This window comes from Ambystoma mexicanum, chromosome 4p (genome assembly GCF_040938575.1).
Source record: "Ambystoma mexicanum isolate Mex_15411 chromosome 4p, UKY_AmexF1_1, whole genome shotgun sequence".
Taxonomy (NCBI): domain Eukaryota; kingdom Metazoa; phylum Chordata; class Amphibia; order Caudata; family Ambystomatidae; genus Ambystoma; species Ambystoma mexicanum.
The window spans coordinates 12,438,133-12,582,311 of NC_090927.1; the positions used below are offsets into that span (position 1 = coordinate 12,438,133).

Sequence of the window (144,179 nt, forward strand, 5' to 3'; positions counted from 1 at the left end):
GATTTGCGCTGGCATGTGAGCATTGCGCTGGCATGTGAGCATTGCACGGGCATGTGAGCATTGCACTGGCATGTGAGCCTTGCACGGGCATGTGAGCATTGCACTGGCATGTGAGCATTGCACGGGCATGTGAGCATTGCACGGGCATGCAGGATGGCCTGCCCCTGCACAATGGTGAGCAATGCCCTTTGCAATGGTCAAGGTTCAATCACGTGCCTTTACATAATAAAGGAATTAGAGGGATGGCATTGGTGGGTGCATAATTCGAGGTGGGGGCTCCCCATTTCAGCCACATACACTGCACCCCACTCCTATAACATAGTGACAACACATTGAATTCTAGCCACAAGATGTATTACAAGCATTTTATGATGTGTTTTGCCAGTGGAGTCATACATGGCTGCAGGTAAGAGAACTTCAACACTTCAGAGTCGTGGATAGAAGGCCATGAATGAATCATAACCACCGGCAATGCTCTGAGCATCCATCAGAACCATTGATTTTCACCTTGCAATACCATATGCAAATCAGTTCTGGGTCCAGCACAAAAGGGTAATACGGGCTTCACTGCTACATCACATTCTTTCTGCAGGAGAGTACAAGTGCAAGGCGTGTTTCAGCCTCTTTGGGTGTCATCAGCGAGTTGCAGATGAGATTTCAAGCAGTGTCAGTTTAGGACCCACGTGTGGCATGCATACCCCACATAGTGTGACTTCTCTGCCCCTGCTGAGTCACGGATGTGAGGTCTTGAGTGAATGATGGTGTCTGGCAATGATCTGGGCCACCCATAGTGTGAAGTCTGCAGCACTACTGAGTCCAGGGTGGGAGGTCTTGAGTGAATTATGGTGTCTGGCAATGCTCTGGGCCACCCATAGTGTGACTTCTGCGGCACTGCCGAGTCCACGGTGGGAGGTCTTGAGTGAATTATGGTGTCTGGCAATGCTCTGGGCCACCCATAGTGTGACTTCTGCAGCACTGCCGAGTCCACGGTGGGAGGTCTTGAGTGAATTATGGTGTCTGACAATGCTCTGGGCCACCCATAGTGTGACTTCTGAGGCACTGCCGAGTCCAGGGTGGGAGGACCTGAGTGAATGATTGTGCCTGGTGTTAGGCAGATTTATATGCAGTACCCTTTGAGAACACTACACACAATTAGGACTACAAGTGGCAGTACAAATTCACCTTGGGTACAAGCCTGTACTACACAGTAAAAGTGGTAGCAATGGCTGAGCGGCCAGACTTATCTCAAGAGCAAGTGAGCAGTATCAATAGTTACACAAAGGACAGCAATTACCATGGTTCAGGCAAACACTGACTCAAGGTTTTTGAATAAAAGAATATATATTTATTTACTCATCAGTTATAAAACATTTCACTAAAGTAAAGCAGTTCAAAAATCACACTCTTAATACACCACTCCCAATAGGTTTTGGACAAGTTAAGCTCAACAAATGAAGTAAGAGCAAAATGGCACTCCAATAATTAAAAAGGGAGGGAAAGACAAAGTTAGCCAGAAATTGAGTAAAACCAACAAGTAAGTATGCAGGGCAATCTAGAAAAGGGAACTACAGTGAGGAAATCAGATAAAAAAGGCTTAGGGTCAAAGTAAATAGGACAAAAGTCTTTTGCTCAAGATCACACAGTTCAAGGTAGTTCGCGGTTAAGTCTTTGCCAAGAGTTCAGAACAAAGTTGGTCGGCAGAAAATTTAGTTTAAAGAATAGAGAAGGACAAGCCCTCGGATTGGCAAAAGGTTTCACACACCTTCACCGCGGCTGGACAAAACGAACAACCGGATGTTGAACAGTACCTTAAATGGAGAAGAAGCTGTAGCTCAGGCAGACGTTCCTGGTAGTTTCTGCAGGCTCATGGTTCCTGAAGCGACTGTCGGACTGACACAAAGTAGGAAGACTGGAGGGATATGCACTACCCAGAGAAGAAACCAGCAGCAAACAACAGCAACAAATAAAAGGTGCGCTCCTTAAAACCCAAGCAGGGTCCGACCTTCCTGGCTATCCGGTTCACTATAGCTCTGTACAGCAAATTCGACCAGAGGAGGGAGGCCTGGCTTGGAGTTTGGGTGAATTGGTTGGTCCCACAAGCTCAAGGGAAGAAGATTCCTGGAGGATCCTCTCTGTAATCGGAGTCTGAAGATCCGGACCTGCAGTAGGGCTTCATCGGGCAGTTCAGTCATTGTAGGGGTCCTCTTCTGTCAGCTCCTCTTCGGTTATCTTGTTCCAGTGGCGACTCTGCCTTTCCAGACCCAGAGACCTGCTTTTTATGCAGATTTCCTACGTTCACACAGCCTGGCTGTCAATCACACAGGAGGGTGGCTGTCCCGCCAGGACAGTCACCTAGCCAGGCAAACAGGAGTGCGACTTGGGTTACCAAGGGAACCCATGGCAGGGGTCTTAAAACCCCACCCTCACATCCTGCCTACCCAGACTTTCAGGTGCCTAAGGAGGGCTTCTGCGTAGACGCCCGTGAAAAGATGGTGAACAAAGGGACCAAACCTGGTTTGGTGCGTAGAGACGAACACGAGAAGACTTTTCTAAAAAGAAATGGCGACTAAACCCAGCCAGAACAATATTAAAAACAATATGGTCAAGCGGGTTTAAGTTCGAGGCTACCAAGATAGCCTAAAACAATACCAGGGTTATTTAAGATAACCGCGGTAGGAAAAATAGGGTAGTTATCACTGCCACCAGCCAAGTCTTAATAGAAAGGGAGCAAAACAAGGCTCCAAGCAAAAACAGGCAAAAAGGGATACAAATTAACCCTTTCCAGTACTCCATGGAAGATGGTTTGAACTGGGTCTGCGGATTTAAATGAGACTAATAAAGTCAATGGCAACTTTACATGTTCTGGAGGACAGTAGTCAGCCCCAGAAAATGGAGTCTGAGTTGGGAAGTCTAAAAGACAACCCTGTGTCACTGCACTGAAGGTGCTGTGTAACACACAGTAAAAAGATGATGCCTGTGGAGTAGATGAGGATCCACAGTCTATGAACACAAAAAATGTTAAAACACACACAGCAAAACACATGTAAGAGTGGGATAAAAGGTGCACACTCTTACCAGGTGAAAAACATAAATCCTAGAAATCCAGCAAAGCTGCTGAGGGACTCAGTAGGTAAGGGAAATTAGCCATTCTTGAGAATTCTCCCTAACACCTGGCAATGCTCTGGGCCACCTATAGTGTGACTTCTGCGGCACTGCTGAGTCCAGGGTGGGAGGTCTTGAGTGAATGGTGGTCCTGGCAATGCTCTGGGCCACCCATAGTGTCATTTCTGCGGCACTGCTGAGTCCAGGGTGGGAGGTCTTAGGTGAATGATGATCCTGGCAATGCTCTGGGCCACCCATAGTGTGACTTCTGAGGCACTGCTGAGTCCAGGGTGGGAGGTCTTGAGTGAATGATGGTGTCTGGCAATGCTCTGGGCCACCCATAGTCTGACTTCTGAGGCACTGGCAAGTCCAGGGTGGGAGGTCTTTAGTGAATGATGACGCCTGGCAATGCTCTGGGCCACCCATAGTGTGACATCTGCGGCACTGCTAAGTCCAGGGTGGGAGGTCTTGAGGGAATCATGGCACCTGGCAATGCTCTGGGCCACCCATAGTGTGACTTCTGAGGAACTGCAGAGTCAAGGCTGCGAGGTCTTGAGTGAATGATGGCACCTGGCATTGCTCTGGACCACCATAGTGTGACTTCTGAGGCACTGCTGTGTCAAGGCTGCGAGGTCTTGAGTGATCATGGCACGTGGCAATGCGCGGGGCCACCCATATTGTGACTTCTGAGGCACTATTGAGTCCATGGTGGGAGGTCTTGAGTGAATTATTGTGCCTGGCATAGTGTGACTTCTGCGGAACTGCCGAGTCCAGGGTGGGAGGACTTGAGTGAATGATGTTGTCTGGCAATGCTCTGGGCCACCCATAGTGTGACTTCTGAGGCACTGCCGAGTCAAGGCTGAGTGGTATTGAGTGAATCATGGCACCTGGCAATGCTCTTGGCCACCCATTGTGTGACTTCTGGGGCACTGCAGAGTCCAGGGTGCGAGGTCTTGAGTGAATAATGGTGCCTGGAATAGTGTGACTTCTGTGGCACTGCCGAGTCCAGGGTGGGAGGTCTTGAGTGAATCATGGTGCCTGGAATAGTGTGACTTCTGTGGCACTGCCGAGTCCAGGGTGGGAGGTCTTGAGTGAATCATGGTGTCTGCAATGCTCTGGCCCACCCATAGTTTGACATCTGTGGCACTGCTAAATCCAGGGTGGGAGGTCTTGAAGGAATCATGGCACCTGGCAATGCTCTGGGCCACCCATTGTGTGACTTCTGGGGCACTGCAGAGTCCAGGGTGGGAGGTCTTGAGTGAATCATGGTGCCTGGAATAGTGTGACTTCTGCGGCACTGTCGAGTCCAGGGTGGGAGGTCTTGAGTGAATCATGGTGTCTGCAATGCTCTGGCCCACCCATAGTGTGACTTCTGCAGCACTGCCGAGTCCATGGTGGGAGGAATTGAGTGAATGATGGTGTCTGGCAATGCTTTGGGCCACCCATACTGTGACTTCTGAGGCACTACCGAGTCCAGGGTTGGAGGTCTTGAGTGAATAAGGGTGCCTGATAAAGCTCTGGGCTACCCATAGTGTGACTTCTGCAGCACTGCTGAGTCACAGCTTGGAGGTCTTGAGTGAATGATGGTGTCTGGCAATGCTCTGGGCCACCCATAGTGTGACTTCTGAGGCACTGCCAAGTCAAGTCTGGGTGGTATTGAGTGAATCATGGCACCTGGCAATGCTCTGGGCCACCCATAGTGTGACGTCTGCGGCACTTCTGAGTCAAGGCTGCGAGGTCTTGAGTGAATCATGGCGCCTGGCAATGCTCTAGGCCACCCATAGTGTGACTTCTGAGGCACTGCTGAATCACGGCTGGGAGGTCTTGAGTGAATGATGGTGCCTGGCAATTCTCTGGGCCACCCATAGTGTGACTTCTGCGGCACTGCCGTGTCCAGCCAGGGTGGGAGGTCTTAAGTGAATGATGGTGCCTGGAATAGTGTGACTTCTGCAGCACTGCCGAGTCCAGGGTGGGAGGTCTTGGGTGAATGATGGTGCCTGGCAATTCTCTGGGCCACCCATAGTGTGACTTCTGCGGCACTGCCGAGTCCAGGGTGGGAGGTCTTGAGTGAATTATGGTGTCTGGCAATGCTCTGGGCCACCCATAGTGTGAATTCTGAGGCACTGCCGAGTCCAGGGTGGGAGGACCTGAGTGAATGATTGTGCCTGGTGTTAGGCAGAATTATATGCAGTACCCTTTGAGAACACTACACACAATTAGGACTACAAGTGGCAGTACAAATTCACCTTGGGTACAAGCCTGTACTACACAGTAAAAGTGGGAGCAATGGCTGAGCAGCCAGACTTATCTCAAGAGCAAGTGAGCAGTATCAATAGTTACACAAAGGACAGCAATTACCATGGTTCAGGCAAACACTGACTCAAGGATTTTGAATAAAAGAATATATATTTATTTACAAATCAGTTGTATAACATTTCACTAAAGTAAAGCAGTTTAAAAATCACACTCTTAATACACCACTCAACAAATGAAGTGTGAGCAAAATGGCACTCCAATAATTAAAAAGGGAGGGAAAGACAAAGTTAGGCAGAAATTGAGTAAAACCAACAAGTAAGTATGCAGGGCAATCTAGAAAAGGGAACTACAGTGAGGAAATCAGATAAAAAAGGCTTAGGGTCAAAGTAAATAGGACAAAAGTCTTTTGCTCAAGATCACACAGTTCAAGGTAGTTCGCGGTTAAGTCTTTGCCAAGAGTTCAGAACGAAGTTGTTCGGCAGAAAAGTTAGTTTAAAGAATAGAGAAGGACAAGCCCTCGGTTTTGGCAAAAGGTTTCACACACCTTCACCGCGGCTGGACAAAACGAACAACCGGATGTTGAACAGTACCTTAAATGGAGAAGAAGCTGTAGCTGAGGCGGACGTTCCAGGTAGTTCCTGCAGGCTCACGGTTCCTGAAGCGACTGTCGGACTGACACAAAGTAAGAAGACTGGAGGGTCCTGCACTACCCAGAGAAGAAACCAGCAGCAAAGCACAGAAACAAATAAAAGGTGTGCTCCTTAAAACCCAAGCAGGGTCCGACCTTCCTGGCTATCCGGTTCACTATAGCTCTGTACAGCAAATTCGACCAGAGGATGGAGGCCTGGCTTGGAGTTTGGGTGAATTGGTTAGTCCCACCAGCTCAAGGGAAGAAGAGTCCTGGAGGATCCTCTCTGTCATTGGAGTCTGAAGATCCGGACCTGCAGTAGGGCTTCACCGGGCGGTTCAGTCATTGTAGGGGTCCTCTTCTGTCAGCTCCTCTTCAGTTCTCTTGTTCCAGTGGCGACTCTGCCTTTCCAGACCCAGAGACCTGCTTTTTATGCAGATTTCCTACGTTCACACAGCCTGGCTGTCAATCACACAGGAGGGTGGCTGTCCCGCCAGGACAATCACCTAGCCAAGCAAACAGGAGTGTGACTTGGGTTACCAAGGGAACCCATGGCAGGGGTCTTAAAACCCCTCCCTCACATCCTGCCTACCCAGACTTTCAGGTGCCTAAGGAGGGCTTCTGCGTAGAAGCCCGTGAAAAGATGGTGAACAAAGGAATCAAACCTGGTTTGGTGCGTAGAGACGAACACGAGAAGACTTTTCTAAAAAGAAATGGTGACTAAACCCAGCCAGAACAATATTAAAAACAATATGGTCAAGCGGGTTTAAGTTCGAGGCTACCAAGATAGCCTAAACAATACCAGGGTTATTTAAGATAACCGCGGTAGGAAAAATAGGGTAGTTATCACTGCCACCAGCCAAGTCTTAATGGAAAGGGAGCAAAACAAGGCTCCAAGCAAAAACAGGCAAAAAGGGATACAAATGAACCCTTTCCAGTACTCCATGGAAGATGGTTTGAACTGGGTCTGTGGATTTAAATGAGACTAATAAAGTCAATGGCAACTTCACATTTTCTGGAGGACAGAAGTCAGCCCCTAGAAAATGGAGTCTGAGTTGGGAAGTCTAAAAGACAAGCCTGTGTCACTGCACTGAAGGTGCTGTGTAACACACAGTAAAAAGATGATGCCTGTGGAGTAGATGAGGATCCACAGTCTATGAACACAAAAAATGTTAAAACACACACAGCAAAACACATGTAAGAGTGGGAAAAAAGGCGCATACTCTTACCAGGTGAAAAAAATAAATCCTAGAAATCCAGCAAAGCTGCTGAGGGACTCAGTAGGTAAGGGAAATTAGCCCTTCTTGAGAATTCTCCCTAACACCAGGCAATGCACTGGGCCACTTATAGTGTGACTTCTGCGGCACTGCCGAGTCCGGGGTGGGAGGTCCTGAGTGAATGATGGTGCCTGCCAATGCTCTGAGCCACCCATAGTGTGACTTCTGCGGCACTGCCGAGTCCAGGGTGGGAGGTTTTAGGTGAATGATGATCCTGGTAATGCTCTGGGCCACCCATAGTGTGACTTATGCGGCACCGCCGAGTCCGGGGTGGGAGGTCTTGAGTGAATGATGGTGCCTGCCAATGCTCTGAGCCACCCATAGTGTGACTTCTGCGGCACTGCCGAGTCCAGGGTGGGAGGTTTTAGGTGAATGATGATCCTGGTAATGCTCTGGGCCACCCATAGTGTGACTTCTGCGGCACTGCCCAGTCCAGGATAGGAGGTCTTGAGTGAATGATGGTGTCTGGCAATGCTCTGGGCCACCCATAGTGTGACTTCTGAGTAAGTGGGCACCACTGGTTGAAAAATATTCTTAAATTCAAAGTTCAGATGGAAAAATAATACTCACTGGAGTTCAGCAGGAGCTGGCTGCAAAAAGTCCGGAGACACCCCGACTTAAAACTACAACAAAGGCAGGAGACCATCTAAAACTACAGGGTCAAACAGCCGCTCTCAAAAAAAGGCCCCGACTGGGGCGTCACGTTATTAGGTTTAGAACCTTCTAGTGTCCTAGATATTTATAAAGTCAAAAGTAAAAATGGCCAAAAAAATAATTAATGCATGGAGTAATTCTGTTGGTTTTCAAAATATAAGTTTATCCAAAAAATGAAACTGCCACTAATCGAAAGCTTAGTGAGAGGAAAGTAGCCACAAAACATGTACAAACAAAGACTATAGCCAATGCATTTCGGAAAGGTTTCCTTGTTCAGGGCAAGTCTATGCAATTACAGACAACAAAAGGCATAATACACAAATAATGTCATTGCATGTGCATGATGTAGAGTAACAAAATATTCACATACCAGTTGGTGGATAATCCAATAGAAGATGCAGAATGTAAAAAAGAAAGGAACAACAGGATGATAAACATGAGAAAATTGAAAATAAAATGCAGAATAAATGAATAAAGGAAAAAAAGGTATGATTACCTTAATTGTGTTGCTAAGGTTCAAAAAAACGTTGGGTGCCCACACGCAAGGTGGGTTGCCACGTTTAAGCGTGCATGCAGCAGCAGATTGAAGTGTCAATCTCGTAATCTAATAGGGAAACGTGGATAAGGGTAAGTATGGTAGAGGGAGGTAAAAGACCTCAGTACGATGGAAATTGACGCGAGCGCGTCTCTTACCAGGATCCGCTCGGAGTGAGTGGGTACTGCTGCAGGGAGTATCCGACAGCGAAACGCCGTGTTAGGCGGTCGCCTTGGAAACCCAGGGTTTTATGCGCACGTGACCATCGCCTCGCGCTCGATTGTCCGATGGTCGCGTAACAAGGTGACATGCAGAAGTGTGGCTGTGAGTTAAGGGCTAATAGGTAATTATGGGGCATGTACTCACTAAATCCTATCCAAAAAAGGAATTTAGACACCACCAATAACCTAAATGAGGCATAAAAATAGAAGAAATACTCCATGAGGGAGCCCAGTAAAATAAAAAAATAAAAAAATGAGACAAAGCACAATTGTTATAAGAACCGCAAAAGTGCTAATATACATAGAATATGCTGATAACATAACTCAAATTGGTGAAAGAATGTAACATATTGCTCAGATGAAACTGTAATGTAAAATCAAACGGTTAACACATGAGAAAATAAATTGCATACAATATAGAAACCACAATGTAATACAAGCAAGAGATTTGCTTCAGAATGACCTCGTCGAGGAAGGTGCCGCCCCAATGAGCGTACCTTGGGTCCCAGACCTCAGTCCGGGATATGCAACAAGGTTACAGTTAAGATAGATTAGGGTCAGAATAGAAAAAGCCAGAATATTGGTAGGTTAGTCACAGGAAACCCCAATGTTAACCGCAATAGAACTAAGTATGCTAATACAGGGCATGCATCTAAAGATAACAATGGTAACGTATTTCTTCATTTAAACCATTGGGTACCAAACTGCAAAGTTTGTCGATCCAGAATGTTTCCCTACGATTCAATCGTAAGCTAAGATCTTTGTGAGGATTGTTTTTTGTTAAGACCTCTAACACCAGGAATTTAATCTGTGACAGATTGTGATTGTTCTTGCCCAATGTCGGGCCACAGCTGAGTTAGGGTTTGAGTTTCGAATACGGGACCGATGTTCATTCCATCTAGTTTTCGCAGCTCTAGTGGATTGGTCCACGTAGTATTTTCCACAGGGGCATTTTATGCCATAGATGATGTTAGTGCTGTCACAGGTACCAAATGTTCTAAGAAAAATCTTCTTGCCCGTCCTAGGGTGGAAGACGATGTTCCCTTTGATCACAGCATTACAGTTAATACAATGTAGGCATGGGAATGTACCAGTACGTTGTGTGGATGGTTGCGTGGGAGGTAATCTAGTCTGTACCAATTCATCCCTGAGATTTCTGCTCCTTTGGAATGCAAACACTGGTGGTTCATCAAATAGATTTTGTACCCTTGTGTCGTTCTTAAAGATGTTCCAATGTTTTTTGATGGTTTTTTTGATCTTGTTACTTTGGATGGAAAACTTTGAAACGTACACCGGTGACTTCAATTCCCTGACTGGTTTCTTGGGAGCAGAGAGTAGAGTATCATGATCTGGCTATTGATTCTACTGGCAGCAAGGTCTAGTTCCTCCTGATGGTAACCACGTTGGAGACATTTTTCTTTCATCAATAGTTGCTGTGCTATGTAGTCTTCTGGGTCACTCACAATCCTTTTAACCCGTAAAAGTTGACTAAATGGAAGGTTCCTAAGCAAGCTGGGCTGGTGGAAGCTTAGCCGATGCAACAGGTTGTTGCAATCGGTGGCTTTACGAAATATGGTGGTATTATATCGCGTATCTTTCATTGTAATTTGTACATCAAGGAAAGTGATCTTATCCCGTGATAATTCTCTGGTGAACTGTACTCTTGGGTCAATGTTGTTAATGTATCCGAAGAAGTCTTCGAACCGTTGTTCAGTGCCTGTCCATACGCCGAAAATATCGTCAATGTATCTGGTCCACATGCAGATGTCTCTCTTCCATTCTTGTTTGGACAGTATGTGGTCCATCTCAAATTTGAACATAAAACAATTGGCGTATGAGGGTGCCATAGTGGCACCCATTGAAGTCCCAGAGGTTTGCAAGCAGAATTGATTACAATATTGGAAGTAAGAATTCTCGGAAATAAATTGTAGAAGAGTCAGAATGAATTCCTCTTGTGCACGCACCTCTGGGATTGGAGTAAGAGCCATTCGACTGCTTCCATACCGAGGTCATGCGGAATGGAGGTGTAAAGGCTTTTGACATCTATGGTGAACATTAGTTGGTTAGGTTGAAGACTGATAGAGTTGAGTTTCTGCAAGAAGTGAGTAGTATCCCTGGTGTAGGTCGAGGTTTTCTGTATGAGTGGTTGCAGAAAGAAATCGATATAAATACCAAGAGGTTGGTTGAGACTATCCATCCCTGCGACTATGGGTCTACCAGGGGGTTTAGCGAGATCTTTGTGAATTTTCGGAGTGTATAGAAATTGGGAATCCTTGGATGATCTTTAAGCAGGAATTTGCGTGTATGTTCATTAATCCAGTTAAGTTCGAACGCTTTATCAAGCAGGATAGCTAGATTGCTTCTGATAGAAGTTGTAGGATCGTGGTCAAGCCGAGCATATGTGGTATTGTCTTGAAGTTGTCTGAGACATTCGGCATCGTAGTCTGTGGTGTTGAGGATCACTAGGGTACCACCCTTATCTGCAGGTCGGATAGTTATTGCAGTGTCACTGTATAGGTCTTTGATTAGTTTCATCTCATGAGGTTTGAGGTTTTTATATGGCAGAGTTTTGTAATTAATCCGCTCCAGATCTCGAGTAACCAATTTTTGAAAGATTTCAATGGAAGGTACGTTGATCGGTGGTACAAATCCACTTTTCATTCTAAATTCTTGAAAATCAGGCATCTGGGTAGGTTTGTCTACTGTTTCGAGTTCTTCAAACAACACCTTAAGTTTCAACTTCCTAACAAATTTATACAGTTCGATCTTGCTGTTAAACAGTGTGGTACCATAAGTAGGAACAAAGCTCAGTCCCTTCTGAAGTGTGTCCTCTTCAAGCTTATTGAGAGTTCTGTCAGAAATATTAATGACTAAATTCTCTTTTACTGCAGACGTGTCTGTGGTTTTGATTTGGAGCTTCCGCCTCCCCCTGTGGGTTCTCTTGGGCGGGCGCCCAAAAAAGCCGAGGCAGAGGATGGATGTACTGCAGGACTGGTGATACGGTCAGGATTACTAGGTTTTTGTTCTGTGGTGGTGTCCGATTCCCTTTGTGCTTCTGAATCCGAGCTGGAAGTATTGTCAGATGGATGTTTATAAAATTTTTGGGTGCTACCGGGCCGTACCTTTCCATCCACGTATATACCTCATCATTAATGTAATCATATGTATCACGCTTGAATTTCTTGACTTTCTTTTGTTCCAATTCAGTTTTGTACTCCTCAAGTTTGGTATTGATATCAGTGGGAATCTGATCAAACTCCTCTTTACCAGTGATTCCGTGAGTTCTTTTTCGATCTCCCCAATTTCTGTGCTGAGTGAAGTCAGATGTTTAGCCAGTTCTTGGATAGTGAGTAAGATTAAGTCAAGGGAGCTTTTATTTAAAATAGCCTCCCATTTTCTGACAAACTCCTTTCTCTCCTTGCAGAGGGTAGGGCGTAGTTGTATCCGGAGTCCCCTCGGTATACGTTGGTTCTTAAAGTACCGGCCAAGAGTGATTACATGCAGTTTCCTGTTGATTTCTTTCCGTACCAAGTATTCTAGCTGTTTGATACGTTTTGCTGGATCCTTTGGTGTGGTTCTATGTGTACCTATAGATGTTTCGCTGATGAGTTCTAAGATTGCGGTTGCTTCCTCTACAGAAAACCCTAGGGTTTCAGCGCATTTTGATGAAAGACCTTCTATGTCTTCAAAGGACATGTTAATCCGTTAAGTCTTTAAAGTGAAAAATTCTTCAAGGAAAATATATAGTTGTGTGCCTCCACTGTATTGTGTCTCGCAATGGGGAGAGAAAAAAGCAAACAGAGAAGTAATGCTCTGGGCCACCCATAGTCTGACTTCTGAGGCACTGCCAAGTCCAGGGTGGGAGGTCTTTAGTGAATGATGGCGCCTGGCAATGCTCTGGGCCACCCATAGTCTGACATCTGCGGCACTGCTAAGTCCAGGGTGGGAGGTCTTGAGGGACTCATGGCACCTGGCAATGCTCTGGACCACCCATAGTGTGACTTCTGAGGCACTGGCGAGTCAAGGCTGCGAGGTCTTGAGTGAATGATGGCACCTGGCATTGCTCTGGACCACCATAGTGTGACTTCTGAGGCACTGCTGTGTCAAGGCTGCGAGGTCTTGAGTGATCATGGCACCTGGCAATGCGCTGGGCCACCCATAGTGTGACTTCTGAGGCACTGCTGAGTCAAGGCTGCGAGGACTTGAGTGAATGATGGTGCCTGGCAATGCTCTGGGTCACCCATAGTGTGACTTCTGCGGCACTGCCGAGCCCAGGGTGGGAGGACTTGAGTGAATCATGGTGCCTGGCAATGCTCTAGGCCACATATAATGTGACATCTGCGGCACTATTGAGTCCATGGTGGGAGATCTTGAGTGAATTATGGTGCCTGGCATAGTGTGACTTCTGCGGAACTGCCGAGTCCAGGGTGGGAGGACTTGAGTGAATGATGGTGTCTGGCAATGCTCTGGGCCACCCATAGTGTGACTTCTGAGGCACTGCGAGTCAAGGCTGGGTGGTATTGAGTGAATCATGGCACCTGGCAATGCTCTTGGCCACTCATTGTGTGACTTCTGGGGCACTGCAGAGTCCAGGGTGGGAGGTCTTGAGTGAATAATGGTGCCTGGAATAGTGTGACTTCTGCGGTACTGCCGAGTCCAGGGTGGGAGGTCTTGAGTGAATCATGGTGCCTGGAATAGTGTGACTTCTGCGGCACTGCCGAGACCAGGGTGGGAGGTCTTGAGTGAATCATGGTGCCTGGAATAGTGTGACTTCTGCAGCACTGCCGAGTCAAGGCTGCAAGGTCTTGAGTGAATCATGGCGCCTGGAAATGCTCTGGGCCACCCATAGTGTGACTTCTGAGGCACTGCCGAGTCAAGGCTGCGAGGTCTTGAGTGAATCATGGTGCCTGACAATGCTCTGGGCCACCCATAGTGTGACTTATGAGGCACTACTGAGTCCAGGGTGGGAGGTCTTGAGTGAATCATGGCACCTGGTAATGCTCTGGGCCACCCATAGTGTGACTTTTGAGGCACTGCTGAGTCACGGCTGTGAGGTCTTGAGTGAATGATGGTGTCTCACCGGCACCCTTGTTTTCGGATTGGCAAACTACAGAGCTGATGTGCCCGACATATCTGACCCTGCTGTGCAGAGAAGTCACGGTAGCACCAGCACCATTAACAATGGTGCCGGTACCCACCAGTATCCCCGGCAGGGTTCCCACTGGACCCATAATGAGGCCCATAGACTTGTATTTCTTGAATGAAAAGAAATAGTACACCTAACTTCCCCTTACTCCAAGAGGGGTGTCCCTGTGTCTACTAAAATACTAATGGGTTTGTCAGAAAGTCTGTAACTTAAAGAGTCCACTCTCATGTGTCAAATCCTATCTGTCACTTACACTTCAAATGAAAGTCCAAACAACTCAAATTTCCGTTCCCAAGAGAATGATTCCGTTCTCCTGGTATTAGATTCAAAATGCCACAAATCAAAAAATTATTTTCTTCCAGCAAAAACCCAGGGGGAATGACACCCTTCATCTGGTTGAAAGTCCAAAATTATAGTTCACAAAACTAGCCACGGGGAATGTCTAACTTCCTCTGGCTTAAATGCCATTGTATATTTCACCACCGTAACCAGAGGGAATGACTCCCTTTCCCGGCTTCTTAACAATGTTTCCTGGTTGTTGAATACAACCACCAAGTCCAAGAGAATGACTCCCTTCTGCTGGGATGCCTTTAAACGACCACCAAATCCAAGAGGAATGACTCCTTTCACCCGGATATTTTCTTCTCCTTCTCTTTGATTACTGTGTATTGGGTCTGCTACCCTTGGTTCTCTTCTTTCACCTGGCTCCCTTGGTTCACTCTCCTGCCATGGACTGCCATGAGGAAGATGACTCGTGATGTGACTTCTCGTTGGGGTCCTCTGCCCCTGTTCTCTTCTTTTATCCTGCCCGATTGATTCAATCTCCTGCCAAGCTCTGCCACAAGGAACATGTCTCATAAAGCAACTTCTAGTTGGAGGTCCCCGATCCTTGTTCTCTTATTTTACCTAGCCCCCTTGGTTTGCTCTCCAGCCAAGGACTGCCACGAGGAAGATGACTCGTGATACAGCTTCCCTGGGTCTTTCTGGCCCTTCCCTGGCAGTCAGTAGGATTTATTTGACCACCTCAATGTGGACAATTCCCTCTCAACTTTAGTATTAGTTTATCAGGGTCCAGCAACCTTTGTGGAGTGCTCTGGAGACCCTCGTGCACTCCCTGTGTCCTTGCCGGCCTACATGTACCTCCTGTTACCTTCAGGGACCATTGCATACAGTGGTGGTACTTTCCGGGACTAGAGCTGGTCTTCTGCTTGCTTCCTCCATTCGTCTGCTTCGGCAGTTGTCTGCTTGCGTGGTTTGGCTCCCTGCATTATCGGTACTATGGTGGAACTGCGTGTTTCCCCTTCACAGTGTTAGTACCACTGCCTTGCCTGTCTGTTGCTGGATTTTATGACTTTTGTGTCTGGAGAGCCGCCCGATGCTTCCCACCGACATTCTCTGCTCTGCAGTTTTTGCCGCGCAATAGCTCCCGCGCTGCACAGCTTCCACACCAGGTGCTACTCTGGAGCTGGATTGACAACAATTAAGTCCATTGTTGATTTTTATACAATGTTGATAACCTGATCTGGTCATATGGTATAAGTCCTTCATCTCTTTCACTGGTTTTATGTTCCTATCTCCGCGGTGCCAACTCATCCCAGTATCTGGATTACCTGGGTTCCCGTAGCACTTCTTCGACTCAGTGTTTCAAGAACACTCATGTCCTCTGCCTTACAACAAAGCAGTGGTCTGCTATCTAGATGGAGGTTATTAGAAGAAAGAGGGGCCAGAGTGTGTTGGGATCTGATGTTCTCATAAGGGCTGTACTCTAGATCTTTGTTCCTATCCCCAGATGGGGAGCACCTCCCCATGAGATACTCTTGCTGTGTACCCTTCAGGTAGTGGACTCATGGGAAAGAGCTCCCCCTCGGGGAAAGTGACAACATCTAAGAAATCGTCACACTGTTTACAATTAAATCTAGTCTGACATGTTCCAAAGCACTGCTGTGACTCCCTGAGGAATGTCCTTATCTGTGTAGTGCTGTGCTTCATGACGCGCTCTGTAATGTGTCAAAATGCTTATATCTGTCTATTTTTCAGATCAGCTACGGTGCCATGGATCCACTATTCAGCAATAGGCTTCAGTTCCCATCCTTCTACCGGACAGTCCCAAATGAGATGTATGAGCCCCGCGGCATCGCCCGGCTGCTCAAGCACTTTGGATGGACATGGGTTGGGATCCTCACATCAGATGATGTTGGCGGCAGAAGAGCCGAAGAAGATCTGACGCAAGAGATTAGAAGGATCGGGGGCTGTGTGGCCTTCAGTGAAAGACTCAGAAAGAAACCTCACTCCACAATCCAGGAGATGAGCCGCATCATCAGAGTGATCGATAAATCCACTGCCACAGCGGTGATTATTCACAGCCCAACAGCTCACATGGTAGAATTCATGGCCAGCTATGTGCAGGAACGGCCAATCAAGGTTTGGGTTGCATCAGTGACCACCTCATATTTAAAGGAAGCCATGACTTTCCAAGAGTCGCGTCTGCTCAACGGCACTCTGGTATTTTCCATCCCCAAGGGGGAGATTCCAGGACTGAAGGATTTCCTGTGCAGTATGCGGCCGTTCAATGTTGTTGATGATGGAGAATTTAGGCGTATCTGGATTTTAAGGTTAAAGTGTATTCCAGCTTTTCCGAACGGGTCATTTCCAAGTAACTCCTTCTACCCTCAATGTAGAGAAGATCAAACAATAGAACAGAGTCCTCTTCCACAATTTGATGTTTACAATTTCTATATCACGTACAGTGTTTATAAAGCTGTCTACGCTGCAGCTCATGCGTTACATACCATGATCTCGTCCAGTGCCCATCCAGGGCGGTCTTCATACAGAGAGAGTCTGAGGAAGGACTTCCAGCCTTGGCAGGTTGGAAAATCAATTTCTTATTTCTAAATACATATCGAAAATTTACTAATATGGTTATTGCAATAGAGCTTAGTAGGAGATTGTTGATATCTAGTTCACCAAGTGAGAACTGCATGTTCAGTGCGCCTTATACATTGCACTGCTACTTCATCACACAGGGAATGGATCATTGAATTGTCTTTGAACATTTATAAAGCACAATGTCCTCCACCAGAAGTGACCGATGAAAGGCTTGATGGAAACTCTCTGAAGGAGACGCAGTGGCCCCTCCAGCTCAGATACATGGTTGCCCCAGGTAGAGATCACTGCCATAGTCCAATGGAAGATGTTACAAGTGGAACATAAAAAGAACAATAGTACAGTATTGGGGCACAGGACCTGGGGGGAAAGATGAATGTGGTGTGTGTATAGAAGGCTTGCATACCCTGTAGCCAGTGCACACCACCATTGGTCTCATTGGTGACGCCTGCCACTGCCAGGTTCTAGGTTGTCTTAGAATGTGCCAGGCTTTGAATGTCATTCATTTCTCAATAGCTCAGAAGTAAAGGTCATCTTCATAGGCAGGTAGCACTGAAGGTTGGTTGGGGCAAGCCATTGGTGGAACAAGTTCTTATGATTTGTATTACAGTATGACTTGAGGTGTCACTGTGATTGGTCACCCTGAGATCTCAGCGCATATTCCATTTTCATTGTCAAATATACCTGTTAAAATAGAGGTGTCTAAAGCAGTGTTGGCATTGCTCATTTCAGTGTCTGAATTCTGCTGTAAATATGTCCCTTGCACTTTGCCCCCTATACCAAAGTAGACATATGTGCATTTATCAGTAAAACAAATACATGGATACAAAATGACAACAGCAAACAGTAGACTAAATATCCTTATACAAAAATGTAATACATAAGTATTATGTTACTAATATTTAAAATCTGAAATTCATTAAGGCAATGCACAGAGAATAAAAGAAGAAGGGACACATTAAAGATAGACACATATAATGTTCTAAAAGTTTAATAGTAAGGTGGTAATACTTGGGGAATTGCCGGAGCGGCCTTGATGCTTGTACCCAGGGCCATTTTGCCTTATACCACTTCCCAACAGAAGAAGATAAGCTGCCAGGCGGCTTCAGAGTTACTGAACCAGAAGGGATAGAGATGGGCGTAAGCTATATCACTGCCAGGATAATAATAATGACCCTTGTTACTAGTTTTAGATTGCATGTGTGTTGGGCCGTTGGGAATCAAACAGTTCAATCTTAGCTGGGCTATCAGGCATCTGTCTGGGAAACAGGCGGAGGTGGCAGGTTGCATCCAATCAAGGATACCCTAATGGCTCGATTGGGAGACTTCATCGACTCACTGCGCCCTCGCCTCTTCTGTTGGACTGATCAAAGGATGAAGAATATCTGCTCAAGTTTTCCATTGAAAGTTTTGGATTGAGGACATGTTGCCTGATCTTCTCCTTCCTCTGTCTTTGATTTGTGTGCACCATGGCAATGGACACAAGAAGATGTTGCCTGGCCTTCTCCTTCATCTGTCTTTGATTTGTGTACACCATGGCAATGGACATGAGAAGATGTTGCATGACCTTCTCCTTCATCATTCTTTGATTTGTGTACACCATGGGAATGGACACAAGAAGATGTTGCCTGACCTTCTCCTTCCTCCGTCTTTGATTTGTGTACACCATGGCAATGGACACGATAATATGTTGCCTGACCGTCTCCTTCATTTGACTTTGATTTGTATACACCATGGCAATGGACACGAGAAGATGTTGCCTGACCTTCTCCTTTGTCTGTCTTTGATTTGTGTACACAATGGCAATGGACACGAGAAGATGGCGGCTGACCTTCTCCTTTGTCTGTCTTTCATTTGTATATACCATGGCAATGGACACGAGAAGATGTTGCCTGACCTTCTCCTTCATCTGTCTTTGATTTGTGTCCACCATGGCAATGGACACGAGAAGATGTTGCCTGACCTTCTCCTTCGTCTGTCTTTGGTTTGTGTAGACCATGGCAATGGACACGAAAAGATGTTGCCTGACCTTCTCCTTCCCCTGTCTTTGATTTGTGTACAGCATGGCAATGGACACGAGGAGATGTTGCCCGACCTGCTCCTTCACCTGTCTTTGAAATGTGTAGACAATGCAATGGACACGAGAAGATGTTGCCCGACCTTCTCCTTTGCCTGTCTTTGATTTGTGTAGACCATGGCAATGGACACGAGGAGTTGTTGCTCATCCTTCTCCATTGTCTGTTTTTGATTTGTGTACACAATGAAAATGGACACAAAAAGATGTTGCCTGACCTTCTCCTTTGCCTGTCTTTGGTTTCAGTACACCATGGCAATGGACACAAGAAGATGTTGCCTGACCTTCTCCTTCATCTGTCTTTGATTTGTATACACCATGGCAATGGACATGAGAAGATGTTGCCTGACCTTCTCCTTCGTCTGTCTTTGATTTGTGTACACAATGGCAATGGACACGAGAAGATGGCGGCTGACCTTCTCCTTTGTCTGTCTTTCATTTCTATATACCATGGCAATGGACATGAGAAGATGTTGCCTGACCTTCTCCTTCGTCTGTCTTTGATTTGTGTCCACCATGGCAATGGACACGAGAAGATGTTGCCTGACCTTCTCCTTCGTCTGTCTTTGATTTGTGTAGACCATGGCAATGGACACGAAAAGATGTTGCCTGACCTTCTCCTTCCCCTGTCTTTGATTTGTGTACTCCATGGCAATGGACATGAGGAGATGTTGCCCGACCTTCTCCTTCACCTGTCTTTGAAATGTGTTGACCATGCAATGGACACGAGAAGATGTTGCCTGACCTTCTCCTTCGTCTGTCTTTGATTTGTGTACACAATGGCAATGGATACGAGAAGATGTTAGCTGACCTTCTCCTTTGTCTGTCTTTCATTTCCATATACCAGGGCAATGGACATGAGAAGATGTTGCCTGACCTTCTCCTTCGTCTGTCTTTGATTTGTGTCCACCATGGCAATGGACACGAGAAGATGTTGCCTGACCTTCTCCTTCGTCTGTCTTTGATTTGTGTAGACCATGGCAATGGACACGAAAAGATGTTGCCTGACCTTCTCCTTCCCCTGTCTTTGATTTGTGTACTCCATGGCAATGGACATGAGGAGATGTTGCCCGACCTTCTCCTTCACCTGTCTTTGAAATGTGTAGACCATGCAATGGACACGAGAAGATGTTGCCTGACCTTCTCCTTTGCCTGTCTTTGATTTGTGTAGACCATGGCAATAGACACAAGGAGATGTTGCCCGACATTCTCCTTCGCCTGTCTTTGATTTGTGTAGACCATGGCAATGGGCACAAGGAGATGTTGCCCAACCTTCTCCTTCACCTGTCGTTGATTTGTGTACACAATGAAAATGGACACAAAAGGATGTTGCCTGACCTTCTCCTTTGCCTGTCTTTGATTTGTGTACACCATGGCAATGGACATGAGGAGATGTTGCCCAACCTTCTCCTTCGCCTATCTTTGATTTGTGTAGACCATGGCAATGGACACGAGAAGATGTTGCCTGACATTCTCCTTTGACTGTCTTTGATTTGTGTACACCATGGCAATGGACACACGAAGATGTTGCCTGACCTTCTTCGTCTGTCTATGATTTGTGTACACCAGGGCAATGGGCACAAAAGATGTTGCCTGACCTTCTCCTTCGGCTGTCTTTGATTTGTGTAGACCATGGCAATGGGCATGAGGAGATGTTGCCCAATCTTCTTCTTCACCTGTCTTTGATTTGTGTACACTATGGCAATGGACACCAAAAGATGTTGCCTGACCTTCTCCATTGTCTGTTTTTGATTTGTGTACACAATGAAAATGGACACAAAAAGATGTTGCCTGACCTTCTCCTTTGCCTGTCTTTGATTTGTGTACACCATGGCAATGGACACGAGGAGATGTTGCCTGACCTTCTCCTTCGCCTGTCTTTGATTTGTGTAGACCATGGCAATGGACACGAGAAGATGTTGCCTGACATTCTCCTTTGACTGTCTTTGATTTGTGTACACCATGGCAATGGACATACAAAGATGTTGCCTGACCTTTTTCGTCTGTCTATGATTTGTATACACCATGGCATTGGGCACAAAAGATGTTGCCTGGCCTTCTCCTTCACCTGTCTTTGATTTGTGTACAACATGGCAATGGACATGAGGAGATGTTGCCCGACCTTCTCCTTCGCCTGTCTTTGCTTTGTGTAGACCATGGCAATGGACACAAGAAGATGGTGCCTGACCTTCTCCTTCATCTGTCTATGATTTGTGTAGACCATGGCAATGGGCACAAGGAGAAGTTGCCTGGCCTTCTCCTATGCCTGTCTTTGATTTTTGTACAACATGGCAATGGACATGAGAAGATGTTGCCTGACATTATCCTTGGCTGCGTTTGATTTGTGTACAGAATGGCAATGGACACGAGGAGATGTTGCCCAACCTTCTCCTTCACCTGTCTTTGCTTTGTGTAGAGCATGGCAATGGACACGAGGAGATGTTGCCTGGCCTTCAATGGACACAATAATCTGACATTCTCCTTCAACTGTCATTGATTTGTGTACAACATGGCAATGGACATGAGAAGATGTTGCCCGACATTCTCATTCGCCTGTCTTTGATTTGTGTACACCATGGAAATGGACACGAGGAGATGTTGCCTGGCCTTCAATGGACACGAGAATCTGATATTCTCCTTCACCTGTCATTGATTTGTGTACACCATGGCAATGGACACAAGGAGATGTTGCATGGCTTTCTCCTTTGCTTGTCTTTGATTTGTGTACACCATGGCAATTGACACAAGAAGATGTTGCTTGACCTTCTCCTTCGTCTGTCTTTGATTTCTGTACACCATGGCAATGGACACAACAAGATGTTGCCTGACCTTCTCCTTCGTCTGTCTTTGATTGTGTACACCATGGCAATGGACACGTAAAGATGTTGTCTGACCTGCTCCTTCACCTGTCTTTGATTTGTGTGCACCATGGCAATGGACACGAGGAGATGTTGCCGACCTTCTCCTTCGCCTGTCTTTGCTTTGTGTAGACCATGGCAATGGAAATGAGGAGATGTTGCCTGACCTTCTCCTTCATCTGTCTTTGATTTGTGTACACCATGGCAATGGACACGAGAAGATGTTGCCTGACCTTCTCCTTTGCCTGTCTTTGATTCGTGTACACCATGGCAATGGACACAAGAAGATGTTGTATGACCTTCTCCTTCATCTTTCTTTGATTTGTGTAGACCATGCCGATGGGCACAAGGAGATGTTGCCCAGCCTTCTCATTGGCCTGTCTTTGATTTGTGTACAACATGGCAATGGACACGAGAAGATGTTGCCTGGCATTCTCCTTTGCCTGCCTATGATTTGTGTACAGCATGGCAATGGACACGAGGAGATGTTGCCTGGCCTTCTCGTTCGCCACACTTTGATTTGTGTACACATGGAAATGGACATGAGGAGATGTTGCCTGGCCTTCTCCTTCGCCTGTCTTTGATTTGTCTACACCATGGCAATGGACACAAGAAGATGTTTCCTGACGTTCTCCTTCATCTGTCTTTGATTTATGTACACCATGGCAATGGACACGAAAAGATGTTGTTTGACCTTCTCCTTCACCCGTCTTTGATTTGTGTACACCATGGCAATGAACACAAGGAAATGTTGCCTGACCTTCTCCTTCGCCTGTCTTTGATTTGTGTACACCATGGTAATGGACACAAGAAGATGTTGCCTGACCTTCTCCTTCATCTGTCTTTGATTTGTGTAGACCATGGCAATGAACACAAGAAGATGTTGCCTGACCTTCTCCTTCATCTGTCTTTGATTTGTTTAGACCATGGCAATGGACACAAAGAGAAGTTGCCCAACCTTCTCCTTCGCCTGTCTTTGCTTTGTGTAGACCATGGCAATGGACACAAGAAGATGTTTCCTGACCTTCTCCTTCGTCTGTCTTTGATTTGTGTACACCATGGCAATGGACACAAAAAGATATTGTCTTCGCCCATCTTTGATTTGTGTACACCATGGCAATGAACACAAGGAGATGTTGCCTGACCTTCTTCTTCGCCTGTCTTTGATTTGTGTAGACCATGGCAACGGACATGAGGAGATGTTGCCCGACCTTCTCCTTCACCTGTCTTTGCTTTGTGTACACCATGGCAATGGACACAGGGAGATGTTGTCTGACCTTCTCCTTCGCCCGTCTTTGATTTGTGTACACCATGGCAATGGACACAGGAAGATGTTGCCTGGCCTTCTCCTTGGCCTGTCTTTGATTTGTGTACAACATGGCAATGGACACGAGAAGATGTTGCCTGACATTCTTCTTGGCCTCTCTTTGATTTGTGTACACCATGGAAATGGAAACTAGCAGATGTTGCCTGGCCTTCTCCTTCGCCTGTCTTTGATTTGTGTACACCATGGCAATGGACACAAGAAGATGTTGCCTAACCTTCTCCTTCGTCTGTCTTTGATTTGTATACACCATAGCAATGGACACAAAAAGATGTTGTGTGACCTTCTCCTTCGCCTGTTTTTGATTTGTGTACACCATGGCAATGAACACGAGGAGATGTTGCCCGACCTTCTCCTTCGCCTGTCTTTGCTTTGTGTACACGATGGCCATGGACACAAGAAGATGTTGTCTGACATTCTCCTTCACCTGTCTGTGATTTGTGTACACCATGGCAATTGACACAAGGAGATGTTGCCTGGCCTTCTCCTTCATCTGTCTTTGATTTGTGTACACCATGGCAATGGACACAAGAAGATGTTGCCTGACCTTCTCCTTCGTCTGTCTTTGATTTGTGTACACCATGGCAATGGACACGAAAAGATGTTGCCTGACCTTCTCCTTCGCCTGTCATTAATTTGTGTTCACCATGGCAAAGAACACAACGAGATGTTGCCTGACCTTCTCCTTCGCCTGTCTTTGATTTGTGTAGACCATAGCAACGGACATGAGGAGATGTTGCCCGACCTTCTCCTTCACCTGTCTTTGCTTTGTGTACACCATGGCAATGGACACAGGGAGATGTTGTCTGACCTTCTCCGCCCGTCTTTGATTTGTGTACACCATGGCAATGGACACAGGAAGATGTTGCCTGGCCTTCTCCTTGGCCTGTCTTTGATTTGTGTACAACATGGCAATGGACTCGAGAAGATGTTGCCTGACATTCTTCTTGGCCTCTCTTTGATTTGTGTACACCATGGAAATGGAAACTAGCAGATGTTGCCTGACCTTCTCCTTCGCCTGTCATTAATTTGTGTTCACCATGGCAATGACACGAGGAGATGTTGCCCGACCTTCTCCTTCGCCTGTCTTTGCTTTGTGTAGACCATGGCAACGGACATGAGGAGATGTTGCCTGACCTTCTCCTTCACCTGTCTTTGATTGTGTAGACCATGGCAATGTGTATTTTTGTCAAAGTGCAGAATGTGGGGATGGCTGGTTTGGTATTAACCAGGAAGTACGCCTCTTGTTTGGAAATGCAATCGCGATCCTTAGCTTTGGAGACTTTGGTGGCAATCTGATGTTGTAGTTCTTGAATGGGGTCTTCTTGTAGGTGTGTGTAATAATGCATATTCTGGAGTTGAGTTTCGCATTCGTTGATGTAGTCTTCGCGATTAAGGATGACTATACCTCCACCTTTGTCAGCCTTCTTAATGAGGATGGTTGGATTCGCTGCTAGAGATTTAAGGGCCTCTTTTTTCTGTGTAGTACGTTTTTGGAAAGGTTCCCTTTGGTTATTTTCTAGTTTGGTCACATCAGCCAGCAATTTCCTTTCGAATATCTGTGATTTAGGGAAGTAGCTGCAGCACCGAGGACAAAAGGTGGAGGGATTCCTAAGCCCAGTACAATTAGTGCATCTTTCATAGGGTAATTCTGTCTCTTTCATGAAGAATTCTTTAAGATGCATCTTCCTCATAAATTTGTTAAAGTCAATCCGAAACTCGAAGGGATCGTGCTCTTTAGTTATAACAAATCCTAATCCTTTGTTAAGGACTTGTTCGATCTCTGTGATGTTGTAATTTGAGGGGTTAACTAGAAGTGATTGCCGCTTCGGGTCTGTCTTAACCCGTCGTCCCAATTGCTTCGATGTTGCCCCTGATATAAAAAAGGCTGTGAATTACATCTGCACCCACCATTACCCTGACGTCTGTTTTGTTGGCTCTTCCTCTTGTTGTGGATTTATTGGTTGTGGTGGATGTACCTTCACCTGCATCGTTTTAGTCACTGCTGTTGCTCCTGGTACTGTACGACGTGTTTCTGAACCTAACCCGTCTGTTAGTTTTGTTGGGCCCAGCTTGGTGGGAGTTTTATTTTGATAGTCTCCTTTTACATAAGGAAAGGCTCTTTTGTGTTTAAATCGGGCTAGATCTTTTTTCATTCTGTGGATACGTTCTTGGGTGTTGGTAGTCTTGAATTACTTCATTTCTTTTTCTATTTCCTCGATCCGCTTCTTAAAGTTGTCTAGTGAGAGAAGGTTTTTCATATTTTCTTCTATTTTTTTCAAGTTTCAAGTCAATTTCAATCTTTTCTGATGTTTCTTTCACTGTATCTATAATTAGAATGAGCCAGTCTCTTCCACAGCGGTTGGCAATGTAACTCCATTGTATATGAAATGTTTTGTTATCCAAAAAGAGCCAGGGTTTGTTCAGTACAGTAAGTCCTTAAGGCAGTGATTTACTTTTTAAGTATTTGAGCATTATGGCTCCATGAATTTAGGCACGGATGAGGTGTTTTTTCAATTGTACTAGTTCCTTCCATTCATCAGGTTGTGGTGTAGTTTCTCCCACGTCACTGTTATTCAGTATTGAGATGCTTTCATCAATGCTTCTGCATAGTCGTCGCTGTACGCCAATGTTCTTTCATCTGACATGATGACATGTTCCCTCTAATTCATATGGAGCTAGAAGCACTAACTACCCCACTGGGTAAGAATCCTGTGACGATCAGCCACTGTCTATACTAGTGATATAGAAGGAATCCCGGTTAACACTAAGCAAACATAAGTTTGGAGTGTAAACTCTATCTAATTCCGGGAGGAGTAGACAGTGATTATAAATGAGAAAGAGCAAGGGGTAACAGGTTATACCTCATAAGGTGGCAATAATCAACAAACCTTATTAAAATACAACAATTTCTAATCAATGTAAACGGTATAAAAAGTATGAAATCACTTTGCATTCAATTGTACTTATGTACTAATAACAAGTTAAAAGAAGGTCTATAGGACTATATCAACACCAGTGAATGAATCTTGTTTCAAACAAAATAGATATTGCAGAACATATTATTTGTGCATACATTTGTCAATTGATAGACATATATTATTTGTTTTTTCTCTCTGTTGAAATCCAGAGGATTTAAAGTCTCAACACGTTTCTGTTCTAGGGGTGTAAATCATGAACATTCATCAGGAGCGTGAGTGAGTGTCAAATTCCTATTTTGGCGAGTTCAACTGGAGTGGGTGCTAAAACAAGTATAAACTGTGGTGTAAAAAGAGAGATAGGGTGAGCTGTAAATTGCTAAATTTCTCAATAGCAGTTCAATAATAGAACTTAGAACCTGGACTCTGGGTGAAATTACCTTAGTAGGTTCTTGTGGGGGCATACAATTTCCTTAATTCATTGTAAAAGGTCTTTGTAGTAGTCCCACATTGCCAACTGCAAGAAAAGCATAAGGTAGGCCTTTCAATCGCATGTGTAGTGCTACCGCAATTTATCAGATTGCAGTGGGAAAAACATCAGTCAAAATTTAGATTTAGAACTAGTAGACAGAAGGGCCCACGTGTATGGCTTGGTACATGGGGCTTCTAAATTCACAGTGGGATTTACAGTCACAGAGCGGTTCACGCGCTGCAGGTGAGGCTCAATCAGGTATGGGGTGCCTTGATTTGAGGAGTCTGGTCATTCAGTATATATAGAGGTAGAGGTAGCAGAAGTACCAGACATGCCTATAACAAGAGCCGAAGCAGCAATCGCTTCTAGTTAACCACTCAAATTACAACCTCACAGAGATCAAACAAGTCCTTAACAAAGGATTAGGATTTGTTATTACTAAAGAGCACGATCCCTTCGAGTTTCACATTGACTTTAACAAATTTATGAGGAAGATACATCTTAAAGAATTCTTTTGGTTCCCAGTCCACCCCTAAAGGCCACCCCAAAAGACAGGAGCCCCGCTATTGAAGGTAGCTCAGAGGTCGACTAAAACCAATAGTTAGAGCAAGCCCTCCCCTGCCAGATCTAGACCAGCATCCAGAAGAGACAGCCCTCCTGCTCTAGACCTGCCTCCCCAAAAGACAGCCCTACTGTGCCCACTTAAGACTGGCCTCCCCAAAAGACAGCCCTCCTGTGCCTGTTCTGGATAGGCATCCCAAGAGACAGCCCTCCTGTGCCAGCTCAAGACCAGCCTCCCCAAAAGACAGCCCTCCTGTGCCCACTCTAGACCGGCCTCCCAAAGAGACAGCCCTCCTGTGCCCGCTCTAGACCAGCCTCCCCAAAAGACATCCCTCCTGTGCCTGCTCTAGGCCGGCATCCCTAAGAGGCAGCCCTTCTGTGCCTGCTCTAGACCAGCATCCCCAAGAGACAGCCCTCCCGTGCCAGCTTTAGACTGGCATTCCCAAGAGACAGCCCTCCCGTGACAGCTCTAGACCAGCATCCCCAAGAGACAGCCCTCCTGTGCCCATTCTAGACCGACCTCACCTAGAGACAGCCCTCCTGTGCCTGCTCTAGACTGGCATCCCCAAGAGACAGCTCTCCCATGCCTGCTCTAGACCGGCATCCCCAAGAGACAGCCCTCCTGCGCCTGCTCTAGACCGGCCTCCCCAAAAGACAGCCCTCCTGTGACAGCTCTAGACCAGAATCCCCAAGAGACATCCTTCCTGTGCCGACTCTAGACCGACGTCACCAAGAGACAGCCCTCCTGTGCCTGCTCTAGACCGGCATCCCCAAGAGACAGCCCTCCCATGCCTGCTCTAGACCGGCATCCCCAAGAGACAGCCCTCCTGTGCCCACTCTAGACCGACGTCACCAAGAGACAGCCCTCCTGTGCCCACTCTAGACCGACCTCACCTAGAGACAGCCCTCCTGTGCCTGCTCTAGACTGGCATCCCCAAGAGACAGCCCTCCCGTGCCATCTCTAGTCCGGAATCCCCAAGAGACAGCCCTCCCGTGCCAGTTCTAGACCAGCATTCCCAAGAGACAGCCCTCCCGTGACAGCTCTAGACCAGAATCCCCAAGAGACAGCCTTCCTGTGCCGACTCTAGACCGACGTCACCAAGAGACAGCCCTCCTGTGCCTGCTCTAGACCGGCATCCCCAAGAGACAGCCCTCCCATGCCTGCTCTAGACCGGCATCCCCAAGAGACAGCCCTCCTGTGCCCACTTTTGTCCGACGTCACCAAGAGACAGCCCTCCTGTGCCTGATCTAGACTGGCATCCCCAAGAGACAGCCCTCCCATGCCTGCTCTAGGCTGGCATTCCTAAGAGGCAGCCCTCCAGTGCCATCTCTAGACCAGCCTCCCCAAGAGACAGCCCTCATGTGCCCGCTCTAGACCAGCCTCCCCAAAAGACATCCCTCCTGTGCCTGCTCTAGGCAGGCATCCCTAAGAGGCAGACCTCCTGTGCCTGCTCTAGACCGGCATCTACAAGAGACAGCCCTTCTGTTCCCACTCTAGACTGGCATCCCCAAGAGACAGCCCTCCTGTGCCATCTCTAGTCCGGCATTCCCAAGAGACAGCCCTCCCGTGACAGCTCTAGACCAGCATCCCCAAGAGACAGCCCTCCTTTGCCCACTATAGACCAACCTCACCAAGAGACAGCCCTCATGTGCCTGCTCTAGACCGGCATCCCCAAGAGACAGCCCTCCCATGCCTGCTCTAGACCTGCCTCCCCAAGAGATAGCCCTCCTGTGCCCGCTCTAGACCTGCCTCCCCAAAAGACAGCCCTCCTGCGCCTGCTCTAGACCGGCCTTCCCAAGAGACAGCCCTCCTGTGCCATCTCTAGACCAGCCTCCCCAAGAGACAGCCCTCCTGTGCCCGCTCTAGACCGGCCTCCCCAAAAGATAGCCCTCCTGTGCCCGCTCTAGACCAGCCTCCCCAAGAGACAGCCCTCCTGTGCCCGCTCTAGACCAGCTTCCCCAAAAGACATCCCTCCTGTGCCTGCTCTAGACCGGCATCCCTAAGAGGCAGCCCTCCTGCGCCTGCTCTAGACTGGCATCCTCAAGAGAAAGCCCACCTGTTCCCACTCTAGACCGGCATCCCCAAGAGACAGCCCTCCCGTGCCAGTTCTAGACCAGCATTCCCAAGAGACAGCCCTCCCGTGACAGCTCTAGACCAGAATCCCCAAGAGACAGCCTTCCTGTGCCGACTCTAGACCGACGTCACCAAGAGACAGCCCTCCTGTGCCTGCTCTAGACCGGCATCCCCAAGAGACAGCCCTCCCATGCCTGCTCTAGACCGGCATCCCCAAGAGACAGCCCTCCTGTGCCCACTTTTGTCCGACGTCACCAAGAGACAGCCCTCCTGTGCCTGATCTAGACTGGCATCCCCAAGAGACAGCCCTCCCATGCCTGCTCTAGGCCGGCATTCCTAAGAGGCAGCCCTCCTGTGCCATCTCTAGACCAGCCTCCCCAAGAGACAGCCCTCATGTGCCCGCTCTAGACCAGCCTCCCCAAAAGACATCCCTCCTGTGCCTGCTATAGGCAGGCATCCCTAAGAGGCAGACCTCCTGTGCCTGCTCTAGACCGGCATCTACAAGAGACAGCCCTTCTGTTCCCACTCTAGACTGGCATCCCCAAGAGACAGCCCTCCTGTGCCATCTCTAGTCCGGCATTCCCAAGAGACAGCCCTCCCGTGACAGCTCTAGACCAGCATCCCCAAGAGACAGCCCTCCTTTGCCCACTATAGACCAACCTCACCAAGAGACAGCCCTCATGTGCCTGCTCTAGACCGGCATCCCCAAGAGACAGCCCTCCCATGCCTGCTCTAGACCTGCCTCCCCAAGAGATAGCCCTCCTGTGCCCGCTCTAGACCTGCCTCCCCAAAAGACAGCCCTCCTGCGCCTGCTCTAGACCGGCCTTCCCAAGAGACAGCCCTCCTGTGCCATCTCTAGACCAGCCTCCCCAAGAGACAGCCCTCCTGTGCCCGCTCTAGACCGGCCTCCCCAAAAGATAGCCCTCCTGTGCCCGCTCTAGACCAGCCTCCCCAAGAGACAGCCCTCCTGTGCCCGCTCTAGACCAGCTTCCCCAAAAGACATCCCTCCTGTGCCTGCTCTAGACCGGCATCCCTAAGAGGCAGCCCTCCTGCGCCTGCTCTAGACTGGCATCCTCAAGAGAAAGCCCACCTGTTCCCACTCTAGACCGGCATCCCCAAGAGACAGCCCTCCTGCGTCAACTCTAGACCGGCCTCTCCAAGAGACAGCCCTCCTGTGCCTGCTCTAGACCGGCATCCCCAAGAGACAGCCCTCCTGTGCCCACTCTAGACTGGTATCCCCAAGTGACAGCCCTCCTGTGCCCGCTCTAGACCTGCCTCACCAAAAGACAGCCCCTCTGCACCTGCTCTATACCGGCCTCCCAAAGAGACAGCCCTCCCATGCCCGCTCTCGATTGGCATCCCCAAGAGACAGCCCTCCTGTGCCCGCTCTAGACCTGCCTCCCCAAAAGACAGCCCTCCTGCGCCTGCCCTAGACTAGCCTCCCCAAGAGACAGCCCTCCTGCGCATGCTCTAGACCGGCATCCCCAAGATAGAGCCCCCCATGCCTGCTCTAGACGGGCATCCCCAAGAGACAACCCTCCTGTGCCTGCTCTAGACTGGCATCCCCAAGATACAGCCCTCCCATGCCTGCTCTGGATCGGCATCCTGAAGAGACAGCCCTCCTGTGCCCACTCTAGACCGATGTCACCAAGAGACAGCCCTCCTGTGCCTGCTCTGGACTGGCATCCTCAAGAGACAGCCCTCCCATGCCTGCTCTAGGCCGGCATCCCTAAGAGGCAGCCCTCCTGTGCCATCTCTAGACCAGCCTCCCCAAGAGACAGCCCTCATGTGCCCGCTCTAGACCAGCCTCCCCAAAAGATATCCCTCCTGTGCCTGCTCTAGGCAGGCATCCCTAAGAGGCAGCCCTCCTGTGCCTGCTCTAGACTGGCATCTACAAGAGACAGCCCTTCTGTTCCCACTCTAGACTGGCATCCCCAAGAGACAGCCCTCCGGTGCCATCTCTAGTCCGGCATTCCCAAGAGACAGCCCTCCCGTGACAGCTCTAGACCAGCATCCCCAAGAGACAGCCCTCCTTTGCCCACTATAGACCAACCTCACCAAGAGACAGCCCTCTTGTGCCTGCTCTAGACTGGCATCCCCAAGAGACAGCCCTCCCATGCCTGCTCTAGACCTGCCTCCCCAAGAGACAGCCCTCCTGTGCCCGCTCTAAACCTGCCTCTCCAAAAGACAGTCCTCCTGCGCCTGCTCTAGACCGGCCTCCCCAAGAGACAGCCCTCCTGTGCCATCTCTAGACCAGCCTCCCCAAGAGACAGCCCTCCTGTGCCCGCTCTAGACCGGCCTCCCCAAAAGACAGCCCTCCTGTGCCCGCTCTAGACCGGCCTCCCCAAGAGACAGCCCTCCTTTGCCCGCTCTAGACCAGCTTCCCCAAAAGACATCCCTCCTGTGCCTGCTCTAGACCGGCATCCCTAAGAGGCAGCCCTCCTGCGCCTGCTCTAGACTGGCATCCCCGAAAGAAAGCCCACCTGTTCCCACTCTAGACCGGCATCCCCAAGAGACAGCCCTCCCGTGGCAGCTCTAGTCTGCATCCCCAGGAGACAGCCCTCCCTTGCCAGCTCTAGACCGGCATTCCCAAGAGACAGCCCTGCCGTGACAGCTCTAGACCAGCATCCCCAAGAGACAGCCCTCCTGCGTCAACTCTAGACCAGCCTCTCCAAGAGACAGCCCTCCTGTGCCTGCTCTAGACCGGCATCCCCAAGAGACAGCCCTCCTGTGCCCACTCTAGACTGGTATCCCCAAGTGACAGCCCTCCTGTGCCCGCTCTAGACCTGCCTCACCAAAACACAGCCCCTCTGCACCTGTTCTATACCGGCCTCCCGAAGAGACAGCCCTCTAATGCCCGCTCTAGATTGGCATCCCCAAGAGACAGCCCTCCTGTGCCCGCTCTAGACCTGCCTCCCCAAAAGACAGCCCTCCTGCGCCTGCCCTAGACCAGCCTCCCCAAGAGACAGCCCTCCTGTGCCCACTCTAGACCGACGTCACCAAGAGACAGCACTCCTGTGCCCACTCTAGACCGACCTCACCTAGAGACAGCCCTCCTGTGCCTGCTCTAGACTGGCATCCCCAAGAGACAGCCCTCCCGTGCCATCTCTAGTCCGGAATCCCCAAGAGACAGCCCTCCCGTGCCAGTTCTAGACCAGCATTCCCAAGAGACAGCCCTCCCGTGACAGCTCTAGACCAGAATCCCCAAGAGACAGCCTTCCTGTGCCGACTCTAGACCGACGTCACCAAGAGACAGCCCTCCTGTGCCTGCTCTAGACCGGCATCCCCAAGAGACAGCCCTCCCATGCCTGCTCTAGACCGGCATCCCCAAGAGACAGCCCTCCTGTGCCCACTTTAGTCCGATGTCACCAAGAGACAGCCCTCCTGTGCCTGATCTAGACTGGCATCCCCAAGAGACAGCCCTCCCATGCCTGCTCTAGGCCGGCATTCCTAAGAGGCAGCCCTCCTGTGCCATCTCTAGACCAGCCTCCCCAAGAGACAGCCCTCATGTGCCCGCTCTAGACCAGCCTCCCCAAAAGACATCCCTCCTGTGCCTGCTCTAGGCAGGCATCCCTAAGAGGCAGACCTCCTGTGCCTGCTCTAGACCGGCATCTACAAGAGACAGCCCTTCTGTTCCCACTCTAGACTGGCATCCCCAAGAGACAGCCCTCCTGTGCCATCTCTAGTCCGGCATTCCCATGAGACAGCCCTCCCGTGACAGCTCTAGACCAGCATCCCCAAGAGACAGCCCTCCTTTGCCCACTATAGACCAACCTCACCAAGAGACAGCCCTCATGTGCCTGCTCTAGACCGGCATCCCCAAGAGACAGCCCTCCCATGCCTGCTCTAGACCTGCCTCCCCAAGAGATAGCCCTCCTGTGCCCGCTCTAGACCTGCCTCCCCAAAAGACAGCCCTCCTGCGCCTGCTCTAGACCGGCCTTCCCAAGAGACAGCCCTCCTGTGCCATCTCTAGACCAGCCTCCCCAAGAGACAGCCCTCCTGTGCCCGCTCTAGACCGGCCTCCCCAAAAGATAGCCCTCCTGTGCCCGCTCTAGACCAGCCTCCCCAAGAGACAGCCCTCCTGTGCCCGCTCTAGACCAGCTTCCCCAAAAGACATCCCTCCTGTGCCTGCTCTAGACCGGCATCCCTAAGAGGCAGCCCTCCTGCGCCTGCTCTAGACTGGCATCCCCAAGAGAAAGCCCACCTGTTCCCACTCTAGACCGGCATCCCCAAGAGACAGCCCTCCCGTGGCAGCTCTAGTCTGCATCCCCAGGAGACAGCCCTCCCTTGCCAGCTCTAGACCGGCATTCCCAAGAGACAGCCCTGCCGTGACAGCTCTAGACCAGCATCCCCAAGAGACAGCCCTCCTGCGTAAACTCTAGACCGGCCTCTCCAAGAGACAGCCCTCCTGTGCCTGCTCTAGACCGGCATCCCCAAGAGACAGCCCTCCTGTGCCCACTCTAGACTGGTATCCCCAAGTGACAGCCCTCCTGTGCCCGCTCTAGACCTGCCTCACCAAAAGACAGCCCCTCTGCACCTGCTCTATACCGGCCTCCCAAAGAGACAGCCCTCCCATGCCCGCTCTCGATTGGCATCCCCAAGAGACAGCCCTCCTGTGCCCGCTCTAGACCTGCCTCCCCAAAAGACAGCCCTCCTGCGCCTGCCCTAGACCAGCCTCCCCAAGAGACAGCCCTCCTGCGCATGCTCTAGACCGGCATCCCCAAGATACAGCCCCCCATGCCTGCTCTAGACCGGCATCCCCAAGAGACAACCCTCCTGTGCCTGCTCTAGACTGGCATCCCCAAGATACAGCCCTCCCATGCCTGCTCTGGATCGGCATCCTGAAGAGACAGCCCTCCTGTGCCCACTCTAGACCGACATCACCAAGAGACAGCCCTCCTGTGCTTGCTCTAGACCGGCATCTCCAAGAGACAGCCCTCCCATGCCTGCTCTAGACCGGCATCCCCAAGAGACAGCCCTCCTGTGCCCACTCTAGACCGACGTCACCAAGAGACAGCCCTCCTGTGCCTGCTCTGGACTGGCATCCTCAAGAGACAGCCCTCCCATGCCTGCTCTAGGCCGGCATCCCTAAGAGGCAGCCCTCCTGTGCCATCTCTAGACCAGCCTCCCCAAGAGACAGCCCTCATGTGCCCGCTCTAGACCAGCCTCCCCAAAAGACATCCCTCCTGTGCCTGCTCTAGGCAGGCATCCCTAAGAGGCAGCCCTCCTGTGCCTGCTCTAGACTGGCATCTACAAGAGACAGCCCTTCTGTTCCCACTCTAGACTGGCATCCCCAAGAGACAGCCCTCCGGTGCCATCTCTAGTCCGGCATTCCCAAGAGACAGCCCTCCCGTGACAGCTCTAGACCAGCATCCCCAAGAGACAGCCCTCTTGTGCCTGCTCTAGACTGGCATCCCCAAGAGACAGCCCTCCCATGCCTGCTCTAGACCTGCCTCCCCAAGAGACAGCCCTCCTGTGCCCGCTCTAAACCTGCCTCTCCAAAAGACAGTCCTCCTGCGCCTGCTCTAGACCGGCCTCCCCAAGAGACAGCCCTCCTGTGCCATCTCTAGACCAGCCTCCCCAAGAGACAGCCCTCCTGTGCCCGCTCTAGACCGGCCTCCCCAAAAGACAGCCCTCCTGTGCCCGCTCTAGACCGGCCTCCCCAAGAGACAGCCCTCCTTTGCCCGCTCTAGACCAGCTTCCCCAAAAGACATCCCTCCTGTGCCTGCTCTAGACCGGCATCCCTAAGAGGCAGCCCTCCTGCGCCTGCTCTAGACTGGCATCCCCAAGAGAAAGCCCACCTGTTCCCACTCTAGACCGGCATCCTCAAGAGACAGCCCTCCCGTGGCAGCTCTAGTCTGCATCCCCAGGAGACAGCCCTCCCTTGCCAGCTCTAGACCGGCATTCCCAAGAGACAGCCCTGCCGTGACAGCTCTAGACCAGCATCCCCAAGAGACAGCCCTCCTGCGTCAACTCTAGACCAGCCTCTCCAAGAGACAGCCCTCCTGTGCCTGCTCTAGACCGGCATCCCCAAGAGACAGCCCTCCTGTGCCCACTCTAGACTGGTATCCCCAAGTGACAGCCCTCCTGTGCCCGCTCTAGACCTGCCTCACCAAAACACAGCCCCTCTGCACCTGTTCTATACCAGCCTCCCGAAGAGACAGCCCTCCCATGCCCGCTCTAGATTGGCATCCCCAAGAGACAGCCCTCCTGTGCCCGCTCTAGACCTGCCTCCCCAAAAGACAGCCCTCCTGCGCCTGCCCTAGACCAGCCTCCCCAAGAGACAGCCCTCCTGCGCATGCTCTAGACCGGCATCCCCAAGATACAGCCCCCCATGCCTGCTCTAGACCGGCATCCCCAAGAGACAACCCTCCTGTGCCTGCTCTAGACTGGCATCCCCAAGATACAGCCCTCCCATGCCTGCTCTGGATCGGCATCCTGAAGAGACAGCCCTCCTGTGCCCACTCTAGACTGACATCACCAAGAGACAGCCCTCCTCTGCCTGCTCTAGACCGGCATCTCCAAGAGACAGCCCTCCCATGCCTGCTCTAGACCGGCATCCCCAAGAGACAGCCCTCCTGTGCCCACTCTAGACCGACGTCACCAAGAGACAGCCCTCCTGTGCCTGCTCTGGACCGGCATCCTCAAGAGACAGCCCTCCCATGCCTGCTCTAGGCCGGCATCCCTAAGAGGCAGCCCTCCTGTGCCATCTCTAGACCAGCCTCCCCAAGAGACAGCCCTCATGTGCCCGCTCTAGACCAGCCTCCCCAAAAGACATCCCTCCTGTGCCTGCTCTAGACCAGCATCCCTAAGAGGCAGCCCTCCTGTGCCTGCTCTAGACTGGCATCCCCAAGAGACAGCCCACCTGTTCCCCCTCAGACCGGCATCCCCAAGAGACAGCCCTCCCATGGCAGCTCTAGACCGGCATTCCCAAGAGACAGCCCTGTCATGACAGCTCTAGACCAGCATCCCCAAGAGACAGCCCTCCTGCGCCAACTCTAGACCGGCCTCTCCAAGAGACAGCCCTCCTGTGCCTGCACTAGACCGGCATCCCCAAGAGACAGCCCTCCTATGCCCACTCTAGACTGGTATCCCCAAGCGACAGCCCTCCTGTGCCCGCTCTAGACATGCCTCACCAAAAGACAGCCCCTCTGCACCTGCTCTATACCGGCCTCCCGAAGAGACAGCCCTCCCATGCCCGCTCTAGATCAGCATCCCCAAGAGACAGCCCTCCTGTGCCCGCTCTAGACCTGCCTCCCCAAAAGACGGCCCTCCTGCGCCTGCCCTAGACCAGCCTCCCCAAGAGACAGCCCTCCTGCGCCTGCTCTAGACCGGCATCCCCAATATACATCCCCCCATGCCTGCTCTAGACCGGCATCCCCAAGAGACAACCCTCCTGTGCCTGCTCTAGACTGGCATCCTCAAGATACAGCCCTCCCATGCCTGCTCTGGATCGGCATCCTGAAGAGACAGCCCTTCTGTGCCTGCTCTAGACTGGCCTGCTCAAGAGACAGCCCTCTACAGTCCGCTCTAGACTGGCATCCCCAAGTACCACTGACTGACAACAGCCACCAATGATGCTGCCTCTTTACCCACATGCCCACTGGTACCTGCACGCATGGGTTATATGTGGCCTACTTGACTTGACATGCAGAGGCCAAGAAATCTCCCGAGCAATGTAGATGTTGGGTTCTCAGGTTCATGGGGCTCTGTGTGCCAGTAAAGAGTTGCCAAAAAAGGGCAAACCCTTCCTGGCAACCCGAAAACTAAGGAAAGTGCCAGAATCAGCAGCTTGGGGAATGACTGTTTCCTGTTTACATGGCACGTGGCACACTCTGCCCAACTTTGGATTATGAAATCACCAACCACAGTAGACCTTCAGCAATGTCAAAAGCATAGCATCCTGCATTCTGTGCACTTAACATGCAATGGACCCCACTGCAGGACATGCTAATCACACACCTCAGCAGAGCACCCTGCATTCTGTGCACTTAACATGCAATGGACCCCACTGCAGGACATGCTAATCACACACCTCAGCGGAGCACCCTGCATTCTGTGCACTTAACATGCAATGGACCCCACTGCAGGACATGCTAATCACACAACTCAGCAGAGCACCCTGCATTCTGTGCGCTTAACATGCAATGGACCCCACTGCAGGACATGCTAATCACACACCTCAGTAGAGCACCGTGCATTCTGTGCCCTTAACATGCAATGGACCCCGCTGCAGGACATGCTAATCAGACACCTCAGGAGAGCAACCTGCATTCTGTGCCCTTAACATGCAATGGACCCCACTGCAGGACATGCTTGTGGGTAACTGCCTGTATTTTTTATCACACACCTCCATGAGACCTAGAACATTCTATGTATTTATTGGTTATTTATAATGTGCCTATGCACAAAGTGCTTTGAGGCGCAACGAGACAAGAGCGTGGGGGAACAGGGAGGACAAAACAAGAAAAAAACAATCCTACCAGGCCATGTGACATTCAGATTGTGCAAGTGCAGTAAAGAGAAGTACAGAGAAAGGGGGGATGCCGGTCAGGGCACACTCCCCGTGAGAAAAGCGAGTGCCAGGGGAGGTCAGGTGAACAGAGCCAGGGGAAGCAGAGAGTGCAGGGGAAGGAAGATCCATGAGCTAAGCGAAGTGATGGGCTGGAAGGGCTACAAGGGTGCAGGGCCAGCCAGGCTAGTGTGGGGGGAGGGGGTAGGGGCCATGGGGGACCAAGGGCAGGGGTAGACTGGAATGGGGTCCTGGGGCCCTATAAGACTCTGACAGAACCAAGCTGCCAGTCAAGAGACAGACAGGGATTTTAGCAGGGGTGGGGAGAGGGAAGGAGGAACAGAAAAGGAAGGTCTTGAGAAGCTTCTTGAACTTAAGGAGATCTGCCTCAAGTCTGAGATGGGCAGGGAGACCATTCCAGAGGGAGGCACCTGCAAAAGAGAGCGATCTTCCCCTCACTCTCTGCTTGGAAAAGCAACTGATCTGCAGAGAGCTAGATCTAGACGACAGAAGGGCTAGAGCAGGGAGGTATTTAGGGAGAGAGGGTTTGATGGAGCAGGGTGGTTGTACCAAGAGGGATAGCCCTAAATGGCAGAACCTTGGGCTGAGGCGTAAGGTGTGACACAGGAGGGGTAACCGCCAGTCTAAGTTATCCCATACTATTGGTTGTGTATGATTTTCTATTCTTTAAGGGTTGTAGTGGTGTTCAAAAAGTCACCGGTAGCCCATATTGTAATCAGGGTAAAGGGGTGTAACGACATCAAAGACAGTACGTAAAGAAATGACACAATTTATGTTCGCCTTATTTATGCGGCTCAGACATGAGATTTATTTCATGTTCATCAAGGTGCTGCTTGTAAGACAATGAAGGAGGTAGATACCAGTTAGCCGTGGATAAACTAAAAAATCAGAGCATGGGTCTCAGATATGAAGTGAGCCAGACAATGTTAAACACACAACAGTTTAAAACTCCACGTTCAATTTGAGCGCAGTGTGAGAGGAGGCAAATGCATCACATCGTTAGGTGGCAGTATCAACATATACATGTAACCAATACACATACTGGTACAAGTGTACATATAATTCACGAAAAAGTGATGCAAGCAAATAGGACAGGGTGTGAGATCATGAAACAAATCTCTATCATGGTCTAGCCCACCTGGGCTACCATGCACCGGTCTTAGACAATCTTAGACAATCTCCTAGAGGGGTTTGGATCACTATACCCCCCCTGCTTTCGTATCTCAGGGCATATGTGCACTGTGTTACTCCTATCTTACGCCTAACAACATACATCTAACTTACACCTATGGACACAATAACATAAGACACAAAGAAAACACATGAATCGATTCAATTATAACAATAGAATACATTTATTTATGCATAACAAGGCATGATGCAAGCATTACCAAAACTATGCAAATCTCAACTTTGCACCTTTTATGCTTCTGGTGCAAATCTACCATGCAATAACTATAAGCCTTAAAGGGTTCTAATGCAAGCTATCAGTGTCTAATTCAATATACATATGGCATGTGTAACATCAGCATTCCTCTCCATTCCACACCATACTTCACACTCACTCTCTAAGACAATCCCTGTCTGATTTCCCCTTCTCCCAAACCCAAAGTTCTCTGTGTGAGTGCCTGTTCTAATCAGTCAGTCAGTCTAGGCCATAAACCATACTTCCCATTTGCATGTGCATCTCTCCCCTCTCCAGCTCTGTCTTTGTCAAGTCTCTCCAAGTCTCTCCTCTCCCGCTTCTCTGCAACCAGCCAGTCATTCAGAGCCAGGCCTCGGTCTCGCTCTGCCAGATCAATCTCATCAAGGCCTTATCAGAATGCTTCCCCAAGCTCTCGATCTCCCAAGCTGGTCTGCCAAGGCTGCATCACTGTCACACCAAAACGCCTCTCTCTCATCGAACTCCATCAACATCTAGCACCATCTCCAACAGCAACTAAAAACAGCAACTCCCCTCCCCCCTGGTTATACCATTCCATGACGCACTCAAATCCCTATGGTTACTTTCATTCTCTAAGCTAAGAATGTCTCTTTCTCTGTCAGCATTTAGCAATGCCTGAAAGTCTGTGTTTGCAATGTACTTTCACTTGCAATCACTCTGTGTTCTAGTCATGTTCTGTCAGCGTGACATTGGACATCATATCTCCTCATGGCCTATCTGTCTGCGGTGCCTGCAAAACACCATCTTCCTCTATATATCCATTCATACCCATTCACTCCACTGTTGGCTTCACGAAATCTCTCTCCGTGCCTGTGTGCAAGACCTCTCCTTGCCTGAAAAGGCTCCTCTCCCATCTCCCCATCCGTGCTGTCTCCCACCTCTCTCTGTGAAGCACAGAGCTCAAGCTGATAAGCCAGGCCCTCTCTACTAGGACAAAGGTGACCTCGTATCAACCAAACTGTTTATGAACTCCTTCTCACAGTGTACCATAACATTTCGCAGTGCCGCGGCGCTTCTGTGTCTCTATCCAGAAATAGAATGGCTTTATAATGCCATCTAAATGCTTTCTAGCGATTACGCTTTTCATTCGCAAATCCAAGTGCTAGCTACATAATGCAAACATATTCTAAGTGCACACTCTACATGCATACATGTGTACATGACAGTCTCTACATGTGTCTCTATGCATAACAATGTGTCATTCTAAATGGCTCTACATGGTATTTCAGGCCTCATTCATTCTCTATAGTGCCTAGCACTTTTCTCTCTCAGCCTAAGTGCTACATTCTAATGCATAATACATAATTCTAAAAGCATCTCTTTCAACATATATAGCAATAACATAACTAAGCAAACTCTTCCTATAACAGGGGCTATTTCTCTCTTCAAATGCATGGTTGTTACTAATCAGTACTAATCAGAACATAGGATGGATAACTAAACATGATGCAATAATTCCTAAAGGGGTAATACTAAATAATGGTTCTGTAACCAAGAGTAATAATGGGAAATGGTGTGTAATGATTCTGTACCAATAGCAAATCCGGGCTCCTCATTTTACCAGGTTCTACAGGGGTAGAAAGCACATAAAATGTGTCCTAATAGACAAAGAGCTCCACTAGGTGTGGGTCTTACTGCAGTTGAGTGGCGACCAATCCTAGGTCTACGTCGGTAATAGGCCTCCCAAAATTAGGTGTGGACGGGCTGTTGAGGAGCCACGTCCTTGGACTTTTCGGCTCCCAGATGTGGCAAGTCTCACAGTCCTGTTGTAGATTAGTTGAAGGGGCGAAGGGAGGAGTTAGGAAGATTGAGGAAGAGACTGTTGTAGTAGTTGAGCCTGGAGAGGACCAAAGCTCTGGAGACAATGAGTTTCTGGGGGAAGGTGAGGAAATGGAGAACACCTCTGAGGAGGTGCAGCTGAATGTGGGCCTTCTTGGTGAGGTCTGTGATGTGAGGAGAGAAGTCGAGGATGACACCAAGTTGTTTTGCCTCAGAGGAGGGTGACGGGAGGGGGCACATAAAGGGCAGCCAGATGGTAGAGGGGAAGGTGGGAGCAGCGGTCCCAATGAGAAGGATCTCTGTTTTACTGGCATTAAGGTAGAGATCGTTATCAATGCACCATGTCTGAATAGCAGACAGGCAGTCAGGAATGAAAGAGGAAGAAGGGGAGGCAGAGGAGGGACCTGGAAAGAGAAAAGCCAAAGTGAGAGGATAGAGCCCTGAGGGACACCACAGGAATAGAGTGAGATGGTGGAGAGAAAAGGGTCCGGTTGAACCTGGAAAGGTCAGTCTGAGAGGAAGGAGGTCAACCAGCCCACAGCTAGGTCCATGATGCCAAGGTTATAACAGAGCTGATTTATCAGGGTGGCATGATTAACCACATCAAAGGCAGAGGAAAGGTCAAGGAGGATGAGAACGGAGGGAGAGCTGGAATCGAGATTTGAGAGCAGGTCTTCACATGTGTTCAGGAGAGCAGTTTTCGTGCCTCTGGCAGCTCTGAAACCAGACTGGTGGTCGTGGAGACAACCAACAGATTCAGTGTGGTGGATAAACTGGGAGATGGTTGTTAGGGAGAATTCTCCAGGATGGCTAATTTCCCTTACCTTTTGAGTCCCTCAGCAGCTTTGCTGGATTTCTAGGGTTTATTTGTTTTCACTTGGTAAGAGTGTGAGCCTTTTTTTCCCACTCTTACATGTGTTTTGCCGTGTGTTGTACATTTTTGTGCTCATGGACTATGGAGTCTCACCCACTCCATAGGCATCATTTTCTTACTGTGTGTTACACAGCACCTTTAGTGCAGTGACACAGGGTTGTCTTATTAGACTTCCCACTTTAAACTCCATTTGCTGGGACTGACTACTGTCTCCCAGAACATGTAAAGTTGACTTTACTAGTCTTTTAAAATCTACAGACCCAGTACACCCTATCTTCCAATAGAGTACTGGAAGGGTTAATAGTTATCCCTTTTTGTCTGATTCTCATGGGACATTTTGTTCCCCTTTCTCGAAGATTTGGCTGGTGGCAGTGGTACCTACCATTTTTATTCTACTGTGGACTATGAAAATAGCCTTACTACTGTCAGAGGCTACGGTGGTAGCCTCGAATTGTAACCCGCTGGACCTCTTTCATTTGTGTTTGGTTCCGGACGGGTTTATTCACCATTTCTTAATGTAAAGATCTTTCTTGTGTTTTACTCTGCGCGCCAAACCAGGCTTGGTTCCTTTGTTCGCCATCCTTTGGCGGGCTTCTGCACAGAAGCCCTCCTTAGGCGCCTGAGTGTATGGGGTGGACAGGAAGTGAGGGAGGGGTTTGAGGCCCCCTGCACAGGGTCTCCTTGGAGACCCAAGTCGCACTCTTGTTTGATTGGCTAGGTGGGTGTACTGCCAGGACAACCACCCTGCTGTATGATTGACAGCCAGGCTGTGTGAATGGGGGAAAACTGCTTAAAAGCTGGTTTCTGGGACTTGGAATGCAGAGTCACCACTGGAACAAGAGAATCAAAGAGGAGCTGAAGGAAGAGGACTGCTGCAACTACTGGACATCCCAGTGAAGCCCTGCTGCAGCTCCGAATCACCCGAAACTTCGACACAGAGAAGATCTGCAAGGAATCTTCTTCCCTTGAGCTTGTTGGTATCAACCAGCTCTAAATCAAGGGAAAGTGGGTGTTGCTGTGCCATGGGTTTTTGGAGCAGAGGGGGGTTAGTATTATTCCAAAGCCTCCCCTTGTCAACCCAATATTGTTGCAATGAATGTCGTGATGTGTATCATATCTAATCCACTTGACAGAACAAATGGGACACCAAGATTGGACAAATATAACGAAAGAACAAACAGCAAACAAAGGTCTCAATTGAAGTAAAACAGTTCTGTATTTGGTTGCACAAGCAGATTGTGAAGATCACTGTTTGTCTGGTGGTTGTCGCCCCAGACCTATAAACTTTACAACCAATATCCGTGATTTTAAATCAAAACATGAAATGTGATAATAAAAAAGCACAACCTGTTATGTTGTAATCATAAGAGACATAAAAGATAAATGAAAATAACAATAAAACACATCTTTTGCATTCCTCTTCATTAGTCACAAGCGATGTAGGTTTAAATCCGAAAGATGGTGTTGGATAAAGGAAGAAAACATGCAGATAAGAGGAAGCAATGATAGGCAGAAATAGAAGAAAACAAAAAACAAACATACAGCTGACAATAGGAGCGGAAGTGGGGCAGGAAAGTGCCTGCCTGTCCTGATACAAAGTTAAGAACAGATCAATAAGGTCAACATGATTTGTGCTGCTATGGTTGGAGAGTAACTCCTTGTTGTTCCCAATGCAGGGACTGAAATAGAGAATGCAAACAGATTCCTGGTATTTCTTCTCAAGTATATCATCGTTTTCCAAGATAGGAGTTTGCCAGCTCGCCAAATGCCGGCCTCCCTCTCCTGGTCGAATTTGCTGTGCATTGCTGCAATGAATCGGATAGCCAGGAGGACAGGAACCTGTTTGGGTTTTAAGGAGCGCACCTTTTCTGCTACTTGCTTCTTCCCTGGCCAGTGAAGGACCCTCCAGACGTCCTCCTTCTCATCACCTCGACTGAAGCTTCAAAAACCGTGAGCCTGCAGGAACTGCCAGGAACAACTACTTCAGCTACAGCATTCTTCTCCATTAAAGGTACTGTGCAAATGCGATCGTTCGTTCCGTCCGACCGCAGTGAAAGTGTTTGAAATCTTTTGCCTATCCAAGGGCTTGTCCTTCTCTTCACCTTTGAATAATTTTTGTACTGACCAACTTCGTTTTGAACTCTTGGCAAGACCTAACCACAAACTACTCTGAACTGTGTGATCCTCTGCAAAGGCTCTGAACCATTAACATTGACCCAGGCCTATTGTCTTGAATCCTAGTTGTAGCAACTGTTTTCTAGATTGATCTGCCTATAACTTGTTGGTGCTGATTGATTTTTGATAAACCTTGTCCTTTCTCCCTTTTTAAATTGCTGGAGTTATTTTTTGCTCACACTTCATTTTGAGCTTAACTTGTCCAGAATTGATTGGGTGTTATTGTAGTATATTAAGATTGTGACTTTCTGCTGCTTTATAATAGTGAACTGTTTAATAACTGATGGTGTAAATAAATGTATATTCTTTTACTCTGAAACCTTGAATCAGTGTTTGTTTGAATCATAGTAATTGCTGTCCTTTGTGTAACCTCTTGTACTGCTCACTTTACTCTTGAGATAAGTCTGGCTGCTCAGCCACCGCTACCACTTTACTGTGTAGTACAGGCTTGTACCAAAGATGTATTTGTACTGTCACTTGTAGTCTTAATTGTGTGGTGTTCCCAAAGGGCACTGCGCATGATTCTGCCTAACATTGGTGAGCATCTCCAAGAGTTTGCTCAGGAAGGGGGTAATGGAAATAGCGTGGTAGTTTGATGGACAGGAAGGGTCGGCAGAAGGCTTTTTGAGGAGAGGGTGCACAAGCGAGTGTTTGAGTGAGGGAACGGATCCAGTGGCAAAGTAGTGATTGCAGAAATCGGCCAAGGCTGGAGCAAGGGAGACAATGTGGTCATTGATAGATCTGGAGGAGCAGGGGAGCACCTGTTTGGATGAGACCTTCATAGAGCAGACTTGTCTAAAATCCTCATATGGTGTTATGGGAGAAAAAGAGGATAGTAGGAGGGGGGTAGGGGTGGAGGGCCAAGGTAGGCCAGAGAGCAGGTGAGCGAGAAGAGTGAGGAGTGGAGGAGCGTGAGGATAAGATGTCCTGAATTTTAGAAATGAAGTGAGAGACCAGAGAAGTAGCCAAGGCATGAATGGCAGGCTTTGACGCAGTCTTAAAGAGGTCCGAGGATGACATTAATGCTCACAATTACTTTTTTCAACTATACATATTTTTTAAACTTTATAAGGATGGTATCTGATTTTGTCCTACACAGATTTGAAACTGTGACCTGCAAAGTATAGACAGATTAGCTCTGCAAATCATGAAACTCTTGAAACGTGTCACTAGAACATATCATCAATATGCCTCCTTATTCTGATTGCCTCCACAGAAGCACTGCATTCTGTCTTCTCTTTCTATGACCTTATGCAGCATCAGACACCCTTTCTGCTCCCAACCATTTGCCTTTCTACAGCCTCCCCTCCCAGTGAAGTTACCACGTCAAGATTTGTTTTACTATAAATCCACCCTCACAACTCTGCACTCCCCCATCCAATCTCCAGAGAGATTTATTGATCGGAATAGACACTGGGGAACAGTTAGATTGGAAGCAAATCAACCCCAAATTTCACATGATGCTTTATGGTCCTCCGCAACCTACTTATGATAGTACTGTGCATAGACATACTCACGAGTAGATCTGAGACTGCCATCGTATGCATAAAATCACACATGTGTTTGCAGCAACACAGTGCCTGCAAGGGATCTAATAAACACCTCTTTCTACAAGTAAGCTCTTCCCAGCTGCACCGGGGCAAGAAATGGAAAGCACGTGTGGGTCTGACTTTTACACCTATCACCCAATACAGCACCCTTTCCCTGACCCCAAGCCACCCATGGGATGCCTCCTAGTCCAGCCATGATAACTAGTTCTGAAAGTCTCAATCAGGTTCTCCCATTCCTTATTTCTCTCTCTTATTTCTTCTTTGCAGTTGCACCGTCACATGCAGAATGTTAATTTTAAGACCTCTGCTGGGGATGAGGTCTACTTCGATGATCATGGGGACCCGCCTGCACGCTTTGACATCTTAAACTGGATTTACTATTCTCAAAATAATTTTACAAGTACCAAAGTGGGGAGCTTCAGTGTCAGCTCCACGGGGGAGCAGCAATTCACCATTGATGACAGCGCCATCCAGTGGCACCCCGGATTCATGCAGGTAACAAAACCCCACCGGGGCTAGAGAAGAAAATTAATTCACCAAAGTTTGGTGACTGGAAAGTTGTACATGCGGAAGCCATGGACTAATCACATTTTTATTGTATTTATATTATGAAAGAGGTGCAAAAACAGTACAGTGGCAAGCATGCTAATCATGATTAGAATATATTCTCCACCTGCATGAAGTAAGGAACCCTTCAGTGAGACTTATATAGAAGGTTCCCCAGTTACATTTAAGGCCTCAATGGTTTCCTCTGAAGTATCTTTAGTGTGCTCTTTGTGAGACCCTATGCTTCTCTGGAATGGGGTGCACTCTGTTAGTTACTTTATTAGGAATTGGGGTGTGGGGGTGTCCAGTGATTTTATACAGGTTCCTCCAGATCAACCTTTACATGTTTTTTCAGAGGTTCGGGTTAGGAGAATCTTATCAGCTCGACCGTACATCTATATAAAGGCAAGTGAGTAGATACCGGGGACTCTCGATGGGTGGATTTTGAAGGAGCAGAAGTGACTTATTAGGGGAGTATAGTCCACCTAAGATAGTGGAGGTTCCCATAGAATTGAGTAGATCACAGGGCTGAAGCAGTGATAAGCAATTAGGCTAGAATGATTTAAGGGGAGGGGTTTAGGGTGCTCCTTATGTGTGGGTGGGTGCGATTGTAGTTGTAGGAGTACAGAGAATATGTTGAGGTTGCTAAGAAGCAGGAGAAAAAATACTGCTAGTCCCAGAAATCCGTGTTCAGGGGAGGACTCAGAACCGGGCTTTTGCCACTACCGTACTTGAGTCTTAAAACCTTTGCATTCATTTATGGAGATTAAATGAGCTACTTCTGCCAATTGATTGATTGAGCAATAAATGTGTAATTTCAGATTATTCACTGGTTTAACTAGAGTCAATTTCCCCAACACTTGCTAATATGGAATCTGCGGACAGTATTTAGTTAATTAAGAAGCACTCTTATAATCATTCCTCTAAGTCTGGGAGGAGGAAAGATGGAGGAAGAGATCCCTGATTTGAGCATTTGCAAAGCAGAGAAAACAGTTGCAGAACGTGGATGGGCTTGGAGTCCTAAAGTAGGCGTTGCTCTCTAATTACGACTCCATGAGTCTCCATTTGGGACAATGCCAAGGTAGCGCTAATGTAGAAGAGCTTGGAGTCTGTAGGGGAGTATGAGAACATGGGCACATTTAGCCAGCATCGTAAACAGGTGCATAAGTATAAGCTGCGAACGTCACTATGAGAAGAAGCAGCAAGTCTCATTCAGCAAAAGCTTCCTTACATAGGCACTACGAGGCACTAGAAGCCATGCTTTGATTAGGCCACAAGGCACATACCTCTTATTTATGAAATTAACCATGTGTCTCTTAGCTAGAGGTAGCATCATTTTGCCTTAGTCAGAAAAGCCTATAGAAGGAGGGTATATAATAATGAGTACGTTATCGCCATTGTTTTACAGTAACTGAGTACACAAGATTTAGTTAACTGTCCCTGAAGCATGTACACTCCCAATCACCCCTCATTAAAGAAGAGTAGTCAGACTCTTGCAGGAAGGCACACATTCCCAGTTGCAACATTCTCTCAGCCACAGGGCGAATGCCGCAGAGTGATTGGATAACGCAAGAGGGGCTTTCCCAGGGTTTAGTTTGCAGTAGTGAGATCATGAAAGAGCAACATAAAATGATACCAGAACCCTGAGTGTAATGACAAGACACTGCACCCTGATTGGCCAAACGATATCAGGTCTGCCGAGTTCCCACAGCCATGTCCCAGAGAGTTATATCACTTTGTGTTAGGCAGAATAACCAAATGTAACTAATGAAGGTCCCACATTGTCAGAAGTCCAGCAGTAAGATGTGAAAAAGCATGTTTATAGGGACAGAGTGATCGCAGCACAACACTGCCCCCTGTAGGGTAAACTGTGCATGCAGATCTCTCTTTGGGGACTAAACAGTTATCCAAGACACTATTATCCACAATTCAACCCTAATAATGAATCAGTAAATAGCACAGAAGTTCGAACATAGCTCACATCACATGAATACAACAGCGATAGTCACAACTCATGAAGCCACACCTCACACGAGCACCATTGCCCCTACTATAGAATTAACCAGGGACCAGAGATCAGTACAGTAGTTCACACCTAAGTCACACTGCCTGAATGCACTAGCAAAATAAAGACAATTTTATGGCAATATATTCTATAAAAACACATACACATTTGTGCCATTGTAAAAGAGCAAAGGTTTGTAAACAGGCACCAGTGCATAAGGTCAAAGTCTGGACAGATGAAATCAAGAGTAACAGGAAGAGCATGCAAGTCATCTTTCCAGCAAGTTGCATAATAGACTGTAGTACACAGTTCTTAATGATGGGAACAGTATTCTGGTGCCAACCGCTTAGATCATTTAGGAAGAGATTTAAATACTATAATTCTGTGTCACACTGTCACATCTCACATGAAAATTGGTCAAGATTTCTGAGCTTACTCACTCCACATCTACTTCTCCTGGGGCAGCCAATAGCAAGGCAATTCTGACTGAAACATGTTTCAACTATTATTGTCCAATTACAGCACATGAGAAGTTAGATAATTTTACTGACCACAAGCCAATTACCATATATGTCACTGTTGCCACGTGTTTAGACTATCCATTGATTTATGGAAGCACCTATACAGTAATGTGACAGGACTGTCCTACTGCATCAAACAAAGGTGTGTCCCTATCCATTTTTATGCAATTCAAAAGTAAATAACTAAGTTGTGTCACTCCACTACTTTGTGAGGGCACAGTCTCATTCCTTCCTTGTCCTTGCTTCTAGTGTAAGGCAATTAGAGGACAAAGGGACTGTAAGAGAACCACTCACACTTCTTTTACATATATTGCCTTAATCATTAAAGGAAAAAAACAGGCTTGAAACCGACATACAAATATATTTTTATAATATTTTGTTTATATAAGACAATTAAGAGAAAATTAATAATGTTCTGGTTGAAAGAAAAAATAATAAATCAAGAAAAACATACAGTACAACAGTTATTATTCACGATAACATATGCATTGAAAACAATTCTGTGGAAGTGTAGACAAAAAAACTCATACATCTTCTGATGTTCAAATCAAAAAATCTCCTATATCATATCAACTATGTCTCACTGTGTGACTCATTGTTTCAAAAAGCGAGAGAAGAAAACATTCTACATACTATCAACTTTTACTAGATTGCGCACACAACCAAAGTAGGAAGTCCTTTGTGCTTATACTGGGGGTGCCTGAGCTATCCTCCTGGTCTGTATGCTATGTGGAGTCTGGGTCTTGGAATTACAAGATATCTTTGTATTGCCTATGTGGGAAGGTCAATGTCAGACACTGTTGGGGAACTGGCGTCTAGTTCACATTTGTCCTCAGTGGTTCCCTTAGTGTGTTCACGTTTCGGCGGGTGATGTAAGGATTTACAACCGCCTTCCTCAGGGCGTCCAGTTTGTAGACCCTGTTGCGAATGTGAAGAAAAAGTAGTGTGAGTGGTTCTCAAAAAATAATAATGCTATTAATAACTTGGCATGGAGAGGACTAATTACTAAAACTCAAGTTACCGGCTGTGTTTTACATAAGTCGGAAACTGGATCCCAAAGTCCGTGATCATTCCGGAATGGGAAGATAAAATTAAGAGCTCTCTGGTCTTGCGTGACAAGGTCGTAATTCATGCAGTGTGGCATGATGATTGGGCCTGCAGCAGTTCTATTTAGACGGTTCTATGCACAAATAGAAAGAAAAGAAAAAGATGGAATGTCATTCATTTCTAGGTCCTTAGTGTATACGTGTGTAGCTTAACATGTTACACTCTGTGAAAATCAAGTTGACCAGCTTTGAGTGGTTGTGGTGGGTATGCCCAAGGTGAAAATCTTCATCCGATTATGGATGTCCTTGGCATTTGTCCATATCTGTGTGTGCAAAGGAACTTTCACTCTATTTATATTTTCTAGAGTTGCCATATGTGTGGGGTGTATCGATCGGGGGCCAGAGTTGTGTATCTCTGCATGCAGAGGAACTGGGGGGCCAAAAAAGTACACACCCATGCGTTTGGAAGTGCAACGTGGTTACAGTACATATGTAGAAATTGTGGAGGGTGTGAAGGACCGAATCTATCTGCTTCCACATGTGTTGCCATATTATGATAGAGTATGTAGCATTCACATAAGTGCCCCAAGCCATATATGGTATAAAACCGTGCCTTAGGCTGTTGGATGAGTGCATCCCCTATGCGGTGATAATTGATTCCAGTCAGCGCTCCGCAAACGACTCACCTTTTCACCATTTGTTATTTTGCATGCGGAGGTCCCTTGTCCACATTCCACGTCCTCCAACCGGTGAGGATCGTAAAGAAGCAGGAGCGTAGTCATGGAGACCGCGTGTCTCGTGTCACATGACTACTGGATAGTGAAACGCTGCATAATGACGTAGTCAGGCCGTGATTCGATCACTGGATGTGTGCGTTGCCATGGGTGTAGACAGGCGCACGAGTGGAGCGGTGGTACTAGCTCTAGATTGATTATAATTAGAGCTGCATACACTCCTAGGTTTGTTTAGTAATAGGTCCAAGGATTTACCAAATGCCTGAACTGTTTGGGCCATAACTGTGAATGTGTTATAGATCAATACTAAATTGTCTGTGATGTTGTATTCCCAATTCGTGTACCAAGCTAGTCCAATTTACCATTATCTGGGCGTCATCCTGAATACGTTGTAGGTCTTCCTTGACTGAGGAAAAACGTGATGTGTGGTATGCCATATAGTGATTCTGTGTTTCTTGGGACAAGGGTGTGGGTGGCCCAGGGAGGGGGGGAGCCCTGGGGTCCCACCCAAAAAGAGGTAGGCACCCGCCCTCCTACATATGGTCACTAAACAGACTGTCCGGATCACATCCTAGTATTCACACCTACACGTTAGTCCTTACATCCTCCATCTTGGCTAATTCTACGGCCTCCAGCTGCACCCAGCTCTTCTAACATGCCCACACCCCACCTTAGGCTAGGTCCCGTCAGTCACAATCCTCAGGTGTCTCTTTATAGCTGGCTACAGTATCAACTCATAAGGAATATATGAGTTGTATTTGCCAAAGCTGCTTACTGATATTAAAAAAATGGCTACAAATCTCATGGAAAGTACCATGGAAAGTGACACCTACCATTATGAAACTGTAAGAACGTATCAGTGATAATGCTTATGCCATGCTATACAAGATAAACTCTGAGCCAACGCCCTCAGAGTGCTCTGTCCAACAACTGCTTGTCACTTGTCCTTCTGTATTCTTGCCACTACTGTATTTGCGCTACTGCTCTTTCCCATAAGAAAACTTGGTTTATCTATCAGCTTGGGGTCCAGACTCTTCATTATTACGGGGTTCCTTCCGAACCGACCCCTTGGGGGTCCACTTGGGGACTTCCCTATCAGATGGTGCCGTACCCTCCTTCCATCCTGCTTGCCTCCTGGATTCCTGCAGACTGCCAAAGAGGTTTCCACGCCAAGGGCACAGTAACTATGAAAGTAAAGGCTTTTTAATATAAAGCGGCATGCCTGTTAAATTTAAGATGCCATCTGCTGATCATGCCTGATGTGGTGGTCTGCAGGAAATCCGTGTGCGGCTGTACGGGTAGAGACCATTGTACTCCCCTCCCTGCTGATGGGTAAATCAATCAGATTTCATAAATGAGCTTGCAGTACCTCCATGCCACCATTGTTCTCTTGCTCTCTTTCTTTCGCTCTCTCAAAACAGATTATGAGCCTCATCGCGAGTTGTGCAGTAGCCCTTAAATGCGCCTGTTACGCTATCACCGCTGCATTTAAGGGCTGACCCAATTATGGGTTGGGTGGAAAGTTTGGAGTTTTACCTCTTGCTTTGAGCTGGAGGTAAAAATCTCAACTGTCCACCCATTTTCAGCGCTATTAGCTAATGGGGAATTACGGCCACACTGCTACTCAGGATTCAGTGCTAATAGCACCGGACCGAGTAGTGGTAATGCTAAAAGCATTGGGTGATATCCCGGCACAATTACCGCTGGGATACTGCCCAACAGTGATGAGGCCTCAAGTGAGTTGATTCTTATAGCACCAATTTGTCCTGCAGCTTTCAGTGTTTATGGCGCTATTAGCGTGGTGCAAATTGGGCCATGCTAATAGCACCATGAAACCGTCATTGAATCCAGTGGACTCAATGAGGTACGGGCAATAACTGCCCAACCCTACTCGTAATACGGCGCTAATAGCGCTGGTCCGAGTAGTTGTAGTGCTATTTGCGCTGGCGGTATCCCAGCGATATTATATCGCCAGCCTCGTGATGTGTTGCTATGTATTATTGCGCACATGTATGGCTACAAAATAATGTCTTCTCAGCTGTTGGTTCCACTGTATGCATAGATGTCGTTCACTGCGGCCATTGTCTGCATCGTTTGTATTGTCATTTGCTGGGTTTCCTGGATGCAGTGCAGGGACTACTCTCCGGGAGGCTGCCCACAGTTATTCTAGTGCCACACGCTTTTTGTGCGTGTAGTTCATTGAAGTGCCCCATTCACTAGACCACTTTGGTGCGGGGTGAAGGCTGAATGGCCCACAGGTAAATGTATTGACATGTCTCATCTACTGTACTACTTTTACCAGGCACAAAATGATGTTCGTAAATACCCACATGTTAGCTTGTACATAGAGCCCAGAGTCGCCTCCCAAGCACATTGGCCTTGTCTGTGTCTTCAAGCCATTTCTCTGCCAGGCTCCCAAGAACAGGACGTTACCTACTTCCTCTTTTCCACGCTGCAGCTCAACTCACGTCTGTAGCTGCCAGCACCTGCCCAACTTCCCCTTTTTCACAGTGTGCACATGGTCAGCTTTGAAAGGCTTTTTCGTGCCCACAGATTTGCAAAGTTGTAAATATCAAGTACAAAAACACGTTTGTGTCATTTCATTTAAATTGTTGCATCTTTGTATTTTTCTTTTGTAAACTGATGCCAGAGGCCCCTGAGTGCACCACAGGTACCATGGAAGGTTTGTTAAGTCTGTGACGGAAGGGGTCGTGCCTCCAGCTGGATTGTGAGTGCTGCCTATTTTACCTGTGTCTCTACAGGCATTCATTGTGGTTCTCCCTCAGGTCCAAACGAACCCGGGTCGGTTTTGATGCTTTCTGATTGCTTAGGACCACGGTTCCAGTGTGCCATCTCAGGAACTATGGTTAAGGTGGTAGGTTCAGTGTGCGATCGAGAGCCTATGTGTTTGCACCACGGCTCCCATGGTTGCTAAAAGGCTCAGATGCATATGTCCGTTGGTTTTCTCTTAAAAGTTAATCATCAGGGTGCTGCAGCTGAAGGGTTGGTGTACATTCTTTGGGCTGCTGATTTTATGGACGCTGGTAATCTTGTGGTCTCCCTCCCCTCTGTGGTTTGCCCTTGCCACCCATTCCAAGGTGTCTAAGTGGTATGCTGTTACCATATACCGCCACTCCAAGGCGTCTAAGTGGTATGCTGTTACCATATACCGCCACTCCAAGGCGTCTAAGTGGTATGCTGTTACCATATACCGCCACTCCAAGGCGTCTAAGTGGTATGCTGTTGCCATATACCGCCACGCCAAGGCGTCTAAGTGGTATGCTGTTACCATATACCGCCACGCCAAGGCGTCTAAGTGGTATGCTGTTGCCATATACCGCCACTCCAAGGTGTCTAAGTGGTATGCTGTTGCCATATACCGCCACTCCAAGGTGTCTAAGTGGTATGCTGTTGCCATATACCGCCACTCCAAGGTGTCTAAGTGGTATGCTGTTGCCATATACCGCCACTCCAAGGCGTCTAAGTGGTATGCTATTACTGCATACTGCCTCCATTTATTCCAGATGTCTTTCTGATTGCTGCCTGCAGGCTCGCCTTACAGGGGAATATAAGAACCTCCCTTTGATCGCCTAACTCGCCTGGTGCCCCTAGTATTTTCTGCTGTGGCCACTGTGTTTTTGAGGGACATTGTGTTGTGATGTATTGTCTATGAGGGGTATGGCTTTATTGCCCTAAAGTATTTTCTTTGCCTCCTTCCCTGCCACACTCACACTAGTAGCCCTAGATGTCTGCATGCGTTGCAGACCACAAACGCAAGGTTGCAATAATTTGAGAAAAAAAAACAATATACCAATATTTTTTCTACATTCTGTCTTTTTCAACCCATTCACTGTTTTCTACCATTCAACACCCAGAGCCTTACAGTCTTTATCAGCGTCTCTTACCTCCCGCTATACAGGCTCGGCTAGTATAGTGAGTGAGCCAGGACATAGTTGAGTGCGGCTTGTTTTAGCTTGCGTGACAAAGGTTGTTCTTCTGGCATTCTGTTGTCATCCACTTTTTCTTTACATTTCGCAACCAACTATTAACCTTGCTTGCTCCTGTCTCGCCTTCTGTTACCTCTCTTATTTGTACTTACCACTGTCACCAAGGGTGAATACCAATTATCCTTAGGTTGTCTGTTTACACCCACCTTGGCATTCTCCACCTGCAGAGCCAACCCCATCTGTTTCTCCACACTCTGTACTTTCAGAGACTGGCCATTTGCTCTGGGACCTCTAAGAGAGAACCTCCCATACCTGCCATAGTGACCAATGCTTTCTTTACGTTTTCAATGTATATGGAACTTTCACCTGTACATTTTTGCCAGACTGACACTTTTACAAGAGGTTCCAGAAGGCGTTTCAGTGGCCACTGGATGGTTCATTTTATATTGATCACATTGTTGTTTTGTGAGGAGATTTGGAGAATTGGAAATCTAAGGTCTCTCAAGATCACTGGTCTGTATATTTCGCTTGGTACAAAGAGACGGAGAGAAGGCTGAGAGAGAGTCAGACTAGATCTCTTAGGAATCCTCAGCAAAGTTAGAAAAGCAATTGGAGCACTATAGGCTCTCCCAAAAGGCCGGACAGACACATTCCAAAAGTAGGGCGAAGGCAGGCCTTTACCCCAGCTTGCCAGCTGAACTCTCCCAGGAGACCCCACCAGAGGGTGCAAGTGCGCCTTCAGTGGATTTTCTAGATGACCTCCTACCCTACTCTCCCCTGCTCATTGTCATGACTCCACTGCGAGCTGACACAGCCCCACCAGGGTTTGCTACACCTCCTGCAACTCTGCCCCATCCCATCCCCGCCCCTCCTATCCTGCCCCAGACCCCCCACTTCTTGCCATGCAAACACCCTCCACGCTATCCCCCACCAGACATGTGCTGTCTTCTGCCTTGCCCACTCCATCTCGTCGTGCCAGCAGCCTGCTACCTTGGCCTACTCACCTCCTAGGACATGTTCCAATCCCAGTCATTTTCCACCTCAATCTACGTCCACTCCTCTGCTGCAAGTGGAGGACCCGTCTGCCATGCCCTCCTACAGGCGCGTGTCTGACTCTGTCAAAAATACATATATGAATTACTGTTAAAATCCTTTTCTCATCTCACTAAACAGGATATTGACTTGTCTCACTCTTCCATTGCTGAACCCCCTTCCCTGCACCCATTGGACGTCTCCATGCCCAAGGTTGCAGACACTACCCTCCTGCCCATGCACACTTATCCCCAGGCGGATGTCGCTCATCCCCCAATGAAAATACACAGCCCATGGAGCTCAACCGCCTTATACCATATGGCACAGCAGTTCCCCATTCTGCCTGACAACCCACCTGCATTCATGGAACATTTGACCACAGTGATCGCCTGTTATGATCCCACCATTGGTGACCTCTTAAGGACGGCGCTCTACAAACAAATGATGGACAAACTCCAGTGGCCTGATGCCTTAGGTGACGGGGTCGCTATTATTGCCAGCGTTGAGATACTGGCCACCCTCAATAAACCTGTCAAATCAGACTTGTCCATAATTGCCGCCTGCAAGCAAAACCAGTCGGAATCCCCCTCTGACTACCTATCGAGGCTAACTGACTGTTTTACCAAATACTTAGGCATTGCTAATGTGGGGGAACAAGCAAAACTTGCCCTTGTATCTCGTTTTGTTAATGGCCTCCTACCTGACATATCAAACAACATTCAAAACGTGCAGATTGGGTGGCGAGCTGAATCCATTGAAAAAGCACTGCAGGCTGCACAACACTTCTATGATCAAATACAAAGGCAAAAGCAAGATGGTCTCACCCACCTCATGGCGTTACAAATACAGCATGCTCAACAAAAGACTGCTACAGGCAACCGGGGATGCCCGGGTTACCCTCACCAGCCATTTCCTAAACCACCTCCTCCGTTGTCCCAAGGCCAGCAGCTTCAATGATCTTATGCTCAACCATTTTTGCCTGCCCAACAGACTCAACATGGTCAACCTTTTCTGCAGATATTGTAAGCAGACAGGCCGCCTCATCCAACAGTGCCCTACCAAGCCTTCTAGACCACTCCATTGTGGTCAAACATCACACAAAATGATGATCTTATCCCTGGTTATTCTGCTTCCACTCCTCCACCCATGCCACCACCACCTAATCCCTAATTGAAACACGTGTGTATAGGCACGTTATAAATGCCATATCATATCATATCATATCAAACGGGGCTGCCAAGATGTGCATATATCCTATGGTCCACAATGACGTTGCTAGAGGGACCCTGCTGTGCTGTCTGCTGCTTTACTGCCCCATGACACATCAGGCTCCTATCTCAAATGCAATACTGAAGGACACATTTTTAACTGTTTGATTGATACAGGGGTGTGTCGCTCAACGCTATGAGCTGCTGAATATCCTCATGCTCATGTGTCCAAAGAAATAGTAAATGCTATTGCTGTGTCTGGCACCACCATTCCACACCCAGTTTCCAATGCATTGTCTGTCTCTATTGTTTCCATTACTGAACATCATGCCTTTCTAGTGAACCCTTGTTCACCTGCCAATTTGTTGCGTATTGACCTTCTGTGTAAAATGAATTGTACCATTTATTGTTCTCCTGATGGTATTTACCTAGACGTTCCACAAGCTAGACAGGCTGAATGTTTGATTCTCCTGCAGCAGCCCACTGCCTCAGACCCTGCTCCGCAACATCTTGCCTCCCTAACAATCATCAAAGCCACACAGGTGCAACGACTACTACACTCACTCCCTGTGTCACTGTGGGCCTCGCATGCCAATATTGTGGGTCACATCATCTCTGCCTAACCAATTTGCATCACCTTAAATATCGAGGATCCTCTGGCCCGTGTACCCCATTATAGGATTCCACAACAAGCAGAAAAAGGTATCAAACCTTTCATTGAGTCGCTCATTGACCAAAATATTTTATACTATACCACTAGCACATGCAATACCCCCATCATCCCTCTGGCCAAAAAGGGGACAGACAAATATCATTTCAGGCATGACTTACGAGCCCTCAAAGCTGTCATGCCATCTCATCCGGTCGTTTCTCGACCCTATTACCATCCTATCATGCCTCCCTCCCAATGCCACGTTATTTATACCCATTGATCTGGCGTCCGTCTTTTTATCCATCCCCATCCACGAAGACTCACAGTACTTATTTTCCTTTGTGTACAAGGGATGACAGCTCACTTACAGGTAATTTCCCATGGGCTTTGTGGACTCGCCCACCCTCTTTTCCTAAATACTTCAAGAAGACCTCCAAGATATCACCTTCCCCGAAGGTTACACCATGTTACAATATGCAGATGACCTCCTGCTTGCCTCTCCCTCTCTTGAGGCATGTTGTGCTGATTCCTTTACTCCCCTCACAGACTTGGCTGCCAAAGACACAAGGTTAATAAGACCAAGCTCCAATTATGCCTCCCCACTGTTCGCTCCCTAGGACATGACATTTCACATGGCACCAGGTGCCTTGCACCCTCCTGTGTTGCTTGCATCCTTGAATGCCCCATCCCTGACACCAAGAGGCAACTCCGCTGTTCTTTTTGAATTAGCAACTTTTGCCGCCCCTGGATCTTCGATTATGACTGCATTGTAACTACAATGCAAAAGATGCTTGTGGATATATTGCCTGACAAACTTACATGGTCTCTAGAATCCACTACAGCCTTCATCAAGATAAAAACATCTCCATTGCCCCTGCCCTTGCCCTCCCTGAGTACTCCAAATCCTTCACCATGTTCTGTGATGAGAAAGAGGGGTATGCCTTAGGCTTACTCACACAAAATCATGGGGACCTACAATGCCCTTTAGCCTACTTCAGCTCAGATCGTGTAGCCTCTGCTCTCCCCAAATGCCTAAGGGCGGTGACTACAGCCACGCTCTTGCTCTCCAAAGCTGACAACATTCCACCGGGACATCACATAAACGTGGCAGTGCCCATTCTGTATTGGCCCTAATCCTCAGAGGGAAAACATAGCACCTTTCAGCTGCACGCCTCACCAATTATGAAAAATGACTGCTATCCACCACCAATATCACCCTCGTCAGTTGCACCCCTCTCAATCCTGTCTCACTTCTACCCACTCCTGATGATGGTCATCAGTACAAATGCCTTGGGACGGTTGACATAGTTTCAGCTCCACGACCCAACCTCAAAGATGTACCCCTCCCCAATGCTGACCTATTACTTAAGGTTGACGGCTCGTGTCTCCAGGCAGGCTTTGCAGTTTGTACCACCTTTGAGGCATCAGAAGCCTTTCAGCTCCCATCAGTAAGATCAGCGCAAGTTGCCAAACTCATTGCCCTCACCCGGGCCTGCATGATCGCCACACAATGCACAGCCACTATATACACTGATTCCAGCTATGCCTTTGACATCTAACATGATTACGGAACCCTCTGGAAACAGAGAGGTTACCTCACTACCCATGGTATACCTATTCTCAATGCACCCTATGTTGAAGTACTGCTTAGTGCTATTTTGCTACCCACCAAGTTCGCAATTGTCAAATTCTTGGTCCACACTCGGGTTGCAGACAAAATTTTGCAGGGAAATGCATTGGCAGACCACCTCGCGCCAAACACCCAGCCCTCCATGGCTCTCGGGGTCCTGATTAAGTGCTTCTGTTTCTCCTCTCTTTTGAGTACCCCTTAGCGTCCCTTTTCCGTCCTGGCGGATCTCCAGGATGTGGCCCCCCAGGACGAGAAACAGAGCTGGGACAGTAAAGGATGTATGTTATGTTCTGATCGCCTATGACATGATAGCACAGACCGGTTAGAGTGCCACTTTCACTGCTATCATACGTAGCACATATTGCTCACTCTCTGTCACATTCAAGTAAAGGGAAAATGACCGCAGAGGTCCAGAGGTATTGGTGTGCTCCCAAGTTCCCCTCTATTGCAGAGAAGTACTGTGCTCACTGCACCACATGTCTTGCATTCAACCCTGGAAAGCCTGTGAAAACAACCCACGGGGCACATGACCCGCCCCACATGCCGTTTTTGAATTTACAAATAGACTTTATCTCAATGCAGAAGTGTGCCTACTTTGAGTATGTCCTTGTCGTCATTGACAAATTCTCTGGATGGACTGAGGCCTAACCCAGTAAATGTGCAGATTCAATCACAGTAGCAAAGAAACTGTTGAAAGAGTTCATTCCACGCTTTGGCCTGGCAGTTTCTATAAACACTGACAGAGGTACACATTTCACCGGCCAGATTGATCAAAACATTTGTAAGGCCCTAGGTATTCTTCAGAATTTCCACTGTGCGTATCACCCACAATCGAGCGGATCTGTAGAACGTTGCAACGTGGACGTGAAAAACCACCTTGCCAAAGTGTGCCATGAAACAGGCCTATACAGGCCAGATGCCCTCCCTCTTGTTTTGATGGACATTAGAAATACAGTAAATCGAGCACATTGGCTATCACCACATGAGATTCTTATGGGTAGACCCAAGAGGATGTTGGTAACTCCCTCACTATCTCCAGAACATTGTGACTTATAACTGAATGATGATCTTGTTGTTTCATATTGCAAAAAGCGAATGCAGTTCTCACTTCCAGCAAATTCAAGAAGTCTTCCTCGACTGACTGAATTACTGTGCTACAGCCTCCTGCCTGGTGGCCTTGTGGTCCTGAAGGTTCATCAATGTAAGTCTTTGTTACACCTTGGCTGAAAAAGGCCTGCACCAGATCCTGCTGACAACACACACCGCTGTGTGCTGCAGAGGCCATGATGCCTGGGTCCACGCCAGCCAGTGTGTAAAGACGGTGCCACTAACCAATAAAGACCAACAGCAGATGGATAAGGATGAAGCATTGCAGTCACCCGCCGGCACCGCAGATAAGGGCCAGCTGCTATCTCCAGGCATCCAGGATAAAGAGACCCTGGTGCAGCTGCCCACTGGGGCCTCAGACGCCACGACGCCGGGGTACTGCATTCTGCTCTCCTTGACGATGAAGCTCCACCACCTGTACCGAGGTACAGTTTATGGATTGCTGCTACAGTCTCACCTGGTGCTGACAGGTGACCCGCCACTCAGCAAGCTCTTTACTGCAACACCTGTCTCTTGTGGGTAGCTCAACGCTCTCAAACATTTTTGTCATCATGCAGACATAATAACGCTGCGCGCCTGGAGTGTAGGTGCATAAATCCTTCAGCTTAAAGGGTTTTGGGGCCAACTGAATGGGTCCAGTATGCCTCCCCATGCCAGATACCTCCGACCTCTGAGTACCTCTGATGTGACAGTGGTTCCTCTTGCTCGATGGTGTGTATATGTACTTTGCATCATCTGCCTTATTCCCCTGTTAGGCACTGTCTGGCATGTCTATCTCTGCCTTCGACTTGCAGCGCACCACCAAACGATCTCAGTGGAACAGTGGCCTAATTTCATCTGGCTCTACGCCTACATCATAATTGTTCCTGCAGGTATCCTGAACTGTTGCCCCTGGAAGTACAAGCGGCCCCAAAGCAAGATGACCCCACAGATAGTGAAATGAGGTATGTTCTATGTGAACTATCTGATGCAGAGATGTACGAAATATTGAATTATGAACTTATAGGGCCATACTCCCTGCGAATGAGGCCTCATCCTTTCTCTGACTTGCCCCATGCCTACCGACCTCATACTTTCCTAATGACCCCAAAGCCTATCACAGATTTTGGCGCCCCTGCGCTGATATCCAAGGTAACGCGCTGAGACGCCCCTATCTGCCGTTCCCAGACAACGTCCATCTTGAAGTGAGCTTAATGTAACATGAACATAATGTTGCCAATTTTGTGCAATCCTGCACCCTGGGGTCTTCACCCTGTCCCAGGGAGGACCAAACAGGGGGTTGATATGGCAAGATGGTCCTGCTGTTGCACATCCTAGTATTCACACTTACACGTTAGTCCATCTTGGATAAGCCTACGGCCTCCTGCTGCACCCAGCTCTTCTAAGACGCCCACACCCCACCTTAGGCCATGACCTGTCATTCACCATCCTCCAGTGCCTCTGCATAGCTGGCTACGGTATCACTTTATGAGGTGTATATGAGTTGTTTACGACAAAGTTGCTTAGTGATATTTCCACACAATGTACCCTGCATGTAACCGCAAGGATTCTTCACAACAAGCTGCTTTCTGCTATTACAAAATATCTACCATGGAAAGTGACACCTCCCATTATGAAACCATAAGAACAAATCAGCGATAATGCTTATGCCATGTTGTACAAGATAAGCTGTGAGCCACCGCCCTCCTAGCGCTCCATCTAACAACTGCTTTTTTTCCAATAAGAAAACTTGGTTTATCCAAAAGCTTTACGTCCAGACTCTTCATTGCTGCAGTGTTCCTTCCGAACCGACCCTTGGGGGTCCACTTGGGGACTTCCATATCAACTGTAACTCACATCAGCTAAAGACTGTTGAAGAAACCTGTAACAATTGTTGTTTTTTGCTTTCTGTAACCACAATAAAAACATACATTCACTCTATTAACATTTGAAAGTCTGTTAGATAATTCCCTACCCTGGCAGTTTAATCAACTTTTGTTTTTCTCGTATCTCGTGCATCACATTTTTGGGCTCTTTGAATTCCTTTTATTAATACGAAAAGGGACTTTCTGTGCAGCTCCTACAGTAGACGTTGCTCTGTCAATACGGGTTCATGAGTCTCCATTTGGGACAGTACCAGAGTATCTCTATTGTAGAAGAGCTTAGAATCTTAGAGTAGGTGTTGCTCTGTCATTACGGGTCCATGAGTCTCCATTTGGGACAATGCCAGAGTATCTCTAATGTAGAAGAGCTTGGAATCTTAGAGTAGACGTTGCTCTGTCATTACGGGTTCATGAGTCTCCATTTGGGACAGTACCAGAGTTTCTCTATTGTAGAAGAGCTTGGAATCTTAGAGTAGGCGTTGATCTGTCATTATGGGGTCATGAGTCTCCATTTGGGATGACACTAGAGTATCTCTATTGTAGAAGAGCTTGGAATCTTAGAGTAGGCGTTGCTCTGTCTTTACGGGTCCATGAGTCTCCACTGGGGATGACACTAGAGTATCTCTATTGTAGAAGAGCTTGGAATCTTAGAGTAGACATTGCTCTGTCCTTATGGGTCCATGAGTCTCCATTTGGGACGACACTCGAGTATCTCTATTGTAGAAGAGCTTGGAATCTTAGAGTAGACATTGCTCTGTCCTTACAGGTCCATGAGTCTCCATTTGGGACGACACTAGAGTATCTCTATTGTAGAAGAGCTTGAAATCTTAGAGTAGGCATTGCTCTGTCATTACGGGTTCATGAGTCTCCATTTGGGACAGTACCACAGTATATTTATTGTAGAAGAACTTGGAATCTTAGAGTAGGCATTGCTCTGTCATTATGGGTCCATGAGTCTCCATTTGGGACAGTACCAGAGTATCCCTATTGTAGAAGAGCTTGGACTCTTAGAGTAGCCATTGCTCTGTTCTTACGGGTCCATGAGTCTCCATTTGGGACGACACTAGAGTATCTCTGTGGAGAAGAGCTTGGAATATTAGAGTAGGTATTGCACTGTCATTATGGGTTCATGAGTCTCCATTTGGGACAGTCCCAGAGTATCACTATTGTATAAGAGCTTGGAATCTTAGAGTAGGCGGTGCTCTGTCATTACAGGTTCACGAGTCTCCATTTGGGACAGTACCAGAGTATCTCTATTGTAGAAGAGCTTGGAATCTTAGAGTAGGCATTGCTCTGTCATTATGGGTCCATGATTCTCCATTTGGGATAGTACCAGAGTATCTTTATTGTAGAAGAGCTTGGAATCTTAGAGTAGGCATTGCTCTGTCATTACATGTCCATGAGTGTCCATTTGGGACAGTACCAGAGTATCTATATTGTAGAAGAGCTTGGAATTTCAGAGTAGGCATTAATCTGTCCTTATGGGTCCATGAGTCTCCATTTGGGACAGTACCAGAGTTTCTCTATTGTAGAAGAGCTTGGAATCTTAGAGTAGGCGTTGCTCTGTCATTATGGTTTCATGAGTCTCCATTTGGGACAGTACCAGAGTATCTCTATTTGAGAAGAGTTTGGAATCTTAGGATAGACGTTGCTCTGTCATTATGGGTCCATGTGTCTCCATTTGGGACAGTACCAGAGTATCTCTATTGTAGAAGAGCTTGGAATCTTAGATTAGGCGTTGCTCTGTCCTTACGAGTCCATGAGTCTCCATTTGGGACAGTACCAGAGTATCTCTATTGTAGAAGAGCTTGGAATCTCAGAGTAGGCGTTGCTCTATCATTATGGGTTCATGAGTCTCCATTTGGGACAGTACCAGAGTATCTCTATTGTAGAAGAGCTTGGAATCTTAGGATAGGTGTTGCTCTGTCATTATGGGTCCATGTGTCTCCATTTGGGTGTTAGGGAGAATTCTCTGTAAAGGCTAATTTCCCAAATCTAGTGAGTCCCCCAGCAGCTTTGCTGGATTTCTGGGGTTTATTTTTTTTCTCCTGCCAAGAGTGATACTCTTTAACCCTCACTCTTGGACATGATTTGAGTGTGTTTCTTTGACTCTATGGGCCTCATTACGAGTTCGGACGGTAGCCGTGCCTGCATTACATGCACGGCTACCGCCGAACTCGCATCCGTCACCGTCACCCGCGAATGGGCACTTACCGGCCCATTACGAGTTGAATGGGCTGGTAAGTGCCCATTCGCGGGTGACGGTAATGCCGTGCTCCTCATCCCCATTCTGCCCCATAGGACAGAATGGGGATGGGAGAGGGAGCAAACAACGGGCCATTACGAGATGGCCCGTTGTTTGCTCCCTCTTCCCCTCGCGGGACCCGGTAAGCACGCCTGGTTTTCCCAGGCGTGCTTACCGTGTCCCGCGAGGGGAACCCGTAATGTGGCAGAACGGGTTGAACGGCGCTGTCACCTTTTACGGCGCCGTTTAACCCATTCCGCCAGGGTCGTAATGAGGCCCTATATGTGTTCTATGGGCTATGGGGTCTTTTACTCCATAGGGCTTCATGTGTTTTTGTGATATGTGTTACACAGCACCCTTAGTGCAGTAACACAGGGGTGTCATAGTGACTCTCCAACATAGACTCCATACCCTGGGACTGACTACTGTCTCCCAGGGCATGTAAAGTCACCATTGACTTTACTAGTCTCAAATTCTGAACAGAACCAGTACAAACCATCATATTGTGGGCGTACTGGTCGGGGCAATTAGATTGCCCTGGGGTCTGTTAGTCGAGGGGGCACGTCTCCGTCCACCCTGATCGAGTTTTGGCTGGTGGCAGAGGATACTACTTTTTATATTCAACCGCGAATATATCTCTATGGGATTTTCCCATTGATCGAGGCTACCAACTTTAATTAATTAGTTCTTATAGCCTCGAACATACCGCCGGTTTATTTATTTAATATTAATTCACCGGTTGGTATTTTTTGCCAGAACTCGGTTCTAAAATGGCGTTTGTGTTCGCTTCTGTGACTCCAACCCAAGTTGAGCCCTTTATTCCACTTTTTTGCGGGCTTCTCCACAGAAGCCCTCCAAAGTGGTGCCACTCTGTCTGGGTTAGCAGGATATGTGGGAGGGGGGTTTAGGCACCCTGGACTGAGTTGCCTAGACAACTCAAGTCGCACTCTGGTGTGATTGGCCCAGTGGTGAGCCGGACGGCTCACCACTTAGTATGTTTGATTGACAGCTAGGCTGAATGAATGGGGGTTTGCTGCATTAAAGCAGGGTTTTGGGGACTGGAACTTCAAAAGTCGCCACAGGACCTAAGAATCTGACGAGGGAGAAGCTGAGCTTCTTCCTTCGACTGGTGGGGATAACCAGTCTGCTTCCTTTTTCGCCTTCCTGGAGCATCTTGTGGCCGCCTTGCCTGTGCCAAGCACCCCGGCAACCGGGATACCATGTTTTACCACTACCGCAAAACTAAGGGTAGTACCTTTAACCGGAAAACTCTGCGGCTGGTTTCTTCCCTGGCAGTGCAACGACCTTCATCTTTCCTCCACGTTGAGATCTTCTCTTTCTCTGGACGATGCCGTGACTTGCACCCGCTGTCAGGAACAACTGCCCCCGCTGGAGGATCCTTCCCACATAAGGTACCGTGTTCCACCTGGCTTCCCTTGCAACCGACTGTACGGGGAAGATTTAGCCCCTGGCTTTCAAACCTGGGTTAGCCTGGGTCACCCTAGCTAAACTTTTCTGAGCCTAACTAAATCTTTTTTGAACTCTCTGAAAGACTTTTCAAGCCTGTTGTATCTGTCTGATCTTGGGTGCTTTTGTGCCCTGCTCTCTCCAAGAGTGGGCCCGGCCTATGAACTTTGGCTTACAAGTAGACTCTGACTTTCCTGCCTTGCTTAAGTGTTCTTTCTGATTTGGAAAGGTACTGAAGATGCTTTGAATGACTTTCTCATTTTTGCAAATACTAATTAATTTGGGATCAGCTTAACTAGTACTTGTGACTCCAAACAAATCGATTTTCTAGATTTACATATCTTTGTGGAAGGTCAGCAGCTTCTGACCAGTACTTACAGGAAGCCTACCGAGGTCAATTCTATGTTAGCAGCACAGAGTAATCATCAGCGTATGACTATTAATAATATCCCAACAGGAGAATTTCATAGGACAAGACGCAACTGCACGCGTCCTATAGATTATGATATGGAATGCAATATTATCAACCAGCGTTTTTTGAACAGAGGCTATACTAGCTCAGTTATAGATGAAGCATTCACTAAATTCACCAATGTCACTCAGCTTGACCTCCTGAACAAGGCACCTAAATCTAAAGATTCCCTCCAATACATCTCTCTGGTCACCCCATTCACCACAGACTCCTCCATGTTGTATAGAATGGTAGCTAAACATTGGCACATCCTGAGACTTGACAAGGATCTTGAACCTTTTTTAACACCCAAGCCTAAATTTACTTTTTTGAGATCACCTACTATTAAATCACAGGTTAGTCTGTCATTTTTTGAGAATAAGGTGGCCAATCCCTCCTGGCTACAACAACCGGCTGGTTTTCATAAATGTGGCAACTGTAACCAGTGTCCTTGCGCTTATCCCAAATGTCAAATTTTTACAGACAAGTTTGGATCTAAAGTGGCTATACGGGACTTTATCAACTGTAAAACAACCTACGTGGTGTATGCCATCATATGTGTTTGTGGCAAACTTTACGTGGGCAGTACTATACGTCAACTCAGAATCCGTATTAGAGAACACTTGACTAGTCTCCGGATGTGTGAACCCAAATCTCCTCTAGCAGTTCATTGGCAGGTTGAACATCAACTGGATTTTACATCTGATCTGCGCTTCATTGGACTAATGAGAGCGCACAAGGGGAAAAGGGGAGGGAATCTCCAATTGAAATTGCGACAGATGGAAGCCAAACTCATCTGCCTACTACGATGTACCACTCGTGGATTAAATTCTGACCACAAGATGCACGTCTTCCTATGAATTTGGCCTGTTTAATCTAAATATATTTTTCTGTGTAAGTGTGTTAATATATTCACTAATCAATCTGTAGATACTATCAATAATCATGTTGATGTTCCCAGACCTTGCATCTCTGCAACTCCACCATGTTTTTCACATGCCGGCACCCTTTTGCCAGTAGTGCTAACACCAATGTTATGATATCCCAACATTACTTCTTCCACATTGGATTCTTGATTTAATCTCTTAGTAACTGGTTAATTGTGATTAACACGATTTGTACTGGCTTCTCGGCAAATCGTGTTTATTACTTAACGAGTAAACACGTTTGCAGCACCATGTCTTCTTCCTTGCTTTTGACATGGGTCGTCAACATGGGATTTTGCTGTATTATTGTTGTGCTCGCTTGTGTCTCAATTAATTATATATATCTCTAGTCCTTAATTTTGCCAGCGTGCCTAATGAGTTGTCTAACCTGTAATTAGCTTTCCACCACAAGTCACTGAGTCACATGAACGTGGCGAACGCAATGACAATGTACGTCACTTACGCGACGCATTGTGGTCCCGCCGCCGCCGCCGTCACTCCCGTGACGTTCAAGGCAGAGTTCATTATATATAGTCACTGAGAATAGTAGCCGCTGGAGTTGTTTCACTTTACTTGTTTTTGACTCGATTTGCCGAGTGAGTTACTATCTTATTTTTCCCTTTGTTCATGGCCGTCTGCTGTTGTTATTCTGTTTTCCTCCCTTTCATACATTCTGCTACTGATTGCAGGCGATATATTTGGGCGAGTCATTGGACTTTTGACATTGAATCAGGACATATATTTATCAACGGGTATTCACCCATTAAAGCCCAGTGTGGTAAGTTTTTTGCTATGTAATGATCGCTCTTCAATATTGTCACTTAGTTGATTTCAGGTTTGTTCTGGTTTAACATCTTTAATTTATTATTGGTAATTTTTCAACAGGCTTCTCAAATTTACTGGCCATTTCCTAACTCCTTGGTAAGCGTATTTTTCATTGGTCGTACCATTCCATAATTTTACATTTGGTATTCTTGAAACTCATGCTCAGTGTTGCTGTGCATTGGTCACTGTATTGGATTGGGTGCCTAATCATTGATTCCAGTGTCTGGGTTCTGATTCCTCTCTTAATTTTCTTTCTCGTTGATGTCTATTGGTACCACTCTGGATTTGACTATTCCTTTGCTTTGATCTTATTACGTTGCACCAGCACTTTACACACGTGGCATGGTGTTGGGTGCGTGATTTGCATGGTGGCTTTGCGAGGGCGTAATGGGACATCACATACACTTTAAGATGAAACAGTATTGATTGCTATTGTGATTATATACATTCTTTATATTCTTGTCTTTTTATGCTGTGCCAATCATTGACCCATAACTGCTGCCCCACTCTTCTTACCGAACTTGGTATGTTCCTTATTTACTCATTTCTTCATGTATTCATGTTGGATTATTTAACAATTTTTCAATTTTATGTTACACTTTTGTCATTTCAATCTTGTATCTTTTATTGTGATATATGCTCATGTCTTCTGTTTATTGTACACGATATTTATATGTGGTTCCACCACTCAGCCTTGAAGATGATGCAAGTGTCGAAACACGTGTCGGCTGTTCTTCATTTCATTAAAATACTGTACTTTGATTGTTGTCACATAGTCCAATGGTGTCTAGCGCAATTCCATCCCCCACATCTCATTAACTGTTCCTAAAATATTAGTGTGGTATACTTTCCTACATTCTGCCTTTTTCCCTCCCTTTTTCATTGACTTATTGGAGTGCCATCTATAGTTAAGCACTCACCTCTGTCTGGAAATAAGTGGTGTTAACTAAGACTTGTCTGATAAGGTATAAGAGATGTATATAGATTAATAGTAACTGTGTTTTGAAGTTATTTACAATAAGAGTGCTGGAGTGTTTCAATAAGTGTGTTTTTAAATAAATAATTATATACCTTGATACCAACGCTCTGGTCAGTGTTTGCTTGTGCTATTGTGTCTGAGTGCCTATTGTGTATACTTTACATACTGCCTAACTCTTCTTGAGGGAAGCCTGACTGCTCAGCCACAGCTACCACGTGAATCTGTGTGGTACAGACTGCTACCAAGTGGGTTTACAGCTAACACCTGTAGTCCTAAATCTTTTGCAGTGTTCCCAAAGGGAACTGCACAGGTTTCTGCCTAACACTGGTGTACAGCGGTGGGATTTGTATTAACTATACAGTTTAGAGTGCTTTAAGATACCTTAGTGCAACTAAACACAAAGTTTAGCACTGAAAAAGTAATCTTCTAACCTGTTAACTATGGAAAGTTATAGTCAAGAGTCCCTTGCTACAAAAACTGCTGATTGTTTAAGAGTTCTCTGTAAGCATAAGAACCTCCTGACTAAGGGCAAGAAAATTGAGCTAATAGAAAGGTTGTTAGCTAACCAAAGTCTGGATGTTGGTTCAGAGGAACCTACCACTCCAGCAACTGTAGATAACAGTGTTGAGATTGAAACTGAACAAAATGTTGATGATCTTGAAGAAGAGTCAGAAGAGGAGGGTGAGGCTGCTGTGACTGTCCTCCCTAGGCCTCTGTCTGCTCTACCTGCTGTACCTACTGGACCTTTGCTAGGTCCCACATTTAGTCCTCAATACTTTGAACTAGAGAAAATGAAACTAGTATGAGAGTATAAAAAACTTAGTGCTCAAACTGAAAAAGAACTAAGGCTAAGGGAAATGGAGCTCAAGCATGAGCTAGAAATGAAGAAAGTATCGGTAGACAATGCTTCTCTCTCTGGCTCCTCTAGAAGTTCCAGTCCTAAAAGACCCCGGATGCCAAAGGAATTGATTGGTATGTATAAGCCTAAATTGGATGTGTTGCATTGGTTGTCTCAGTTTGAATATAATCATGGGCTCCAGAACATCACAGGAAATGCTTTACCTACCTGGTTGTTCTCTAGGCTTCCCCCTGTTGCGACTGATGTGGTAATGGAATTGGGGGAGGCGGATGAGACGGATTACGAAAGTGTGAAACTAGCTTTGATAGCTAGATTTGGGAAGAGCCCTTCCCAGTATCTTAAGAGGTTTAGACCCCTCAAAAAGCATGATGGTACCCCTTGGGCTACCTCAGTGAGTGAAGGGTTGAAAAACCTAGAGGGATGGATTAAGGGTTACAAAGTGAACACTTATGAAGGTATGAAAAATCTGTTTATGTTGGAGTCAATTTATGATGCCTGCTCTCCTGAGCTCAGACAGCACTTGGCTGATTCAAAGGAATTAGATTCCAGAAAACTAGCTAAGGCTGCTGACTTGTGGGTTGCCAAAAGGGCCACTCACAAGGATTCTGGGGTAACTCAGAGAAAGGATGAGGGGAAACAGCCTGAAAAGGACTCCAAAGAGAATTCTAATACTGCAAATTCCAAAGAGGGCCCCAAACAAAACCATAAGGGTAAGCCACAAGGGAAACCGAATCAGGCTAGTGTACCTTCTGGTCCTAGACCAGAAGGAGGTCAGAACAAGCCTCCATTCCAGAGAGCCTTTGGCTCTTGTTATGTTTGTAAAACCACTGACCATGTGAAAGGAGATCCCAGATGTAAGGGTAAACCTTCAGGGGTCCCACTTGTCTCCTTAGCCTTCGCTCAAGAAGAGGAAGCCCAAATGGCAAGTGGAAACTTTCTATTACTGACTGATGAACCCACTGGAGTCTCAGCCAGTGTTTCTTTAGTCTCTCTGGGGTTGTGGGAACAACAGAATTTAGATGTCTATAATTCTATCCCAGATAATACTAAAGAGTATGATAAGGACAGTGTCCAGGTGAATGGTCAGGAGACTCCTGCCATTAGAGACACTGAGGCCAGCATAACTGTGGTGGATGAATCATGTTTCAAGGCAGAGGATGTTGCTAAGGCACGCAAACGCCTCACCAAGTTAGCTGGAGGGCCTGTGCAGATGTGTCCCCAGTTACCAGTTCTCATCCAGTGCAATGATATGACTGTAAAGGTACCTGTCAGTGTACAATGTGAGGTGCCAGGAAGGGTACTGTTGGGTAATGACTTAAAAGCTCTTGGAGTAGTGTCACATACCCCCAGACCCTCTAGTAAAAGGTTACAGGAGCTCACCAGACCTGCAAGGGAGAAAACCTTGAGAGGTTCTTCTCAGGAGATGATGAAGAAAGATATCACTCCTCCTCCACTGGAGCAAACTACTGCAGTCTCAAACAGATCCGGAGCCAAGGGGCAACCCAAGACTCCTAGGAACAAGCCAGCAACAAGCACTCCAGTGCTTCCAACAAGGACTTCCCCTAGGTTGTCCAAAGTTACACCAGTAACTCCCCCTCCAGCTGAGGCTGAGAAGGTGGTCGAACCCTGTGTGGTTGAACTAGACTCTGAAGAAGAGCTAGTAGGAGGCCAAGACCTTATTGGAGATTTAGATCCAGCTGACCATCCTGAGTGGCAGTCTTTACTGGCAGAAGGTGGACCCAGCAGATCAGCTTTCCATAAGGGACAAAGAGAATGTCCAACTCTAGAAGGTCTCCGCCACCAGGCAGCTTCTCAGGCTGATGGGCAAGAGCCTGGGAAGTACAAGTTGCACTGGGAAGATGGCCCCTTCTACAGTGAACCAACTGAGTCTGAACCTGGAGACTACAAACGCCTTGTAGTACCTCAAGAAAACAGACAACAGTTCTTACAGCTAGCCCATGAGATACCTTTGGCTGGTCACTTGAGTTTCAAGAAGACCAAGGAAAGGCTCTCTCTCTACTTTTATTGGCCAAAGATTGGGGCTGAAGTAGATAAGTATTGTAAGAGCTGCCATACCTGCCAGACTTCTGGTAAGGTTGGTTCCAAGAATGTGGCACCTTTAGTGCCTCTCCCAGTGGTGGGAGTCCCATTTGAGAGGGTAGGGATTGACATTGTTGGTCCCCTTGATCCCTCAACCTCCTCAGGCAACAGGTTTATCCTTGTTATAGTAGACCATGCTACTAGGTATCCTGAGGCAATTCCTATGAGGACTGTCACAGCTCCGGCTGTAGCTAAGGCCCTCCTTGGTATTTTTACCAGGGTTGGGTTTCCTAAGGAAGTAATCTCCGACAGAGGGTCAAATTTTATGTCCCACTACATGAAAGCCATGTGGAAAACCTGTGGAGTTACTTACAAGTTCTCAACTGCATCCCACCCACAGACAAATGGGTTGGTAGAAAGGTTTAACAGAACCATGAAGAGCATGATAGGTGCTTTAGAAGAACCCCTTAAAAGAAAGTGGGACCTTCTACTGCCATGCCTTCTCTTTGCTTATAGAGAAGTCCCTCAGGAGGGAGTAGGTTATTCTCCCTTTGAACTTCTGTATGGCCATCCGGTCAGAGGTCCATTGGCCCTGATCAAGGAGGGGTTGGAGAGTGCTCCTTCCCCCAAGCCAGTCAGAGTGACTGACTATGTGATAGGTCTCCGGAGGAGAATGTTACACATGATGGCAGAAGCAAGTGACAACTTGAAAGCTGGACAAGCTCTGGTCAAGCATTGGCATGATCAGAAGGCTAACATGGTTGAGTTCACGCAAGACCAGCTAGTTCTAGTTATGCTTCCAACAAGGCAGAGGGCCTTGCAAGACAAATGGATGGGACCCTTCAAGGTTGTGGGAAAACTTGGAGAGGTCAACTATCTGGTGGATCTGGGCAAACCCAGGGAAGCTCCCAGAGTCTTCCACACCAACCGACTCAAAGCCTATGTCTCTAGACCTGAAGTAGGAGCCTTGCTTCTAGCTTCATCAGAAGAGGAGGAGGAGAGTGAAGCTCTACCTGACCACCTTAGAGGCTTACCTTTGGACGAAAAGGTTGAAGGAGTTAATCTCTCTTCAGATCTGACCCTTGAGCAACAAGAGGAGTGCAAATCTATGTTAAATCAGTTTGCCACCCTGTTCTCACTTTCACCAGGCTTGACCCCTTAGGTCCAGCATGATATTCTCACTGGTGACTGTCTGCCAGTCAAAAGCAGAGGGTACAGAATGTCAGAACATGTCAGAACTCACATCAAAGGTGAGGTCAAGAAGATGCTTGATCTCGGGGTAATAGAGCCCTCTACTAGTCCATGGTCTAGCCCAGTTGTGTTAGTACCAAAGGCAGGATCCAAAGAGTTGAGATTCTGTGTGGACTATAGAGCTCTTAATGCAGTCACAAAGACTGATGCCCACCCTTTGCCAAGGACAGATGAGTTGGTGGATAGACTTGGCTCAGCCAAGTACCTCAGCACATTTGGCCTTACGTCAGGCTATTGGCAAATAGCCCTGACAGACCATGCCAAGGAGAAAACTACATTTTCTACCCCAGTTGGCTTATACCAATTCAAGGTTATGCCTTTTGGACTGAAAAATGCACCTGCTACATTTCAAAGGATGGTAAACCAAGTTCTAGCTGGGATGGAGGACTTCTGCATGGCATACTTGGATGACATTGCAGTCTTCAGCCACTCCTGTGAGGAACATGTGAACCACCTAGGACATGTTTTGCAGGCTCTTGAGCAGGCCCATCTGACCATAAAGGCAAGTAAATGCCAAATTGGACAGAGTAAAGTGGTCTACCTTGGGCATGAGGTAGGAGGTGGAGAAATAAGGCCTCTGCTCAGCAAGATTGAAGCTGTGCAGAATTGGACAACACCTACTACTCAAACCCAGGTGAGAACCTTTCTAGGCCTCACTGGGTATTACAGGAACTTCATAGAGAACTATGGGACAATAGCTTCTCCACTGAATGTAATCTCCTCTCCAAAATTCCCTAAAAAGGTCAAATGGAACGAGGAGTGCAACCAGGCATTTGAAAACCTGGAGAAAGCTCTGTGCCAAGCACCAGTGCTGAGAGCTCCTGACTACCACCAAACCTTCATTGTACAAACTGATGCTTCCAATGTAGGAATAGGTGCAGTCCTTAGCCAACTGGATGAGAAGGGTAGGGAGCACCCCATTTGCTTCATCAGCCGTAAGCTGAAGGATCCTGAGACAAGGTGGGCAACAATTGAAAGAGAATGCTTTGCTATTGTGTGGGCACTGAAGAAGTTTAGGCCATAATTGTATGGTTCTACTTTTGTCATTCAGACTGACCACCAACCCTTTCGATGGTTAATGCAAATGAAGGGAGAAAATCCAAAACTATTGAGATGGTCAATCTGCCTTCAAGGGTTTGATTTCACCATTGAGCACAGGTCAGGGTGTCACCACCAAAATGCTGATGGTCTCTCTAGGATGTATGTCATCGACTAGAGGTATGAGGTTCATCCAGGAGTGGATTAAATCCTCCTGTCCCTTAGTCTGGGGGGGCGAGTGTTAGGGAGAATTCTCTGTAAAGGCTAATTTCCCAAACCTAGTGAGTCCCCCTTTGCTGGATTTTGGGGGTTTATTTATTTCTCCTGCCAAGAGTGAGACTCTTTTACCCTCACTCTTGGACATGATTTGAGTGTGTTTCTTTGACTCTATATGTGTTCTATGGGCTATGGAGTCTTTTACTCGATAGGGCTTCATGTGTTTTTGTGATATGTGTTACACAGCACCCTCAGTGCAGTAACACAGGGGTGTCATAGTGACTCCCCAACATAGACTCCATACCCTGGGACTGACTACTGTCTCCCAGGGCATGTAAAGTCACCATTGACTTTACTAGTCTCAAATTCTGAACAGAACCAGTACAAACCATCATATTGTGGGCGTACTGGTCGGGGCAATTAGATTGCCCTGGGGTCTTTTAGTCGAGGGGGCACGTCTCCGTCCCCCCTGATCGAGTTTTGGCTGGTGGCAGTGGATACTACTTTTTATATTCAACCGTGAATATATCTCTATGGGATTTTCCCATTGTTCGAGGCTACCAACTTTAAATAATTAATTCTTATAGCCTCGAACATACCGCCAGTTTATTTATTTAATATTAATTCACCGGTTGGTATTTTTTGCCAGAACTCGGTTCTGAAATGGCGTTTGTGTTCGCTTCTGTGACTCCAACCCAAGTTGAGCCCTTTGTTCCACTTTTTGGCGGGCTTCTCCACAGAAGCCCTCCAAAGTGGTGCCACTCTGTCTGGGTTAGCAGGATGTGTGGGAGGGGGGTTTAGGCACCCTGGACTGAGTTGCCTAGGCAACTCAAGTCGCACTCTTGTGTGATTGGCCCAGTGGTGAGCCGGACAGCTCACCACTTTGCATGTTTGAGTGACAGCTAGGCTGAGTGAATGGGGGTTTGCTGCATAAAAGCAGGGCTTTGGGGACTGGAACTTCAGAAGTCGCCACAGGACCTAAGAATCCGACGAGGGAGAAGCTGAGCCGACCTGCTACGACGACACCACCGGTGGAGCCCTGCTGAACCGTCTCACCACTTTTCACAACGACAGAGGAGATCCCCAGTCCGGAGAGTCTTCTTCCTTCGACTGGTGGGGATAACCAGTCTGCTTCTTTTTTCGCCTTCCTGGAGCATCTCGTGGCCGCCTTGCCTGTGCCAAGCACCCCGGCAACCGGGATACCACGTGTTACCACTACCGCAAAACTAAAGGTAGTACCTTTAACCGGAAAACTCCGCGGCTGGTTTCTTCCCTGGCAGTGCAACGACCTTCATCTTTCCTCCACGTCGAGATCTTCTCTTCCTCTGGACGAGGCCGCTACTTGCACCCGCTGCCAGGAACAACTGCCCCCGCTGGAGGATCCTTCCCACATAAGGTACTGTGTTCTGCCTGGCTTCCCTTGCAACCGACTGTACGGGGTAGATTTAGCCCCCGGCTTTCGAACCTGGGTTAGCCTGGGTCACCCTAGCTAAACTTTTCTGAGCCTAACTAAATCCTTTTTGAACTCTCTGCAAGATTTTTCAAGCCTGTTTTATCTGTGTGATCTTGGGTGCATTTATGCCCTGCTCTCTCCAAGAGTGGGCCCGGCCTATGAACTTTGGCTCACAAGTAGACTCTGACTTTCCTGCCTTGCTTAAGTGTTCCTAAAATATTAGTGTGGTGTACTTTCCTACATTCTGCCTTTTCCCCTCCCTTTTTCATTAACTTATTGGAGTGCCATCTATAGTTAAGCGCTCACCTCTGTCTGGAAATAAGTGGTGTTAACTAAGACTTGTCTGATAAGGAATAAGGGATGTATATAGATTAATAGTAACTGTGTTTTGAAGTGATTTACAATAATAGTGCTGGAGTGTTTCAATAAGTGTGTTTTTAAATAAATAATTATATACCTTGATACCAAAGCTCTGGTCAGTGTTTGCTTGTGCTATTGTGTCTGAGTGCCTATTGTGTATACTTTACATACTGCCTAACTCTTCTTGAGGGAAGTCTGACTGCTCAGCTACAGCTACCAAGTGAATCTGTGTGGTACAGACTGCTACCAAGTGGGTTTACTGCTAGCACCTGTAGTCCTAAATCTTTTGCAGTGTTCCCAAAGGGAACTGCACAGGTTTCTGCCTAACATTGGGACAGTATCAGAGTATCTCTATTGTAGAAGAGCTTTGAATCTTAGAGTAGGCGTGGCTCTGTCATTACAGGTCCATGATTCTCCATTTGGGATAGTACCAGAGTATATTTATTGTAGAAGAGCTTGGAATCTAAGAGTAGGCATTGCTCTGTCCTTACGGGTCCATGAGTCTCCATTTGGGATGACACTAGAGTATCTCTATTGTAGATGAGCTTGGACTCTTAGAGTAGAGTTGTTCTGTCCTTACGAGTCCATGAGTCTCCATTTGGGATGCCACTGGAGTATCTCTATTGTAGAAGAGCTTGGAATCTTAGAGTAGGCGTTGCTCTGTCATTACGGGACCATGAGTCTCCATTTGGGACAGTACCAGAGTATCTCTATTGTAGAAGAGCTTGGAATCTTAGAGTAGGCGTTGCTCTGTCCTTACGAGTCCATGAGTCTCCATTTGGGACAGTACCAGAGTATCTCTATTGTAGAAGGGCTTGGAATCTTAGAGTAGGCATTGCTCTGTCCTTACGGGTCCATGAGTCTCCATTTGGGACAGTACCAGAGTATATCTATTGTAGAAGAGCTTGGAATCTTAGAGTAGGCGTTGCTCTGTCCTTACGGGTCCATGAGCCTCCATTTGGGATGACACTAGAGTATATGTATTGAGTCAAGTACTACTACAAACCTGGATTAAGAGTCACAAGATGAGGAGGGAAATCTCAGTGTAGTGTGCATTTGTTGAATGATATTTCTGATTGGTTGGTGATGTTTAGGAGCCGGAATGCTCTGGAATCATTATATGTTTATTAAATCAACCTGGTTTCATGCAATTCAGGAAGCTCCTTTTGTTCATAGGAAGAGGATTTGAGGACAGGAAAAGGGTCTTGGGTCAGGGAAATGCTAGATTTTTCAGTAGTGTGTAGGATTTTAGTGCTGAAGCAGGAGGATTGTCCCAAATGTATATCATGGGAGAAGCACAACTAAACAGAAGCAGCTGGAGTATTCATGAAAAGGTGCAGAGTGGAAGTAGATATTAGAAAGGAAAATATCCTTTCTAAAATGACAGCCTCTATTTTGTGTCCATGCTACATAAATACCACCCAAAACAATGAATAATAAATCATAAGGCCAACTGCCTCTTTGGTCTTAGAACCATCCCTCCCTTGTAGTGCCGATTGCTGCTTCTCCATCAGAGCCCCTCTCTTTGTTATCAGAGGCAGAGCCCTGTGTCCCGTCCTCATCAGAATCCCTCTCTTTGTTATCAGAGGCAGGGCCCTGTGTCCCGTCCTCATCAGAATCCCTCTCTTTGTTATCAGAGGCAGTGCCCTGTGCCATGTCCTCATCAAAGTCCCCCTCTTTGTTATCAGAGGCAGTGCCCTTGCTCCGTCCTCATCAGAGCCCCTCTCTTTGTTATCAGAGGCAGTGCCCTGTGCCCCGTCCTCATCAGAGACCCTCTCTTTGTTATCAGAGGCAGTGCCCTGTGCCCCGTCCTCATCAGAGACCCTCTCTTTGTTATCAGAGGCATTGCCCTGTGCCCCATCCTCATCAGAGTCCCTCTCTTTGTTATCAGAGGCAGTTCCCTGTGCCCCAACCTCATCAGAGTCCCTCTCTTTGTTATCAGAGGCAGTTCCCTGTGCCACATCCTCATCAGAGTCCCTCTCTCTGTTGTTATCAGGGGCAGTGCCCTGTGCCCCGTCCTCATCACAGTCCCTCTCTTTGTTATCAGAGGCAGTGCCCTGTGCCCCGTCCTCATCAGAGTCCCTCTCTTTGTTATCAGAGGCAGGGCCCTGTGCCACGTCCTCATCAGAGTCCCTGTGTTTGTTATCAGAGGCAGTGCCTCTAGGTCTTCCTCATCAGAGCCTCAGTCCTTGTTGCTATCAGAGTTTGTGCCTTGTGTCTCTTCTTCATCAGAGTCCCACTCTCTGTTGTTATCAGAGGCAGTGCACAGTGCCTCGTCCTCATCAGAGTCCCACCCTCTGTTGTTATCAGAGGCAGTGCCCTGTGCCCTGTCCTCATCAGAACTCCTCTCTTTGTTATCAGAGGCAGTGCCCTGTGCCACGTTCTCATCAGAGTCCCTCTCTTTGTTATCTGAGGGAGGGCCCTGTGCCCCAACCTCATCAGAGTCCCTCTCTTTGTTATCAGAGGCAGTGCCCTGTGCCACATCCTCATCAGAGTCCCTCTCTGTTGTTTTCAGAGGCCGCGCCCTGTGCTTTGTCCTCATCACAGCCTCATTCTCTGGTGTTATCAGAGGTAGTGCCTCTAGATCTTCCTCATCAGAGCTTCAGTCCTTGTTACTATCAGAGTTTGTGCTTTTGTCTCTTCTTCATCAGAGTCCCACTCTCTGTTGTTATCAGAGGCAGTGCCTAGTGCCTCGTCCTCATCAGAGTCCCACTCTCTGTTGCTATCAGAGGCAGTGCCCTGTGCCTTGTCCTTATCAGAGTCCCTCTCTTTGTTATCAGAGGCAGTGCCCTGTGCCTCGTCCTCATCAGAGTCCCACTTTCTGTCGTTATCAGAGGCAGTGCCCTATGCCCTGTTGTGTGGCCGCCCATGCCTCGGGCCTACCTGCATGCACTCCTGTGCCCATTCATGCAGGAACACACGGGACACGATGTTGGCCGTTTCGCATCTCGGCCGTAACTGCCGGCACGGGCGCACTTTATTTAACTGCGCATGCGCGTAGCCCGAACGAGGCTCGCGCATGCGCGCAACGTGACTCGCACGTCACATCCCTTTTTTTTTTAACGAAAACACAAACCCAACATATGTGGAAATAACAGTTCAAACTTGGAACACCCCCAATATTTTCTTACTCCCAGAGAAACGACTTCACACACCCCGGCTCAGTCTCCCGAGTCCAGGACGTAGTCCTTGAGGTATGAGGGCGGTCGGCGACCCCTCCTCATCGGGTACCTGGACATCTCTGATGCCGCTCCACGGAGGCCATCCTCAGCTGGGCCAGGATCCCTCTGGATGTCCTCCATTCGACCCTCCGGGGTTTCCTCGGACGACCTGCTCTCGCTCGGCTCACTCGTATCCGCTGAAGTATCGACTCTCTTAAAGAAGGACCTGTTGCGAGTGACTGTGCCGTGGGCACAGGCTGTCGTCACCATGGTCCCTTTTACATGTGTGACTCTCCACGGGTGGGGTTCGTAGGGCAATGACAACTTGCCCTCGGGGTGGCGGTTACGGTCCAGCACCGCGTCCCCCACACGTACTTCTTTGTCTTGTAGACCCCTCCTTTCACTTTCTTGCTGGTTTCGTGCCATGCAATCCTCTCTGACCTTCTCGTTGTCAATGACGCCTGGCCCGCGGCCCTCCATCTCCGGTATCATGCCTCTGGGGCAGCGTCCGAACAGTGCTTCAGCGGGGGCTACCCCCGTGGACTGGTGTGGGGTGGTTCTGTACTCTCTTAAGAATTCCACTAGCTTCTTGGGAAGGTCCTCCCCTCTGTGAGCGGAAATTCTTAGCACTTTGTTCAACGTGCGCATTAACCTTTCGGCCTCCCCATTGGCGCAAGGCCACAGAGGGGATACTCTCCGGTGGTGAATGCCTCTGTCTTTGAAGTAATGGGCGAAAATACTGCCTGTGAACGGGGGGCCATTGTCCGAGCATAATATTTCCGGGAACCCATGTGCCGCGAACATTTTGTCCAGGGCCCTCGCGGTGTATTTAGTCGCTGTGTGCTCCAACACCTCCACCTTCGGGTATCGCGACCATTGGTCCACGGCCACTAAAAAGTACATGCCCCGACCAGTCGATCCAAAATCCACGTGGACAGTTCCCCAGGGCTTCTCGCTCCGTTCCATCGACCTAATCGGTGGGGCCTTGTCCTTGGGAGCCGCTGCTTGACACGGCAGACACCTTCCCTCAAAGCGCTCTACCATCCCCTCCAAGTCAGGGAACCACACCTTCGGACGGAGCCTCGCCTTGGTCTTGACAACCCCTTGGTGCCCGATGTGTGCTAACTCCAGGACGCGATTCCTCAAGGCTTGCGGAATCACAATTTGTCTCCCTCTCAGTAGCAGCCCATCATCCGAAATGGACAACTCATCCCTCACCTTCCAGAGCGCCTGAAGGTCCTTTTGGGCTTCTAGCTGCCGCCTGGAGTTGTCCCTTAGCACAGCTTTCCAGTCACCACTCCTCACTGCCGCCTTGATGATGTGGAACACCTCATCCTTGGATGACTCAGTTGCGATGGTGAGTCTCGATAGCGCCACTGGCAATGCCCCTTCCACGACGTGGCAGAGCAGTCCTTGGCATTCCGACACTTCCTCATTCAGGTCTCCACTCCCCTTGTTGGGGTGGCGCGACAGATAGTCCGCCGGGTTGTTGGTGCCTGGCCTGTACACGACCCTCACCCCATACTTCATCAGGGCCAGCATCCACCGCTCGATTCTGGGAGGCGGCTTGGACGGCACTCCCGCCAGGATGGGCAGTAACGGCTTATGGTCAGTCACGACCACCACGGGCTTGCCCAGAATGTATAGCCGAAAGTGGCGACAGCCCCACAGGATAGCTAAGCCTCTCTTTCAATTTGCGAGTAGCGCCTTTCAGTGTCAGAGAGTGCCTTGCTCGCATAAGCGATGGGTCTCATTTCCCCTCTTTTGTCTGGCTGTAGTAGCACTGCACCAACACCCACGGGACTCGCATCTACAACAATTTCTGATTCAACTGATGGGTTGAAATACGCCATGGTGTCATCATCCGACAGGGCATTCTTGAGGCGCTGAAAGGCCTCTTGCTCCTCCCTCTCCCATGTCCACACGGCATCATTCCTGGTCAACGCCCTGAGGGGTTCCGACAGGGAGGCCAACCCTCTGATAAAGCGCCCGCAGTAATTGACCATCCCCAAGAAACTCCTCACCTCTGTAGGGGATTGGGGTGCGTCGGCCTCACGAATGTCTTTAATCTTTACCAGATCCGGAGACACACCGCTGGCATGGAAGATGAATCCGAAGAACCCGATCCTGTCCTTGAAAAATTCACACTTTTCGTGATGTAAGGTGAGTCCCAAATCATCCAACCTCTTTAGTGTGCACTCCAGCCTCTTCATGTGCTCAGACTCAGATTCTGCGAATACTAGAATGTCATCACTCATGTTCAAAACACCTTTTAGACCCGCCAGCGCCCCCCTGATGGTGTTCTGGAAGACTTCGGCAGCTGATGAAATGCCGAAGCTCAGGCGCTTAAACTGGTACAGGCCTTCATGCGTCGTGAACGTCGTAATAAATCTGGAGTCTGGGTGGAGTTCAAGCTGATGGTAGCCTGCTCGCAAATCTAACTTTGAGAACACTCTTGCACCTTGCAGTTCGCCTATAATGTTATCCAGAGTGGGTGTGATGTGTCTCTCCCTCTTGATAGCGGCGTTGGGGAGACGCATATCTACGCATATGCGCACCGCTCCAGGCTGCTTCGGCTTGGGGGCCACCACAATGGGCGAGACCCAGGGCGTAGGGCCTTCCACCCTCTCGATGATGTCCATCTGCACAAGCGAGCAAAGCTCCTCTTCAACCTTTTCCCTGAGGTGGAACGGGATTCTACGATGCTTGAGCGCCGTAGGCCTGACGGTGTCATCTATGTGCAGACGTACCGGAGGAGCCTTCAATTTCCCCACGCCTTCGAAAAATGCCTGGGAACTTGCCCAGTAACTGCTCGATGTCGACTTCCCATGCGAAATGCACCAGGTCAAGGGCCTCAGAAGCTGCACAACTGAGTAGAGAGTGAGGGCTCACATCTGTGACAAAGAAACAAGCTTTGATAGTCTTGCCTCCTCTGGACACCGGTGCCACGAAAACGCCCTTGATGGGGAGCGGTGTATCTCCTCCGAACGTGAATATTTTCGCCGTTGAAACGTCCAGCGCCGGTGGGCCCGGTATGGACTGGTAGTGGTCGTACACCAGTACACACACCGAGACTCCCGTGTCTACCAGTACTTGTGTCGGCACCCCTTGAATGTCCACAACACACTTCGGTTGCCTCTTCTTCCTCGCCCCGTGGCCAAACTTGAAATGAAGAACACCTCCTCCTCCTCATCTTCCTCTTCCTCTGCCAAGTTGAGCCTCTGCATCTCCTGCTCTAGTACGGCAACGCTCCTCTGCCTCCTTGAACTTCCACAAAACACCCTGGTGGGGCCCCTCTGTACGGTCACCGGGGCAGGAGCACGACACATCCGTGCATAATGACCAGGACTGTTGCATCTGCCGCATGTTCTCGACTTGGTCGGACACTCTTCGGAGTGTGGAAGGTCATATCCACAGTATTGGCACACAGATGACACCCCTTGCACCGACCCCGTGTCCTGGCGCCTTTGGACCCACTTAGCCTTTGACGCCCCCTGTTTGCCAATGGCAAAAGCCTCCTCCACTTTTCCCGGGCGCACTGCGGCATCCTTTTTGGCAGCCCTTGACTCCGCCAGCTCATAAGTCCTGCCGCTGTCCAAAATTTGTTGTAGAGTCCAACCCGGCTCCCTCAAAACTTGCCTGCGTAACTTTCCTGAGCCACAGCCTTGGAGGACCTGATTCCTCATTGTCCCACCGACAAGTTGTAGCCATTTGACGCAGGCGAGCGCAAAACTGGTCGAGTGACTCCTCTTCCCGCTGCTTTTCGCCGCAGAACAGGAATCTCTCGTAGTCCACATTGGAGAACGGATAAAGTAGTTCTCAAGAGCAGCTTTGACGGCGTCATAGGTTTTTACCTGTAGAGTCAGGGACTCATAGATGCGTAATACGTCCATGCCCACCGAGTACAACAGGGTGGCTCTCTTTGCGTCATCATCAGTTTCCCCCATCGCAGTAAAGTACATTTCTAATTTCTTGATCCACAGCAGCCACCTCGGGCCTAGTTTGGAAGGGGGGCCCGTCGTGTCGAATTCTTGCATGGGTAGTAACGCCCCTTGTTGCCTCCTTACCACCACTCTCGCTGCCTCTTGTTCGCCGTCACTCTCTGCCATGTTCACAGGTCACACAGGCACTTCGTGGTGGGTTTGAGGCCGCAAACCTGCCTTGGATGACTAGTGGACGTATCTTGGAACACTGCGCAGTCCTTGAACCTCCAAGTTGCCTGAATGTTGCACCAGCTGCCCCTTGGGTGGTGGCGGCTAGTTGAGGTGCAGTCCTCCTGTTTGGTGAAGACTGCAGAGTTTCCAAAAATTAGGTTATGAGAGGCTTTTCAGGTAAAAAGCAGCGCACAAGCACCTTTTCAGGCCACTACTGCTGTCTACGAAGCATGAAAACACCTCTGTTGTGTTCGCGCCGGGTTCGTAACATACCGCAGTGCGGCGTTGTGAAAATGAAAGCATTCACTCTACGCCCCGCTGGTGTCCCGCCTCGTCGCCACGATGTTGTGTGGTCGCCCGTGCCTCGGGCCTGCCTGCATGCACTCCTGCGCCCATTCATGCAGGAACACACGGGACACGGTGTTGGCCGTTTCGCATCCCGGCCGTAACTGCCGGCACGGGCGCACTTTATTTAACTGTGCATGCGCGTAGCCCGAACGAGGCTCGCTCATGTGCGCAACGTGACTCGCACGTCACATGCCCTATCCTCATCAAAGTTCCTCTCTTTGTTATCAGAGGCAGTGCCCTGTGCCTCGTCCTCATCAGAATCCCTCTCTTTGTTATCAGAGGCAGTGCCCTGTGCCCCGTCCTCATCAGAGTCCCTCTCTTTATTATCAGAGGCAGGGCCCTGTGCCACGTCCTCATCAGAGTCCCTCTCTTTGTTATCAGAGGTAGTGCCTCTAAGTCTTCCTCATCAGAGCCTCAGTCCTGGTTGCTATCAGAGTTTGTGCTTTTGTCTCTTCTTCATCAGAGTCCCACTCTCTGTTGTTATCAGAGGCAGTGCCCAGTGCCTCGTCCTCATCAGAGTCCCACTCTCTGTTGTTATCAGAGGCAGCGCCCTGTGCCTTGTCCTCATCAGAGCCTCATTCTCTGGTGTTATCAGAGGTAGTGCCTCTAAGTCTTCCTCATCAGAGCCTCAGTCATTGTTGCTATCAGAGTTTGTGCTTTTGTCTCTTCTTCATCAGAGTCCCACTCTCTGTTGTTATCAGAGGCAGTGCCCAGTGCCTTGTCCTCACCAGAGTCCCACTCTCTGTTGCTATCAGAGGCAGTGCCCTGTGCCTCATCCTCATCAGAATTCCTCTCTTTGCTGTTATCAGAGGCAGTGCCCTATGCCCTATCCTCATCAGAGTCCCTCTCTTTGTTATCAGAGGCAGTGCCCTGTTCCTCGTCCTCATCAGAGCCCCACTTGTATAATGGGTACTGTAATGTGTCTCTTCCTCATCAGAGCCGTTGTGTAGTGTTGTTATCCCATTTAGTACACTTTTTCTCTTCTGCTCTAGAACCTTTGTTCTGTGTCTCTATTGCCCTTTTGACTCTTCCTTCGATGCCCCCTCATTCTGTACTGTCATCATATTTTTTTCCCTTTGTGTTTTGCCCTCAGACTCCTCGCTCTGTATGCAGTGAGAGCTGTCATCCTGGATACAGAAAAGTCATTAGAAAGGAGGAGCCCGTCTGCTGCTACGATTGCACCCCCTGTCCCGAAGGAGAAATCACCAACACAACTGGTAGGTAATGAAGCGAGAATCAGCAAATAATCTGCCAGTAAGAGGACGATGCTTGTGCTAAGTGATTCTTCTGCAGGTCCCTCCCCGCTTGCTCATCACCGTCTCTTGGCATCTGGTGATTTAGATGCGCTTGGGCTCTTGGTACTGCCTCATGTCGAGCCCTGGGTAATACTGTCCCAGGGCTGTGGGAAGCAGAGAACACCTGCGAGGATTTGCCATCTGGTGAGGGTGCAAGGCCCTGCGAGCCCTGGGTAATACTGTCCCAGGACTGTGGGAAGCAGAGAACACCTGTGAGGATTTGCCATCTGACAAGGGTGCAGGCCCTGGCTTTTTTGATTGTTAGTACATATCATTATGAGGGTGATTCCTTCTCCAAAGGGGTAACCCCCTAACTAGAGCCCCCTTCGTCACAACTCCCTGCCACACGCACAGTGCACTTGTACCTGCTGCATCCGGAGCCTCATCTGAAGCACCTGTTCTGCTTGTCGTGCAGAACAGGTTCAAAGGTTACAAGATGCCCACACGACCGCCGGAGTGACAGCAAAGTCACTGCAGTACAAGGGCGACATTTAAGATATGTCCCCTCTACCTAAACTACGATGATCATGAGTCCCCCATGCTGGTAGCAGGGTAATCTCTAAGACTAAGCTATGCCTGAGTTTAGGGGTAGTCCATGTCGATACTTATGATCATGGCCTCCACATCCCAAATGACATTGCACATGTGTCCCCTCTTCTGTGGAAGGGAATGTGAATACGGGTCAGTCAGACTTATTCTGCCACACTGCAGGATAGAACCCCAGCCTCTCTTTGATTTTCTTAGGGAGGGCTGGCAACCCCCTCCCCACAGAGACCGCCACACAGTAGGTAGCTGTCCTGGACCCAGGTATAAAGGAGCACATCCATTCAGGAGGAGTAGCCTCACCCCAGGGTGCTGTCCTGGACCCAGGTATAAAGGAGCACATGCATTCAGAAGGAGTAGCCTCACACCAGGGTGCTGTCCTGGACCCAGGTATAAAGGAGCACATGCATTCAGAAGGAGTAGCCTCACCCCAGGGTGCTGTCCTGGACCCAGGTATAAAGGAGCACATGCATTCAGAAGGAGTAGCCTCACACCAGGGTGCTGTCCTGGACCGAGATATAAAGGAGCACATGCATTCAGAAGGAGTAGCCTCACCCCAGGGTGCTGTCCTGGACCCAGGTATAAAGAAGCACATGCATTCAGAAGGAGTGGCCTCACACCAGGGTGCTGTCCTGGACCCAGGTATAAAGGAGCTCATGCATTCAGAAGGAGTAGCCTCACACCAGGGTGCTGTCCCTGACCCAGGTATAAAGGAGCACATGCATTCAGAAGGAGTGGCCTCACACCAGGGTGCTGTCCTGGACCCAGGTATAAAGGAGCTCATGCATTCAGAAGGAGTAGCCTCACACCAGGGTGCTGTCCCTGACCCAGGTATAAAGGAGCACATGCATTCAGAAGGAGTAGCCTCACCCCAGGGTGCTGTCCTGGACCCAGGTATAAAGGAGCACATGCATTCAGAAGGAGTAGCCTCACACCAGGGTGCTGTCCTGGACCGAGATATAAAGGAGCACATGCATTCAGAAGGAGTAGCCTCACCACAGGGTGCTGTCCTGGACCCAGGTATAAAGAAGCACATGCATTCAGAAGGAGTGGCCTCACACCAGGGTGCTGTCCTGGACCCAGGTATAAAGGAGCACATGCATTCAGAAGGAGTAGCCTCACACCAGGGTGCTGTCCCTGACCCAGGTATAAAGGAGCACATGCATTCAGAAGGAGTATCCTCACCCCAGGGGGCTGTCCTGGACCCAGGTATCAAAGGAGCACATGCACTCAGAAGGAGTAGCCTCACCCCAGGGGGCTGTCCTGGACCCAGGTATCAAAGGAGCACATGCATTCAGAAGGAGTAGCCTCACACCAGGGGGCTGTCCTGGACCCAGGTATCAAAGGAGCACATGCATTCAGAAGGCGTAGCCTCACACCATGGGGCTGCATATGCAAAGGTCTTTGTTGTCAGTATGAGGGAAGGGGCAGAAGTAGAATACACACGTGATCTCTGGTCACCGGAAGAATCCTTCCACTATCTTGTTTCCCACTGTCTCTCTTTCCCTTTCCTGTCTCCTCCACTTCCTCTGGAGAAAAGCACTTTGGGTGCAAGATGAACAGGGCAAAGTCCACTCCAGCCATGAGCAATGATTGGTCTCCTAAAGCGGACGTTGCTTTAGACCAATCACCTGAGGACTTGTACCTTTAAAGGAAGCAGTCTTGCAAACCTTCAACTGAATTCCCTAAGTTCCATTAAGGCCGAAGAGACGTTCTCAACATTCTCACCTAACTTCCTTTGGGACAGTTGCATTGTCCACAGCCCTCCACCAGAGATGAACAAGGAGCCTTCCAAGACAGATGCAAGATCTGTCCCCTGACCACTCCCAGGGAATATCGGGAGTGACCATTGCTGTGGAACAGGATAAACCATTCTGCAAGGACTCTTCTGTGCCAGAAGAGCAGACCATGAAATTGCGTGTCCTGCCCTTGAGTCCTTTGCGAAGGGCCCACAGCAACAGGAGGGCCAGACCTGCCGAAGCTCCCTGTTCTCCCACACCGAACCGGTAGCTACATGTTTCTTGCATCCTGAACAACAGGGAAGGTGCTGGTGTCTGCGTTCCTCCACCCAGCCAAACTATTGCACTGCATCTAAACCAGCCCCACACTGAATCATGTCCTAGCAAAGTACGCCACTTGTCAGGCCTGCAGCATCTGTTCAATGCCTGAACCCGAACCGAATCTCTGGGGGGTCACTCCCCGACTCTACCCGGGGGTTAGAACCACGGTTTAGCCCAGCTAGCCTGCGAACAGCTGCCTCATTGACTGTACATCAACGTACCTACAATTACCACTTCAATAACCATGGCCCGCCAACTCAAACAGCTGGAATGTCACTAGTTGATCTCTTCCAGTGGTTAAAGCCCGACTTGCCCTGACCATTGGTAAAGCATTCTTGAGACCACCCCGTCCTGCATCATTGAACTGCCGCCGTTCGACCACACAGAGCTCCTGCGTTTGACCCTGCCCAACATCTGCTTGCTGCCAGGGCCTCCACGATCCTATGTGCCCGAGTGAGCCGGATCAGTTTGAATCAAGGTTCAAACCCGGGTCTGATTCATCAGCCCACCAAGAACTGAATCCAGGTACTGTTGACTCTGTACCGCCCCCTCAATCCACTGGGACCCTAGAGACTGGTCCTCATGATTGCTCCTGTTTTCAACCCAATATACTTTTTATGGTAGCACCTTTTCTACCACCCCTGGAACTATGCTCAGAGTGCTACTTTCCCCCGTCTTATCTACCACCCCTGGAACTATGCTCAGAGTGCTACTTCCTCCCGTCTTATCTACTACCCCTGGAACTATGCTCAGAGTGCTACTTCCTCCCGTCTTATCTACCACCCCTGGAACTATGCTCAGAGTGCTGCTTCCTCCTGTCTTATCTACCACCCCTGGAACTATGCTCAGAGTGCTACTTCTCCCCCGTTTTATCTACCACCCCTGGAACTATGCTCAGAGTGCTACTTTCCCCCGTCTTATCTACCACCCCTGGAACTATGCTCAGAGTGCTACTTCCTCCCGTCTTATCTACCACCCCTGGAACTATGCTCACAGTGTCACTTCCTCCCATCTTATCTATCACACCTGGAACTATGCTCAGAGTGCTACTTCCTCCCGTCTTATCTACCACCCCTGGTACTATGCTCAGAGTGCTACTTTCCCCGTCTTATCTACCACCCCTGGAACTATACTCAGAGTGCTACTTCCTCCCGTCTTATCTACCACCCCTGGAACTATGCTCAGAGTGCTACTTCCTCCAGTCTTATCTACCACCCCTGGAACTATGCTCAGAGTGCTACCTTCCCCCGTCTTATCTACCACCCTTGGAACTATGCTCAGAGTGCTACATTCCCCCGTCTTATCTACCACCCCTGGAACTATGCTCAGAGTGCTACTTCCTCCCGTCTTATCTACCACCCCTGGAACTATGCTCAGAGTGCCACTTCCTCCCGTCTTATCTACCACCCCTGGAACTATGCTCAGAGTGCTACTTCCTCCCGTCTTATCTACCACCCCTGGAACTATGCTCAGAGTGCTACTTTCCCTGTCTTATCTACCACCCCTGGAACTATGCTCAGAGTGCTACTTCCTCCCGTCTTATCTACCACCCCTGGAACTATGCTCAGAGTGCTACTTCCTCCAGTCTTATCTACCACCCCTGGAACTATGCTCAGAGTGCTACCTTCCCCCGTCTTATCTACCACCCCTGGTACTATGCTCAGAGTGCTACTTTCCCCGTCTTATCTACCACCCCTGGAACTATACTCAGAGTGCTACTTCCTCCCGTCTTATCTACCACCCCTGGAACTATGCTCAGAGTGCTACTTCCTCCAGTCTTATCTACCACCCCTGGAACTATGCTCAGAGTGCTACCTTCCCCCGTCTTATCTACCACCCTTGGAACTATGCTCAGAGTGCTACATTCCCCCGTCTTATCTACCACCCCTGGAACTATGCTCAGAGTGCTACTTCCTCCCGTCTTATCTACCACCCCTGGAACTATGCTCAGAGTGCCACTTCCTCCCGTCTTATCTACCACCCCTGGAACTATGCTCAGAGTGCTACTTCCTCCCGTCTTATCTACCACCCCTGGAACTATGCTCAGAGTGCTACTTTCCCTGTCTTATCTACCACCCCTGGAACTATGCTCAGAGTGCTACTTCCTCCCGTCTTATCTACCACCCCTGGAACTATGCTCAGAGTGCTACTTCCTCCAGTCTTATCTACCACCCCTGGAACTATGCTCAGAGTGCTACCTTCCCCCGTCTTATCTACCACCCTTGGAACTATGCTCAGAGTGCTACATTCCCCCGTCTTATCTACCACCCCTGGAACTATGCTCAGAGTGCTACTTCCTCCCGTCTTATCTACCACCCCTGGAACTATGCTCAGAGTGCCACTTCCTCCCGTCTTATCTACCACCCCTGGAACTATGCTCAGAGTGCTACTTCCTCCCGTCTTATCTACCACCCCTGGAACTATGCTCAGAGTGCTACTTTCCCTGTCTTATCTACCACCCCTGGAACTATGCTCAGAGTGCTACTTCCTCCCGTCTTATCTACCACCCCTGGAACTATGCTCAGAGTGCTACTTCCTCCAGTCTTATCTACCACCCCTGGAACTATGCTCAGAGTGCTACCTTCCCCCGTCTTATCTACCACCCCTGGAACTATGCTCAGAGTGCTACTTTCCCCCGTCTTATCTACCACCCTTGGAACTATGCTCAGAGTGCTACTTTCCCCCGTCTTATCTACCACCCCTGGAACTATGCTCAGAGTGCTACTTCCTCCCGTCTTACCTACCACCCCTGGAACTATGCTCAGAGTGCCACTTCCTCCCGTCTTATCTATCACACCTGGAACTATGCTCAGAGTGCTACTTCCTCCCGTCTTATCTACCACCCCTGGAACTATGCTCAGAGTGCTACTTTCCCCCGTCTTATCTACCACCCCTGGATCTATGCTCTGAGTGCTACTTTCCCCCGTCTTATCTACCACCCTTGGAACTATGCTCAGAGTGCTACTTGCTCCCGTTTTATCTACCACCCCTGGAACTATGCTCAGAGTGCTACTACCTCCCATCTTATCTACCACCCCTGGAACTATGCTCAGAGAGCTACTTTCCCCCGTCTTCTCTACCACCCCTGGAACTATGCTCAGAGTGCTACTTTCCCCCGTCTTATCTACCACCCCTGGAACTATGCTCAGAGTGCTTCTTTCCCCTGTCTTATCTACCACCCCTGGAACTATGCTCAGAGTGCTACTTTCCCCCGTTTTATCTACCACCCCTGGAACTATGCTCAGAGTGCTACTTCCCCCTGTCTTATCTACCACCCCTGGAACTATGCTCAGAGTGCTACTACCTCCCGCCTTATCTAACACCCCTAGAAATATGTTCAGAGTGCTACTTTCCCCCGTCTTGTCTACCACCCCTGGAAATATGCTCAGAGTGCTACTTCTTACAGTCTTATCTACCACCCCTGGAACTATGCTCAGAGTGCTACTTTCCCCCGTCTTATCTACCATCCCTGGAACTATGCTCAGAGTGCTACTTGCCCCCATCCTATCTACCACCCCTGGAACTATGCTCAGAGTGCTACTTCCTCCCGTCTTATCTACCACCCCTGGAACTATGCTCAGAGTGCTACTTTCTCCCGTCTTATCTACCACCCCTGGAACTATGCTCAGAGTGCTACTTCCTCCCGTCTTATCTACCACCCCTGGAACTACGCTCAGAGTGCTACTTTCCCCGTCTTATCTACCACCCCTGGAACTATACTCAGAGTGCTACTTCCTCCCGTCTTATCTACCACCCCTGGAACTATGCTCAGAGTGCCACTTCCTCCCGTCTTATCTATCACACCTGGAACTATGCTCAGAGTGCTACTTCCTCCCGTCTTATCTACCACCCCTGGAACTATGCTCAGAGTGCTACTTTCCCCCGTCTTATCTACCACCCCTGGATCTATGCTCTGAGTGCTACTTTCCCCCGTCTTATCTACCACCCTTGGAACTATGCTCAGAGTGCTACTTGCTCCCGTCTTATCTACCACCCCTGGAACTATGCTCAGAGTGCTACTACCTCCCATCTTATCTACCACCCCTGGAACTATGCTCAGAGAGCTACTTTCCCCCGTCTTCTCTACCACCCCTGGATTTATGCTCAGAGTGCTACTTTCCCCCGTCTTATCTACCACCCCTTGAACTATGCTCAGAGTGCTTCTTTCCCCCGTTTTATCTACCACCCCTGGAACTATTCTCAGAGTGCTACTTTCCCCTGTCTTATCTACCACCCCTGGAACTATGCTCAGAGTGCTACTTTCCCCCGTTTTATCTACCACCCCTGGAACTATGCTCAGAGTGCTACTTCCCCCTGTCTTATCTACCACCCCTGGAACTATGCTCAGAGTGCTACTACCTCCTGCCTTATCTAAAACCCCTAGAAATATGTTCAGAGTGCTACTTTCCCCCGTCTTGTCTACCACCCCTGGAAATATGCTCAGAGTGCTACTTCTTACAGTCTTATCTACCACCCCTGGAACTATGCTCAGAGTGCTACTTTCCCCCGTCTTATCTACCATCCCTGGAACTATGCTCAGAGTGCTACTTGCCCCCATCCTGTCTACCACCCCTGGAACTATGCTCAGAGTGCTACTTCCTCCCGTCTTATCTACCACCCCTGGAACTATGCTCAGAGTGCTACTTTCTCCCGTCTTATCTACCACCCCTGGAACTATGCTCAGAGTGCTACTTCCTCCCGTCTTATCTACCACCCCTGGAACTACGCTCAGAGTGCTACTTTCCCCGTCTTATCTACCACCCCTGGAACTATACTCAGAGTGCTACTTCCTCCCGTCTTATCTACCACCCCTGGAACTATGCTCAGAGTGCTACTTCCTCCAGTATTATCTACCACCCTTGGAACTATGCCAGAGTGCTACTTTCCCCCGTCTTATCTACCACCCCTGGATCTATGCTCTGAGTGCTACTTTCCCCCGTCTTATCTACCACCCTTGGAACTATGCTCAGAGTGCTACTTGCTCCCGTCTTATCTACCACCCCTGGAACTATGCTCAGAGTGCTACTACCTCCCATCTTATCTACCACCCCTGGAACTATGCTCAGAGAGCTACTTTCCCCCGTCTTCTCTACCACCCCTGGATTTATGCTCAGAGTGCTACTTTCCCCCGTCTTATCTACCACCCCTGGAACTATGCTCAGAGTGCTTCTTTCCCCCGTTTTATCTACCACCCCTGGAACTATTCTCAGAGTGCTACTTTCCCCTGTCTTATCTACCACCCCTGGAACTATGCTCAGAGTGCTACTTTTTCCCGTTTTATCTACCACCCCTGGAACTATGCTCAGAGTGCTACTTCCCCCTGTCTTATCTACCACCCCTGGAACTATGCTCAGAGTGCTACTACCTCCCGCCTTATCTAAAACCCCTAGAAATATGTTCAGAGTGCTACTTTCCCCCGTCTTGTCTACCACCCCTGGAAATATGCTCAGAGTGCTACTTCTTCCAGTCTTATCTACCACCCCTGGAACTATGCTCAGAGTGCTACTTTCCCCCGTCTTATCTACCATCCCTGGAACTATGCTCAGAGTGCTACTTGCCCCCATCCTATCTACCACCCCTGGAACTATGCTCAGAGTGCTACTTCCTCCCGTCTTATCTACCACCCCTGGAACTATGCTCAGAGTGCTACTTTCTCCCGTCTTATCTACCACCCCTGGAACTATGCTCAGAGTGCTACTTCCTCCCGTCTTATCTACCACCCCTGGAACTACGCTCAGAGTGCTACTTTCCCCGTCTTATCTACCACCCCTGGAACTATACTCAGAGTGCTACTTCCTCCCGTCTTATCTACCACCCCTGGAACTATGCTCAGAGTGCTACTTCCTCCAGTATTATCTACCACCCTTGGAACTATGCCAGAGTGCTACCTTCCCCCGTCTTATCTACCACCCTTGGAACTATGCTCAGAGTGCTACATTCCCCCGTCTTATCTACCACCCCTGGAACTATGCTCAGAGTGCTACTTCCTCCCGTCTTATCTACCACCCCTGGAACTATGCTCAGAGTGCCACTTCCTCCCGTCTTATCTACCACCCCTGGAACTATGCTCAGAGTGCTACTTTCCCCCGTCTTATCTACCATCCCTGGAACTATGCTCAGAGTGCTATTTGCCCCCATCCTATCTACCACCCCTGGAACTATGCTCAGAGTGCTACTTCCTCCCGTCTTATCTACCACCCCTGGAACTATGCTCAGAGTGCTACTTTCTCCCGTCTTATCTACCACCCCTGGAACTATGCTCAGAGTGCTACTTCCTCCCGTCTTATCTACCACCCCTGGAACTACGCTCTGAGTGCTACTTTCCCCGTCTTATCTACCACCCCTGGAACTATACTCAGAGTGCTACTTCCTCCCGTCTTATCTACCACCCCTGGAACTATGCTCAGAGTGCTACTTCCTCCAGTCTTATCTACCACCCTTGGAACTATGCTAGAGTGCTACCTTCCCCCGTCTTATCTACCACCCTTGGAACTATGCTCAGAGTGCTACATTCCCCCGTCTTATCTACCACCCCTGGAACTATGCTCAGAGTGCTACTTCCTCCCGTCTTATCTACCACCCCTGGAACTATGCTCAGAGTGCTACTTCCTCCCGTCTTATCTACCACCGCTGGAACTATGCTCAGAGTGCTACTTTCCCCATCTTATCTATCACCCCTGGAACTATACTCAGAGTGCTACTTCCTCCCGTCTTATCTACCACCCCTGGAACTATGCTCAGAGTGCTACTTCCTCCAGTCTTATCTACCACCCCTGGAACTATGCTCAGAGTGCTACCTTCCACCGTCTTATCTACCACCCTTGGAACTATGCTCAGAGTGCTACATTCCCCCGTCTTATCTACCACCCCTGGAACTATGTTCAGAGTGCTACTTTCCCCCGTCTTATCTACCACCCCTGGAACTATGCTCAGAGTGCTACTTCCTCCCGTCTTATCTACCACCCCTGGAACTATGCTCAGAGTGCTACTTTCCCCCGTCTTATCTACCATCCCTGGAACTATGCTCAGAGTGCTACTTTCCCCTGTCCTATCTACCACCCCTGGAACTATGCTCAGAGTGCTACTTTCCCCCATCTTATCTATCACCCCTGGAACTATGCTCAGAGTGCTACTTCCTCCCGTCTTATCTACCACCCCTGGAACTATGCTCAGAGTGCTACTTTCCCCCGTCTTATCTACCACCCCTGGAACTATGCTCAGAGTGCTACTTCCTCCCGTCTTATCTACCACCCCTGGAACTATGCTCAGAGTGCCACTTCCTCCCGTCTTATCTATCACCCCTGGAACTATGCTCAGAGTGCTATTTCCTCCCGTCTTATCTACCACCCCTGGAACTATGCTCAGAGTGCTACTTCCTCCCGTCTTATCTACCACCCCTGGAACTATGCTCAGAGTGCTACTTCCTCCCGTCTTATCTACCACCGCTGGAACTATGCTCAGAGTGCTACTTTCCCCATCTTATCTACCACCCCTGGAACTATGCTCAGAGTGCTACTTCCTCCAGTCTTATCTACCACCCCTGGAACTATGCTCAGAGTGCTACCTTCCCGCGTCTTATCTACCACCCTTGGAACTATGCTCAGAGTGCTACATTCCCCCGTCTTATCTACCACCCCTGGAACTATGTTCAGAGTGCTACTTTCCCCCGTCTTATCTACCACCCCTGGAACTATGCTCAGAGTGCTACTTCCTCCCGTCTTATCTACCACCCCTGGAACTATGCTCAGAGTGCTACTTTCCCCCGTCTTATCTACCATCCCTGGAACTATGCTCAGAGTGCTACTTTCCCCTGTCCTATCTACCACCCCTGGAACTATGCTCAGAGTGCTACTTTCCCCCGTCTTACCTACCACCCCTGGAACTATGCTCAGAGTGCTACTTCCTCCCGTCTTATCTACCACCCCTGGAACTATGCTCAGAGTGCTACTTCCTCCCGTCTTATCTACCACCCCTGGAACTATGCTCAGAGTGATACTTCCTACCGTCTTATCTACCACCCCTGGAACTATGCTCAGAGTGCTACTTCCTCCCGTCTTATCTACCACCCCTGGAACTATGCTCAGAGTGCTACTTTTCCCGTCTTATCTACCACCCCTGGAACTATACTCAGAGTGCTACTTCCTCCCGTCTTATCTACCACCCCTTGAACTATGCTCAGAGTGCTACTTCCTCCAGTCTTATCTACCACCCCTGGAACTATGCTCAGAGTGCTACCTTCCCCCGTCTTATCTACCACCATTGGAACTATGCTCAGAGTGCTACATTCCCCCGTCTTATCTACCAACCCTGGAACTATGCTCAGAGTGCTACTCCTCCCGTTTTATCTACCACCCCTGGAACTATGCTCAGAGTGCTACTTCCTCCCATCTTATCTACCACCCCTGGAACTATGCTCAGAGAGCTACTTTCCCCCGTCTTATCTACCACCCCTGGAACTATGCTCAGAGTGCTGCTTTCCCCCGTCTTATCTACCACCCCTGGAACTATGCTCAGAGTGCTACTTCCTCCCGTCTTATCTACCACCCCTGGAACTATGCTCAGAGGGCTACTTTCCCCCATCTTATCTACCACCCCTGGAACTATGCTCAGAGTGCTACTTCCCCCTGTCTTATCTACCACCCCTGGAACTATGCTCAGAGTGCTACTTCCTCCCGTCTTATCTACCACCCCTGGAACTATGCTCAGAGTGCTACTTTCCCCCGTCTTATCTACCATCCCTGGAACTATGCTCAGAGTGCTACTTCCTCCCGTCTTATCTACCACCCCTGGAACTATGCTCAGAGTGCTACTTCCTCCCGTTTTATCTACCACCCCTGGAACTATGCTCAGAGTGCTACTTTCCCCGTCTTATCTACCACCCCTAGAACTATACTCAGTGCTACTTCCTCCCGTCTTATCTACCACCCCTTGAACTATGCTCAGAGTGCTACTTCCTCCAGTCTTATCTACCACCCCTGGAACTATGCTCAGAGTGCTACCTTCCCCCGTCGTATCTACCACCCTTGGAACTATGCTCAGAGTGCTACATTCCCCCGTCTTATCTACCACCCCTGGAACTATGCTCAGAGTGCTACTTCCTCCCGTTTTATCTACCACCCCTGGAACTATGCTCAGAGTGCTACTTCCTCCCGTCTTATCTACCACCCCTGGAACTATGCTCAGAGTGCTACTTCCTCCCGTCTTATCTGCCACCCCTGGAACTATGCTCAGAGGGCTACTTCCTCCCATCTTATCTACCACCCCTGGAACTATGCTCAGAGTGCTACTTCTCCCCCATCTTATCTACCACCCCTGGAACTATGCTCAGAGTGCTACTTTCCCCCGTCTTATCTACCACCCTTGGAACTTTGCTCAGAGTGCTACTTTCCCCCGTCTTATCTACCACCCCTGGAACTATGCTCAGAGTGCTATTTCCTCCCGTCTTATCTACCACCCCTGGAACTATGCTCAGAGTGCTACTTCCTCCCGTCTTATCTATCACCCCTGGAACTATGCTCAGAGTGCTACTTGCTCCCGTCTTATCTACCACCCCTGGAACTATGCTCAGAGTGCTACTACCTCCCATCTTATCTACCACCCCTGGAACTATGCTCAGAGAGCTACTTTCCCCCGTCTTCTCTACCACCCCTGGAACTATGCTCAGAGTGCTACTTTCCCCGTCTTATCTACCACCCCTGGAACTATACTCAGAGTGCTACTTCCTCCCGTCTTATCTACCACCCCTTGAACTATGCTCAGAGTGCTACTTCCTCCAGTCTTATCTACCACCCCTGGAACTATGCTCAGAGTGCTACCTTCCCCCGTCTTATCTACCACCATTGGAACTATGCTCAGAGTGCTACATTCCCCCGTCTTATCTACCAACCCTGGAACTATGCTCAGAGTGCTACTCCTCCCGTTTTATCTACCACCCCTGGAACTATGCTCAGAGTGCTACTTCCTCCCATCTTATCTACCACCCCTGGAACTATGCTCAGAGAGCTACTTTCCCCCGTCTTATCTACCACCCCTGGAACTATGCTCAGAGTGCTACTTTCCCCCGTCTTATCTACCACCCCTGGAATTATGCTCAGAGTGCTACTTCCTCCCGTCTTATCTACCACCCCTGGAACTATGCTCAGAGGGCTACTTTCCCCCATCTTATCTACCACCCCTGGAACTATGCTCAGAGTGCTACTTCCCCCTGTCTTATCTACCACCCCTGGAACTATGCTCAGAGTGCTACTTCCTCCCGTCTTATCTACCACCCCTGGAACTATGCTCAGAGTGCTACTTTCCCCCGTCTTATCTACCATCCCTGGAACTATGCTCAGAGTGCTACTTCCTCCCGTCTTATCTACCACCCCTGGAACTATGCTCAGAGTGCTACTTCCTCCCATTTTATCTACCAGCCCTGGAACTATGCTCAGAGTGCTACTTCCTCCCGTCTTATCTACCACCCCTGGAACTATGCTCAGAGTGCTACTTCCTCCCGTTTTATCTACCACCCCTGGAACTATGCTCAGAGTGCTACTTTCCCCGTCTTATCTACCACCCCTAGAACTATACTCAGTGCTACTTCCTCCCGTCTTATCTACCACCCCTTGAACTATGCTCAGAGTGCTACTTCCTCCAGTCTTATCTACCACCCCTGGAACTATGCTCAGAGTGCTACCTTCCCCCGTCGTATCTACCACCCTTGGAACTATGCTCAGAGTGCTACATTCCCCCGTCTTATCTACCACCCCTGGAACTATGCTCAGAGTGCTACTTCCTCCCGTTTTATCTACCACCCCTGGAACTATGCTCAGAGTGCTACTTCCTCCCGTCTTATCTACCACCCCTGGAACTATGCTCAAAGTGCTACTTCCTCCCGTCTTATCTGCCACCCCTGGAACTATGCTCAGAGGGCTACTTCCTCCCATCTTATCTACCACCCCTGGAACTATGCTCAGAGTGCTACTTCTCCCTCATCTTATCTACCACCCCTGGAACTATGCTCAGAGTGCTACTTTCCCCCGTCTTATCTACCACCCTTGGAACTTTGCTCAGAGTGCTACCTTCCCCCGTCTTATCTACCACCCCTGGAACTATGCTCAGAGTGCTATTTCCTCCCGTCTTATCTACCACCCCTGGAACTATGCTCAGAGTGCTACTTCCTCCCGTCTTATCTATCACCCCTGGAACTATGCTCAGAGCGCTACTTCCTCCCGTCTTATCTACCACCCCTGGAACTATGCTCAGAGTGCTACTTTCCCCCGTCTTATCTACCACCCCTCGAACTATGCTCAGAGTGCTACTTTCCCCATCTTATCTACCACCCCTGGAACTATGCTCAGAGTGCTACTTGCTCCCGTCTTATCTACCACCCCTGGAACTATGCTCAGAGTGCTACTTTCCCCCGTCTTATCTACCACCCCTCGAACTATGCTCAGAGTGCTACTTTCCCCATCTTATCTACCACCCATGGAACTATGCTCAGAGTGCTACTTGCTCCCGTCTTATCTACCACCCCTGGAACTATGCTCAGAGTGCTACTTCCTCCAGTCGGTTGCATATTCTCTGTCCTTTCTTATGGGGTGGGTTTTTGTAAAGTAGTCTCTTTTCGTTTTACTTGCAGATGGTGTGTTTTGATAAAGTGCTTATATTTTTTTAGAAACTTGATTGGGCATTCCCCTTATTTAGGACGGTGATACTCATGATTGGGCATTCCCCTTATTTAGGACGGTGATACTGTGCTTTTTGAGTCACTACTGGGTCATCCTCACACCCCTCTTGAGAGCATGGCCTTCCCTTGGCCTGTGTTACCACAAATGGCAAACGAGGTATATCTCTTGATTGTCCCTGTTTTACCTTTATGATTGCGTTGTGTTTTGGTTTGTAGAAGTGTGATGGCTGAGGGGTTCATTTTGGCCCTTCTCATCCTTTTAATGCTGCGAGGCAGAACCCAATTTGTCACAGTGTGCCATCGTAACAACTCCCTAGAACATGGTGCGCATGCAGCAGGTCGTACCCATGAACTCTGCTCTTCATCTGCGAACCCCACAGGAATGTAATTAAACGTATAAGATAAAAACGCTTGAGGTCAAAACATTGAATCTGTACTCCTGGTGGGAGGCACCTGAATGTTCCCCCATAGGACTGTGAGGAATACTTTAAAACTGCGAGTCACTGCAGTAACAAGACCTGTCTGCATACCTGAGACAGATGGGAGGATCTATGGAAAACCTGGCCGTAAGGTCCTGAAGTTATCATTGTGCCATTTTAGCCAAATGATGAACTATAGTGTTCTGCAGGGCATAATTACTGGTAACTGGCCCACTGGCTGAATTGTAATGTTGGGCTTTTGGACCGAGTGAAGCGAGGATCCCTTAACATTGAGGCAGCGGGGCTGTTCGCCAGGGTCGGCCTGGACTTGAGGGTTATATCGCCAGTAGCACTCGCAAATAACCACACATGTGTGCTAATGGCTAAAGCAAAACTTAAAAAAGCAAAAACGTCCCTTTCTTCAGTACTTCAACGCTGCTTCCAGCAATGGAAGTCTGTTTTCAGCGTGGATCTTGAGCGCCTTCCTGGGGCGCGTCTGTTGCTCGCGGGGTGGTGGAAAAGTAGCAGCTGGAAGATTAATCACATTGCATACTTTGTAATGCAGGTTCTTGCCAATGCCAACCTAAAATGTTCCTAATTTGACATCAATATTCCTAACAGAGGACCTCATTACTAGTATGGCAGTAAGTTGGCGGTAAATCTGCAGAATTACTGTCAAAATCAGTTAGCGTTACCACCATTCCGTCCCGTTTTTTAATTTACGCAGTGGAGGATTTGCAGCCACAATTCTGCTGGATCTACTCCTGCCCTTCACCTCCAAACCTCGTAGAACGGTATGGTGATGTGGTGGTAATATGACGGTAAATATCTGCAGCCAAAGTATTCCTGTCATTTTCTATACAATTTATTTACATAAATGATTGCAATTCACTCCCAATGTATCTCCTAAGCTTGATAGCACTGCCCTTAAAATCAGCATCTACTGTTACTGGTCTCAGGGCTGAGAAGTGTCTTTTGTGGACAAATTCCTGTTTGTTCAGTATAAAAAAAATGTTACTATTATTTTATATCAGTGAACTTTACAAACTGGGTAGTATTTCACTTCAGTGTACTGGTCTTCTCCTACTGGGCCTTGCTTGGAACCTTCACTGTTTTTTCTAGATTTTGGGCCTCTTTCATGAGTTGGACAGTAGCCCTTAAATGCGGCGGTAATGCTATTACGGTTGCATTTAGGGGTCCGGCCCAATCATGGGTTGGGCATAAAGTTTGGAGTTTTACCTCTTGCTTTGAGCTCGAGGTAAAAATATCCACTTTCCGCCCGTTTTCTGCGCTGTTAGCTAATGAGGAATTCGGCACTAATGGGGAATTACGGCCACACAGCTTCTCGTGATCTGGCACTAATAGCGCCGGACCAAGCAGCGGTAACGCTAATAGAGTTGGACTTATCCCGCCGAAATTACCACAGGGATACCGCCCAACTTGTGATGAGGCGCCAATTGAGCTGATTCTTAAAACACCAATTTGACCTGCAGATACTTAACCGATTTCTTATGTATATTTTCAGTCTACATGTGTTGTGCATTGTATTGTCTTGCTGTGGGGCTCATGCCCTGATACTAGCCCTCTATCCGAAAAGGGAAGCCAATCTGCTTGGCCTCATTACCATTGGTACTGTTTTGGACTATCGTGGTGGGCCCCCTGCGCTCCACTATCCTGGTGGGCCCCCTGTGCTCCACTATCCTGGTGGGCCCCCTGCGCTCCGCTATCCTGGTGGGCACCCTGTGCTCCACTATCCTGGTGAGCCTCCTGTGCTCCACTATCCTGGTGGGTCCCCTGTGCTCCACTATCCTGGTGGGTCCCCTGTACTCCACTATCCTGGTGGGCCCCCTGTGCTCCACTATCCTGGTGAGCCTCCTGTGCTCCACTATCCTGGTGGGTTCCCTCTGCTCCACTATCCTGGTGAGCTTCCTGTGCTCCACTATCCTGGTGGGCCCCCTGTGCTCCACTATCCTGGTGGGTCCCCTGTGCACCACTATCCTGGTGGGTCCCCTGTGCTCCACTATCCTGGTGGGCCCCATGCCCCCACTATCCTGGTGGGCCCCCTGTGCTCCACTATCCTGCTGGGCCCCCTGTTCTCCACTATCCTGGTGGGCCGGGTGTGCTTCACTATCCTTGTGGGCCGGGTGTGCTCCACTATCCTGGTGGGCCCCCTGTGCTCCACTATCCAGGTGGGCACCTTGTGCTCCACTATCCTGGTGGGTCCCCTTTGCTCCACTATCCTTGTAGGCTCCCTGTGCTCCACTATCCTGGTGGGTCCCCTGCGCTCCACTATCCTTGTGGCCCACCTGTGCTCCACTATCCTGGTGGGCCCCCTGTGCCCCACTATCCTGGTGGGCCTCCTGTGCTCCACTATCCTGGTTTGCTCCCTGTGCCTCCACGACACTGTGTTTTCCCTATTTGAGGCATCATGTTAACACTGATCTGTGCTCTGTTCCCGCAGATATGATTGGATGTATTGCATGCCCCGCAGAGCAGTGGTCCAATGAGAAGAGAGATGCATGCATTCCACGGACCCTAGAGCTTCTGTCTTATGATGATCCTATGGGTGCCATCTTAACTTCCGTCACAGGCTTCTTCTTCTTCCTCACTGCTGGAGTGCTCGGAATCTTTATCGCATTCCGTGACACGCCTATAGTTAAAGCCAATAACCGGGATCTCAGTTACACCCTGCTTCTCACTCTCATGCTGTCCTTCCTCTGCTCTCTTCTGTTTATTGGACGGCCTTCCATGGTGACCTGTGCCCTGCAGCAACCAGCCTTTGGTGTCGTGTTCACTATTGCTGTATCTTCTGTTCTTGCAAAAACCATCACAGTTATCATCGCCTTCAATGCCACGAAGCCGGGCAGCAAGCTCAGGAACTGGGTGGGAACCCGAGTGTCGAGCTGTCTGGTGATTCTCTGCTCACTGGGGGAGGTGGTGGTCTGCACGGTGTGGCTCCTTTTCTCTGCCCCGTTCCCAGATATTGACACTAAATCTGAACATGGCAAGATGATCCTACACTGCAACCAAGGCTCTGTATTTTTCTTCTATGCCGTGGTTGCCTATATGGGAGCTTTGGCTCTTTTGAGCTTTGTAGTTGCCGCTTTAGCTAGAAAGTTACCAGACAGTTTCAACGAGGCCCAGTTTATCACCTTCAGCATGCTGGTGTTCTGCAGTGTCTGGGTCTCCTTCATCCCAGCGTATCTGAGCACCAAGGGCAAGTACATGGTGGCCGTGGAGGTGCTTGCCATCCTGGCCTCCAGTGGTGGACTGCTGGGCTGTATCTTCATCCCCAAATGCTACGTCATCCTCCTGCGGCCTGAGCGGAACACCAAAGAGTACCTAATGCGGAAACAGCCAAACACCTGAGACCTACTGCAGCTGATCCTGGTAGTGTGTGGGTATTCAGTGCTCAACCACCACGCACAGGATACAGCATTTACCCAACAGGTTACATTGGTGCCAGTGCACAGGTTCTCTTTTGTGATATCCTTCTTTATTATTTCCATTATGTGTTGCTACTGACTTCTGCAATTGTATTCGCTCTCCCCTCTTGCTTCTCCACTCTTTTTTGACTGCTTTCTCTCTGTTCTCTCCTCCTCCCCCTTTGTCCGTTTTCCTATTTCCTCACCTCCTCCCCTTACTTTCTTCTATGCACTTGCTCTATCAGAATTGTCCCTGGACCTAGTATGATAGCAACCGTGTCTGTCTCCTCCCACACCCCTTACTTGTCCCCCCCTCCAGCACTATATGAAATGTCTTCAGGCCTAGTACAATAGTCGCTTGTTTTGTCCCCCCCTCCCTTTCTGCACCCCTCTCCCTCACCTTTTGTTTTTCTCCGGCTCTACCAGAAATGTCATCAGGCCTAGTACGGTAGTCGCCTGTCTGTTTCCATTTCCTTCCCACTCTCCCCCTCCCTTCCTTATCTATGTCTTAGCTCTTGCACTATCTGCAATGTCCTCAGGCCGAGTACGATAGTTAATTTCACATCCTTACTGTTCATGGCCTGTAAGAATGTCATTGTATTTTCCCTTGTTCCCTACCCTGCCTTGAAGCGCTTTGAAACACATTGTGTATAGGCGGTATATAAGTAAACTATCATATTATATCATATTGACTGGTTGGAACACTTAAACTGCACCCTTTTATTAAAGATGTGAACCGTTGTTTTGCTTTTGTACCTTTTTGAAATGCCTGACTTATTAAGTGTGCTTAAAATCATACGCCCTGCAAGGGGCGGAAGGCTCAAAACATGTACATCACGACATAGTTGCAGATGCCATCACACTGCACAGGGGGCACTCCACTGATATGATGGGTTATTCATAACACGCTTAATACCCAGAGGTTTCTAAGCGCGGACCCGGGGATCGAACCTGTGTGGCTCCATGTCGTCTTGCTTCCAAGGCGAGCACGTTGCCGCTGAGCTATCCTCCCGAGACACTGCCTGATTAATGATCCCTTTTGTCATTTCAAAATTACTTTGTCCAATGATTGGCAACATAAAAAATGCCTATTTCATTTGAAATCAACAATTCTGCTCCAATGAATAGCCAGAATTTGAAAGATATTGATTACGAAGGGTTTGAAAGCCCCTGTGCTGCAGCTCCTGGTGGGACTCCATTTCCAGCCTAATAATGAAGTGGGGCAGCCACACAGCACTGTCTGGGGTACATATGAGGTTGAATATACGCAGACAGTGCTGTGTTGTTTAGCTGCAGTCGCACCACACACCACGTGAGCGCAAGTACCACCCGAGACAGATCATCTAACATGCCATCAGTGCCTTGGCAGTGACGTAATGGTCACGTTCCACAAGGCCACTGGCAGTGCTGGTAATTTTAGGTTGGCAGGTAAGATGTGACCCAGTATAGCACACAGCAGTACATTTTGTTTTTGCATAACACAGGCAATTGTTGCATTGCAGCTTCGCTTTTGCCAGCATTGCGGCACATAACATTGCATTGCTTGCATGCACTGCACCTCAGAGAGGGCGCAGCATATTATTCTTTATGTAGCACATTGGCCCACGTCTGAGCCCTGAGCACGACATGCAGCAAACACTGCATGGCACCTCATCCCCGCACACACAGCCCATTCTGTAGCACGACTACACACAATCAAGTTCACAGGACCATCTCACACAGCACACACGCACAGCCCATCGCGTTACATTTTCTTTCATGGCACACATGTGCATCTTTTATTTTTGGTCGTTTTTAGAACACAAAAGGCCTCATTATACATTGGCAGGTCTGGAAAAAAGTGCCGGTAACAACGTGTAACGGCAGTTTTCCCGACCGGCCAACTACAAGTTTGCCGCTAGAGTGGTGGATTTACCTCCAGCTAAGAGCTGTAGGTGTATCCGGCCCGGTAACATCATTGCTGGTAATACAGCCAAATCCGCTCATGGAATCCTATGGAACTCAATGGAATGGAGATTTACTGGCATTTCTGCCACTTGGGATCTGTCGTGATACCGACAAACTCGTAATGAGCCTTCAGTGTAGAGCACATATTATTATGTCTTGTGTTTTGTAGGGATACTATAAGGCTTCATTACAAGTGTGGCAGTCCGGAAACAAGCTTACCAGCACCCTTGTTTCTGAACCGCCACACTACGAGTCTGCCTGCCGGGGCCGTTGCATCCGACAGGTCTGATAGTGCCGGGTGCATCGTTCCCAGTAGGCTGAATCGTCACGGATGCACTGGCATCGTTAGCAACAGCGCCAGTGCTTCCGTCTCCCCTCTCCCATATGGGACTCTATGGGAATGGGGACTTACGAAATCCAGCTCCTGACTTCCCGCAACTTGTAATGTCCTGGTGGCACGGGGAAGTCAGGTGCTGGATTTAGTGTTACGTGTCGGTGGCAACCAATCGGTCGCACCTCGTAACATCAACCTCATAATTAGGCCCTATGTGCTATGACCACGAGTTTCAGCATTTTAAGTAGACCTCAGTTAGAGGTATGCAGCTGTTATTATACTGTATTAGGCCATAGTTTTTAGTTAGGAGAACTGCAATGAATTTTCATTTTGTCCTGCAAACAAGATGAGAGCACAAATGCAGGTGGGGAAGGGAGGTGAGGTAGTTGCCAGCTTCTTATTGCAAGGCAAGCATTTCTCAAAGGAAGAAATGCTTGGTCCCAGACAGCAAATGCTGCCTCATCAGATAGAGAGAGAGTACATCATGTTTGTGAAGGCCACAGTGAGGGTGGGAGTAGTTCTCAGGCAGCCACAATGTGACATAGGCTGAATAATATGGAGAAATGAGCAGAAATGATGGTCTGGAAGCAGTGTCCAGCAGTGCACCTGTCACATTCTTTTCTTGAAGGCCAATGATTGCAGGGAAGCTGCTAGAAGATGGTGTACCAGGGTTGGCAACATGTATCAAGATAGGGAACTATATTGAGAGCAGGTGAGCATGGTGGGAACGGGGAATGAATAGAGGAGGTATGTACCATGTTGGTTCGTTGCTCATTGGTCCATCTTGGTGGGACGTTGCCGTCCCAATTATCTGAGGTGGCATGGTCTAATTAGAATGAGGCCCTTGTAAAGACAAATGTAACCCAAAACTCGAAGACAAAAATAATCCAAAGGACCAAACACTCACTGCACCTCTTTGCAAAGGAAAACAAGGTTTATTACATGCAAAAATGTCTCAGATGGTCCCGTAGAATCGAACTGATACAAAGCTCTTCACGCCCCAAGGAGTAACAGGTTATATATCAGAAAACCACAAATCAGCATACATACCACCACCCTCATTGGCTACCACCCATAGAACATGCTCATACCCCCCTATGGTCCCTGGACCTATTGACCAGACCATATCTAAACCCATTTCCCTGTCCACGTGGCCCACACATCATCACTATTAAGTCCAAGTATGGGATTGGCTAACAGGTATATTTATGCACCAATAAATCATTACTGTCACGTGATTTGCACCCCTACGATCCAGACACTATCAGAGTAAAACTGGCGAGGCCAACTCTGCTTTGATAAGACAATAGGCCATCTCATTAAACCAGACACAGCAACGCACACAAGCTGTACTCCAGACGGTGTACTGCATTTATTGGCAACCCCCAGTTCCTCAGAAATGACATGACCAAGGCACCACTATTGAATCTGAATTTCAGGGATTTATTTACTTTTGGTTATGCGTGCACTTGTAAATCAAATGGGATGACTGCTCCTTGGGTGAGGGCAGTAGTGCTCTAAATCTTTGCCTGGTCTATTAGTATCACAAAATTCATGCCCTATTCTCATAAATGCGTCCTTCAAAGGGGGCATCCCTAACTGCCCTCCACAGCTAAAAGTGCATTCCCATTATGTTCAGGTCCTGCATCCGGATACAATTAGCGTTTATCTATGCACCGCGGGTGCCTCTGACCTCAGCTTCTCTCTCTTGGGGAACGGAATGGGGATTTGTCGCGGGACTGAGGTAAACAGAGCTACAGCTCCACAATCAGGGCCTACATTCTATTCTGTTTGTTGTGTACTAGGCCTCGAAATCTAATATGGCGTGACGCCTACCATGTTGACCCACTGACCTCGCTCTTACCACAGTACTTTTCTGACTCCATCTTCCTCCTAACTCGCATCTAATACCTCACTGGAACCGTAACTTTGTGTACTACTTCTAAACACAGGGCCTTTACCACACTGCTCTATCTATCACCTCTGCAATTGCAACATTAATATATGTTTTGCTCCTTCTGTGTTGCTAAATGTGGTTATCTAATAACTCACTACCAGTAATATGTGTGCCTTCTGCCCCTCAAAGCTCATCCTGCTCACATTGTGGTACATGGCAACGTGGCAATATATTCTTCCCAGCCTGAACCTTTTTGCCTGACTAGGACCCTGTTAGTGTATCCCAACATACCCCCTTTAGTTACTTAAACATTAACTAACCCTGCTGCCTCCTTTCATCTATAGTCATCATCTTTGGGTACCCGAACCCTACACACATGATGTGAACTCCCCCGTTCTTGAGCGTATTCGTCCCAAGTGGCCATAAAGTGCCCATCATAAAGCAACACCCCCCATCTTCTGCTTAGTCACCCCAATGATCTACATAGTTCTCTGGGTCAGTTGGAGGTGTGGACAAGGTGCCCGGGGGTCTGAGATCCTGCTCTACTCTCAGCATCCTTGGTTTTACAACCCCATCTATCAGTCTGGGTGTTTTGTGAGAGGGGAACAGAAGGCCAGTACTACTATGGCTCTTCATATTTTTATTGCATTAGCCAGCGAGGTGTGTATCCAGGAGAAAAGATAGCTGAACCAATCGTCTTGTTCTGCTTCATCCATCTCCTATACTATCTGTGTGTGCAATTCTGTTAAAGTGGCTATGGCCTCTGTGAGGGTTCCATTTTCCTCATCGTGGGCAGGTGGGGACGTGCAGCAAGAAAGCCCATTCTTTGCACACATGCCACCAGTGCTGTTATTAAATCGAGGACATATCTGTTTTATAGGGTTGTAAGTTTTATGGCCCTCATTTCCTCTTTTATGATGTTAAACCCTTTCAAAGTTCAATTTATTGTTTGTAGCAACTCCCATCTAGTTATTTGTAACCATTTTGCATGTGTTGCTGTTTGCAAACTGTGAGTAACGAAAGATGTAAAGAGCACTGCCGTCCTGTTGAAAAACTGATGCTCATTTGGTATGTCATCATAAGCCTCTACTGATTCAGCTGAGAAATAATTTTCTCTTTTACTGTGTTCGAGAGACCTTTTAATTCTTAGGTGTGCATCCATTCGAGGGAAGTCACCAATTTGTACCTCAATCTGGGATACTACTAGGGCTGGTGTATTTATTAGTACTATGCAACATAGGCCTTCCCACTTCGGGGGCAATTGCATAAAAACTTTGGAGCCAGAAGCCCAATAGTGGTCCTTTAATACGGCTGTTCCTACTTTCAAGCCTGGTACATCAAAAATGCATCTGCACCCAGTTTTCTTTCCGACATTTACTGTACCATTGTTTCAGAACCATGGGGTAGCATTTTTATGATGAGGTATCTGTATTCCGTGATAACCTGGGTATCACTGATCAGGCCCTGGCCTGGTTGACCTCCTTTCTTACTGACCGACCCTTACAGGTCCAATTGCGATCTTTCCTCTCTTCTATCTCTCTATCCACTTGTGGTGTTCCCCAGGGGTCTAACCTCTCTCCCTGGCTTTTCAACCAATACCTGGCACCTCTTGCCCACTGCATCACTTCCTTCTGCTCCAATATTCAGTATCATGCGGATGACACCCAGCTTTCCTTGAGGCTCCCCTCAGCCGCCTCTTCTCCTTCTCTCATTCCAGACTGTCTGACCGCCATTCAGGAATGGTGTCTTATCAATGATCTCTGCCTTAATGCCAGTATGACTGAGATCCTCCTCATCGGAACACCAGCTCCCTCTTTTCCTCTCTCTCTCTGGCTGCCTACTCTGGGTCCTCTTCCTGCTCCTACCTGTGAGGCTAAGAACCTTGGGGTCATCTTCGACTCCACCCTCTCATTCCCTCCTCACATCTCTGACATCTCTAAGAAGTCAAACTATCAACTGCATCTCCCCAGAAGTATTCTTCCTTTCCTCTCCTTCCCCCAGAAGCTCACTGTCTCCAGAGCTCTGGTTCTTTCTAGGATGGACTACTGCAACAGCCTCTTTCTAAATCTGCCTGCCTATACTCTCCGCCCGTTGCAACCTATTCAGAACAGGACTGAGAGACATGTTCTTGGCCTCAAACCCAGTGATCGTATATCTGCAGGAGTGAAATCCCTGCACTGGCCCACAGTGGCTGCGAGGATTAGGTTCTAAACTCTCTGTATTGTCCATAAAGCCTTCTCGTACCTGGGGCCTTAATACCTTCAACTCTCTCTTCCTAAATAACTTCCTTCTCGAGCTCTTCGTTCGTCTGCCTCCAACTCCCTCAGGGTCAGTCGCTTCTCCAAGCAACGAGTTGGCGGTAGATCTCTCTCTTCGACTGGAGCCGCCCTCTGGAACAGCCTCCCTGCCTCCCTGAAACTTGAAGAGAACCATCTCCAGTTCCGGTAGCACCTCAAAACCTTTCTCTTTGCATCTGCTTTCTCTCCTCCTCTCCCCTGCTGAACCTGTGGCTGAAACTGCACTGGTTACCTGGCCACCCTCCGATATTGGGCGCAGGTCCCCTCCACCGCCAGTCGCATACCTGCACTGCCTTCCTGGCAACCCCCGCTCTCTGGACTGCCGCTGTATCCCTACAGTCCCTCCACCTGCACTTGACACCGGATGTCTGCACTTACCCTTGCACTTGCCACCAGCTGGCCGTACCTACTATGCTATTAGTCAATTATCCCATGTACTGCACTCTCCCCTCCCCCTCTCCCTTGCCCTTTTCCCCCTTCCCCTTCCCATGCACTTGCGTGATCTGTATGACACGTGGCCTAGTAGAATTGATGTTTGTCTTCCCTCTGTTCCCCCTCCCTTGCCTCATCGCGCCTTGAAACACTTGTGTATAGGCGCATTATAAATGTCATATTATATCATATCAAATAATATCATAGATGCACTTTCGACATCAGTGAGAGCTCAAGTGGGAGGAGAAAGGGATGTACTCATGCAGCTTCCTGTCACCATGTAGAGCCAGTTGATGGTCTGAGCCGGGCTGATTGCGTAGTGCAATTAATGCTAAAGGAAGGCAAAGGAGCCAGAGTCACTTTTAGTTGAGACATTCACAAAAACTGTTTGCTTGAGGGTGATAAGCAGACAAAGATGTATGCTTAATACCCAACATAATTGTGATATGGTCGAACACTTAATTTACAAAATGCAGTCCATTATTGGATAGGACTACCGCGCACACTCCCCAAAGACCTCATGTATGAGGGGTTCTAAGCTATTTTACTGAAGACCGTTTCATCAAAATATGTTTCTATGCGGAGCCTATTTTTAAAGGCATTTCTGCAATGCAGTTCTATTTCTGAACATAAAAGCAAGCATCAAGCACTATGCAAGTGAACGTCACTGAAGGGCAGCAGTAGAATTCAAAATGTAAACAGACATGTTCCGTAGAAGAGCAGTGATCCATTTGTTATCATGAAAACTGTGTTGAATAGAGTTTGCAGACATGAGAAATGACAGTTTAGCCTAGTTCAAATTATAGTTGTGGTCTTATTACACTGTTTTTTTTAAATGTGCATGTTGAATCTTTTTTGTAATGGGGTCCCCCATGCCCCCCCTTAGTATCCTCCCACCTGCCCCGGCCCCACAACCCACTCACCACCCCCACACCCAAAAAGTTGGGAATAAAAATAAGATATTTAAAACTGAAATGACTGTGATTATTAATAAAACAAGGCTTGCTTCTCATACAATTTACCAAAATACCATAATAAAGAAATGAGTAAATAGATTGTGTCACTGCTGGTGACATGACAATGTTATCTGTGAATAAAAGCATGACGCCTTTTAATACAAAATGCACCTCTGATGTCTTTTTAATATGATTGCCCCTCTATGTTTTGTGATAAATAAGATGTAAACATACCACTAACAACCTCCTTAATACCAAATCAATTTTGATATAAGTAATTCCAGCTAAAAACACTTCACAACTAAACCGCAGCAGCCTTCACAAATCATATAATTCCATCAGTTCTTGTCATAGACATCTGCAGTACTACCCACTAGCACCCTCCGCCGCCTCCAGCATTCCGAATCAAGTTTATTTCCACTTACTTTCATAATTCTGTATTTTCCTCCAAATGGCCAGTAATCGGGACAGGGAAGCAGAGTAATCCATCTCTGCAGCAACGGAGGTCCAATCTGGCATACATCGGAGATGGGATCTCTCTCAATAAGTGGGGCAGCGATCTTATCGTGGAAATGTGCTTGCGATGTGGGCGAAGGCAATGCATTTTGCACATAAAATGAGACAGCACATTGTGAGTAGGCGATACAAGAACCCCATACTGTAGGAGGAACTTTGCAGCGCATGTGGCATCAAGATGTGCGGATGGACCTGCTGCAATCCATCGGGAAAAAGGACATACGACTACTAACATGTACCTGATGCCGTTACAAATTTGGATCATGTCTACCTAATCTATATGAAAATGCTGAAATGGTCCAGTAGGACAGGGCATTGCTCTTCTCACTGTTCACAAAGTGTGTCCAGCAGTGAATTGTTGAAAAATCAGACAATTGAAAACAAAATCCACAACGTGCTTGGTCAGGTTTGGGACAAACCAGTCATCTGCAATCCGTACTGGAAGGCATTCTCTAGATGTGTGTGCTGGATGATGCAGTTGGTCTACTGCTACCTCAAGCACCCCTAAAGGCATAACTCTTTTCCTGGTGCTGTCCTGCCACCCCTTTGCATCTGTTGGGGACAATGAGCACCCCCTCTGTTTCCATAATTCCTGCTCTTCTGGTGGATCTCTTCCCTGAAGTGCTGTGCTATGGGCAATGTGTTAAACCCCTCTTGTATTTCCATATTGCGTACACATTTTGGCTTAATCGGTGCTGACTCAAAATCAGATATTTTGGGGAAATATGCTGCTCTTTGGCTTCAGGATCGGCAGCCTTTTTACCGTGAAAAATCAAGTCTGCTCCTTTGGTGTGTGCTGCACACTTCACCAAAGTGATTGCCAATGGGAGCTGTAGTGCCCTCAATAAGACTGTGCAATAATGGCTCATGCTGCACTTGTGTGCCATCTGTGTGCTAGAAGCCTGTTTCAAGTGCCAAAATTAAAGCTCTGCTGCTTTTGTTGAGAAATGTGCTGCCAATCTGGCACTTACCACTGTTTCAAATGTACCCATCAAGTCTGCTTTTATCAATGTGGTCCCACTGTTGTCGCTTGCCCATGCTCTTGTCTATCAATGAGGAACCATCAATGAAGAGGATTGTCCCCTCTCCTGGGGCATTTTCTTTAACCTGTGGTATCTCATCATAGAATTCAATATATCTCTCCCCCCAATGGCTCTGCTATGAATGTGGTCAATTTACTCATGTGCTTTTTAAGAATTGCTAATAGGGCATGCTCCACATATGTCATTGCACATCCCATGGTTATGTTTGCGGATTTCGCAATCTCAAAGGTTGTTGCTGCCAATGCTTGTTCACCTGGGTAATGTCCTCTCATCAGTGGATCTAAATTCCCACTGTAAAGTTATAATGGTGTGTGTCCCACAGTAGTTTTTTTATGCAAGGACAGCTGTCTTTACTACCCCATTTGAATGGGAGAATAAAAATAATTCATTTTGCATTGCAATCAGGGATTCCTAATATAGGCACTCTATTTATAGCTAATTTCAATTCATCAAAAGCATTTATCATTTCGCCTGTCCAAGTGATGTCAATGTTTTCTCTCTGCACTTCTTTAAGTGCTGTTAAACGTGGCTTCACATCTGTGCAAAGGCACATGCCCAGCAATAATTACAAAGTCCTAGGAGTTGCTGTAATCCTTTGAATGTATCTGACCGGGGTGTCTTCATAATTGCGTGTGCTCTTTCAGGGGTTACCTTTCTTCCTTCCTGCGATATCAGCTGGTCTTCCAGATAATATTGTATCTTCTCTTTGTCAACCTTGTAACCCTTCTTCGCTAACACTGTCATCAGCTGCACTAAGTTGTTTCTGCATTGTTAATTTGTTTTGGAGCACATTAAAATGTTATCTAAGTATTGTTGTACTGTGCTGTCAGTCTGTACATTCCCCAATTCCATCTGGAGCACTCGATTGAAGACCAAAGGTGACTCGCAGGATCTCTGAAGTAAACAAGTATGTTATAACTTAATTCAGCGATAGATAAACAAGGTCAAATCTTGGGACTCTTCATGGAGTGGGATCGAGAAGATGGCATTCTTTAAATCAATCACTGTAAAATATTTGGCTTTGGACAGGATATTACATAAGAACGTGGCAGAGTTTGGGACCAATGGGAACTCTGTCTCAACAATATAATTCAGGGGTGTGAATCCTGAATAAATCTCCATGACCCCCGCGTCACTTTTTTCACTGAGCACACAGATGTGTTACATTGGGACTCTGATGGAACCAATATATCTTGTCTCATCAGGGCAGCAATAGTATCATAAATACCTTTGTCTGCTTCTTTTGACATTGGGTACTGTCTCACCCACAGTAAAATAGTTCCTTGCTTTAATTATTATTTTGACTGTCCCCACTCCCTCAGTAAATCAACTTCATATGGGCTGTTGGTCCACAATGAATTTGCTACCTGTGCAAATCTTCCTGGTGGAAGGTTGGGGTATTTTTTACTATTGACTTTCTCTGGGATATTTCTCTGTTTTCAATTTTTAGCTTGTACGCAAGACTTATACAAAACATCAATGCATCGTCTGAGTCATCAACTATAAACAAATTGGGCGTTGACGGGGCTTTTGACTCCTCACTGGTTCTTCAAGTTTAGCCACTCTGTGTCTCTCTCTAGCCCCGTGGCGCTCATGGGGCCTCTTCCTCTCCACTCTCCACTCTCCCTTCATCTTCAAACATAGTATTGTCACTCTCATCTCCTTCATCTTCCTCCCTGTCTTCAAAATGAAATCTTCTGAGGAGACTTGTTATGAACTTTGCACTCATCACCTCCTCCAGTACCTTTCTTACCGCACTTTGTGAGGACACTCTGCTCTCTATCATACTGCCAGTACCATCCCCTGTATTGCTGTACTAGTTACTAATCCTCCTTCTTTGTATTGCCTCTCCTCCTTTGTCTTGAAGGGTGTGCTGTCTAAGGATCTCATCTACCTCCTTGCAGCGTCTTCCTCAATTCCTCTCTCTTTCTCGCTTTACCTGTCTCTGGTCCTTCTCTTTGTCTGGGAGCGTATGTCCCCGGATAATCTCATCAGCTTCTTACCTCTGTCTCTCTCTACTTCTTTCTATTTCTCATTGTCTTCCCTTATGTCTTTCTTCTTCCTTTCTGCATTCCTTCTCCTTTCCCTTTCTCTCTCGTCTTCTCGTTTTCTCTCCTTTATTTATTTTAATTTATTTTATTGTGTATCTATAATACGCCTATACTGTAACTGGTGTTTCAAGGCGCAACAAGACAAAAGGGGAAGGGGGGAACAGTGATGAGGAATAACATTAAACGGTCCCACCAGGCAAATGTGCAAGTGCAGTAACAAGAAGGACAAGCGAGTGGGGGATGCAGTGGGCGGAAGTGCTGGCCAGAGCGGAACGTGCAAATACTTTTTATTTATTTGTTATTTATTGCAGCATTTCTAGCAGTGCCCAGGCCCCTGAAGTGTCACAGCGCTGGGTACATTATGTGCATATTGTCAAGTTATAGGAAGCATGCTTGTCAGAGCCATGCCCCATGGTACGGGGGTCTACATCAAATATGTAGGTACAGGTAGGTAAGATGCAACATTAGGAAGGGTGCACCACATGGGAAAGACACACCACATGGTACAGGGGGCTACATCACATAGGCAGGACTAAATAGGTAGTACATCAAACGGCTGAGAGTGTGAATCCGGTGGTGACAGGTAGGTTAGATACACCATACAGCACAGGCTAAGAGTGTCAATCCAGCTTAGAGCTACCTGGTTACATCAGGTGGGTTGCAGACATAATGAGATGTGTAGGCAGTATAATGCTGCTAGGTCTCAGGGAAGGTGTAGCACGGGCTACGGGGGTTGCAGGCAAAATAAAGCACAGGATGAGAGTGTCAATCCAGCTTAGAGCTACTTGGTTACATCAGGTGGGTTGCAGACATAATGAGATGTGTAGGCAGCATAATGCTGCTAGGTTTCAGGGAAGGTGCAGTACGGGCTACAGGGGTTGCAGGCAAAATACAGCATAGGCTGAGAGTGTCAATCCAGTTTAGATCTACTTGGTTACATCAGGTGGGTTGCAGACATAATGAGATGTGTAGGCAGCATAATGCTGCTAGGTCTCAGGGAAGGTGCAGTAAGGGCTACAGGGGTTGCAGGCAAAATACAGCACAGGCCGAGAGTGTCAATCCAGCTTAGAGCTACTTGGCTACATCAGGTAGGTTGCAGACATAATGAGATGTGCAGGCAGCATAATGCTGCTAGGTCTCAGGGAAGGTGCAGCACGGGCTACGGGGGTTGCAGGCAAAATACAGCAGAGGCTGAGAGTGTCAATCCAGCTTACAGCTACTTAGTTACATCAGCTGGGTTGCAGACATAATGAGATGTGTAGGCAGCATAATGCTGCTAGGTCTCAGGAAAGGTGCAGCACAGTCTACGGGGGTTGCAGGCAAAATACAGCACAGGATGAAAGTGTCAATCCAGCTTAGATCTACTTGGTTACATCAGGTGGGTTGCAGACATAATGAGATGTGTAGGCAGCATAATGCTGCTAGGTCTCAGAGAAGGTGCAGCATGGGCTACGGGGGCTGCAGGCAAAATACAAGACAGGCTGCGAGTGTCAATCCAGCTTAGATCTACTTGGTTACATCAGGTGGGTTGCAGACATAATGAGATGTGCAGGCAGCATAATGCTGCTAGGTCTCAGGGAAGGTGCAGCACGGGCTACGGGGGTTGCAGGCAAAACAGGGTTAAAAAAGGGGGTTGCAGTCAAAGAATTACAGGCAAAACACAGCACAAGCTGAGAAAAGTTAATCCAGTGGTTGCAGCTCACCACTTGTTATGGGGCAACTTCTGTGTATAAACAAGAAATAATTGTTGACAGAAATAAAGGAGGGGGCATTGTTTCCTCGGCATGGTGAGTGAGTAGCACAAGGGGTGACTATATGGGAATCCAGCCATATTGGTCTCGTTAGTTAGGTCGAATGGAACAGGTCGAAGTGGCAAGAACAGGCAAGCGGGCCATCGGCCATTTCTTGTGAACAGGGAACGCATTGTCCCCGGTAGCTAGTGGATGCCACGGCTGCATCCGTTAATAGTGATGTGATAAGAGGGGTAGGGAATAACAGGAGAGAAGGTGCCGGATGATTCATACTGCTGCATTCGGAGGCAATAGGCTGATCCAAGGGGCACTAGGGCTGTGCTCAAGTCCGTAGGGTGTTACAGTGTTAGTTAAGGTGACTGATTGCCTGCGCAACAGATGGGCAGCTTGCCATGTGCAGTGGCGAGAGAGTATTATACTAGGAAGGAAGAAAATAATAGACTTGGTAAGTGCAGACGCAGGAAACATAGCGGAAGGCTTCCTTAGGTATCTAGTCTTTGCATAGAATGCCAAAGCATTGAATGCGTTACCATAGAAAAAATGCATCGAATAAAAATGCATTTGTTAGGAAAGATTTCTAAATTGTAGGTAATTTTCCTTCCAGGTGGCAACCCCTAAACTTTTTGCTGTTGTTTTACACCCTGATCTAGACTTTGCCAGAGAAGCGCAGCCTTACGCCGCACTCCTCTGGGCTTTCGCTCACTTGTTATGGGGAACTGACATGCCCTTAAAACAGTCAGTACTGGGAGACGTGGTTTCCTGTGGTTCTTTTTATCATGTTGCAGCTTTCGCGCAACATGGCACACGAGTGCACTGTAACTTACATTACCGTGCTCGTGGGTCGAAGAAACTTGCCATTGCAGCAGATTTATGGGTGTCACATCGAGTGTCCCATAAGGACAAGACTCACTCTGGTAAACAGGAGGACGGGAAAAAGGGTAAGACAAAAGAGAACTCACAGGGTAGTGGAGGACAGCCTCCAAAACAAAACTCTGGTTTCAGTAAGCCTCTCTACATAAACAGACCACCAGGATCTTGTTTTCTTTGTGGAGCAACAGACCCCATGAAGGGGGATCCCCGGTGTAAGGTTAAACCTTTGGGGGTCCACTCCGCTAATCTGGCCTTCTCCTCATACGAGGAAGAAGAGATTACAGGAGCATCCTTCTCTTCAGACTCCTTCCCCAGCGGGATAGAAGCTGAGGTAGTTTTAGTTTCCATGGGTTCCAGGGAACCGAAAGTCGCTGAGGCGTACGCTAGGATTCCGGATAATACCAAGCACTACTTTAAAGACAGTTTGCTGATCAATGGAGTTGATACTCCAACTCTTAGGGATAGTGGGTGCAGTCGCACCATAGTGGATTCTACCTTGGTAGATTCAGAGGAAGTTGCCAGAGCTACTCTGATGCCCACTAAATTGGCTGACGGCCCACCTCGCATGTTTCCAGTAATACCTGTAATTCTTACTATAAATGGTACAGCAGTCAGGATTCCAGTGAGCATTCAGAGAAACTTCCCAGGAAAGGTCTTGTTGGGCAATTATCTCAGAGCTTTAGGGCTCGTAGGAGACACTGCTGACAGACCCTGCACAAGGTCTCAAACCAGGGCCGCATTGGCCAAGACTAATGCGCTGTCCCAGCCAAAGGGGAAACCCAAGGCGAAAGGAGTAAGAAAACCAAAACGAGGGAAAGAAAATATTACCCCAAACTCGCCTACCACTGCAGTGGAGGTAGTTGGACAATCGCTCGAACCTGACGAGGAGGTGGCGATGCCTGAAGTATTTGACCCCAATGACAATCCTGAACTAAACGACTTATTAGTAGAAGGAGGTCCCGACAGGGAAGAATTCAGTAAAGGCCAACGTGAGTGCCCATCTCTGGAAGGCCTAAGGAGACAGGCCTGCTCCCAGCTTGAGGGTGAACCTCCTGGGAAGCATAGGATTTATTGGGAAGGTGGACTCCTGTATAGTGAGCCCACAGAGTCTACAGAAGGAGACCATAGGAGGTTGGTGGTTCCCCTTGCTGTACGACCCTTCCTCCTGCAGCTGGCGCATGAAGTGCCCCTTGCTGGTCACCTCGGTATTAAGAGGACCAAGCAAAGGTTATCCATGCACTTCTACTGGCCCAAGATGGGGGTGCAAGTAGAAAGTCACTGTAGGAGTTGTGCCTCCTGCCAGTTATCTGGTAAGGTTGGCTCGACAATCCAAGCTCCATTGGTACCACTCCCAGTTGTGGGGGTACCATTTGAAAGGGTAGGGATCGACATCGTTGGTCCCCTTGACCCGCAAACATCCTCAGGCAATAGGTTTATCCTGGTGCTGGTCGACCATGCTACCAGATATCCTGAGGCCATCCCATTGAAAACTGTAACTGCCAAGTCAGTTGCGAAAGCATTACTAGGCATTTTTACTAGGGTTTGCTTCCCTAAAGAGGTTGTGTCTGACAGAGGCAGCAACTTTATGTCCAAGTATATGCAGGCTATGTGGAAAGAATGTGTCGTCACCTACAAGTTCTCTTCTGCATACCACCCCCAGACCAATGGTCTGGTAGAACATTTCAAAAGGACGTTAAAGAGCATGATTGGGGCTCTGGAAGAACCTCAGAGAAGAAAATGGGATCTTCTTTTGCCATGCTTACTGTTTGCCTACCGAGAGATACCACAGGAGGGTGTTGGCTTCAGCCCCTTTGAACTTTTGTTTGGTCACCCTGTACGGGGACCCTTAGCCATAGTCAAGGAGGGATGGGAGATGCCCACTCCCCCTATTACTGCAAATGTAGTAGATTATGTGCTAGGGCTCTGAAAACGGATGGTACTTCTGATGGGTCTGGCTAGTGATAAATTGAAGGCAGGACAAGCGCTGGTGAAACATTGGTATGACCAGAAAGCTTCCCTCATCAACTTTACACCTGGTCAGCAAGTCCTGATCATGAATTCCATAAGGCCTCGAGCTTTACAGGATAAATGGTCTGGCCCTTACACAGTGGTGGAGCCCTTGGGTGAGGTTAACTATTTAGTGGACCGTGGATGGCCTGGACACGCTCCAAAAGTGTTCCACGTAAATAGGCGGAAGGCTTTCGTCCCAAGAGTCTAAATCGCAGCACTGCTACTGGCATTAGATGTTGAGGAAGAGGAGTCTGAACCTCTCCCCGACCTGTTCCAAAGCGCTCCTTCAGATAGCTCCGTTGAGGGTGTCCGAGTGGCCCCTCACCTGACTTCTGATCAACAGGCGGAGGTGAAAAGTTTGCTCTGGCAGTTTTCCCCCCTGTTTTCGCAGTCGCCTGGTTTGACACCTTGGTGCCAACATAACATAGACACAGGAGACAGCGTACCTACCAAAAGTAGGGGATACAGGATGTCAGACAAAGTACAGTCTTACATCAAGACCGAGGTCAACAAAATGTTAGACCTAGGGGTGATTGAACCCTCTAGTAGTCCTTGGTCCAGCCCTGTGGTTTTGGTTCCAAAGGCAGGCACTTCGGAATTGAGGTTCTGCATGGATTACAGGGCTCTGAATGCTGTCACCAAGACAGATGCACACCCCTTGCCTCGAACAGATGAGCTGGTGGATACCTTGGGTGCCTCCAAGTACCTCAGCACGTTTGACCTCACTGCGGGCTATTGGCAAATAGCTTTAGTGGAACATGCCAAAGAGAAGACAGCGTTTTCCACTCCAGACGGTCTTTACCAATTCCGGGTAATGCCGTTCGGTTTGAAGAATGCACCTGCCACTTTCCAGCAGCTTGTGAATCATGTGTTGAATGGGTTGGATGAATTCTGTCTTGCATATCTGGACGATATAGCAGTTTTCAGTGCCACCTGGGAAGACCATGTGAAACACTTCGGGATTGTGTTACAGGCTCTTCGAAAAGCCCACTTGACCATAAAGGCCAGTAAATGCCAGATTGGACAAGGCTCCGTGGTTTACCTTGGACATGAAGTAGGTGGAGGGAGGATACAGCCTCTACCCAGTAAAGTACAAGCAGTACAAGACTGGCCTACCCCCACTACACAGACCCAAGTGAGAGCCTTGTTAGGACTCACGGGGTACTATCGCAATTTCATGGCAGACTATGGTACCATAGCTGCCCCTCTGACTGCCCTCACCACTCCGAAGAAACCCAAGAAGGTAACTTGGACTGACGAGTGCGAGAAGGCCTTTAACGGCTTAAAAGACTCCTTGTGCCTGGCCCCTGTCCTCAGGGCCCCTGATTACCAAAGACCTTTTATTGTGCAGACAGATGCCTCTGACACTGGGATAGGAGCTGTACTATCACAAGTAGATGAGAAGGGTATGGAACACCCTATTGGTTTTATTAGTCGCCAGTTTAAGGACAGAGAGCTCAGATGGTCCACGGTAGAGAAAGAATGTTTCTCTGTTGTGTGGGCCCTACGGAAGCTGAGGCCCTACCTCTATGGGACCCACTTCACTGTGCAAACTGACCATAAGCCCTTAAAGTGGCTGATGAACATGAAGGGAGAGAATCCAAAGTTGCTCAGGTGGTCCATAAGTCTCCAAGGCTTTGACTTCACTATTGAGCATAGGCCAGGTGTCCAACATAGCAATGCTGATGGGTTGTTCAGAATGTTTAACCAACCTGAACAAGAGACTCATCCAGGAGTGGATTAGTTCCCCCTGTCCATAGTCTGGGAGGGGCGAGTGTTAGGAAAGATTTCTAAATTGTAGGTAATTTTCCTTCCAGGTGGCAACCCCTAAACTTTTTGCTGTTGTTTTACACCCTGATATAGACTTTGCCAGAGAAGCGCAGCCTTACGCCGCACTCCTCTGGGCTTTCGCTCACTTGTTATGGGGAACTGACATGCCCTTAAAACAGTCAGTACCGGGAGACGTGGTTTCCCATAGTTCTTTTTATCATGTTGCAGCTTTCGCGCAACATGGCACACGAGTGCACCGTAACCTACATTACCGCGCTTGTGAGTCTCTAGTCATTCTACAGGCCTAGACACTCTCATGGGATCGTAACGAATGGTGCAAGTGAATCACGGACGGGACTGGTGGCAGCGATCGTTTCTCTTATGTTTGAACCCTTTTCTTGCCCTGTAAATCCGCGCTCCCGCGTTTGGCTCAAAATGGTGGCCTGGCTTCCAAGATGGCCAGACCATGAGATTCTTTGTCCTGTCTGCTGACCGTCTTGCCCCTTCACCTTCCCCAGGTCGAACTGACCTGGGGCCTTCCTTATTTGGGCATGTACTTTCCCGCGAAACACAGATGCTTTGTGGGCTTCTACAGGCCTGGTGTGCGCCTCCAGAATGTGAGCTGGGATGTCTGGTCCCAATCCACGTCCTGGATGCCAGAAAGTCTAGTGTGCTTTGAATGCCTGGGACCACCGTGGCCCGTGATAGGTCCACGTATGGTGTGAGTGTTTTGTGAGCAGATCTCCTATTGGGTCCCCTCCATTTTGGCGCGAAGGAAACCTGGATAAGAGGAGGCTGGAAACACCACTACCATGTCGATCTCCTGAGTTCTCACGAACGAAGGAATACAGGAGCCAAGTATCCTGTAACTAAGAAGCTGGACTGAGGAATCGCTGGTGACCCGCTGAAGGTGTACTCCTCTGCACGGTGTCGCCCTCTAAAACCCTTTCTACCTCTGATCGAACAAGGCCTGTACTGGTTCTTCGACCCATTGGAATAGTGGGAACAACTATTCTTGGCATCTTCACCATCTCCTGCCCGTAAAGCCTTCGGAAGTGTCTCTGGGCCATCCAGTTGACTGACCAGCCTACCCAGGAGCCTTGCTCTGTAACTGCCGTCATGTTGCTGCTGTATCACGAGTCCTTGACACTCTCACACGATTCGTACACTTGGCGTTCCCAGGTCTGAAGTGAGTAGTGTACATTGGGCTGAGATACGCATTGCCGCATAGTTGCACTGCTGTGGTAACATCCTGTGCGGGTTCACTTCATTTGGGACATCTATGAATCTACTTCTGCTGCTGCGTAACTACGTGACGCTGAGACATCCCTTGATCGTATCTGAACCTGCCAGCACTGAAACTGACGCGGAGAAGCCTGGGTCTGCCTGCATCGGGGACCGGTGAGTAGCATCGCTAGGAACTGTTCGCCCTCCTGCAGTGGCCTGTAGCTTTTCCTCGCTGTGTTAAACAGCACGCTTTTCTCGCACTCGCGCCCTGCTTCTGCCTGCAAGTGGAGGCTGCGCTTGAGTGGCGGGGATCTGTTTGCACTTGCTTGTTCACCGAACTGAACTGCCTGAATCCCATGAAGAGACTCCCCCTGGCTCTTTGGCACCCGCGTGTGCAGGTACTTTTGAGCACAAGGCTCCACTCTTCGTAGGGCTCGGACTTCCTTCTAGTTAGGTGTGCCCTGCTGGCGAACTGGGTCTAACGTTTATTTGCACTGCCTGTTTTCCTCCCCATCTAGGTGGTCTACACATTTCGTGCCTTTAACTCTTTAGACTCATTTGGTATTGTATATAAATTGTATTGAGTGTGATGTAGTGGTTTACTAGAGTATTATTGTGATTATTCGCTATGGTCAATGTTACAAAGGCTTTGTAATAAATGTGTCTATATTTTTAATATAACACCTGCCTTTAGTAATTTGTGGTGTCCGTGCTTTGTGTGCTCATTGCGGGCTTTCAGTCACCCTCACCCCTCTTGAGACCTAGTCTTGACCGCCGCGATCGCTACCTTGATTGGTTTGGCTTGTCCAGAGGTTACCTGTTCCAAGAAACTAGGCTGGCCTTCTGAACCTCTGCGCCACCACGACAGAGGTCAGAAATCCGTCTTAACAGCATTGAATGCATTTTTTTCAATGGTAAAGGGTTTATTCGAATTATAATGGGTTTTTGATGTTAAAAAAGGGGTTCCTGGGTAAAAATGAAAAAATAATGCCTTTGATGCTTTTTTTCTGATGCTTTATTTTCTATGGTAAGGCATTCGATGCTTTGGCATTCGATGCAATGACAATAAACCCTTCCTTACCTTGTGATGTGAAGGTAATCCACAGAAGCATCTTGTATAGAATGGGAACATTGTGAAGAGTAATGGTGGCATTAGACATCAACAATGGTGCAAGTAAGTTGACGTAAAGGGTGGCTGCGCAGCACCCGGTCAGGCCCAGGCATCGACGGCCAACTCCCGGGCCTCAGGCCGGATATTCAAGCTTTAGCCAATCTGCCATCTGCAGAGGCAGGCTGGCCAAGTGTTGCGGTCCTTGTGGTCTTTGGGTCACAACGGTGGCCATCTTGCAGAGCGCACCCCGCTCTTAACAAGTAGTATGGAGTCCAGCAAGGGCTCATCAGTTGCAGGCCAGCTGTCTGCCTCTTGTTTCTTTTCTCGTTGCCTTTCTTCTTCATATCTTCTTTCCTTCTCTCTTACTTCACTTTCTCATTCTCTTCTTCTTCTTTCTCTTGCCTTTCTCTTAGTTCCTTTTTGCTTTCTTTACGACCATCCATGCCCCTTCCATCCAATTTGAGCATTATTTGTCCTCCTACCTTCTAATGTGATGCAATAGCTGCCTCCTCCATTTTGTCATGTCTATCTGTCGGTCTCCGAACCTCCTCTTCAGCTTCTTTCAATCTTGTCTGTAACTCACAATGTTTATTGTATTCATCACGGGTGGACACTGGTTTTGGTTTACTTATTTTCATTCTATTTATAATATCTTTACAGCTATACGCAGGGGGCACATATTTGGGAGTTAGTGTATCCTGTCGCTGCTATAGATTCTCGTAGTGGATATAGTCCGTGCTCTTCATGTATAATTATAGTTAATCTTTTATAACATGTGTTGGGAAGGGGACAGCCGGCCCTACCCCCTAGGTGCTTTAGAGTGAGGCGAGATGCATTCGAAGCACTATGATATGATATGACATTTTATTTGTATCGCGCTCATACACACGTGTTTCAGAGCGTGATGAGGCAAGGGAGGGGAACAAGGGAGGACAAAACAACTATCCTACTACACCCAGTGATATTGAGAATGCGCAAGTGCATGGGAGAACAAAGTGGGAAAGTGAAAGGGAGATGGGAGAGGTGGAAAGTGCTAAGGAAGGGATACAAATGACAACTGGTAGTGCAGCCAGCAGGGTGGCAAGTGCAAGGTTCTGAGGAGTTTCCTTCCTTCCCCATCACTCTCCAGAGGGAGGAAATGTTCTAAATCTGAGTTGTTTCCTTCCTTCCCCATCACTCTCCAGAGGGAGGCCATGTTCTGAATCTAAGGAGTTCACTCCCTTCCCCATCACTCTCCAGAGGGAGGAGATGCCCTGAATCTGAGGTGTTCCCTCCATTCCCCTTAACTCTCCAGAGGGAGGGCATGTTCTGAGTCTGAGGAGTTCCCTCCCGTCCGTATCAATCTCCAGAGGGAGCAGATGCACTGAATCTGAGGAGTTCCATCCCTTTTCCATCACTCTCCAGAAGGAGGAGATTGCCTGAATCTGAGGATTTCCCTTCCTTCCCCAGAACTCACCAGAGGGAGGAGATGCCCTGAATCTGAGGAGTTTCCTCCCTTCCCCATCAATCTACAGAGGGAGGAGATGCCCTGAATCTGAGGAGTTGCCTCACTTCCCCATCAAACTCCAGAGGGAGGAGCCCTGAATCTGAGGAGTATCCTCCCTTTCCCATCACTCTGCAGAGGGAGGGCATGTTCTGAGTCTGACGAGTTCCCTCCCTTCCCCATCACTCTCCATAGGGAGGAGCGCCCTGAATCTGAGGAGTTTCCTCCCTTCCCATCAATCTCCAGATGGAGGAGATGCCCTTAATCTGAGGAGTTTTCTCCCTTCCCCATCTCTCGCCAGAGGGAGAGCATGTTCTGAATCTGAGAAGTTCCCTCCCTTCCCCATCACTCTCCAGAGAGAGGAGATAACCTGAATCTGAGGAGTTTCCTTCCTTCCCCATCACTCTCCAGAAGGAGGGCATGTTCTGAATCTGAGAAGTTCCCTCCCTTCCCCATCACTCTCCAGAGGGAGGATATGCCCTGAATCTGAGGAGTTCCCTCCATTCCCTATCACTCTCCAGAGGGAGCAAATGTTCTAAATCTGAGGAGTTTCCTTCCTTCCCCATCATTCTCCAGAGGGAGGGCATGTTCTGAATCTGAGGAGTTTCCTCCCATCCCCATCACTCTCCAGAGGGAGGAGATGCCCTGAATCTGAGGAGTTCCCTCCCTTCCCCATCACTCTCCAGTGGGAGGCGGTGTCCTGAATCTGAGAAGTTTCCTCCCTTCTCCATCACTCTCCAGAGGGAGGAGATGTCTGGAATCTGAGGAGTTCCCTCCATTCCCTATCACTATCCAGAGGGAGGGCATGTTCTGAATCTGAGGAGTTTCCTTCCTTCCCCATCACTCTCCAGAGGGAGGGAATGTACTGAATCTGAGGAGTTCCCCCCCTTCCCCATCACTCTCCAGAGGGAGCCGATGCATTGAATCCGAGGAGTTCTGTCCCTTCCCCATCACTTTCCAGAGGGATGAGATGCTCTGAATCTGAGGCATTTCCATCCTTCCCCATCACTCACCAGAGGGAGGTGACACCCTGAATATGAGGAGTTCCCTTCCCTCCCCATCACTCTCCAGTGAGAGGAGATGCCCTGAATCTGAGGAGTTCCCTTCCTTCCCCAGAACTCACCAGAGGGAGGAGATGCCCTGAATCTGAGGAGTTTCCTCCCTTCCCCATCAATCTACAGAGGGAGGAGATGCCCTGAATCTGAGGAGTTTCCTCACTTCCCCATCAAACTCCAGAGGTAGGAGATGCCCTGAATCTGAGGCGTTCCCTCCCTTCAGAATCGCTCTCCAGAGGGAGGAGATACCCTGAATCCGAGGAGTTTCCTTCCTTCCCCATCACTCTCCAGGGGGAGGGCATGTTCTGAATCTAAGAATTTCCCTCCCTTCCCCATCACTCTCCAGAGGGAGGAGATGCCCTGAATCTGAGGAGTTTCCTTCCTTTCCCATCACTCTCCAGACAAAGTCGATGCCCTGAATCTGAGGAGTTCCCTCCATTCCCCATCACTCTCCAGAGGGAGCAAATGTTCTAAATCTGAGGAGTTTCCTTCCTTCCCCATCACTCTCCAGAGGGAGGTGATGCCCTGAATCTGAGGACTTTCCTCACTTCCCCATCAAACTCCAGAGGGAGGAGATGCCCTGAATCTGAGGAGTATCCTCCCTTTCCCATCACTCTGCAGAGGGAGGGCATGTTCTGAGTCTGACGAGTTCCCTCCCTTCCCCATCACTCTCCATAGGGAGGAGCGCCCTGAATCTGAGGAGTTTCCTCCCTTCCCATCAATCTCCAGATGGAGGAGATGCCCTTAATCTGAGGAGTTTTCTCCCTTCCCCATCACTCGCCAGAGGGAGAGCATGTTCTGAATCTGAGAAGTTCCCTCCCTTCCCCATCACTCTCCAGAGGGAGGAGATAACCTGAATCTGAGGAGTTTCCTTCCTTCCCCATCACTCTCCAGAAGGAGGGCAAGTTCTGAATCTGAGAAGTTCCCTCCCTTCCCCATCACTCTCCAGAGGGAGGATATGCCCTGAATCTGAGGAGTTCCCTCCATTCCCTATCACTCTCCAGAGGGAGCAAATGTTCTAAATCTGAGTAGTTTCCTTCCTTCCCCATCACTCTCCAGAGGGAGGGCATGTTCTGAATCTGAGGAGTTTCCTCCCATCCCCATCACTCTCCAGAGGGAGGATATGCCCTGAATCTGAGGACTTTCCTCCCTTCCCCATCACTCAACAGAGGGAGAAGATGCCCTGAATCTGAGGAGTTCCCTCCCTTCCCCATCACTCTCCAGAGGGAGGAGATGCCCTGAATCTGAGGAGTATCCTCACTTCCCCATCAAACTCCAGAGGGAGGAGATGCCCTGAATCTGAGGAGTTCCCTACCTTCCCCATCACTCTCCAGAGGGAGGAGATGCCCTGAATCTGAGGAGTATCCTCCCTTTCCCATCACTCTGCAGAGGGAGGGCATGTTCTGAGTCTGAGGAGTTCCCTCCCTTCCCCATCACTCTCCATAGGGAGGAGATGCCCTGAATCTGAGTAGTTTCCTTCCTTCTCCATCACTCTCCAGAGGGAGGTGATGCCCTGATTCTGAGGAGTTTTCTCCCTTCCCCATCACTCGCCAGAGGGAGAGCATGTTCTGAATCTGAGAAGTTCCCTCCCTTCCTCATCACTCTCCAGAGGGAGGAGATGCCCTGAATCTGAGGAGTTCCCTCCCTTCCCCATCACTCTCCAGTGGGAGGCGGTGTCCTGAATCTGAGAAGTTTCCTCCCTTCTCCATCACTCTCCAGAGGGAGGAGATGCCTAGAATCTGAGGAGTTCCCTCCATTCCCTATCACTATCCAGAGGGAGGGCATGTTCTGAATCTGAGGAGTTTCCTTCCTTCCCCATCACTCTCCAGAGGGAGGGAATGTACTGAATCTGAGGAGTTTCCTCTCTTCCCCATCACTCTCCACAGGGAGGAGATGCCCTGAATCTGAGGAGTTCCCCCCCTTCCCCATCACTCTCCAGAGGGAGCCGATGCATTGAATCCGAGGAGTATCCTCCCTTCCCCATCACTTTCCAGAGGGATGAGATGCCCTGAATCTGAGGCATTTCCATCCTTCCCCATCACTCACCAGAGGGAGGTGACACCCTGAATATGAGGAGTTCCCTTCCCTCCCCATCACTCTCCAGTGAGAGGAGATGCCCTGAATCTGAGGAGTTCCCTCCCTTCCCCATCCCTCTCCAGAAGGAGGAGATGCCCTGAATCTGAGGATTTCCCTTCCTTCCCCAGAACTCACCAGAGGGAGGAGATGCCTGAATCTGAGGAGTTTCCTCCCTTCCCCATCAATCTACAGAGGGAGGAGATGCCCTGAATCTGAGGAGTTTCCTCACTTCCCCATCAAACTCCAGAGGTAGGAGATGCCCTGAATCTGAGGCGTTCCCTCCCTTCAGAATCGCTCTCCAGAGGGAGGAGATACCCTGAATCTGAGGAGTTTCCTTCCTTCCCCATCACTCTCCAGGGGGAGGGCATGTTCTGAATCTGCGAAGTTCCCTCCCTTCCCCATCACTCTCCAGAGGGAGGAGATGCCCTGAATCTGAGGAGTTTCCTTCCTTTCCCATCACTCTCCAGACAAAGTCGATGCCCTGAATCTGAGAAGTTCCCTCCCTTCCCCATCACTCTCCAGAGGGAGGAGATAACCTGAATCTGAGGAGTTTCCTTCCTTCCCCATCACTCTCCAGAAGGAGGGCATGTTCTGAATCTGAGAAGTTCCCTCCCTTCCCCATCACTCTCCAGAGGGAGGATATGCCCTGAATCTGAGGAGTTCCCTCCATTCCCTATCACTCTCCAGAGGGAGCAAATGTTCTAAATCTGAGGAGTTTCCTTCCTTCCCCATCACTCTCCAGAGGGAGGGCATGTTCTGAATCTGAGGAGTTTCCTCCCATCCCCATCACTCTCCAGAGGGAGGATATGCCCTGAATCTGAGGACTTTCCTCCCTTCCCCATCACTCAACAGAGGGAGAAGATGCCCTGAATCTGAGGAGTTCCCTCCCTTCCCCATCACTCTCCAGAGGGAGGAGATGCCCTGAATCTGAGGAGTATCCTCACTTCCCCATCAAACTCCAGAGGGAGGAGATGCCCTGAATCTGAGGAGTTCCCTACCTTCCCCATCACTCTCCAGAGGGAGGAGATGCCCTGAATCCGAGGAGTATCCTCCCTTTCCCATCACTCTGCAGAGGGAGGGCATGTTCTGAATCTGAGAAGTTCCCTCCCTTCCCCATCACTCTCCAGAGGGAGGAGATGCCCTGAATCTGAGGAGTTTCCTTCCTTTCCCATCACTCTCCAGACAAAGTCGATGCCCTGAATCTGAGGAGTTCCCTCCATTCCCCATCACTCTCCAGAGGGAGGAGATGCCCTGAATCTGAGGAGTATCCTCCCTTTCCCATCACTCTGCAGAGGGAGGGCATGTTCTGAATCTGAGAAGTTCCCTCCCTTCCCCATCACTCTCCAGAGGGAGGTGATGCCCTGAATCTGAGGACTTTCCTCCCTTCCCCATCACTCTCCAGAGGGAGGAGATGCCCTGAATCTGAGGATTTCCCTCCCTTCCCCATCACTCTCCAGTGAGAGGAGGTGTCCTGAATCTGAGGAGTTTGCTCCCTTCTCCATCACTCTCCAGAGGGAGGAGATGCCTTGAATCTGAGGAGTTCCTCCCATCCCTATCACTATCCAGTGGGAGGCGGTGTCCTGAATCTGAGAAGTTTCCTCCCTTCTCCATCACTCTCCAGAGGGAGGAGATGTCTGGAATCTGAGGAGTTCCCTCCATTCCCTATCACTATCCAGAGGGAGGGCATGTTCTGAATCTGAGGAGTTTCCTTCCTTCCCCATCACTCTCCAGAGGGAGGGAATGTACTGAATCTGAGGAGTTCCCCCCCTTCCCCATCACTCTCCAGAGGGAGCCGATGCATTGAATCCGAGGAGTTCTGTCCCTTCCCCATCACTTTCCAGAGGGATGAGATGCTCTGAATCTGAGGCATTTCCATCCTTCCCCATCACTCACCAGAGGGAGGTGACACCCTGAATATGAGGAGTTCCCTTCCCTCCCCATCACTCTCCAGTGAGAGGAGATGCCCTGAATCTGAGGAGTTCCCTTCCTTCCCCAGAACTCACCAGAGGGAGGAGATGCCCTGAATCTGAGGAGTTTCCTCCCTTCCCCATCAATCTACAGAGGGAGGAGATGCCCTGAATCTGAGGAGTTTCCTCACTTCCCCATCAAACTCCAGAGGTAGGAGATGCCCTGAATCTGAGGCGTTCCCTCCCTTCAGAATCGCTCTCCAGAGGGAGGAGATACCCTGAATCCGAGGAGTTTCCTTCCTTCCCCATCACTCTCCAGGGGGAGGGCATGTTCTGAATCTAAGAATTTCCCTCCCTTCCCCATCACTCTCCAGAGGGAGGAGATGCCCTGAATCTGAGGAGTTTCCTTCCTTTCCCATCACTCTCCAGACAAAGTCGATGCCCTGAATCTGAGGAGTTCCCTCCATTCCCCATCACTCTCCAGAGGGAGCAAATGTTCTAAATCTGAGGAGTTTCCTTCCTTCCCCATCACTCTCCAGAGGGAGGTGATGCCCTGAATCTGAGGACTTTCCTCACTTCCCCATCAAACTCCAGAGGGAGGAGATGCCCTGAATCTGAGGAGTATCCTCCCTTTCCCATCACTCTGCAGAGGGAGGGCATGTTCTGAGTCTGACGAGTTCCCTCCCTTCCCCATCACTCTCCATAGGGAGGAGCGCCCTGAATCTGAGGAGTTTCCTCCCTTCCCATCAATCTCCAGATGGAGGAGATGCCCTTAATCTGAGGAGTTTTCTCCCTTCCCCATCACTCGCCAGAGGGAGAGCATGTTCTGAATCTGAGAAGTTCCCTCCCTTCCCCATCACTCTCCAGAGGGAGGAGATAACCTGAATCTGAGGAGTTTCCTTCCTTCCCCATCACTCTCCAGAAGGAGGGCAAGTTCTGAATCTGAGAAGTTCCCTCCCTTCCCCATCACTCTCCAGAGGGAGGATATGCCCTGAATCTGAGGAGTTCCCTCCATTCCCTATCACTCTCCAGAGGGAGCAAATGTTCTAAATCTGAGTAGTTTCCTTCCTTCCCCATCACTCTCCAGAGGGAGGGCATGTTCTGAATCTGAGGAGTTTCCTCCCATCCCCATCACTCTCCAGAGGGAGGATATGCCCTGAATCTGAGGACTTTCCTCCCTTCCCCATCACTCAACAGAGGGAGAAGATGCCCTGAATCTGAGGAGTTCCCTCCCTTCCCCATCACTCTCCAGAGGGAGGAGATGCCCTGAATCTGAGGAGTATCCTCACTTCCCCATCAAACTCCAGAGGGAGGAGATGCCCTGAATCTGAGGAGTTCCCTACCTTCCCCATCACTCTCCAGAGGGAGGAGATGCCCTGAATCTGAGGAGTATCCTCCCTTTCCCATCACTCTGCAGAGGGAGGGCATGTTCTGAGTCTGAGGAGTTCCCTCCCTTCCCCATCACTCTCCATAGGGAGGAGATGCCCTGAATCTGAGTAGTTTCCTTCCTTCTCCATCACTCTCCAGAGGGAGGTGATGCCCTGATTCTGAGGAGTTTTCTCCCTTCCCCATCACTCGCCAGAGGGAGAGCATGTTCTGAATCTGAGAAGTTCCCTCCCTTCCTCATCACTCTCCAGAGGGAGGAGATGCCCTGAATCTGAGGAGTTCCCTCCCTTCCCCATCACTCTCCAGTGGGAGGCGGTGTCCTGAATCTGAGAAGTTTCCTCCCTTCTCCATCACTCTCCAGAGGGAGGAGATGCCTAGAATCTGAGGAGTTCCCTCCATTCCCTATCACTATCCAGAGGGAGGGCATGTTCTGAATCTGAGGAGTTTCCTTCCTTCCCCATCACTCTCCAGAGGGAGGGAATGTACTGAATCTGAGGAGTTTCCTCTCTTCCCCATCACTCTCCACAGGGAGGAGATGCCCTGAATCTGAGGAGTTCCCCCCCTTCCCCATCACTCTCCAGAGGGAGCCGATGCATTGAATCCGAGGAGTATCCTCCCTTCCCCATCACTTTCCAGAGGGATGAGATGCCCTGAATCTGAGGCATTTCCATCCTTCCCCATCACTCACCAGAGGGAGGTGACACCCTGAATATGAGGAGTTCCCTTCCCTCCCCATCACTCTCCAGTGAGAGGAGATGCCCTGAATCTGAGGAGTTCCCTCCCTTCCCCATCCCTCTCCAGAAGGAGGAGATGCCCTGAATCTGAGGATTTCCCTTCCTTCCCCAGAACTCACCAGAGGGAGGAGATGCCTGAATCTGAGGAGTTTCCTCCCTTCCCCATCAATCTACAGAGGGAGGAGATGCCCTGAATCTGAGGAGTTTCCTCACTTCCCCATCAAACTCCAGAGGTAGGAGATGCCCTGAATCTGAGGCGTTCCCTCCCTTCAGAATCGCTCTCCAGAGGGAGGAGATACCCTGAATCTGAGGAGTTTCCTTCCTTCCCCATCACTCTCCAGGGGGAGGGCATGTTCTGAATCTGCGAAGTTCCCTCCCTTCCCCATCACTCTCCAGAGGGAGGAGATGCCCTGAATCTGAGGAGTTTCCTTCCTTTCCCATCACTCTCCAGACAAAGTCGATGCCCTGAATCTGAGAAGTTCCCTCCCTTCCCCATCACTCTCCAGAGGGAGGAGATAACCTGAATCTGAGGAGTTTCCTTCCTTCCCCATCACTCTCCAGAAGGAGGGCATGTTCTGAATCTGAGAAGTTCCCTCCCTTCCCCATCACTCTCCAGAGGGAGGATATGCCCTGAATCTGAGGAGTTCCCTCCATTCCCTATCACTCTCCAGAGGGAGCAAATGTTCTAAATCTGAGGAGTTTCCTTCCTTCCCCATCACTCTCCAGAGGGAGGGCATGTTCTGAATCTGAGGAGTTTCCTCCCATCCCCATCACTCTCCAGAGGGAGGATATGCCCTGAATCTGAGGACTTTCCTCCCTTCCCCATCACTCAACAGAGGGAGAAGATGCCCTGAATCTGAGGAGTTCCCTCCCTTCCCCATCACTCTCCAGAGGGAGGAGATGCCCTGAATCTGAGGAGTATCCTCACTTCCCCATCAAACTCCAGAGGGAGGAGATGCCCTGAATCTGAGGAGTTCCCTACCTTCCCCATCACTCTCCAGAGGGAGGAGATGCCCTGAATCTGAGGAGTATCCTCCCTTTCCCATCACTCTGCAGAGGGAGGGCATGTTCTGAATCTGAGAAGTTCCCTCCCTTCCCCATCACTCTCCAGAGGGAGGAGATGCCCTGAATCTGAGGAGTTTCCTTCCTTTCCCATCACTCTCCAGACAAAGTCGATGCCCTGAATCTGAGGAGTTCCCTCCATTCCCCATCACTCTCCAGAGGGAGGAGATGCCCTGAATCTGAGGAGTATCCTCCCTTTCCCATCACTCTGCAGAGGGAGGGCATGTTCTGAATCTGAGAAGTTCCCTCCCTTCCCCATCACTCTCCAGAGGGAGGTGATGCCCTGAATCTGAGGACTTTCCTCCCTTCCCCATCACTCTCCAGAGGGAGGAGATGCTCTGAATCTGAGGAGTTCCCTTCCTTCTCCATCACTCTCCAGAGTGAGGAGATGCCCTGAATCTGAGGATTTCCCTCCCTTCCCCATCACTCTCCAGTGAGAGGAGGTGTCCTGAATCTGAGGAGTTTGCTCCCTTCTCCATCACTCTCCAGAGGGAGGAGATGCCTTGAATCTGAGGAGTTCCTCCCATCCCTATCACTATCCAGAGGGAGGGTATGTTGTGAAACTGAGAAGTTTCCTTCCTTCCCCATCACTCTCCAGAGGGAGGGAATGTACTGAATCTGAGGAGTTCCCTCCCTTCCCCATCACTCTCCACAGGGAGTAGATGCCCTGAATCTGAAGAGTTTCATCCCTTCCCCATCACTCTGCTGTGGGAGGGCATGTTCTGTGTATGCCCCATCACTCTCCGGAGGGAGGAGATGCTCTGAATCTGATGAGTTCCCTCCCTTCCCCATCACTCTCCAGAGGGAGGCGATGTCCTGAATCTGAGAAGTTTCCTCCCTTCCCCATCACTCTCCAGAGGGAGGAGATGCCCTGAATCTGAGGATTTCCCTGCCTTCCCCATCACTTTCCAGAGGGATGAGATGCCCTGACGATGAGGCATTTCCTTCCTTCCCCATCACTCACCAGAGGGAGGTGACACCTTCAATATGAGCAGTTCCCTCCCTTCCCCATCACTCTCCAGAGGGAGGGCATGTTCTGAATCTGAGAAGTTCCCTCCCTTCCCCATCACTCTCCAGAGGGTGGAGATGCCCTGAATCTGAGGAGTTTCCTTCCTTCCCCATCACTCTCCAGAGGGAGGGCATGTTCTGAATCTGAGAAGTTCCCTCCCTTCCCCATCACTCACCAGAGGGAGGAGATGCCCTGAATCTGAGGAGTTCCCTCCCTTCCCCATCACTCTCTAGAGGGAGAGCATGTTCTGAATCTGAGAAGTTCCCTCCCTTCCCCATCACTCTCCAGAGGGTGGAGATGCCCTGAATCTGAGGAGTTTCCTTCCTTCCCCATCACTCTCCAGAGGGAGGGCATGTTCTGAATCTGAGAAGTTCCCTCCCTTCCCCATCACTCTCCAGAGGGAGGAGATGCCCTGAATCTGAGGAGTTCCCTCCCATCCCCATCACTCTCCAGAGGGAGAGCATGTTCTGAATCTGAGAAGTTCCCTCCCTTCCCCATCACTCTCCAGAGGGAGGAGATGCCCTGAATCGGAGGAGTTTCCTTCCTTCCCCATCACTCTCCAGAGGGAGGGCATGTTCTGAATCTGAGAAGTTCCCTCCCTTCCCCATCACTCTCCAGAGGGAGGAGATGCCCTGAATCTGATGAGTTCCCTTCATTCTCCATCACTCTCCAGAGGGAGCAAATGTTCTAAATCTGAGGAGTTTCCTTCCATCCCCATCACTCTCCAGAGGGAGGGCATGTTCTGAATCTGAGGAGTTTCCTCCCTTCCCCATCACTCTCCAGAGGGAGGAGATGCCCTGAATCTGAGGACTTTCCTCCCTTCCCCATCACTCTTGTTTGTGCTCTCCCCTCTGTTAGACGTGCAAAAGAATAAAACTCGGAAACACCCCGGGGAGGGAATAAGGCAAAGAGAGCCAGCTGCAAGTGTTCAAGGAAAAAGTCTTTATCTCATGAATTGCATTCAAAAGATCTCTGAGAGCGCTCTGACAAGTCAACATTTCCATACATATTTATAGAGAGAATGGGGCGTCTAACATATGATGCTACGTTGGCCCGGGATTGGTCAGCTGCTGTGGTGCTGAAGGTGTGGGTATCATCTCGTCCTCCTGGTTGGCTGGTCAGTTGGCGGGAGGATGAAAGTCATTGATCTGTACCCAGGCTGGGTGAAGGTCGAGGCATGATGTTACATGGTAGTTGCTATCTAAACTAAAACAGTTTATTATTTATAATGTATGTACTAAATTCTCATAGTTCAAAAGCGCTGTTTAGACATTTATTACATCTCTATACAAATCATTCATTCATCTATGTTATCTAAGGTGTTTAGGTTTATGCGAGTCATAAGTTGGCGATAAGTCATAGGTTAAGGGTCTTGACCACTATAATAAATGACCAAAGTGTAGGCCTTGTGTTTACATGAATCTCAGGTATGTGGCACTTGTTAGTACTGAACAAGATATACTGCAGCAAAGGTCTTGTGTTAGTAGGGGGTTTACAGGGTGGGCATTGAGCATGGTCAGTGGTCTGGCACATGAAAGGAATATATTACAGGGGCATGGGGTCGGAATGGCAGTAAGTTTCCACTGGCAAGGGTGCGGGGGTCACGACACGTTTTGTGGAGATGGACGAGCCACAAGTTTAGTTTATGCCGGTTCACATGCAGGACAGTGATCTCAGAGGAAGAGTGATGTGTTACATTTATTAGTTGTAGCAAATACCTCCGGCTTCAGCGTGAGAATGGACCTGCGAAGCTTTCCAGTCGGAGTGGGAACAAAGGTGGGGGCTATGTGTGTGTGTGCGTGTTCTGGTTCTGCATGCAGCGAGGGAAAGCAAAGGGAGAGACACATTTTGTACTATCGCATTGAGGCCTGGTTACCAAGATGGAGTAGGAAAGGGGGCACAAAAATGGAGGCCCTGTGTCCTGCTCAGTGGTCCCATCTACACGAATGCCAAACAGGGTTAGCATCGTGTAAGGGCAAGGGGCGTACCCACTACTGGAGGCACTTGGTCCAAGTTTCTAATTGGAAGTAAAGGGTGGGAGGGGTCTCATGGCCCCTCGCTCCCATACATTCCCCCCTTTCGTTATATCTAAAGTAACAAATAGTTATTTCTTATTCTTTTCATTCTCCCTTCGGTAGTACTTGGCCTCTGCAACTGCCTCGTCCCAAGCGGGAGTACCCTTTATTGGCATCCATGCTCTGCACACGCTTCTCAAGCTATTTCCCCTTCTAGCATATTCATCTGGTGTACATGTCATGTATATTCCACCATCGCCATCCACGTCTACCCAAACTTCTTTGTACCACTGTAGTTCTGTTGGTTCCTTAATAGTGGTATGGTACAGGTTATCCACTCCATCCCCGTACTGTCTGAAGAGGGCAGTTAGTCTATATTTGGGCGGGTTATATTCCCCTGTTTGTATTTGTGCATCTATCATGCTTGCTACCGTTGTCGGTCGGCCCATTGTTACCATCATCATGGCTGAGGTAGGCATGCTCTTTTCACAGCATCGGAGTCCAACTAGCCAACGACACAGAAGAAGGCACACGCAGAAGAATAGGAGCATGAAGACAATGATGGGGACGAGTACTTTCATTGCTATACTCATCCATGATGGTATCCAACTGAACAGGTTATCGAACCAGATGCTTTCTTTCGCTCCTCCTTCTGTTTTCATTCTTTCTCCCAAGTTGTGTACTGCTATTATCACATGTGAGAGGGTTCCGTTATCAGCATCTTCAGTTGGCACGAAAGTGCAACAGGCCCCTCCTATTTTTCGGCAAACACCACCGTCCATTGCCGTGAGGAGATCTAGGACATATCTGTTTTGAATTGTCATTAGGCGCAGTGCACGGAGCTCTATTTTTATAACGTTGAACCCTTCTTCTGTGTCGTTGGCTAGTTGGATGAGCTCCCAGCGTACTATCTGCAACCATTTGGCGTTTGCTCGTGCTTGAAGTCCTGGAGCGAGCAGTGATGCAAAGAATGTCTCTGCAGACGAAAAGAGCTTATACTGTTGTGGGATCTCAGCAAGGAGTTTTGATGATTCAGATGAGATGTAATTGGAGGATCTTTTATTTCGTGATAGTTTTTGTCTCAGTTCATATTCTGACATTAGTTCATAAGCTGGGGATTATGCGGTCATCAGTTTGGGCACTGTCGATGGTTCTGCCGATTGCCCTGCTGCTGATATGCCAGCCGATTTTTCCCCTGCTCCTTGGATGTGACTCTCGGGTATCACCATTAGTGCTGTGTGGAGAGTGGCTAAGGCGCATGTTCCTCTCCATGATGGGGGGAGGTGCAGGTAAGCTTGTTTGCCGCAGATCCAATACGTGTCCATGAGTGCAGCAGTACCTTTTTTCATGTCCGGTATTATTACTGTCTTGTTGCACTTCTTCACCTCTCCTAGGGTCACATTCCCTTCCCCGTGGAAGCAAAGTTCATGTGGCATTTCCTTTTGTATTTTTATTGGTTTTTCCAATGCCGTCACCCAAGTCAGCTTTGTGATGTGTTGTGACCATATGGGGGTGCATGTGCTCTTTATCCATTGAAAGGTATCTTCAGGTAAGCCTCGGAGTGCTTCTGCCTTGCATTCGATCATTTACGTGCCATTTGTTCCCCGCATATCTCGTTCCTTTGATCACTAGGAATGGCTCTTTGATGCAGACTACTCCTTGTCGTCGGCTTGTACAGGTTTTCTCGTTTTCCAGTTTTTCTAATGATACGGTGTGCGCTTGGAAAGTGTTCTTTATCCTACACAAAACCGAATGAATTAAACACTGGGCCTCCGACAAGGGCACTTCCTGTGGTATGACCATTTTTGGTGTCCCTGATGCATGTGGAATGAGTGAACACACGTAGCAACTTTCATTAGTTGCCTGTTTTGCTGTTGCACTCATGTCGGAGCACCATTTATTTGACTGATCAGGGTGACGGGGATCCTCTATCTCATCAAGCCCCAAGTTGTGATAAATGTCGTATCTTTTTCCCCCCGCACCCTTTTCCTCCTCCTCCTCCCCCTTCTTCTTTGGTACTCTTCATCTTCTGGTAGTGTATGGGAAACATTCCAGCCCACGCAGAGTCAGTTTTGTTAATTATGGCATGTGTGTATTTGTTAGTAGCAGCATAATGTGAGGTAGGGTCTAAGGTTGTCTGTGCATGCATGCTGGCACCAGTTCGGGTGCTTGGCCAATAATAATCTCCGTCGTATTAATTCACCTCGTAATCCGTACTTATGTTTAGGTCAGGGTGCATGAACGAGGCAATTGTTGCATTCACAGTGTCACCTTTTGATAAATGTAGAGTACTTGTTCCATTAATGTCTCTGTAGTACGTTTCGGCCCATATTGTTTTTACACCAGTCCATATTAAATGAGAGCCTTCGCGTATCATGTTAGCCGCGCTCCCCCCCTTGTGCATGTCATTGACCAGGGATAAAAGTGTATAGTACCATGCGAAGAAGAATAGCATGGCAGACAATAAAACAGCAGTACATTTCAATACACATTCAAGGTTACTAAACCTATTGGCCCTAATGGCAACCCTATTGCTATCTAACATCCGTTCATTTTCGGCGATTGTTGGTCGGTCAGTCATTTCTACCTGGAGGGGCGATACACATTTTGTTAAGTCATCATGTTATGTACATCAATTTGCATTTCACCGTTCAATACTTTTTCACATTTTTCTACACATCATTTATATATATATATATATATTCCATGTTTTCAATTAACTTTTTTCTTGTCTTTTATGTGGAAACAATAAAGATAACCAGAGGGCATCGGTTAAACTTAGAGGAAGGTGGGAACGTGTATAGTGAAAGAAAAGAGAAGAGACAGGGTGTATTCAGATAGTGAGAGAGAGATATTTAAATTCGGCAGCAACAAATGTCAGGTCATGGTTTGCATATTTCTAATTTCTCAACTGCCCTTGTCATCTCTTTCATCTCTCGGCTGTGGTGTTGGTGGCAATGTCTTGCTCACTCTGAAGGATTGCACTATCGCGTGCCCTCCTCACGTCTGAGAGGTGCACCCAGTATTTCAATCCTTTCACCTTCATCGCGGTTGGTGTGCTATACACAACTTCATAGGGCCCATGAAACCTCGGCGAATTCCACCTTCTCACAAAACTGCGCACGTATACGTGCGCCCCGGGCATTAACGGACCATTTGGGCTGTCTGCAGCTGGCATGTCACTATCAGTGGCCACGTTTTCTGTAAATGGTGGTGCAAATTGTTGCGATATGCTGTGAACTGCGCGTGTCAGCTGTGTCAGATATTCTTGGAACTCTTCCCCTAGTACTTTGGCAGCTCTGTGCGCATCCGATGCTCTCCTGATCGGAGATACGGGTGTGTGTATCCGCCTCCCAGTCACAATTTCATGGGGGCTTAAATGATGATCCTTGCAAGGTTGCGTTCTTAGCTGGAACAGTGCCAGGGGTAGACAGTACGCCCAATTCTTTTTAAGGGTGTTACACAATTTTGACAGTTTGCTTTTAAGTAGGCCATTGATCCTCTCCACCATCCCGTTGGCAATCGGATGATAAATCGAACACAGTTTATGCTTTACTCCCAACAGCGCTGTTACTTCTTTGAAAAGGTCATTTACAAAATGGGTGCCATTATCTGATCGTATGACATCGCATATCCCCCACCATGAGAAGACCTATCTCACTAAGAATTTTGCTGTGCATTTAGCATCTGGGTGGGGACAGGGGCCCGCTTCTACCCACCGTGAAAAGGGACATACTACCACAATGAGATATCGGGCTCCGTTACATCTTTCTCCCATATCGGCGTAATCAATATGTAGTTCTATAAATGGTCCTGTTGGTCTTGGCAGGGTGCCACGCAACGTCCTCAAAGTCATACCTGAATTGTATGTTTGGCATGTTATGCATTCTACAATAAATTTTGGCAAGTGTTCCTGTAAATTAGGAACAAACCAATGTTCTTGGATGTCGGCTGCAATGTGCTGTTTTGCCACATGACTGGGGAAGTGTAGCTGCTGGAATGCTATTTCGAGCAACTCTACGGGCATCACTACCTTTCCTGTTGTTTCTTGTCTCCAAATGAGGTCAGTGGCGGATTGCTTACACCCTCGCTTGCTCCACAGTTCTTGTTCCTCCAGCTGGGCTTTTCGCTGTAGTTTAATTATTTGCGCTACTGGCGTATTGCTGTATGCTTCTTCTAGTGTTTCTGTTGTTGCTGTTTTTACAACGCACTCGGGTGTCGGTGTCATATTGAGATACGAGGCCTCCTTCGCTTCCGCGTCGGCTGCCGCTTTCCCCAATGAGATTGCATCTGTGTTATTGGTATGGGCTTGGCATTTTACCACAGCCACTACCGAAGGTATAGCTAATGCATCTATCAGTTCATTTAATAGTTTCGCGTGTTGTACTGGGGAACCATCTGCTCTCCTGAACCCCCATCTACGCCATCGGGACAACCCTGAATGTACTGTGGTGGTTGCATATGCTGAGTCTGAATAAATAGTTAATGCACATCCTTTAGCTGTGTGTAACGCTTCGATCAAGGCTTTTAATTCGGTGGCCTGTGCAGAGTAATGAGACGGGAGACGTTTTTTGACAATTGTCTCATAGCCGTCCTCTACCATGCGAACTACAGCAATTCCTATGTGTTTTTCCCCTGTTTCTGGATTTATCAATGCTGACCCATCTATGAAGTATATCTCTCCTTCCTTTAGGGCATTTTCACTTGCTTTTGGGATGTCATCGCCCTCTCCCTCATATGTGGCGCAATCGTGTTCCTGTATGTATTCTGTTGTGCATGGTTCTGTAATGAACATTGCTGGGTTTACTGTTTTGCATCTTACTACATGCACGTTGGGGCTTGAGATTATTATTTCATAAGCAGCTGCTCTCTGTGTTGTTAGGGTTGATTTTGTTCGCTCAAGGATGGCAAATAGGGAATGCTCTGCATATAATGTCACTGAGCATCCCATTATAATAGTGGCACTCTTTTCGATTGCGAAGGCCGCAGCTGCGAGGGCTTGTTCGCACGCGAAATGGCCTTGCATTACCACATCTAAGGTCCGACTGTAGTAGGCCAAGGGTTTATGGCCTAATGATGTTTTCTGCATTAGCACTGCTTTCATTAGTGTTCCATTACAGTGCGAAAACAGGAAAAATTATCTTTCAAAGCCTGGGGTCGCAAGGACTGGGGCGTCTGCAATTAAGTTTTGCAGCTTGAAATATTGTGATATCATTTCATGTGTCCATTTTATCGGTGCTCTGTTTTTCTGGGTGTCTTTTAATGCTTGCAATAGTGGTCTCGTGTAAGCTGCATAATCTAAGATCCATGCTCGACAATAGTTACATGTGCCAAGAAACTTTTGCATGTCTTTCTCTGTTTTTGGTATAATCATGTGGCGTATGGCGGCTGCTCTGTCTGGGAGTATTCTTTTTCCATCTTTTGATATTAATTGGCCTATGTACAATACTTCGGCCAGGCAATATTGTAGCTTCGCTTTGTCTACCTTGTACCCTTTTGCTGCTAGCACGTTCAGGAGGGTTATTGAGTCTTCTCTGCACTCTTCTTCCGTTTCACTGCAGATGAGCAAGTAATCTACGTACTGTATGATGGTGCTCCCTACGTTTATATTTCCAATATCTTCGCATAGCACCCTGTTGAATATGCTTGGACTCTCGCAGTATCCCTGTGGGAGTCTGAGATGCTCATATCTGTTGTTCCCTAGTGTGAATGCGGTAAGGTATTGTGATCCTGGATCAAGAGGGATTCAGAAGAAGGCATTCTTCAAATCAACCACAGTAAAGCAGGTGGATTCTTTTGGGATACTACACAATATTGATGCTGGGTTCGGGACTAAGGGGAACTCTTTCTGAACTACGTCATTTAGTGGGCGGAGATCCTGGATCATCCTCCACGCCCCTCCTTTTGCTTTTTTGATCGGAAAAATAGCTGTATTGCATGGGGAATTTGATGGTGCAATGATCCCTAGCTTTAGTAGTGCATTTATTGTTTCTTTGATTCCCTCCTCTGCCTCTTGGGATATTGGGTATTGTTTTACTCTTGGTGGGAGTGCTCCTGGTTTGAGTTTTATTTTTATGGGCGTCACCTCATGTAACAATCCTACATCATGTGGACCGGTGGTCCGAACCTCGGGTGCTACCTTTGTCATGTCTTCTTCAAAAATGGTTGGTGGAGTATTTACACTAGCCATGAGGGGGTTGTGTACTTCCCTGTACTGAATCATGATGTCACATGGTACACTTATTTCCATTATTATTTCCCCGTCTTCTTCGTTATCAGTGAACAATTCTTCATCAGTTATTTCTCTCAACATTATGGTTGGATCTATACACAAGACAGTTCTCCACTCGCACCCATGCATGTCCATTCCTATGACCACAATGCGCTTCCTAGACACTTGTACTGCTTCGATGTCTATAGACATTATCGTGCCTGGCACAACATCCACGTTTGTTATGGGGCGGAATATAAAATCTGATGGTGTTCTCCATTCTTTCCTCGTGATCTCTGGTACTGCCCTGGCCAATACTTTGATGCCGTAAATGAACTTATCTATGTCAATGGGCACCCCTCGCACTACACTGTCATTGATGACTGTGTTGACTATTAGCATTGCTCGCACTGGGCACACTCCTAGGGTGGAGCACACTATTCCTCTCTCCGTGAAGGAGATAGACATATTTAGCTTGCTCATCAGGTCCCGACCCAGTAAGTTGATTGGCGCGTCTTCGTGGTAAAGTAAGGGTGCGCGCACTGTTTTTCCCCCCACTGTTATGTCAAGATCTTTAGTGTAAGGAACTTTTAAAATAGCCCCAGAGAACCCCTGTGTCTCCAAACTCCTGCCCAAGAGCGGAAACCGCCCTTCTGTAAGACATGATTTTGCTGCCCCTGAGTCTACCATGAAGATAAACTGCTTATTTCCTATCTCTGCCCCCACTAGTGGTTCCTCTTCTGTACATGGGGTGGTGGATAGGACTGGACACGCAAGTGCTCTCTGTGGGCTGTCCTAATCCGAGTGCCTCTCCGGCCCTGGTACTGAAAAGACATTGGGCCTGATCACGACCTCAGCATAAACGCTAACGCTATTAGCGTGGGGGCTATTAGCACGACCGCCATAGCCCCCGGCGCTAATAGCACGGGATCAGGAGTTGGGTGGACTTGGAAGTCCCCATTCCCCATTGAGCCCATTCGCGAATGCCCCATTCCCCATTGGGCTCAATGGGGAAAATTCGGGCTCTTACCTCTGGCGGATTTCCCGCCGCCGGTAATAGCGCGAATTTTCGGCAGATTTCCCCCCAGCCAAGAGCAGGGGCGAAATCCGCCAAAGTCCTGATTCGGCGGACCCTTAAATCCGGTGGTATTAGCGCTACCGCCGGATTTAAGGGTTACCGCCGAAGTCGTGATCAGGCCCATTGTCTCCCACCATGGTTACACCGCGGTATGGTGCGGGTGCACCATTTGCAACGAGCACAAAACAATTACTGGTTGTATTCCCCACTGTATTTTGTCTTGCCACAGGCTGCGGCGGTAGTGGCTGTTGTCTCTTATGCATCTGAGGTTCGTTATAACACTTTTATTGTTGCCCTCCACCTCCCATCGCAGCCCATAGGGGCTACCAGGGTGAGGGCACACCCATCCTTGATCATTTTCTTTGGGCGGTTGCCCCTGAAAATACGCTGAAGGCCGCATTCTGCAATCCCTTGAATAGTGTCCCCACCTCCCACAGTTCCAACAAGACCCTTGTGGTCCGCCTCTCATCCCCTGTCCACCAAATCCTCTATTTCCCATACTTCCAAACCCTCCTCTTTGACCATGGTACCCACCTTTTCCTCTCACTGGTCTCTCTTGCCACTGTTGTCCTCTGTATGGCTCTTCCTGATTCCACTGTCCTTGCCCTCCTGTTGCTCGCAGTGCTGCTATTGTGACTGGTCTCTTTCCTGCTCCTTCGTCCCCCTCGTTGTCTCGGTCTGCAGCTACGCTGGCGTTTAAGGCAGCGACCTTCACCAATTTGTTCTGCACCAGCTTCGCCTCATCTGCCAGCCTTTTCTGTGCTATCTCCTTTTCTTTCTCTTTGATCCTCCTACAGTGATGCACAATTATACTCTGAATTTCAGGCCAACCCTTGGCTTCTATCCCAGCTATTTTATCCAAGGCCTTCTGCACCTCCTTCGGGAGCCCTTTTTTGATGATAAAATAGAATAAGGCGGTGGACTGGTTCCACGCCGTGCCAGTTTCACTTCTCCACAGGTCCTGTACCTGCAATATGAACTGCGTAGGATCCTCGTTCTCCTCCATTGTACATTGCATCACTAAGTGTAAATCCGGGATGTCTGGAAACGTACGCCGCAATTCGTCCCATATTTGGCTTGAACGTTGTTAAAGGCCGACCCATCATGGCGGTCACAGCTCATTGTCACTCCGGGGAATCC

The 144,179-nt window shown here is 48.5% G+C and overlaps 1 protein-coding gene across 1 annotated transcript; it reads left to right on the forward strand.

Annotated features, from left to right (window-relative positions):
* Positions 1-41,109: 41,109 nt before the first annotated feature.
* LOC138452683 (vomeronasal type-2 receptor 26-like) lies at positions 41,110-103,058 on the forward strand. Its single transcript, XM_069605030.1, has 4 exons — positions 41,110-41,163; positions 45,606-45,833; positions 84,495-84,618; positions 101,848-103,058. Exons 1-4 carry the CDS (start codon positions 41,110-41,112, stop codon positions 102,753-102,755), a joined length of 1,314 nt encoding a protein of 437 aa, XP_069461131.1. The 3' UTR covers positions 102,756-103,058.
* Positions 103,059-144,179: the final 41,121 nt, after the last annotated feature.

Excerpts from the sequence above, each read along its gene's own strand:
- LOC138452683 (XM_069605030.1), top strand. The coding sequence starts at position 41,110 with ATGAAAGAGGAAGAAGGGGAGGCAGAGGAGGGACCTGGAAAGAGAAAA. Across the intron at positions 45,834-84,494 it reads GGCACCCCGGATTCATGCAG|ACTCCTCGCTCTGTATGCAG; the intron begins GTAACAAAACCC and ends TTTTGCCCTCAG. Across the intron at positions 84,619-101,847 it reads AGAAATCACCAACACAACTG|ATATGATTGGATGTATTGCA; the intron begins GTAGGTAATGAA and ends CTGTTCCCGCAG.